This window comes from Salmo salar, chromosome ssa14, assembly GCF_905237065.1.
Source record: "Salmo salar chromosome ssa14, Ssal_v3.1, whole genome shotgun sequence".
NCBI classification, from domain to species: Eukaryota; Metazoa; Chordata; class Actinopteri; order Salmoniformes; family Salmonidae; genus Salmo; species Salmo salar.
Window position 1 is genome coordinate 56,528,566 of NC_059455.1, and position 104,864 is coordinate 56,633,429.

General features: G+C 42.6%; 1 long non-coding RNA gene across 2 annotated transcripts; it reads right to left on the reverse strand.

Annotated features, from left to right (window-relative positions):
• Positions 1-18,849: 18,849 nt before the first annotated feature.
• On the reverse strand, positions 18,850-73,966 carry LOC106570122 (uncharacterized). 2 transcript variants are annotated; one of them, XR_006758857.1, is made up of 4 exons: positions 73,486-73,966; positions 62,291-62,348; positions 59,283-59,317; positions 18,850-20,325 (listed from the first exon to the last, which is right to left on the reverse strand). It is a non-coding gene; the product is annotated as an uncharacterized lncRNA (long non-coding RNA). The 2 variants fall into 2 exon arrangements; XR_001320617.2 differs by lacking the exon at positions 59,283-59,317 and having other exon boundaries at positions 18,853-20,325.
• Positions 73,967-104,864: the final 30,898 nt, after the last annotated feature.

Genomic DNA, 104,864 nt, shown 5'->3' on the forward strand with positions numbered 1-104,864 from the left:
CCTCGGATGAGTCAGTTGTGGGCTGCTGCAAGGGGTCCGGACAGTTTGCAACAGCCAACACTGGCCTACTTACTTCCTGCGTCAGTGTGGTGACTAGTGGGGCCAGCCGCAAGGGACGTGGAGCCTTGCACTTCCTCTGGTACTCCTCCATCCTGCCATGGACCTCCGCAACCGTCCACTCATGCAATGGTATGCACATGAATATCAATGACAGCTCTGGGTTCGGACAGTGCTTGATGAACATGACAGTCAGAACACGTGATGGATTGTCTAGCTCCTTTGTTCTGCCTCTTCAAACAGTCCTCTGCCACCTCTATGGCCCTGTTCAGTCTGATCCAGTAATCAAATGGAGTCTCCCCTTCCATTGGCAACGTAGAATAAACATCAGCTAGGGGCATGTCGGAGTTGATTGTGTCGCTAAGGGGGGGTGAGTGTAACCGATGTGAAATGGCTAGTTAGTTAGCGGTGGTGCGCGCTAATAGCATTTCAATCAGTGACGTCACTTGCTCTGAGACTTGAAGTAGGGTTTCCCCTTGCGTTGCAAGGGCCGTGGCTTTTGTGGCGCGATGGGTAACGATGCTTCGTGGGTGTCAGTTGTTGATGTGTGCAAGGGTCCCTGGTTTGAGCCCGGGTTGGGGCGAAGAGAGGGACGGAACCTAGACTGTTACATTGATGCTGTTGACCCGGATCATTGGTTGCTGCGAAAAAGGAGGAGGTCAAAAGGGCGGTGAGTGTAACCGATGTGAAATGGCTAGTAGTTAGCGGTGGTGCGCGCTAATAGCGTTTCAATCAGTGACGTCACTCGCTCTGAGACTTGAAGTAGGGTTTCCGTGGCTTTTGTGGCGCGATGGGTAACGATGCTTCGTGGGGTGTCAGTTGTTGATGTGTGCAAGGGTCCCTGGTTCGAGCCCAGGTTGGGGCGAAGAGAGGGACGGAACCTAAACTGTTACATTGGCATGACACAGGACTGATGGTAGCGCTCACCTTGTCTTCTCCGGACAAGCTTTTTTCCGGAATGCCCCAAACAATCGGAAAGGGGATTCATCAGAGAAAATTACTTTACCCCAGTCCTCAGCAGTCCAATCCCTGTACATTTTGCAGAATATCAGTATATCCCTGATGTTTTTCCTGGAGAGAAGTGGCTTCTTGCTGCCCTTCTTGACACCAGGCCATCCTCCAAAAGTCTTTGTCTCACTGTGCGTGCAGATGCACTCACACCTGCCTGCTGCCATTCCTGAGCAACCTCTGTACTGGTGGTGCCCCGATCCCGCAGCTGAATCAACTTTAGGAGACGGTCCTGGCGCTTGCTGGACTTTCTTGGGCGCCCTGAAGCCTTCTTCACAACAATTGAACCGCTCTCCTTGAAGTTCTTGATGATCCGATAAATGGTTGATTTAGGTGCAATCTTACTGGCAGCAATATCCTTGCCTGTGAAACCCTTTTTGTGCAAAGCAATGATGACGGCACGTTTCCTTGCAGGTAACCATGGTTGACAGAGGAAGAACAATGATTCCAAGCACCACCCTCCTTTTGAAGCTTCCAGTCTCTTATTCAAACTCAATCAGCATGACAGAGTGATCTCCAGCCTTGTCCTCGTCAACACTCACCACTGTGTTAATGAGAGAATCACTGACATGATGTCAGCTGGTCCTTTTGTGGCAGGGCTAAAATGCAGTGGAAATGTTTTTGTTGGGATTCAGTTCATTTGCATGGCAAAGAGGGACTTTGCAATTAATTGCAATTCATCTGATCACTCTTCATAACATTCTGGAGTATATGCAAATTGCCATCATACGAAATGAGGCAGCAGACTTTGTGAAAATGTATATTTGTGTCATTCTCAAAACATTTGGCCACGACTATATTATTGCAGCCCAGGTGCAATTTAGATTTTGGCCGCAAGATGGCAGCAGTGTATGTGCAAAGTTTCAGACTGATCCAATGAACCATTGCATTTCTGTTAAAACTTTTGTATCAAGACTGCCCAAATGTGCCTCATTTGTTTATTCAGAACTTTTCATGTTCAAAACTGTGCACTCTAGCATGGTATTATTTCACTGGAATAGCTACTGTAAATTGGACAGTGCAGTTAGAGTAACAAGAATTTGGCAGATATGCTTGGGAAATCTTCTTGTTACTTACAACCTCATGCTAATTGCATTAGCCAACGTTAGCTCAACCGTCCCACAGGGGACTCACCAATCCTGGAGAAGTTAAAACAATCAATATGTGTGCATCTTTTAAGGTCTTTGAATAATCTGTAATTTGTTGTACCCCCTAGCATATGTCTGTTTGTACACTTCTTGTATGCATACTGGTTTTTCTGCAATAAAAAAAAGAATATATATATATATATACACTGCTCAAAAAAATAAAGGGAACACTTAAACAACACAATGCAACTCCAAGTCAATCACACTTCTGTGAAATCAAACTGTCCACTTAGGAAGCAACACTGATTGACAATAAATTTCACATGCTGTTGTGCAAATGGAATAGACAACAGGTGGAAATTATAGGCAATTAGCATGACACCCCCAATAAAGGAGTGGTTCTGCAGGTAGTAACCACAGACCACTTCTCAGTTCCTATGCTTCCTGGCTGATGTTTTGGTCACTTTTGAATGCTGGCGGTGCTTTCACTCTAGTGGTAGCATGAGACGGAGTCTACAACCAACACAAGTGGCTCAGGTAGTGCAGCTCATCCAGGATGGCACATCAATGCGAGCTGTGGCTAGAAGGTTTGCTGTGTCTGTCAGCGTAGTGTCCAGAGCATGGAGGCACTACCAGGAGACAGGCCAGTATATATGGAGACGTGGAGGAGGCCGTAGGAGGGCAACAACCCAGCAGCAGGACCGCTACCTCCACCTTTGTGCAAGGAGGAGCAGGAGGAGCACTGCCAGAGCCCTGCAAAATGACCTCCAGCAGGCCACAAATGTGCATGTGTCTGCTCAAACGGTCAGAAACAGACTCCATGAGGGTGGTATGAGGGCCCGACGTCCACAGGTGGGGGTTGTGCTTACAGCCCAACACCGTGCAGGACGTTTTGCATTTGCCAGAGAACACCAAGATTGGCAAATTCGCCACTGGCGCCCTGTGATCTTCAGAGATGAAAGCAGGTTCACACAGAGCAAATGTGACAGATGTGACGGTCTGGAGACGCCGTGGAGAACGTTCTGCTGCCTGCAACATCCTCCAGCATGACCGGTTTGGCGGTGGGTCAGTCATGGTGTGGGGTGGCATTTCTTTGGGGGGCCGCACAGCCCTCCATGTGCTCGCCAGAGTTAGCCTGACTGCCATTAGGTACCGAGATGAGATCCTCAGACCCCTTGTGAGACCATATGCTGGTGCGGTTGGCCCTGGGTTCCTCCTAATGCAAGACAATGCTAGACCTCATGTGGCTGGAGTGTGTCAGCAGTTCCTGCAAGAGGAAGGCATTGATGCTATGGACTGGCCCGCCCGTTCCCCAGACCTGAATCCAATTGAGCACATCTGGGACATCATGTCTCGCTCCATCCACCAACGCCACGTTGCACCACAGACTGTCCAGGAGTTGGCGGATGCTTTAGTCCCGGTCTGGGAGGAGATCCCTCAGGAGACCATCCGCCACCTCATCAGGAGCATGCCCAGGCGTTGTAGGGAGGTCATACAGGCACGTGGAGGCCACACACGACTGAGCCTCATTTTGACTTGTTTTTAGGACATTACATCAAAGTTGGATCAGCCTGTAGTGTGGTTTTCCACTATAATTTTGAGTGTGACTCCAAATCCAGACCTCCATGGTGTCGTGTCTTTGGGGTACCATTAAACTGAAGACATGTTTATCAATTAGCTCCCTGTAATTATTATCACGCGATTAAACTGATTAATCGTTTAATTGTAATTAACTAGGAGATCGGGGCACCAAGGAGAATATTCAGATTACAAAGCTATAATTTTCCTAATATAACTTTCCTGTACTATAATATTCTATTCTATTATAGTATAGGCCGATTATCTTCTGGTTTAAATGGTGTATTTTACCTCGAGTCCAGTCTCATTCCAAACGTCGTAAATTGTTGTATCTGCACGAACCCAGTCTTTACTAAAATCATCCATACATCAATTGTCTTAAAATCATTAATTTACTACACTAAGTAATTAACCTGTTAGGGCTAGGGGGCAGTATTGACACGGCTGGATAAAAAACATACCGATTTAATCTGGTTACCACTCCTACCCAGTAACTAGAATATGCATATACTTATTACATATGGATAGAAAACACCCTAAATTTTCTAAAACTGTTTGAATGGTGTCTGTGAGTATAACAGAACTCAAATGGCAGGTCAAAACCTGAGAGATTCCTTTACAGGAAGTGGCCTGTCTGACCATTTCTTGAACTTCTTTTCCATCTCTATCATTTACTAAGGATCTCTGCTCTAACGTGACACTTCCCACGTCGTCCATAGGCGCTCAGAGCCCGGGAAAAAACAGAATGTCGTCATTCCAGCCCCAGGCTGAAACACATTATCGCCTTTCTCAAGTGGCCGATCAAGGGACTCTGGGCTTATGCGCGTGACCCGACCGCCCCCGCCTTTGGGATTTTTTCCTCTGTTTGCCGAAAAGGAGATTCCCTGTCGGAATATTATCGCTTTTCTACGAGAAAAATGGCGTAAAAATTGATTTTAAACAGCGGTTGACATGCTTCGAAGTACGGTAATGGAATATTTAGAATTTTATTGTCACGAATTGCGCCATGCGCGCGACACTTCTTTACTATTTCGGATAGTGTCTGGAACGCATACGAACAAAACGCCGCTATTCGGATATAACGATGGATTATTTTGGACCAAACCAACATTTGTTATTGAAGTAGCAGTCCTGGGTGTGCATTCTGACGAAGACAACAAAAGGTAATCAAACTTTTATAATAGTAAATATGATTATGGTGAGTGCTAAACTTGCCGGGTGTCTAAATAGCGAGCCCGTGATGCCTGGGCTATGTACTTAGAATATTGCAAAATGTGCTTTCACCAAAAAGCTATTTTAAAATCGGACATATCGAGTGCATAGAGGAGGTCTGTATCTATAATTCTTAAAATAATTGTTATGCTTTTTGTGAACGTTTATCGTGAGTAATTTAGTAAAATGTTAGCGAATTCCCCGGAAGTTTGCGGGGGTATGCTAGTTCTGAACGTCACATGCTAATGTAAAAAGCTGGTTTTTGATATAAATATGAACTTGATTGAACAAAACATGCATGTATTGTATAACATAATGTCCTAGGGTTGTCATCTGATGAAGATCATCAAAGGTGAGTGCTGCATTTAGCTGTCTTCTGGGTTTTGGTGACATTATATGCTGGCTTGAAAAATGGGTGTCTGATTATTTCTGGCTTGGTACTCTGCTGACATAATCTAATGTTTTGCTTTCGTTGTAAAGCCTTTTTGAAATCGGACAGTGTGGTTAGATTAACGAGAGTCTTGTCTTTAAATAGCTGTAAAATAGTCATATGTTTGAGAAATTGAAGTAATAGGATTTTTAATGTTTTGAAAATCGCGCCACAGGCTGCAAGTGGCTGTTACGTAGGTGGGACGAATTCGTCCCGCCTAGCCCAGAGAGGTTTTAACAGAAAACATACAAACAGTAATTATCGTCACAAAGGATTGGTATAGTAATGTGCGCTAATGGCTAACAGGCATGAGAGGTCTGTTAGACAATGGGTCATAAACGGTCAGCTGAGAATGCACACCTACAGAGTTCATTAATATTAACAATTGACAATTGAAGGCTCACTCATTCGGGAACAATTGCAATCAATATATATTTACGCTCAGTGTGTCGTTCTGATTCTTGTTGGAGAGTTCGGTTCTGTTGGGGAGTTTTGTCCTCGTTCTCTCTCTCTCTCTCTCTCTCTCTCTCTCTCTCTCTCTCTCTCTCGGTTAGAATGGATCTTTCAGAGCGACATTCATTAATGTCGTCATAGAATGGATGTTTCGTTGGTCTTCGCGTTCGATGATATAATTTACTTAGCTGCAGACTATGAATTAATATCAAAGACTTGTTCTTATTCTGTCGGTATCAATAGTCTAAAAGTTAACCACGTGGTATAGTTCACTTTCAGTAGAGGAATTGGATGGTAAAACCTATTGGCCATGGAGTGGAGGCCTGGTCTAAAGAAATGTAAATCAGGGTGTGTTTTATAGTGCCCATAGAACAGGCTTGTCAAATGACGCCTGGTCCTGTATGTGTCCCTGGGGGCGTGCCTATGACTGAGTTAGACTTGGTTACAGAAATACAATTCTATCACATTACATCAGTACATAGCATCTCAATGTATTACAAAAGCTTTATCCTTATTAATACATTCTATACAACCATTATGATGCAAGTCTCAAGCTGAGGCTATTATATAAACAGTTTTATGGTAATATGGCTATATTGTCTCTTCTGAGTATTACAAAATTGTACCAAGCGGATCAGTTCGTAGCTGGATTCTTCACCAATCTTCCATACCTTCTCCAGAACACAAATGTCGCTTGGCTCCCCAATTCTGTGAGTTGGAAGAATTTCCTGTGTCTCTCTATGGGCCATGTGGCCACAGACTCTCCTGGAATTTTAGAGTTTTTACAACCCTTTCACACAGGGCCTGGGTTGGGGGGAAGGTAGGTTGGGTGGTGGTGCAAAAGGGAGGGGGTCAACTGTCCTCCCTGTACCAAAAGAGGCCAACGTCATGACAATGGGTTGATAAATTGGATTTCCATTGATTATTTTTGTGTGATTTTGTTGTCAGCACATTCAACTATGTAAAGAAAAAAGTATTTAATAAGATTACTTCATTCATTCAGATCTAGGATGTGTTATTTTAGTGTTCCCTTTATTTTTTTGAGCAGTGTATATATATATATCGCTGGTATAAAAGGTATACATTGCACCAATAGGGTAACCCACTTGGGAATTGTAGCAAGGATTGCTACACTGCCCCCTCGGAATGGGAAGGCTCATGTTCATGTCCACCATACCACTTCTGACACCAATGTAGCGAACGGAGGGACTGGGCCGCGAACAGCAAACACCCTACGGCTCACACCAATTGGATTAGCCCACTTGTTGGGAATTGCAGGTGGCTCATTAGGGACCTACAGTATGGTTGAGAACTTTTACAGCAACTGGATAAAGTAATGGCACAGGTCTATAACTTTAGAAACAATGAAAATATACAGTATACCAGACACTGCTATTGTTAAACTTTTTAGAAGGCTTGATTTTTGCACGACTTGATACCCTACACCTTTCTTTGGCCGGAATAGAAAGACAGGAAAAAGACTGATAGATGGAGGGAGAGAGAGGGCGAATGAGGAGGGAAGGAGATTAAGGGAAAGAAGAGGTATTAGGTAATGGGTGAGTGATGGAAGCAGCCTGAATAAGAAAAAGATAGGCAAATTGTGTGTGTGTGTGTGTGTGTGTGTGTGTGTACATGCGCGTAACCCTGTACGTGCCTCTGTGTGGGGTAGGGAGAGAAGCAGGACTGGCTGTTTAGTGTGGTGCCAGGACAACAACCTCTCCCTCCATGTGAGCAAGACAATGGAGCTGATCGTGGACTACAGGAAAAGGAGGGCCAAACAGGCCCCCATTAACATTGACGGGGCTGTAGTGGAGCAGGTCGATAGTTTCAAGTTCCTTGGTGTCCACATCACCAACAAACTATCATGGTCCAAGAGGGCACTAAAAGACCTTTTCCCCCTCAGGAGAGTGTACCCAGCTCCTTAAAAAGTTCTACAGATGCACCATCGAGAGCATCCTGACCGGTTGCATCACCGCCTGGTATGGCAATTGCTTGGCATCTGACCGTAAGGCACTACAGAGGGTAGTGCGTACGGCCCAGTACATCACTGGGGCCACCCGGACTATTTACATTGACACTGCTGCTACTCACTGTTTGTTATCTATGCTTTACCTACACGTACAAATGACCTCGAATAACCTGTACCCCTGCACATTAACCCAATACCAACCAGTACCCCCTGTATATAGCCTCGTTATTGTTATTTTATTGTGTTACTTTTTATTATTTTTTACTTAATTTATTTGCTAAATATTTTCTTAACTCTTTCTTGAACTGCATTGTTGGTTAAGGGCTTGTAAGTAAGCATTTTACTGTAAGGTTGTATTTGGCGCATGTGACAATTAAAGCTTGATTTGATTTTGATTTGATAAGAGACAACCCCAGAGAGACTGTATGTTGAACCCGCTTCCCACTAATACCCCCACCACCTCCCTGCATTCTTTGCCATGGTTACGAGACAGATCTGCCGGTGTAGGCAGTTAATAAAGTTTTTCAGCAGCAGGGGCGAGCTGGGTGCTAATGTGTCTCGGTCTGTGTCCCCAGCAAATGGCACAATCAATATCAACTGTCCCAGGATGCACAACCACTACCAGAGGGCCAGGGAAACAACCAAGCTGCCAGCCAGGGTTGGATAATGTAAGGTGATTGAAATATTCAGCTTTAATAAAAAATGTCAAAAGCTGTTTTCAAAAGCTTGCTTCTAGAATTCATTTGTTTATGGGTTAGTGAAAATAAGAGTAATTTTAATTTATTTTTATACAATATATTAGTACAATTTATTGTACAAGAGCTTCCTTTTCATGTCACATATTTTTGTTTTCAGTAAATTATTTTGATACCTACAGTCAGGTCTAAAGTTATTGGCACCCTTGATAGAGATGAGCAAAAAAGACTGTATAAAATATATAATACAAATCCTGAGCTATATTGTATGTTCAAAGAAAAGGGGAAATTATTTTATTTTATTACTCAGAGAAAGACGTTGTTTATCCAAATGATTGGCACCCCTGTTTTCAATACCTCACCTTGCAAGGATAACAGCACCGAGCCTTTTTCTAAAGTGTTTTATGAGATTGGAGAACACATTGGGAGGGATCTTAGACCATTCCTCCATACAGAATCTTTCCATATTCTTGATATCCTTTGTCTGCTCTTATGGACTGCCCTCTTTAATTCAAACTACATGTTTTCAATGGGGTTCAGTCCGGAGACTGAGATGGCCATTTCAAAATATAGATTTTGTGGACAATTAACAATTTATTTGTGGATAATGATGTGTGCTTGGAGTTATTGTCTTGCTGGAAGATCTACTTGCGGCCCAGTTTGAGCCTCCTCGCAGAGGCAACCAGGTTTTTTGCTAAAATGTCCTGGTACTGGGTAAAGTTCATGATGCCGTTGATCTTAACAAGGGCCCCGGGACGTGTGGAAGCAAAATAACCCCATAACATCAAAGATCCACCATCATATTTCACCATATAGCTCAGTATTTGTATTTGTCACGTCCTGACCAGTAAAGGGCCTATTTGTTATTGTAGTTTGGTCAGGACGTGGCAGAGGGTATTTGTTGTACATGTTTTTGGTTATGTGTTTATATAGAGGGTTATTTTGTGTAGAGTGTTTCTGGGTTTAGTGGTGTATCTATGTAGAAAGGGTATTTGATTTAAGTGGTTCGGGGTTTATTAGATATGTATCTATGTAAGATGGGGTGTTTGATTTAGGTGTTCCGGGTTGTTGGGTATGTTCTTGTATTGTATTTCTAGGGGGCTGGTCTAGTGTTGTATTTCTGTGTTGGCCTGGTGTGGCTCTCAATCAGGAACAGATGTACATCGTTGTTGCTGATTGAGAGTCATACTTAGGTCGCCTGTTTTCACCTGTTAGTTTGTCGGAGATTGTGCTGGTTTAGCTGTGTGCCTGACAAGACTGTCCAGTTCGTTTGTGGTTTGTATACGTTTATTGTGTTTTCCTTCTTCACCAAATAAAAAGAATATGAGTATATATTTTCCCGCTGCGTCTTGGTCTTTACCCTACGACAACCGTGACAGTATTATTTATATACAGTCTTTTTTGCTCATCTTTATCAAGGGTGCCAATCATTTTTGAACTGACTGTATATCTATTCAGTTATTGCACAACAGGTACGTACATAGGTCCCCGTCAGTAAAATATATGCATAATGTATATCATGCACGTTGTTGATATACATAATTGACAGTGAATATTACAGTTCCCATTACCAGTAAAATAATTGGAACAACCAATTTAATCACATTTTATGTTACTTTATTGAAATGAAACATGTTTATAGCAACCCATCCAAGTGTTCTGTTTTTATTGATTTGCAACACAAGATTACTATAAAAGTTCTATCTGTCTCTGAAAGGACTTTTATTGTCATGTATGCATTCAGCAGCTGGGCAGAAATCTTGAAAGTCTCAGGTAAAACACACAGTATATATGGGGGTCATGACCAATGTTCCCTCAAAAAAATGTCATCACTGAGCAAATTTCAGGTCTGCAGAGCGCAAACTTGAACGTTGTAAAAATTCAGTGCAACAGGCTATACCCACTTTAAGTTACAGTTTTAAAAGTGGCCAAGAGGATGGTTAAAGTTTTACGTGCTCCTAACCAACTGTGTTATTTTGTTCGTTTTTTTGCGTTGTTTGTAACTTATTTTTTAACTTATTTTGTACATAATGTTGATGCTACCTTCTCTTATGACCGAAAATAACTTCTGGACATCAGAACAGCGATTACTCTTTTTCCTTTAACGAGTCCAACATGAAGGATATACTGCTTTCTCGGGAACAGGCCCAAATCCCCCTCACTTGCGTGAAGAGAAAACGGAGAAAAGAGGGGCGGAGGTCAGGCTGCCTTCTGAGAATTCATAGGAGAGGGAGTAAACCCCCACTGCCATCCGTTCTATTGGCCAACGTGCAATCTTTGGAAAATAAAATCGATGGCCTACGAGCAAGAATAACCTACCAATGGGACATTCAAAACTGTAACATCTTATGTTTCAACAAGTCGTGGCTGAACGACGACATGAACAACATACAGCTGGCGGGTTTTACACTGTATCGGCAGGATAGAACAGCAGCCTCTGGTAAGACAAGGGGTGGCGGTCTATGTATATTTGTAAACAACAGCTGGTGCACGATATCTAAGGAAGTCTCAAGGTTTTGCTCGCCTGAGGTAGAGTATCTCATGATAAGCTGTAGACCACACTATCTACCTAGATAGTTTTCATCTGTATTTTTCATAGCTGTCTACACATCACCACAGACCGATGCTGGCACTAAGACTGCACTCAATGAGCTGTATACCGCCATAAGCAAACAGGAAAACGCTCATCCAGATGCGGCGCTCCTAGTGGCCGGAGACTTTAATGCAGGGAAACTTAAATCTGTCATACCAAATTTCCACCGGCATGTTAAATGTGCATCCAGAGGGAAAAAAAACTCTAGACCACCTTTACTCCACACACAGAGACGCATACAAAGCTCTCTCTCACCCTCCATTTGGCAAATCTGACCATAACTCTATCCTCCTGATTCCTGCTTACAAGAAAAATTAAAGCAGGAAGCACCAGTGACTTGGTCAATAAAAAAGTGGTCAGATGAAGCAGATGCTAAGCTAAAGGACTGTTTTGCTAGCACAGACTGGAATATGTTACGGGATTCTTCCAATGGCATTGAGGAGTAAACCAAATCAAATCACTGGCTTCATCTATAAGTGCATCAGTGATGTCATCCCCACAGTGACTGTACGTACATACCCCAACCAGAAGTCATGGATTACAGGCAACATCCGCACTGAGCTAAAGGGTAGAGCTGCCTCTTTCAAGGAGCGGACTGTATCCCGGAAGCTTATAAGAAATCCCGCTATGCCCTCCGATGAACCATTAACCTCTCTAGGGTAGGGGGCAGTATTTGCACGGCCGGATAAAAAACGTACCCGATTTAATCTGGTTATTACTACTGCCCAGAAACTAGAATATGCATATAATTGTTTGATTTGGATAGAAAACACCCTAAAGTTTCTAAAACTGTTTGAATGGTGTCTGTGAGTATAACAGAACTCATATGGCAGGCAAAAACCTAAGAAGATTCCTTACAGGAAGTGCCCTCTCTGACCATTTCTTGGCCTTCTACACTCTCTTTATTGAAAACTGAGGATCTCTGCTGTAACGTGACACTTCCTACGGCTCCCATAGGCTCTCAGAAGGCGGCAAAACGTTGAATGATGCCTTTCCAGGCCATGGCTGAAAAACAGTAGCGGATTTGGATAGTGGTCGATCAGAGGACAATGGGACTGGGGGCGCGTGCACGAGCCGACACCATGTTTTTATTTTTTCGTCTTTGAACGAAAACAGGGTTTCCCGGTCGGAATATTATTGCTTTTTTCAGAGAAAAATCGCATAAAGATTGATTTTAAACAGCGGTTGACATGCTTCAAAGTACGATAATGGAATATTTAGAATTTTTTTGTCACGAAACGCGTCCGGCGCGTCACCCTTCGTCACCCTTCGGATAGTGTCTTGAACGCACGAATAAAACAGAGGATATTTGAACATAACTATGGATTATTTTGAACCAAACCAACATTTGTTATTGAAGTAGAAGTCCTGGGAGTGCATTCTGACGAAGAACAGCAAAGGTAATCCAATTTTTCTTATAGTAAATCTGAGTTTGGTGAGGGCCAGACTTGGTGGGTGTCAAATTAGCTAGCCCGTGATGGCGAGCTATCTACTCAGAATATTGCAAAATGTGCTTTTGCCGAAAAGCTATTTTAAAATCGGACATAGCGATTGCATAAAGGAGTTCTGTATCTATAATTCTTAAAATAATTGTTATGTTTTTTGTGAACGTTTATCGTGAGTAATTTAGTAAATTCACCGGAAGTTTGCGGTGGGTATGCTAGTTCTGAACGTCACATGCTAATGTAAAAAGCTGGTTTTTGATATAAATATGAACTTGATTGAACAAAACATGCATGTATTGTATAACATAATGTCCTAGGAGTGTCATCTGATGAAGATCATCAAAGGTTAGTGCTGCATTTAGCTGTGGTTTGGGTTTATGTGACATTATATGCTAGCTTGAAAAATGGGTGTCTGATTATTTCTGGCTGGGTACTCTGCTGACATAATCCAATGTTTTGCTTTCGTTGTAAAGCCTTTTTGAAATCGGACAGTGTGGTTAGATGAACGAGAGTCTTGTCTTTAAAATGGTGTAAAATAGTCATATGTTTGAGAAATTGAAGTAATAGCATTTCTAAGGTATTTGAATATTGCGCCACGGGATTCCACTGGCTGTTGAGTAGGTGGGACGATTTCGTCCCACATACCCTAGAGAGGTTAAACAGGCAAAGCGTCAATACAGGACTAAGATTGAATCGTACTACACCGGCTCTGACGCTCGTCGGATGTGGCAGGGCCTGCAAACTATTACAGACTGCAAAGGGAAGCACCTGACGGGCCTCCCCCAGGTGGTAAGGGTAGTTAACAACACATCTGTCACGCAGATCCTCATCACGGGGGCCCCTCAGGGGTGGGTGCTCAGTCGCCTCCTGTACTCCTGTACCAACAATGATGAGACAGACTATGGGGAGGAGGACAGAGACTTGGCTGTGTGGTGCCAGGACAACAACGTCTCCCTCAACGTGATTAAGACAAAGGAGATGATTGTGGACTACATCACCAAAAAACAAACATGGTCCAAGCACACCAAAGCAGTCGTAAAGAGGCCACGACAAAACCTAATCCCCCTCAGGAGACTGAAAAGATTTGGCATGGGTCCTCAGATCTTCAAAAGGTTCTACAGCTGCACCATCAAGAGCATCCTGACTGGTTGCATCACTGCCTGGTATGGCAACTGCTTGGCCTCCGACCGCAAGGCACTACAGAGGGTAGTGCGTATGGCCCAGTGTCAAGCTTCCTGCCATCCAGGACCTCAATACTAGGCGGTGTCAGAGAAAGACCCTAAAAATTGTCAAAGACTCCAGCCACCCTAGTCATTGACTGTTCTCTCTGCTACCGCATGGCTAGCGGTACCGGAGTGCCAAGTCTAGGTCCAAGAGGCTTCTTAACAGCTTATACCCACAAGCCATAAGACTCCTGAACATCTAATCAAATGGCTACCCAGACTACTTACATTGCCCGCCCCCCACTACTCTCTGTTATTATCTATGCATAGTCACTTAAATAACTCTACCTACATGTACATATTACCTCAATTACCTCAACACCAGTGCCTCCACACATTGACTCTGTACCAGTACCCCCTGTGTATAGCCTCGCTATTTTACTGCTGCTCTTTAATTATTTGTTACTTTTATTTCTTATTCTTATTTATTTTATGTATTTTTTAAAACTGCATTGTTGGTTAGGGCTTGTAAGTAAGCAGTTCACTGTAAGGTCTACATCTTTTGTACTCGGCGCATGTGACAAATACAATTTGATTTGATTTACTGTGGCTATTTGAACATAACCAGAGTTGCCTACCATCAAAAACAATAGAAAAAAATGCATGCCATAACATTTTAATATGGAAATAGCTGTTCTATCATTCAGCCTACAGTAGCAGTCAATGTAGGTCTACATTCCATGAGACTTGCAGGGCTTGACATTAACCTGTTTATTCATTTCTCCTTCAGACAAGGTGACTGAAAATGTTGTTGTGTTGTTTGATGCAAGAAACCACTTTACAAAATAAAATGCATTATTATTCCCATGCCTTTATTACAGAGAATCAAACCAATTATGCTACCCTCAGCTTATTGGCTACTTAGTTTATTCAAGCCTGTCTCAAAATACAACACTGCCCCTTTAAGAACAAAAACAAGCTATTTACCTGACTCACTTTTCAAATATGTCTAGAAATGTACACGTTTTGTGCTCTTGTAGGAAGCAGTCAGTCCCCTATTACTGACTACACATGATCTATAACTGGGCTAATAACTTACTAACTAACAAAGAATATTAACAAAATGTTCTCTCGCTCTGATCTCAAAAGAAGCGCATCTACTCACAACCGCTCATGCCGTTAACAGTCCAAAGTAAATGGCACAGATCCATAAATGGCAATGGCCTATTTGCATATAGGCCTACTGCAGCTCTGATTGGTTACGCCGCGCTGGTCTGTGTGTAGAGTATGGGCGTATCAATGCAATATAATCCTTCTCCTATGCGTTCTGCCTACAACAACATTTATTGGATAATTCGTTTTACATAGTTCGTTTTGTTTCGGTATGTTGCATTGAAAGTGGCTAATATTGCGTTGATTCGATCACAATTGCCACAGTAAAGGGAAACATTGGTGTTACCTAACAGGGAACACTTTAGAAAGTTGAGTGAACTTCAACTTCATGCTTCTCTCCATGGGCTGATACTGTATTTGTTGTGCGTGGCAGTCCGGGGAGATGAGCTGCAAGAGGGAACGTTGGCCATGACCCTTAGCGTTCTTCTTATTGGACCATATTAGTGGTCAGAGCACAAAGCCGGCCAATAACCAGCACCTCCCCTTCTATCTCTTACTCTACTACTACGTTATTGAGGAAAAATGTACTTTATATGCCTGTGATATGTGGTTGTTCCACCTAGCTATCTGAAGATGAATGCACTGACTGTAAGTTGGTCTGCATAAGAGCGTCTGCTAAATTACAAACATGTAAATGTAAGTCTGACACTGTGCTTATGGTTCATGCATAATTTATTAAAGACAATATTTTTTAAATGGGTAGATCAGCTCTGAAATTAGCAGATAGAATCAAAGTCTATCTATTATTTGAGCAGAATACCTAAATTATACATTTGATATGATTGACAGACGTAGTAATACAAATAAAATAATTTAGGGAGCCTTCCAAAGAGGCTGAAAAATATCATCTCTACAAATGATTTACAGGACACCGGTATCATGTTTAAGTGTGCCTTGAATTCTAAATAAAGCATAATAGACAGTGTCACCAACAAAGCACCCCCACATCATCACACCTTCTCCTCTATGCTTCACGGTGGGAACCAAACATACGGAGATCATCCGTTCACCTAGTCTGCGACACTGTGGTTGGAACCAAAAATCTCAAATTTGGACTCATCAGACCAAAGGACAGATTTACACTGGTCTAATGTCCATTGCTCGTGTTTCTTGGCCCAAGCAGGTCTCTTATTTTTATTGGTGTCCTTAAGTAGTGGTTTCTTTGCAGCAATTCGACCATGAAGTCCTTATTCATGCAGTCTCCTCTGAACAGTTGATGTTGAGATGTGTCTGTTGCCTGAACTCTGTGAAGCATTTATTTGGGCTGCAATCTGAGGTGCAGTTAACTCTAACGAATTTATCCTCTGCAACAGAGGTAACTCTGGGTCTTACTTTCCTGTGGCGGTCCACATGAGAGATAGTTTCATCATAGAACTTTTCTGGATTAAATGACCTTTATAACCTAAAGTAATGATGGACTGTCATTTCTCCTAACTTATTTAAGCTGTTCTTGCCATAATATGGACTTGGTCTTTTACCAAATAGTTGGTTGAAAGAATGCCAAGAGTGTGAAAAGCTGTCATCAAGGCAAAGGGTGGCTACATTGAAGAATCTAAAATCTAAAATCTATTTTGATTTGTTTAACACGTTTTTGGTTACTACATGATTCCATATGTGTTATATCATAGTTTTGATGTCCTCACTATTATTCTACAATGTAGAAAATAGTACAAATAAAGAAAAACCCTGGAATGAGTAGGTGCTTCCAAACTTTTGACTGGTACTGTATATATTTATATGGCCAATCAACCAATCGCTCCAATCTTAATTCCAACCCTCAGATGTCCATAGACTAACCCATCTTTCCCAGTACACTACCATTTTACTATTTCCTTTTGCAATACATCCTTCTATTTTACTGTGATGTCTTACAAGGGTCTTGAACCTCTCTATTTGTAGCATTTCTATCGAGATTGCCCTAAAAATAAATACTTTTACCTAAGAGTATAATCATATTTCCCATTGATTGATTGTTGTTTTTCAAATCTCCTAACAATACGGTTTGCAGGTCCATCTGAAGACAGACTTTATGATTTATTATAGAACGGGTGGGCCTAATCCTGAATGCTGATTGGTTAAAACCACATTCCAGCTGGTGTTTATTCCACAAGTTACCACCGGCTAAATCTATGACCTTAAAATACCTATTCCATCTGACTGCGCAATCCACTGTCTCATCAGCCCAGCCAAGAAATGTATAAACTTGATCTCTACTATAAAAATAATCTAGACATGATCTCACATTTCTTTTAGACTAACATTTAGTTTTCTACAGCGGAGATTTGTATAAACCTTGCTGTCTGTCTCTCGGACATTTGCAACATTGTTTCAATATTCAAATTCGATCTCCAGCTGTCCCATAGTAATGAATGTGTCCGGAGACAAGATGAGATAGACAAGCAGGCAGCGTATCTCAGCCAGTCGAAATCATGAATCAGCTGGCATCATTTTTATGGATATATACAAAGAAATGTCAATTGAAAAAAGGTCAAACAAAATGAAGCTAGTTTTCAGTCTTTCCAGTTTCAGTTTGAAGTGATTATGTTAGCTGTGTTGTTGGCTAGCACCTCTGAACAACAGTGTCTTGATGAGTGAGCAAATTTTCTATGCCAGGCAAAATCGCACCTCATTAGCTCATTGTTATGGATGTATCCAAATTAATGTCACTAGAAAACAGCTTAAACAAATACAAATGTGGCTACTTCGCTGTTATTCTGGCTGCACTTTTTGATGTGACTGTAAGTTAACCGTAGTTGGCTAGCTAGCAAGCAGAACGTTGCCAGCCAGTATGTCAATGGAACATTTAGAACAAACGACTGGGTCGTGTCCATAGATACAGAACAAAAAGACTGAAAGTTTTTAAAGAAAATATGTCCATCATTATTTGAATATGTTGGTAAGCCGTTGTATGAAGTGATAATGCCCTCGAAGCCAGTGTTTGGAGGATATATTGGCACAGTTTGTTCGACTTCAACTCAGGCCTAACAACACCCATGCCAGTATATAATCCAAACACTGGCTTCTCTGGCATTACCACATAAACAACAACTCCTGGACCTGACTCCAAAAGTGAGTCACCGAAGGACAATGCCAAAAGAGATTATCTATTGATTCTGTTACCTCTTGGTAGAGTCCGCACAGAGCTGACTGTTCAATATCATGAAATTGGGGAGAAAAACTATTTTTAAAAACATTCTCCCCGCTAAAATAATGCTCAATATATGTGGCATATATTGAGCATTATTTTAGTGGGGAGAATGTTTTAAAAAATAGTTTTTCTCCCCAATTTCATGATATCCAATTGGTAGTTACAGACTTGTCCCATCGCTGCAACTCCTGAACGGAATCGGGAAAAGCGAAGGTCGAGGGCCAAGCCGCACTGCTTCTTGACACACTGCTCGCCGAACCCGGAAGCCACGCGCACCAATGCGTCATAGGAAACACTGTACAACTGATGACCACGTCAGCGTGCATGCGCCCGGCCCGCCACAGGAGTCACTAGAGCACGATGGGACAAGGACATCCCGGCCGGCCAAACCCTCCCCTAACCCGGACAAGACTGGGCCAAATGTGCGTCACCTCATGGGTCTCCCGGTCACCGACGGCTGCGACACAGCCCGGGATCTTACCCGGATCTGTAGTGATGCCTCAAGCACTGCAGTACCTTAGACCGCTGCGCCACTCAGGAGGCCCCGTGGTGAGAATTTTATATAATGGTTACATTGAAAAGAACGGATTAATGCGTCAATTGTTGTTTTGTATATCAGTTCATAAACCTGATCCCATGGTATTGGTATAACGGTTGTCGTCGGATTTAGACCAAAATGCAGCGGGGAAATGTGCACTCATCTTCTTTATTATAATCGAACAAGAAGGAGAACCAAAATAAACACGTACACAAAGAAACCACAACGACTATTCACAGGCTGGTAAGGCACAAGGCTATACACAAAACAATCTCCCACCAAGCACTCAACAAACACATACATATATATAGGACTCTCAATCAGAGGCAACTAGAAAACACCTGCCTCCAATTGAGAGTCCAACCCCAATTAACAAAACATAGAAATACAAAAGACTAGACAGAACATAGAAATACTCTAACATAGAACAGTGCCCAAAAACCCCCGGAATACATAAATCAAATACCCTACTAAACAAACCACCACCCCGAACCACATAAAACAAATACCCTCTGCCACGTCCTGACTAAACTACAATAACAAATAACCCCTATTACTGGTCAGGACGTGACAGTTGGGACATCAAAAATCTGTTCCCAACTATCTTGAATTTTATGCCGAATAGTTGTCAAACCTCTTGACCTTAAATGAAACTGATACATTTTACGATTTATACTATTCATTTTAAGCCATGCCTGGTTTTTCATTGGAGGCAGAAAAAACAATGAATTCCTTTCTCTTTTGAGTAATTGTCTCTTTCATTTTTGTCGTAGAGCTGTGATGAGTTGGTTATACTCCATACACCTTTGTTTGTTGCTTGTGTGACATAATTTTACCGTCCTGATTTACAATGTCATTCATGAACATGATACCTTCCTTATCCATATTTTCCAATAAAATTGGTCTTTCCTCTATCTAGTACATTGAACTTTAGCGATATTATTTGCTAACAATACACATATGATTATTCTATTAAAGACAATTTTGTGAGGGTAACCTACTAGAAATGTAAACACTAAAAACTTGTTTGATATACTATCATTTCACAATAACACATTTTCTTGTAACACAAGTCAAATTTTAACACATTAAAAATGGATTCCACTGGTCTTTGCTTTCACAAACACCTTAAAGGTTGTTTGGAGTGCCTTTTTAGTTTCTAAATACATTACAATTGCATTGGACACAGGTTATCAAGTCATTTCACATGCAATGGAACATGTTACAATTCTGGTAGGGTAACTGATGCTTTTGGTGGTTCCATGCTTTCTTGGTTGTTCATCTGATGACATCTTCTTGATCCCGATTATATCATTCAACTCCTCTTCTAATAGTTTTATTTTTATTCACCCAAATTCTGATGAACATGCATGCAGCCTTGTTCCCAAGGTCCTCACCTGTGACCTTTAAAGTAGTCACAGGTTAAGGGTCTCAGGGACAACGAAACACCCTTAGATATGTCTCTAAATAGACTCAAGTGAATCTATTTGAGGATTAAAATACAACACAACAAAGATAATAGAGTATATATAATATTATCACGTCACAATCAGAGGCATTGGTTGAATGATGGTGGGAGGTGTATAAAGGCTTTTGTTACAAAATGGCGAACAAAAGTTCATGGGAAACTTACTTATGATGTCCCCTGAAAGTAAGAGTCAATCTGACACTAGTTTGGACACCATACAATTGTGTTGAGTGTGTTGTTGGGTTGGTGGACGGCTCCACCTCATAATGGCTCATCTCTTAAACTCCAAACTTGCTGGAGATATTACCTGAAAGAGGAAAAGAAGACAGGGTAAGAAATAATTGGGAGGTATTGATACACAGTACTATTCTTGTGTTTTCATTTGAATCATTCAGGGACATAGGATACGGGACATTGAGATTTTGTATATGCCTTACATTCCTGTCCATCCAAGGTCTATATACCTAACGTCACCCCCTAGTGGTAGACAGACAGACAGACAAACAGTTACTGTTGAAAGAGACTGGCAGGCTAATTGTTTAAACTAACCAGACAATTAGTGTTTGAGGAGCATCTGATGAACATACAGTCACCAGGCTCCACTCAATGTGTGACTGTCCTCATTGAACTCAGTAAAACAAAATCTAAGTGTATGGGCTACACCGCCATGACATACATACTGTGTGTACTTGTATGGCGCACATCAAAAGCCAGCTGTAGCTAGAAATGTTTAAAAAAAATCAATGTGCTAAGTTTGCAGCATGCATGCTAATGACAGATGGTGAAGATGGCCTTCACAAGCAGCAAGAACAAATCTCAGAGCTCATAAAACGAAATACATACATGTGCAAAGGAATACAAATAAACCCAACACAACAAAGGTGCATGGAGCATGTACTGCGCTGTCTGTGAAATTAGACCCCTCTTTCCTCTTTTCCCCTCTGGTTTCCCCTGTCCCAGTTTTACGAGCTCCTCCTTTCTTGCCAAAGCATGAGAGCACAAGAGGAAGGTGGATGGAGAAAACCAGAGAGAGGGGGAGTATAACAAAAATATATTGTGAAGAAAAAGAAAATCAAAAAGAAATAGTGAAAAAAAAAAATATCAAAAATAAAAAATGTAAAGAGAATAACGGCTGCTAGCCGAAGAGGTCAGATAGCTTCTCTCTTTTTGTTTGCCGGTTCGCTCGATTATGTCCACTCACCATTTTGGCTCTAGCTGGTACTTACGTGTGTTGCTTACATGAACACACACATGACTATGTGCACATACTGTACATACATACACAAGAGCGAGCCACACACACACACGCAAACATGCACAGTTGCACACACACACACACTTGATTAGTTATTGATCCATTACCCTGAGAAAAAAATTGAATTATTCAATCGGTAAAGGAAATAAAGCACAATAAACCCTAAACCTGCTCCATCTTCACTGTCTTCCTTTTCAGGGCTGTAGCCTAGACAGTAAAATTAAAAAGGTGCCCGCTCTACTCCCCCAGATTTCTCTTTCTTATTTGTCTCTCTCCTTCTTCTATTCATTTCCCAAGCTTTGTCCCTGCCTCTTTTTGTGGCTGTCTCCCTGTGCTAAGTCAGATCCCTAATTCTCTGGGCGATTAAAGTCCAAGCAGCCAGGGTGTGAGACAGGTACACGAAGACAATCGCATTGATTCCATTACAGCTGCACCTACAGCCATAATTTCCCAACACAATACCACAAACACCAGCCGGCGCCTCCATCTCTGACGCACTCCCTTGATAAATCTGTGTCACCTACATACATCCCACACACACAAACAACACACACAAACACACATATGCAAGCCTACAGTCCCTCTCTTTCTCTGTCGCCTGCTTTCTCACCACTGTCCCAGCCTCCCCATCTCTGTCTCTCACTCCATTTCCCCTCATCTCCATCTATTTCCTCTTCCTACTCCCCCCCTCTCTTTCTGTCTCTCTTTCTTGCTTATACTCTCACCCTTTTTTCAGGCGTGACGTCTCGTCTCGCCCATCTTGAAGTCTAAGTGTGTGCGCATGTGTGTCTGTACATGTGTGCACGCACACACGTGTGGTGTGTGTGCACGCTGCTCTGCTCGTGCATTTGGGAAAGAGAGCAAATGTGTGTGAGAGCTGGAGGGAGGGAGAGTGGAGGACGGAGGCATCGGCGGGAGCAGATAGACACTAATGCCCTGTTTACATCCAGACGTATTTCATTTTGCCGTACGTCGTCTTGACAGAGTCTTGCCCCACTACTGAACAGACAAGTGTAGCACAGATAGAGCAATGAGACACACATTTCACTGGATGTATAAATGTGAAGCATCCGGTTGGCGTTTCCACTCACTACCAGTGAGAAAAAGCCCATGGAACGAGATTTTGGCCGACATTCTGCAAATGTTCTCATCAATTGAACATTTGATCTCAATACAGTTTTCTGCTCCCAAAGCTAGAATCTGTTAAGAACAGAGTGGACTAAGTTTTGTAGACTTTACCCTTTGCAAAAGTTGTAAAAAAAATTGCTCTGTTTATTAAAAGGAGTGCAAGGCAAATTGAGTTATTGCACATGCGCACATTACACTTCAATCTCAAATATAAAATATATTTTGATTTGTTTAACACTTTTTTGGTTACTACATGATTCCATATGTGTTATTTCATAGTTTTGATGTCTTTATTCTAAAATGTAGAAAATGTAAAAATAAAGAAAAACCCTGAGTAGGTGTATCCAAACGTATGACTGGTACTGTACATCTATCATCATCTCTACATCTGAACAACACTCAGTACCTCTGCAGCAAATATGTCCCTAAGAATCTACCTCTTATAAATATCTCTTAATATAAATATTTTATAGTTAGAATCCCAACTATAATATGCATACATCTGCCATCTCTTCATAGATCATTTCTATTCGGCAGAGGCACATTTATATCTTAACTGCACACATGAACAGGTTCACTGTGAAATTATTTTCATGTTACGTTATTCACTTGTTCTGCACTACACTTGAGTAGCACTTTTAACCAACACAAGTTGTATGTTAATGTAACACATTCAAGATAATTCCATGTGAGACAATTGGTTATCATATCAAGAATGGCTGACGGAAGAAAGGAATGTCGGAAAGTCGAAAATAATAAAATGCCCCCACAAGCCCATGAATGGCAGACATACCATTCCAAAATAGCAGACAATAGTTGGCACCAGTGCCATGCTGGGTATTTTTCTTCTATTGGAGGAGAGACCAAGGCAGTCTTTCTTTGTCAGCGTAAAGGAAAGAGCAGCGGCAGGCACAGATTGCTGATATATGCTCTTTTCCCCTCCTTACTGGAGCCCTGCTGCGCAATGCGGATACTGACTGTCTGAGCCACTAGCCAGACACACTGGGGGGACTAAGGGGAGTGGAGGGGGGATGTAAGGAGAGGAGGAGGAGAGAGGGGGAGGCGGTACGGTGGGGGAGTTCACACACGAGATCCCATGCTTTTGGACATTTTGATACTAATGACTGTACATATTGTCACACTTCCTGCAACCACACAGAACAGCAGACTCTTGTGAAGATGGCAGATTTAAGAGATGACAGTATAACAATGCTCACAGTCCATTTTATTCAAAGGCAGTGGCCATATAATCCAGTCTGTGTGCCTTTTTTAAATGTAACTTTTATTTAGTTAGGGGAAACCAATTGAGACCAGGGTCTAACTTTCAAATACAACAGCACAAAATTAGCACTCTAACGAAGAAAAAACATTACAACCACAACAATCTCTTAATTCAATAAAAAAAATGCAACTCTCATTAAACACATCGAATATTTGTGTCCCGTGTGGCTCAGTTGGTAGAGCATGGTGTTTGCAACGCTAGGGTTGTGGGTTCGATTCCCACGGGGGACCAGTACGGGGGAAAAAATAAGAATTTTTTTTTAATGAAATGTATGCATTCACTACTGTAAGTTGCTCTGGATAAGAGCGTCTGCTAAATGACTAAAATGTAATGTAAATATTAGAGTCTGTAGCGGTTTCAGGGGTTGTGTGGTGGATGGATGGTATGTGCCTGTGTGTTTTCTGGCTGCCAGGACCACGGACAGCAATGACAAGTATTCCCCAGAGGCAGGACCAGGGACAGCTCAGGGGAAACTTCCAGAATGCAGCAGAACAGTCACACCTGTCTCCAGTTGTAATTAGAGACTAAACTGCAAAGAGGTGAAACCACTCAAGGCCTCTACTTAACCACGCCCTGGGTTTGCTTTCTTTGTCTTTCCTTTAACCCCGGCAGGTGAAGGAGGAGGAGGCGGCGGCGGCTATTGGAGAGACTGCGCATACGGTGGAGAAGGAGGTTTACCGAATAACCTAATTGAAGAATTCAACACGGAGTGAACCCCAAAGGACCTTCCACTGGTGAAGATGTATTTACTTTGATTGTTTGAGTTGTGTATATCAGGAACACTGCCAGTAGCTGATAAAGAATAAACTGTGTTAACCCTTCACGTAAACTGGTGGTGTGTGTTTGTAAGTGTAAACCCTGCCTTACCAAGAACACCGTGACCTCCACCATTTATAATGGAAGAAGTTTGGAACCACCGAGACTCTTCCTAGAGCTGGCCGCCTGGCCAAACTGAGCAATCAGTGGAGAAAGGCCTTGGTCAGGGAGGAGATAATGGCGCCAGAGGAGATGGCTGCCGTTTTACGGGCTCCTAACCAATTGTGCTATTTTGTATATTTTTTCACAATGTTTGTTTAACTTATTTTGTACATAATGTTTCTGCCACTTTCTCTTATGACCGAAAAGAGCTTCTGGATCGGTGTCCCACCGCCTGGTATGTGCACTGTCCCTGTAAAAATAAAATAAACTTAAACTTAAACCGGGACAGTTTCTAATGTGACTAGAATGACGTTGTAAGTAACAGCCAACTTTCCAGGACATAGACATGTCTTATATAGGCAGAAAGCTTAAATTCTGTCCAATTTACAGAAGCTATTACAGTGAAAGAATACCATGCTATTGTTTGAGGAGAGTGCACAGCAATAACTTTTATCACAGCAACTGGTTTGATACATTCACCTCTGAAGGTAATTAATGTACTTACATTCTGTAATCTTGCTCTGATTTGTCATCCTGAGGGTCCCAGAGATAAAATGTAGTATTGTTTGTCTGTTAAAATTCACTTTTACATTCAAATGTAGGAACTCCTTATTAACAAGTCAGACGCAAAGGATTTACTCCAGACACCAGGCTGAGTGCCTTGTTAGAATTTGTCGGCGAGTGGGTAACCCCGCCTCTACCATCCGTCCTATTGGCCAACGTGCAATCATTGGAGGTTTTGCTTGCCTGAGGTAGAATATCTCATGATAAGCTGACCACACTATTTACCAAGAGAGTTGATCTATATTTTTCGTAGCTGTTTATTTACCACCACAAACCGATGCTGGCACTAACACTGCACTCAACGAGCTGTATTAAGCAAACAAGAAAATACTCATCCAGAGGCGGCGCTCCTAGTGGCCGGGGAATTTAATGCAGGGAAACAAATCCATTTTACCTCATTTCTACCAGCACGTTACATGTGCAACCAGAGGGAAAAAACTCTAGACCACTTTTACTCCACACAGAGACATGTACAAAGCTCTCTCTCACCCTCCATTTGGCAAATCTGACCATAATTCTATCCTCCTGATTCCTGCTTACATGCAGGAAGCACCAGTGACTTGCTCAATACGGAAGTGGTCAGATGACGCAGATGCTGACCTCCAGGACTGTTTTGCTAGCACAGACTGGAATATGTTCTGGGACTCATCTGATGGCATTGAGTATACCACATCAGTCACCGGCTTCATCAATAAGTGCATCAATGACGTGGTCCCCACAGTGACCATACATGTATACACCAACCAGAAGCCATGGATTACAGGCAACATTCTGCACTGAGCTAAAGAGTAGAGATGCCGCTTCAAGGAGCGGGACTCTAATCTGGACGTTTATAAGAAATCCCCCTATGCCCTCAGACGAACCATCAAACAGGCAAAGCATCAGGACGGAGATTGTATCCTACAATACCGGCACTCCCTGTTCACCCCCTGACTGCATGGCCTAGCACAACTCTAACACCAACATTAAGTTTGCAGATGACACAACAGTGGTAGGCCTGATCACCGACAACGATGAGACAGCCTATAGGGAGAAGGTCAGAGACCTAGCAGTGTGGTGCCAGGACAACAACCTCTCGCTCAACGTGATCAAGAGAAAGGAGATGATAGTGGACAACAGGAAAAGGACGGCCGAGAACGCCCACATTCTCATCGACGGGGCTGTAGTGGAGCAGGTTGAGAGTTTCAAGTTCCTTGGTGTTCACACCACAAACAAATTATCATGGTCCAAACACACCAAGACAGTCATGAAGTGGGCACGGCAACGTCTATTCCCCCTCAGGAGACTGAAAAGATTTGGCATGGGTCCTCGGATCCTCAAAATGTTCTACAGCTGCACCATCGAGAACATCCTGACTGGTTGCATCACCGCCTGGTATGGCAACTGCTCGGCCTCTGACCGCAAGGCACTACAGAGGGTAGTGTGTACGGCCCAGTACATCACTGGGGCCAAGCTTCCCGACATTCAGGACCTCTATACCAGGCGGTGCAGGAGGAAGGCCCAAAAAATTAAATGTTTTAAATGTCTATTTCAATCTAATTGACATTGTGGTTACAGTAGGATATTTGTTTATTAAAAAATGGTCATGTTGGGATTAAATTCTAATCTAATTTCCAAAGTCTAAATAATGTGCCTTAATTACATTGTAGTTCCTGTCTCTTTGAGTGAACTCTGATGGCCCTTATTCAAACACACCTAGGTTGCGTCGCTATGGGCACTGTTCAAAAGTAGTGCACTATTTAGGGATAGGCTGACATTTGGAACATAGTCCTATTTCCCATTACTTACTCAGTGATATTACACGTTATTCATTATAAATTGACAGAACAATGTCCGTGCCACCACTGCATATTTAATTAGCATAATACACAAATCCCCATAAAAATCTGTCTGTTTAAGCTAGAGATATCTGAAATACTGTATATCTCTAGGAATATGAGCTGCGTGGGCTGCGTCTCAAACAACCGAATCCGCCGATGTCGGCCTTCCGCATCTGCGGTGAAAGGTGGCAGAGCTACAACAGTGCTTGTCAGACCATGAGACATCCCGAAAATCGGTCTTTTCGTGAAAATGTCAGTAGCGTCCGAATGGTTTGGTATTTGGTATTTTTTGGGGGACATTTTATTAGGATCCCCATTAGCTGTTGCGAAAGCAGCAGCCACTCTTCCTGGGGTACACAAAACATGAAATATGACATAATACAGTACATTAATAGACAAGAAAAGCTCAAGGACAAAGAAAACCCTCTCACAAACAGGATGATGTTCTCCACTTTGATCTACAACCCCCACAAGCGTCGCGGGACTAGTCTGAAGTCGGTACCGCTGATCTGCTAACGTCTGTCTGTAGCATCCGATTAGTTTGGGCTACACACTAGTATGACCCCTTTATGGAAAGGTGAGACTCTCACGAACACGGATGCTGGCCCATGTTGACTCCAATGCTTCCCACAGTTGAGTCAAGTTGGCAAAATGTCCTTTGGGCGGTGGACCATTTTGATACACATGGGAAACTGTTGAGCGTGAAAAACCCAGCAGCATTGCAGTTCTTGACACAAACCGGCACGCCTGGCACCTAATACCATACCCCGTTCAAAGGCACTATTTTGTCTCGCCCATTCACCCTCTGAATGACACACATACACAATCAATGTCTTAATTGTATAAAGGCTTAAAAATCCTTCTTTAACTTGTCTCTTCCCCTTCTAAACTGATTGAAGTGTACTTAACAAGTAACATCAATAAGGGATCATAGCTTTCACCCTGGATTCACATGGTCAGTCTGTCATGGAAAGAGCAGGTTTTCACAATGTTTTATACACTCAGTGTATATGGAAGTAGTTTAGTGACCAAAAAAAGGGGTTAAATGTATATAAAGTTTTATATCTCTCAGATATAGGACATATACTTCAAAACAAACTTTTTCCATGTATGAATCTGTTATTCAATGCGTTTCTATAGGCTAATAGTGGTAAGGCCAATATTACATTAAATATATATTTGTATATATTTTTGGGATACCTAAAGGGGTCATAATATTTGAAAATCAAATAGCTAAATAATCCTTGGTATGACCATAACCCCCCCCCCCCCCTTAGAGCAATAGAGAATTATAGCGTAGACCTGACACTATCTAAATGCCCCACTCTGTCTAAGAACTGTCATGGGGTCTTTAGTCAACTGTTCATACTTACCACAAGGGAGTTGGGAGAAGGGGTCCATCTTTGACTGATGTATTGGTGACACCGCAGGGAAAGCTAGAAGGTTGTACAGTTATCTCCGGACTGTTTATTATGCGAAACCATACAACCAACTACCTCACACTGCAGAGCACTCTTAGAGCAGGGTAAATCGCTGGAGTCTCCTGACAGAATGATTGCTCGTCTGTCTTTAATGGCCTATCTGTTTCTCTGACCATGTCCCTTTCTTTGAGTATTTTCACTCTAAATACATTCAGTGGTGGAAAAACTACAAAAAAAATCATCCTTGAGTAAAAGTAGATACCTTAATAGAAAATGACTCAAGTAAAAGTCACCCAGCAAGTTTTAAATATACTTAAGTATAAAAAGTAAATGAAATTGCTAAAATGTACTTAAGTATCAAAAGTAAAAGTATTAATCATTTCAAATTCCTTATATTATGCAAACCAGACAGCATAATTTCTTATATATATATATATTTTTGTTTACAGATAGCCAGGGGCTCACTACAACACTAACATTAATTTACAAACAAAGCATTTGTGTGTAGCGAATCCGCCAGATCAGAGGCAGTAGGGATGAACAGGGACGTTCTCTTGATAAGTGCGTGAATTGGACCATTTTCCTGTCAAAATGTAACAAGTATTTTTGGGTGTAAGGGAAAATGTATGGAGTAAAAAGTACATTATATTCTTTAGGAATGTAGTAAAAGTAGAAGTTGTCAAAAATATAAATAGTAAAGTACAGATACCCCCAAAAAAACAACTTAAGTAGTACTTTAAAGTATACTGCTCAAAAAAATAAAGGGAACACTTAAACAACACATCCTAGATCTGAATGAAAGAAATAATCTTATTAAATACTTTTTTCTTTACATAGTTGAATGTGCTGACAACAAAATCACACAAAAATAATCAATGGAAATCCAATTTATCAACCCATGGAGGTCTGGATTTGGAGTCACACTCAAAATTAAAGTGGAAAACCACACTACAGGCTGATCCAACTTTGATGTAATGTCCTTAAAACAAGTCAAAATGAGGCTCAGTAGGGTGTGTGGCCTCCACGTGCCTGTATGACCTCCCTACAACGCCTGGGCATGCTCCTGATGAGGTGACGGATGGTCTCCTGAGGGATCTCCTCCCAGACCTGGACTAAAGCATCCGCCAACTCCTGGACAGTCTGTGGTTCAATGTGGCATTGGTGGATGGAGCGAGACATGATGTCCCAGATGTGCTCAATTGGATTCAGGTCTGGGGAATGGGCGGGCCAGTCCATAGCATCAATGCCTTCCTCTTGCAGGAACTGCTGACAAACTCCAGCCACATGAGGTCTAGCATTGTCTTGCATTAGGAGGAACCCAGGGCCAACCGCACCAGCATATGGTCTCACAAGGGGTCTGAGGATCTCATCTCGGTACCTAATGGCAGTCAGGCTACCTCTGGTGAGCACATGGAGGGCTGTGCGGCCCCCCAAAGAAATGCCACCCCACACCATGACTGACCCACCGCCAAACCGGTCATGCTGGAGGATGTTGCAGGCAGCAGAACATTCTCCACGGCGTCTCCAGACTCTGTCACGTCTGTCACATGTGCTCAGTGTGAACCTGCTTTCATCTGTGAAGAGCACAGGGCGCCAGTGGCGAATTTGCCAATCTTGGTGTTCTCTGGCAAATGCCAAACGTCCTGCACGGTGTTGGGCTGTAAGCACAACCCCCACCTGTGGACGTCGGGCCCTCATACCACCCTCATGGAGTCTGTTTCTGACCGTTTCAGCAGACACATGCACATTTGTGGCCTGCTGGAGGTCATTTTGCAGGGCTCTGGCAGTGCTTCTCCTGCTCCTCCTTGCACAAAGGCGGAGGTAGCGGTCCTGCTGCTGGGTTGTTGCCCTCCTACGGCCTCCTCCACGTCTCCTGATGTACTGGCCTGTCTCCTGGGAGCGCCTCCATGCTCTGGACACTACGCTGACAGACACAGCAAACCTTCTTGCCACAGCTCGCATTGATGTGCCATCCTGGATGAGCTGCACTACCTGAGCCACTTGTGTGGGTTGTAGACTCCGTCTCATGCTACCACTAGAGTGAAAGCACCGCCAGCATTCAAAAGTGACCAAAACATCAGCCAGGAAGCATAGGAACTGAGAAGTGGTCTGTGGTCCCCACCTGCAGAACCACTCCTTTATTGGGGGTGTCTTGCTAATTGCATATAATTTCCACCTGTTGTCTATTCCATTTGCACAACAGCATGTGACAAATGTTGCTTCCTAAGTGGACAGTTTGATTTCACAGAAGTGTGATTGACTTGGAGTTACATTGTGTTGTTTAAGTGTTCCCTTTATTTTTTTGAGCAGTGTATTTTAATTCAGTACTTTACACCACTGAATACAGTATGTCTTTCACCTGATTTAAAATCCAATTCAATACTTGTTTAAAAAAGTCAGCCAGAATAAAATGTTTATTTTTGTATTTTCTAAACAGGTTTGTTAAATGCTAACATTGTGCAGGGTAGCATGATAGAATTTACAGACTCAAAGTGATCAACAGTGCGTTTGGGTTAAGCAATGTATCCACCCAATGCATTTCTGTGGTATTGTCTCCCTCTTGTGGTAAATGATTGAACTTTCAAGATATCCTCTCTCCCTCACTCACTCATGGTAATACCATGGCTGAGTACCAAATGGCACTTTATTGCCTTTATAGCGCACTACTTTTGACCAGATCTGGCACTATTTATGGCCCTTTAGGGAATAGGGTCTCATTTGGTATGCAACCCTTCACTGTCTCACAGCCAGGCACTCCACCTGCAGTCTGTCTGACCTACATAAACAATAATGTGGTGGATCCGAAATCTTTCCCTTGAATACTGAGAAAACTTCATTATTCTGAAGCAGCCTAGAAAGACTGGGTTCAGTCTCATCATTTTTCTCTCACTTTCTCTTTCCTCAGCCACAAAAAGTACATTGGAATGTAAGTATTGTCGCTCTTTGTGAATTGTTAATCATCACTTTACTCAGGCAAAAAGGTCTGTATTCACTAGAATATAAATTGATGGAAATAAGAGTGTGATGAAAGAACATCCAATATAGTGTGTAGTGATTTGGAAATTATGTTATATGATTCGGAAATGATTATGGTAGACACAGTACCTACTTTTAGCACACTTTCAATCACCACAACATGAAGAATTATTGTATCAGTGGAAATTATGTCTTAATAATCACTTCTAAATAATCACACGGGAGCACCTAAAACAGGGAGTACATAATATATATACTATATATATATACATAATATATACTATACTAATATGTACGAATATATTATATTCCCTTTTCTCAATCCTTTCAATGATGCAGCACTTGCCCTGATGGTAGATCCTGTATTTATCCGGGTTCTCTTTTTATTCCTAAAATATGTGTAATCATGGGTTACAGATACAGAACTACACCTCAATATTGATGACATTTATGAGCGCCATTAATCAATCTATCTCACTGCACAACATACAGTGCCTTCGTAAAGTATTTTTCCCGCATTTTGTTACGTTACAGCCAGGGTTGGGTTACATGTAAAGGATTACAAAAAGACAGTAACTGTAATCCGTTTCGTTACCAGAATAATATTGTAATCAGATTACAGATACTTTTGAAAAACTAGATGATTACTTTGAGGATTACTTTTAAATTCAAAAAGCATGTTTGCAGAAAAAAAACCTTTGACACTTCTCTGTTTTCTCAATGACATTCAAATCAGCATTAAAAAAGGCGCAAGTTTAAGTTTGTTCCACCTGAGTGAGTCTGATCACAAGTCAGAGACCACTATGATGACACACCAAATGTGTTAGATGGATCGTGGGAAAAGAGCAGGAATAGGCTTTTGTAGGCTACAGTCCAAGCTATGTCTTCCAATAGTGCGACTGCTGTCGGCATCCAAAGATTATCCAACTTGAATAAACGCTTGGAGGTAAAGATGAGAGCAGTGGTGTAGTCTACGGCGATGATGTGAATCACACTGCTGCTCTTTCATTTAGCTATATGCGCCGAACGGATTGTGGATGGCTGTTCAGCAATCCAAATGTGTATTTGAACCCAATAATGGTTGAATTCAAGAAGTTTAAGCTGCCTATAAATTATTGTTTTTGAAAACAGTGGACAGCCAGTGAAAAATGCGCTCTTGCAACAGCTGCATAGTGTGGATCCCAGCCTATGGATCCCAATATATAATTTAATCATTAATATATGCAGTAGAAAGCGATGGGTTAGAAGAAGCCTACACAACCAACCCATAAAGTAAAATTTAACATTGATTTATCCTGCAATAAATGTCGTTCAATTGATGAAATACATTTTTGTCTTCTTCTAATGCCTCTTAAGGGGAAAGTAATCTAAAGTAACTGAATGTAATCAGATTATGTTACGGAGTACCAAAAGTAATCCAAAAAGTTACGTTACTGATTACAATTTTGGATAGGTAACTAGTAACTGTTACTGATTACATTCAGAAAGTAACCTACCCAACCCTGGTTACAGTCTTATTCTAAAATGGATTAAATAAAAACAACAATTCCTTAGCAATCTACACTCAATACCCCATAATGACAAAGCGAAAACAGGTTTTTAGAATCGAAAATGAGCTCAGGTGTATCCTGTTTCCATTGAGCATCCTTGAGATGTTTCTACATGACAAAGCAAAAACAAGTTTAGAATTTTTTGCAAATGTGTATATATATATATATATATATATATATATACAGTTGAAGTCGGAAGTTTACATAGACTTAGGTTAGAGTCATTAAAACTTGTTTTTCAAGTCGGTTAGGACATCTACTTTGTGCATGACACAAGTAATTTTTCTAACAATTGTTTACAGACAGATTATTTCACTTACAATTCCCTGTGTCACAATTCCAGTGGGTCAGAAGTTAACATACATTAAGTTGACAGTGCCTTTAAACAGCTTGGAAAATTCCCAGAAAATGATGTCATGGCTTTAGAAGCTTCTGATAGGCTAATTGACTTAATTTGAGTCAATTGGAGGTGTACCTGTGGATGCATTTCAAGGCCTACCTTCAAACTCAGTGCCTCTTTGCTTGACATCATGGGAAAATCAAAAGAAATCAGCCAAGACCTCAGAAAAAAAATTGTAGACCTCCACAAGTCTGGTTCATCCTTGGGAGCAAAACCCAAATGCCTGAAGGTACTACATTCATCCGCACAAACAATATAACGCAAGTATAAACACCATGGGACCACGCAGCCGTCATACCGCTCAGGACGGAGACGCGTTCTGTCTCCTAGAGATGAACGTACTTTGGTGCGAAAAGTGAAAATCAATCCCAGAACAACAGGAATGGACCTTGTGAAGAAGATGCTGGAGGAAACAGGTACAAAAGTATCTATATCCACAGTAAAACAAGTCCAATATCGACATAACCTGAAAGGCCGCTCAGCAAGAAAGAAGCCACTGCTCCAAAACCCCCATAAAAAGACCCGACTACGGTTTCCAACTGCACATGGGGACAAAGATTGTACTTTTTGGAGGAATGTCCTCTGGTCTGATGAAACAAAAATAGAACTGTTTGGCCATAATGACCATTGTTATGTTTGGAAGAAAAAGGGGGAGGCTTGCAAGCCAAAGAACACCATCCCAACCATGAAGCACGGGGCTGGCAGCATCATGTTGTGGGGGTGCTTTGCTGCAGGAGGGACTGGTGCACTTCACAAAATAGATGGCATCATGAGGACAGAAAATGATGTGGATATGTTGAAGCAATATCTCATGACATCAGTCAGGAAGTTAAAGCTTGGTTGCAAATGGGTCTTCCAAATGGACAATGTCCCCAAGCATACTTCCAAAGTTGTGGAAAAATGGCTTAAGGACAGCAAAGTCAAGGTATTGGAGTGGCCATCACAAAGCCTTGACCTCAATCCCATAGAAAATTTGAGGGCAGAACTGAAAAAGACAGAAGAAAAAAGCGACAGAAGCTTCTAAAGCCATGACATCATTTTCGGGAATTTTCCACATTTTCCAATATATATATATATATAATATATAATATATAATAATATCAAATATTACATTTACATAAGTATTCGAACCCTTTACTCAGTACTTCGTTGAAGCATCTCTGGCAGTCATTACAGCCTTGAGTCTTCTTGGGTATGACGCTACAAGCTTGGCACACCTATATTTTGGAAATGTTCTCCCATTCTTCTCTGCAGATCCTCTCAAGCTCTGCCAGGTTGGATGGGGAGCAGGTTTCCATCAAGGATCTCTCTGTACTTTGCTCCATTCATCTTTCCCTTGATCCTGACTAGTCTCCCAGTCCCTGCCGCTGAAAAACATCCCCAGAGCATGATGCTGCCACCACAATACTTTACAGTAGGGATGGTGCCAGGTTTCCTCCAGATGTGACGCTTGGCATTCAGACCAAAGAGTTCAATCTGGTTTCATCAGACCAGAGAATCTTGTTTCTCATGGTCTGAGAGTCTTTAGGTGCCTTTTGGCCAACTCCAAGCGGGCTGTCATGTGCCTTTTACTGAGGAGCAGCTTCTGTCTGGCCACTCCACCATAAAGGCCTGATTGGTGGAGTGCTGCAGAGATGGTTGTCCTTCTGGAAGGTTCTCCCATCTCCACAGAGGAACTCTGGAGCTCTGTCAGAGTGACCACCGGGTTCTTGGTCTCCTGGAGGCCACTCTGTTCTTGGGGACCTTCAATGCTGCAGAAATGTTTTGGTACCCTTTCCCAGATCTGTGCCTTACAAGAGTGTGCAAAGCTGTCATCAAGGCAAAGGGTGGCTATTTTGAAGAATCTCAAATATAAAATATATTTTTTATTTGTTTAACACTTTTTTGGTTACTACATGAATCCATGTGTTATTTCATAGTTTTGATGTCTTCACTATTATTCTACAATGTAGAAAACAGTAAAAGTAGGTATGTCCAAACTTTTGACTGGTTATGTATATCAGGTGGGAAAGACCAACTATTATTTCCCTCAATAGATTTAGTGCGAATTTCAAACAGTATGCTACTATGAAAAGTGTGAGCAGTGGAGACATGACAGATCGTAAACATGACATTTTTTAACTCATATTGAATGGTATCCAACTGCAAACCCCATTTGCCACTTCTCTCTCGCTTTCTTTCTTCTTCGCTCTACCCCACACTCAAAGCCCACCCTCATGTCTACCCTTCATTCACTTTCATTGGCCGGCTTAAGTACCTCTTGTTAGTCCATTTCTGTCTGAGAAATCAATTCAACTCTTTCTTTTTTAGGGACAATCTCTCTTTTCATACAGGTCTCCCTTTTTCATCCCCTTGATTCCACTCCTCCCCTTTCAATCTCTCTCACTGTCTCATTCGCAGTCGAATCACGCGTGTATGCGGCATGGTTGTGCCAATGCCAGCTCTCTGCCCGTCTGTTTGTGTGTGTTTGTGTGCCAACATAAGCCTGATGGAAAGCCTTCATGTTGGATGGCAGAGTCTATGAACCCCAGTTGGTTTGGGGTCAGGTAAAGGTATTGTAGGTTACCATTCAAACAACTTGATTGACCCCAAAATCACTGAGAGCGTCGGTGGCTCGGAGCATAGAGCTCCACTGTCAAGAAAAAAAGTGATGAAGAATATTTAGATATAAAAAATGATTTAGAAATTCCTCAGTGTATTCAGGAAGTGACAGTACATGCACTTATCAAGCTGTCTGGGAATCTGTGACTTTACAGCAAACTCCAGAGTTGGGCTTGTTAAGGTGAGAGAGGGAAGCACATCCGTCGACAGAAGACAAATTCGGTACTGCACAGTTGCCTGGTGGATGGTCACACTTTCCAGCTGTTTTACAGTGGGTGGCTCCCTCCCAGTGCATCTCTATAACTGGCCGTGTCTACGTCCCAAATTGCACCTTATTTCCTACTGTATATAGGGCACTACTTTTGACTAGGACCCATTGTAGTGCACTATGCAGGGAATAGGGTACCATTTGGGACACAGAGGTGTCCCACTGGATATTCACTGAAGATAGAAGGACATTAGCCCATTGTTGACTGCTGGTAGTTAAAAAAAAAATATCCATTAAGGATATAAGGAACAAAAGGAGAAACAAAAGTAACAAAAGCTTGTTTGTTGAAAGAATAAGCTTAACATCTATTTCTGTTGTTGAAAGATTGACAAAGTCTTAAATTAGATGCAGCTTTAGGAATGAAGAGAATAAACTTTAACTTAACAGGGAAAGAATGCAAAAACAAAAGCTTTTACATTGATATGATTCTGACTAGACTGACTGGAGAGAGACCCTAGATCAATATGACAGCTGCATTGGTATCAAATGTGCCTGTCTGTCACCATCTTCACAGACATCTTTGCCAATTACTGATATTATTTTCTCTGGATACAAAGCTAAAAATAATGAGCTCAGGTGACAGATACACCTTTGACACACTTCAAAGATGAAACATCTTAAGACTGTCTCCTCTGTGATTTGAGTGACAGACAGCTAAGCTACTGTGTGTGCCTCGATCTCCCACTATTATCATTGTCATTGTCTCCTCCCCTAACTGGAAAACCGGATTAAGTTGGACGGCAAGTCAACGTGACAGGCATTACATCACCAGAGCTGAGGCAGGTAGGAGTATAAACTATGTATACTGTGTGGATATGTGGTAATCCTTTTCCCTTTTATTTTCATAACTTTTATGAAAGTGTGGTTATGTGACTGTTAGACGTTGGGGAGTGTGTTATACTCCTCTCCGGAGTCACATTCAAACCTTGGGTCTGGTTTCCTGTATGGAAGAGCAAGGCTCAGACCACCCCACAGACAAACTTTCCCTCTTCAGCCAGATAACAACTTAATTTAATACCAGGGTAAGTATCTGCTACTCCCAGACCATAAATTATTAGCTTTCTCAAGATGATACGAGATGCTGTAGTAGCTATCCTTCCCAAACCCCCTTTTTTCTCTCCCCATACCTTATTTACAAATGCAGCAAATAAAATGTTACCATGGGAACGCTGACATTGCCTGGCAACCTCAATTGCTTGGCAAGATGCCCAATGGTTGCTAGGGCACCGTTGTCAGTTGCTATGGGTAGTGTGCCAATCCTGAGAGTGCGTGCACGCGTGTGTGTGTGCAACGTTTGTGTTTGTGTAGCCTATGCAAGTCAATGTATTTGTTCCCCCATTCTAATGAAGCCCATGGAAAAAGTTGATATAGCCCATTATTTCCTGTTTTACGTAAAGTAGATCTTCTCTACTGTATTTCATACTGTCTACCATCTGTATGAAATAGCTACTAGTTGAAGTGTTTGTGAGTGGAATGAGATTTGAAGTTGCTAGAACATTCACATATGCGCTACTCTGAGTGCACAAAACATTAGGAACACCTTCCTAATATTGAGTTGCACCCCCTTTTGCCCTCAGAACAGCCTTAATTCATCGGCATGGACTCTACAAGGTGTCGAAAGCGTTCCACAGGGATACTGGCCCATTATTATCTCCAATGCTTCCCACAGTTGTGTCAAGTCGGCTGGTATTGGATCTCTACTCCGAATAGCTAGTTCCATCTCATCCCACAGATGCTCAGTTGGATTGAGATCTGGTGACTGGGCAGGCCACTGAAGTAAGCTGTATTCACTGTCATGTTTGTGGAACCATTCCTGGAAAATCTTAGCCTTGTGGCATTATCCTGTAAAAAAAAATCAATTCGCAGATGGATACACTGCTGCCATGAAGGGATGCACCAGATAGGCAATGATGGTCAGCTATCCTGTGGCACTCAAACGTTGCTCCACTTTTATCAAGGGACCCAATGTGTGCCATGAAAACACACCCAACACCATGTCGTGTCTTTGGCTATGCCGGATTAAGTGCTATGACATGCTATTCTATAAAATCCTTTGTAATTAATATTACCTGATTGAGCTAATCATGTAAATGTAATTAACTAGAAGTTCGGGGCACCACAAAAGAGTGTTCATAGAGCTGTTATCTTCCGAAAAAACTCTTGAAGACCTAGTAATATTTTACATCAATAGCAGTCAATATTAATCGTCACCTTATTTCAGTCTCATCTAAAAGTTGTAAATTCTTGGTTATCTTCATGAACCCTGGCTAACAAGTTGAATCAGCAATACAAAATTGGGTTTAATTATTTATTTACTAAATACCTAACTAATCACACAGAATTACATATACACAGAATGCAAATTATGTCATACAGAAAACGTCCCTGGTGGACGGAGCCGGCTGGTTACACAAAGGAAAGGGGGTTGAGTTTGAATGAAAGAGCGGGAAGACTGAGGAACAAAGGGAGAAGCTCTGCTATCGTAAATACAGTATCTTATGCATTCTAAAATTACCGCCATTTGGAAAAGGGAAATGCAATAAATATTTACTCTGAGCTGCGCTTCGGTAGATTGGTCGTAGATGCTGGCCGTGTTGCCCAACAGAGATCTTGCTGTCCTCGGAAGAATGTATTTCGTGGTAAATGGTATATGTTGTAGTATCGTCGTTGTGTGTTAGACTGGATCCGTCGTTCGTCCTTTCCTAGCCCACGTTTACAGTGGCCGCTGCTAACTCAATGGCTAGGAGGTATCACTTCTGTAGTGAATAAGAGTTCAAAGTTCATACAATTCGCAACCAAAGCTCATGCTGAGGTTGGCTTAGTTCTGTAGTTATTATCTGAATCCTTCTGACATTGGACCGTCGCTCTAATGTACCCGGAACAGAAAGTTATTTGCCCTTTTAATGCAGAGGCTGCAGGCCTCACGGACTCAGAACAGAAAGTTATATTTTCCTCAAGGGCTTATATAGTGGAGGGAGAGAAGGGTGTGTTTCATAGTTTATAACCAATGTCTCTTCACAGGGACGGGCCACTGATTGAGCAGAGCTCTAACCTTATGAAAACCCAATTCTCTCATTTGGAAGCTAAAATTACATTTAATCTTTTCACAAATAGTTTCATATTCAAACATTTAAATTGCACAACAATTCCATGTGAATCTGATAACTAGAATGTGTAGACTTTCCCAGATACAGTTTATGTCGTCCTGTCATCAGTCATAATGTCTCAGATGACAACCAAACTGACATCATATTCATAAGTACCAACGCATATTTTCAACTGGTTCTATTACCGAAATATGGTTCCTTTCCCCCCACTTGTTTGATGTTCCCAGACTCTCCATGTTTAACAAAGGCTATTCAAGAGCCTTCAGTAGAGTCAGAGAGAGAGGGAAGGGAGAAAGGTATTTATGGTGGGGCCATAAACCTTACCCACAGGCCAACGACATGACAACCATCACACCACCACCAGCCTGCAATGTTGATACCCATCGGCATGGACGGTTACATGTATTCACATGGTTTTCTCCATACCCTAGTCCCATCAGAGTGAAACAGCAGGAACTGGGATTCATCAGCCCAGGAAATGTTTTTCCAGTTCTCCAGTGTCCAGTGTTTTCTTTCTTTAGCCCACTGCAACCACAGTTTCTTGTTTTTTGCTGAAAGAAGTGCAACTCTTTAAGGTCGTCGGCCGCCATACCCCGTTTGTGTCAAGGTACGACAAGTTGTGCATTCTTTTATGGGTCTTTGGGCACCAATGTTGTACTGGAATGTCAGCTGACTAACTGTAGCCTGTCTGCTGCTCTGCACAATTCGTGTCAGCCCCTTTTGTCCTCTTTCATCAATTACCTGTTTTCAACCACTGGTCTGCCGTTGGCTGGATGTCCTTTGGGTGGTGGACCATTCTTGATACACACGGGAAACTGTAGATCATGAAAAACCCAGCAGCGTTGCAGTTCTTGACACACTCAAACCGGTGCGCCTGGCACCTACCATACCTTGTTCAAAGGCACTTAAAAGTTTTGTCTTGTCCATTCACCCTATGAAAGGCACACATCCACAATCTATGTCTCAATTATCTCAAGGCTTAAAAATCTGTATTTAACCTACCTCTTCCCCTTCATCTACACTGATTGAAGTGGATTTAAAATGTGACATCAATATTTTTTTTATTTCACCTTTATTTAACCAGGTAGGCCAGTTGAGAACAAGTTCTCATTTACAACTGCGACCTGGCCTAGATAGAGCAAAGCAGTGCGACAAAAACAACAAAACAGAGTTACACATAAACAAACGTACAGTCAATAACACAATAGAAAATTCTTTGTACAGTGTACGGGATCATAAGGGATCAAAGCTTTCATCTGGATTCACCTGGTCATTCTATGTCATGGAAAGACCAGGTGTTTCTAATGTTTTGTACACTCAGTGTATGTATATATATATACACTGCTCAAAAAAATAAAGGGAACACTAAAATAACACATCCTAGATCTGAATGAATGAAATAATCTTATTAAATACTTTTTTCTTTACATAGTTGAATGTGCTGACAACAAAATCACACAAAAATAATCAATGGAAATCCAATTTATCAACCCATGGAGGTCTGGATTTGGAGTCACACTCAAAATTAAAGTGGAAAACCACACTACAGGCTGATCCAACTTTGATGTAATGTCCTTAAAACAAGTCAAAATGAGGCTCAGTAGTGTGTGTGGCCTCCACATGCCTGTATGACCTCCCTACAACGCCTGGGCATGCTCCTGATGAGGTGGCGGATGGTCTCCTGCGGGATCTCCTCCCAGACCTGGACTAAAGCATCCGCCAACTCCTGGACAGTCTGTGGTGCAACGTGGCGTTGGTGGATGGAGCGAGACATGATGTCCCAGATGTGCTCAATTGGATTCAGGTCTGGGGAACGGGCGGGCCAGTCCATAGCATCAATGCCTCCCTCTTGCAGAAACTGCTGACACACTCCAGCCACATGAGGTCTAGCATTGTCTTGCATTAGGAGGAACCCAGGGCCAACCGCACCAGCATATGGTCTCACAAGGGGTCTGAGGATCTCATCTCGGTACATAATGGCAGTCAGGCTACCTCTGGCGAGCACATGGAGGGCTGTGCGGCCCCCCAAAGAAATGCCACCCCACACCATGACTGACCCACCGCCAAACCGGTCATGCTGGAGGATGTTGCAGGCAGCAGAACGTTCTCCACGGCGTCTCCAGACTCTGTCACGTCTGTCACATGTGCTCAGTGAGAACCTGCTTTCAGCTGTGAAGAGCACAGGGCGCCAGTGGCGAATTTGCCAATCTTGGTGTTCTCTGGCAAATGCCAAACGTCCTGCACAGTGTTGGGCTGTAAGCACAACCCCCACCTGTGGACGTCGGGCCCTCATACCACCCTCATGGAGTCTGTTTCTGACCGTTTGAGCAGACACATGCACATTTTGCAGGGCTCTGGCAGTGCTCCTCCTACTCCTCCTTGCACAAAGGCGGAGGTAGCGGTCCTGCTGCTGGGTTGTTGCCCTCCTACGGCCTCCTCCACATCTCCTGATGTACTGGCCTGTCTCCTGGTAGCGCCTCCATGCTCTGGACACTACGCTGACAAACACAGCAAACCTTCTTGCCACAGCTCGCATTGATGTGCCATCCTGGATGAGCTGCACTACATGAGCCACTTGTGTGGGTTGTAGACTCCGTCTCATGCTACCACTAGAGTGAAAGCACCGCCAGCATTCAAAAGTGACCAAAACATCAGCCAGGAAGCATAGGAACTGAGAAGTGGTCTGTGGTCACCACCTGCAGAACCACTACTTTATTGGGGGTGTCTTGCTAATTGCCTATAATTTCCACCTGTTTTCTATTCCATTTGCACAACAGCATGTGAAATTTATTGTCAATCAGTGGACAGTTTGATTTCACAGAAGTGTGATTGACTTGGAGTTACATTGTGTTGTTTAAGTGTTCCCTTTATTTTTTTGAGCAGTATAAATATATATATATATATATATATATATATATATATATATATGTTGTTCTAAAATTGATTACATTTAGTTTTTTACTCATCAATCTACACACAATACCCCATAATGATCAAGCAAAAACAGGTTGTAGAAATTTTGGCAAATGTATTAATAACAAAAATGGAAATATCACATTTACATAAGTATTTAGACCTTTTCCTCAGTACTTTGTTGAAGCACCTCTGGCAGCAAAGTCTTCTTAGGTATGATGCTACAATCTTGGTACACCTGTATTTGGGGAGTTTCTCCAATTCTTCTCTGCAGATCCTCTCAAGCTCTGTCAGGTTGGATGGGGAGCGTCGCTGTACATCTATTTTCAGGTCTCTCCAGAGATGTTCGATCAGGTTCAAGTACAGGCTCTGGATGGGCCACTCAAAGACATTCAGATTCTTGTCCCAAAGCCACTCCTACGTTGTCTTGGCTGTGTGCTTAGGGTTGTTGTCCTGTTGGAAGATGAACAGTCTGAGGTGCTGAGCGTTCTGGAGCAGGTTTTCATCAATGATCAAAATCAAATCAAGTCAAATTGTATTTGTCACATGCTCCAAATACAACCTTACAGTGAAATGCTTACTTACAAGCCCTTAACCAATAATGCTTTAAATATATAAAAATAGGTGTTTAGTAAAAAATAGAAAATAGAAACTAAAAGTAACAAATAATCTCTCTGTACTTTGCTCCGTTCATCTTTCCCTTGATCCTGACTAGTCTCCCAATCCCTGCCGCTGAAAAACATCCCCACAGAATTATGCTGCCACCACCATGCTTCACCGTAGGGATGGTGCCAGCTTTTCTCCTCACTTGACGCTTGAAATAAAATTGTGCCGGAGCAGGAGGCAGACATTTTATGCGCCCCCAACCGATCGTGTTTTTTTGTTTGTTTATAACTTATTTTTTAAAACTCATTTTGTTCATAATGTTGACGCTACCATCTCTTATGACCGAAAAAAAACTTCTAGACATCAGGACTGTGATTACTCACCACGGTCTAGCAGAATCCTTTTTCTTCTTTCACGACTCTGACGAGCACGAGGCGGAGGATATACGGCTCCCTCGGGAGCGGGCTGCCTGCTGATAAGTCAAAGGCGATCGAGTAAACCCCCACTTCCCTCAATTATGTAGCAAATGTGCAATCTTTGGACAATAAAATCAACAAGTTATGCTTAAGATTAAACTACCAATGGGACATTAAAAAATGTAACATCTTAGGTTTTCTTTGTAGCTGTTTAGATACCACCACAGTCAGAGGCTGGCACTAAGATAGAATTGAATGAGCTGTATAAAGCCATAAGCAAACAAGAAAACGCTCACCCAGAGGTGGCGCTCCCAGTAGCCGGAGACTTCATTGCAGGGAAACATAAATCAGTTTTACTAAATGTGCAACCAAAGGGAAAAGAACTCTGGACCACCTATACTCCACACACAGAGACGCATACAAAGCTCTCCCTCGCCCTCCATTTGGCAAATCTGACCATAATTCCATCCTACTGATTCCTGCTTACAAGCAAAAATTTAAGCAGGAAGGACCAGATCAATAAAAAAGTGGTCAGATGAAGCAGATGCTAAGCTACAGGACTGTTTTGCTAGCACAGACTGGAATATGTTCCGGGATTCCTCCAATGGCATTGAGGAGTACACCACATCTGTCATTGGCTTCATCAATAAGTGCATCGATTAAGTTGTCCCCATAGTGACCGTACGTACATACCCCAACCAGAAACCATGGATTACAGGCAGTATCCGCACTGAGCTAAAGGCCAGAGCTTCTGCTTTCAAGGAGCGGGACCCGGAAGCTTATAAGAAATCCTCCTATGCCCTCCGATGAACCATCAAACAGGCAAAGCATCAATACAAGACTAAGATCGAGTCGTACTACGACTCTGACGCTCATCGGATGTGGCAGGGCTTGCAAACCATGACAGACTACAAAGGGAAGCACAGCCGAGAGCTGCCCAGTGACACGAGCCTCCCAGATGAGCTAAACTACTTCAATGCTCGCGTTGAGGCAAATAACACTGAAACATGCATGAGAGCGTCAGCTGTACCGGAAGACAGTGTGATCACGCTCTCCGTAGCCGATGTGAGTAAGACCTTTAGACAGGTCAACATTCACAAGGTCGCAGGGCCAGACGGATTACCAGGACGTGTGCTGTGAGCATGCGCTGACCAACTAGCAAGTGTCTTCAATGACATTTTCAACCTCTCCCTGTCCGAGTCTGTAATACCAACGTTTCAAGCAGACCACCATAGTCCCTGTGCCCAAGAACACTAAGGTAAACTGCCTAAATGACCACCGACCCGTAGCACTCATGTCTGTAGCCATGAAGTGCTTTGAAAGGCTGGTCATGGCTCACATCAACACCATCATCCCAGAAACCCTAGACCCACTCCAATTTGCATACCGCCCAAACAGATCCACAGATGATGCAATCTCTATTGCACTCCACACTGCCCTTCCCACCTGGACAAAAGGAACACCTATGTGAGAATGCTGTTCATTGACTACAGCTCAGCGTTCAACACCATAGTGCCCTCAAAGCTCATCACTAAGCTAAGGACCCTGGGACTAAACACCTCCCTCTGCAACTGGATCCTGGACTTCCTGATGGGCCGCCCCCAGGTGGTAAGGGTAGGTAACAACACATCCGCCACGCTGATCACAAGGGCCAGGCGTGCGTGCTCAGCTGTTCACTCATGACTACACGGCCAGGCACAACTCCAACACCATCATTAGATTTTCTGATGACACAACAGTGGTAGGCCTGATCACCGACAACAACGAGACAGCCTATAGGGAGGAGATCAGAGACCTGGCCGTGTGGTGACAGGACAACAACCTCTCCCTCAACATGATCAAGACAAAGGAGATGATTGTGGACTACAGGAAAAAGAGGACAGAGCATGCTCCCATTCTCATCGACGGGGCTGCAGTGGAGCAGGTTGAGAGCTTCAAGTTCTTGGTATTCACATCACCAACAAACTAACATGGTCCAAGCACACTAAGACAGTCGTGAAGTGGGCACGACAAAACCTATTCCCTCTCAGGAGACTGAAACGATTTGGCAAAAGGTTCTACAGCTGCACCATCGAGAACATCCTGACTGGTTGCATCACTGCCTGGTATGGCAACTGCTCAGCCTCCGACCACAAGGCACTACAGAGGGTAGTGTGAACGGCCCAGTACATCACTGGGGCCAAGCTTCCTGCCATCCAGGACCTCTATACCAGGCGGTGTCAGAGGAAGGCCCTAAAAATTGTTGAAGACTTCAGCCACCCTAGTCATAGACTGTTCTCTCTGCTACTGCACAGCAAGCGAGCCGGAGCGCCAAGTCTAGGTCCAAGAGGCTCCTAAATAGCTTCTACCCCCAAGCCATAAGACTCCTAAACAGCTAATGAAATGGCTACCCAGACAATTTGCATTGCCCCCCCCCATTTGATTTTGATTTTATTGAGACTGTTAGGGATGCTCTGGATCGACGTGTACGACAGCATGTTCCAGTTCCCGCCAATATCCAGAAACTTCGAACAGCCATTGAAGAGGAGTGGGACAACATTCCACAGGCCACAATCAACAGCCTGATCAACTCGCACTACATGAGGCAAATGGTGGTCACACCAGATACTGACTGGTTTTCTGATCCACGCTCCTTTTTTGTAAAGATATCTGTGACTAACAGATGCATAGCTGTATTCCCAGTCATGTGAATATTGATTCCCTTATACTGGGTGAACTGTAACTCAGTAAAATCTTAGAAATAGTTGCATGTTGTGTTTATATTTTTGTTCAGTGTAATTTAAAAAGTGAATTCTGTCTGGATACTCAGTGAGTTTTCACTTGTGTTCTTCATACATTTCCATGCATACTAGACATCCTTCTATGAATTAATGGTGTGTGTGGTGCCAATGTTGAAAAAAACTAAAAACACCAATGACAATGCAACACTAAACAACGTAAAGCCCCATTAAAAAGACCCTTCAAAAACAGCAACACTGAAAAATTCTGTTACTTGCAAGGTCTGACTCTGTTTTCAATTCAGCTCTTAAGTGTTGGATCAATAAGGAATCTAGGCTCCATTCGGTGTCATTAGCTTGTCTGATTGTTGAGGAGAGACCTCTCTAAGCCTCAATGTCTTCAACCTCTAAAACCTGTGAGTGTGACTGCAGAAAACGAGGTTGTGTGTGTGTGCATCCCTACGTGTGTGCATGTGTGACAGAGAGAGAGATATACACATATTTACTGGAATAGCGCAGAGTGCCTGTTTATGCACGCAAAGTGGTATTGCCTTTCAATACAATTCCAATACAGACCTGTCTTCAGAACATGTATGCTTTTATGAAGTTCACGTATGTCCTATGTGAGTGGGTGTGTGTGTGTGTTTGTTTAATGCGGCAGAGGGTAGAGTGTCGGATCAATAAGAAACAAATGAATTCAGATCAATATGAAGCCAAGTGAGAGAGAGTGAAGGAAGGAGAAGGTGAGAGAGAGAAAAGGGAGGAGGGGGATGAAGAAGTGGGAGGTGGTGGGTTGGCGGGTTGGACAGGGGATTGCCTGTTAGTACTAGTGCACTGGCTAACTGTACACTAGGTAGAAACCAGTCATCTCTACAGCACAACATGAGTGCTTAGACTAGAAGTCAATGACAGTGAAGAAAGAGGGTCAAGGAGATTAGAGAGAGGAGAGTAGAGAGATACTGGAGACTAATTCAACCTTCCTACATTGTTATTGATAATCTGTTAAAGCAGTGACTCAGACTTGAGATCACAGGACTGAGAGATACGAGAGGGAATTGGATATGCATCTCCTTCTCTTCTCTTCCTTATTGTTTCTCCTCTTTCTTGTTGTTATAGTTCTACCATCATGAAAGCATTACTTTGCGAACTGACCAAGCACCAGTGGCATTCTAGCAATTAAGAGACAGGCAATGTCCCAAAAGGCACTCTATTCCCTACATATTGCACTACTTTTGACCAGAGCCATATGAGTAGTGCACTATAAAGGGAATATGGTGCCATCTGGAGTGAAGCCATGGTCTGGAGGGGGAGCAGGGTATGGCTGCGTGTCACCTATCCTTGACTGCAGAACCCCAGTCATTGACATCTGGCTGTCTGATAGAGGCAGACATGCTGCAGCTGAGGGCCAAGTGAACTCTGACCCTCAACCTGTCACCCCACAGCCTAAAGCACATCTCTGTCTTAAAAAAATAAATAAGCATATATAGTAAATCATAAGTATCATACACTATACATATATACATTATATATCTATTCATACTATCACTTTTCTTTTCAGACTGGGATTTTCGTTCTATCATGACAAATATTTTTATTTTTCAGCCAATGTCTTCACACATCACAAAAGTGAAAACAGGATTATTTGGGTTTCATCATCGCCTCATCGCTCAGTGGCGAGATCAAAGCTTCGAGGGCCATTTAGGAGTCTAGACTAGATGAGACTTCTTTGATGTGAAAGAAGTGGTGAAAACAAACACCTGGCAACTGAGTGCTATTGTACCTGCTCTCCATCTCTCCATCTCGCTCAAGGTTCCTCAGCACTTGAGACACGTTTTAATTAGAAAAGCTTCCGCGTACAATTCAAACTGACCATTTATTTTGAATAATCTGTGTAGAAATGTAGCGTAGTGTAGTGGTGTTAAGGGCTGAGATTCAGCAGGTGGCAGAATGTTCAGGTACATAAGTGTCAATTTTTGTGTTCAAAAAGTGTGTCAAAAAGGCGCATTCTAGATAATATCTATGGATGTGCATTATGTGGGTCCAAATGAGAAGAGGAACATCATGTTGAAACTGTACCAGTAATCATTTAGTGGTATGTATGTTTGGCGAAAGGTACTGTATATAATGGTATTCTTGTCACCTATAACTCCATCCTTATTTTTCCCCCATAGAACTTGGCATCTTTTTTAAACAGATTCAACATATGATATGTTACAAGTTTTACTAACTACCAAATACGAACATACACTACATGGCTTGTCAAACATCTCATTCCAAAATCATGGGCATTCATATGGAGTTGGTGTCACACCCTGATCTGTTTCACCTGTCTTTGTGATTGTCTCCACCCCCCTCCAGGTGTCGCCCATCTTCCCCATTATTCCCTGTGTATTTAGACCTGTGTTCTCTGTTTGTCTGTTGCCAGTTCGTCTTGTTTGTTCAAGTCAACCAGCGGTTTGTGTCTCAGCTCCTGCGTTTTCCCAGTCGCTCTTTTCTCGCCCTCCTGGTTTTGACCCTTGCCTGTCCTGACTCCGAGCCCGCCTGCCTGACTACTCTGCCTGCCTACCGACCTGTACCTTTGCCCCCCCCTCTGGATTTACCGACCTCTACCTGACGCTGAGCCTGCCTGCCGCCTGGTACTGTTGCCTCACCTCTAGTTTTCTGACCCCTGCCTGCCTTGACCTGTCTGTTGCCTGCCCCTGTTGGAACATTAAACTATTGTTTATTCAACGTGGTCTGCATCTGGGTCTTACCTTCATACCTGATAGTTGAACCCCCTTTGCTGCTATAACAGCCTCCACTCTTCTGGGAAGGCTTTCCACTAGATGTTGGAACATTTCTGCGGGGACTTGCTTACATTCAGCCACAAGAGCATTAGTGAGGTCGGGCACTGATGTTGGGCGATTAGGCCTGGCTCGCAGTCGGCGTTCCAATTAACCCCAGTGGGGTTAAGGTCAGGGCTCTGTGCAGGATCTTACCCAAACTGTTGCCACAAAGTTGGAAGCACAGAATCATCTAGAATGTCATTGTATGCTGTAGCGTTAAGATTTCCCTTCACTGGAACTAAGGGGCCTAGCTCGAACCATGAAAAAACAGCCCCAGACCATTGTTCCTCCTCCACCAAAATGGCATTGTACATAGTGATCTTAGGCTTGTGAGCGGCAGTTCGGACATGGAAACCCATTTCATGAAGCTCCCTACGAACAATTATTGTGCTGACGTTGCTTCCAGAGGCAGTTTGGAACTTGGTAGTGAGTGTTGCAGCCGAGGACAGGTGATTTTTAAGCACTACGCGCTCCCATTCTGTGTGGTTTACCACTTCGCGGCCGAACCAATGTTGCTCCTAGACGTTTCCACTTCACAATAACAGCACTTACAGTTGACTGGGCAGTTCTAGCAGAGCAGAAACTTGATGAACTGACTTGTTGGAAAGGGGGCATCCTATGTCGATGGCACGTTGAAAGTCACTGAGCTCTTCAGTACACGCCATTCTACTGCCAATGTTTGTCTATGGAGATTGCATGGCTGTGTGCTCGATCTTGTACACCTGTTAGCAATGGGTGTGGCTGAAATAGCAGAATCCACCAATTTGAAGGTGTGTCCACATACTCTTGGCCATGTAGTAAAATTACGGCTCTATTTTAACAAACCTAACGCAATGGTAAATCTTAGTGCTGGCGGTAGAGCTATAGGTTCGGGGATGTGTCAAATATTATTTTCTATTTTCACAACCACAATTATGGACACAGTAGCTGGCGGTGGCGCAAAAGGCCTGCGTTTTGATAAACAAATCAATTGGAGGTGTGACGAGGGCTTGGCACCTCACTGGTCAATCAACACGTTTCATGGCTTAGTACAGCATGCCGTTGTCTCAAGTTCCTTAGGTTATTGACAGTCTTTGCGTTGTCATCTCCAATTCGGTTGGGGACACAATATTCTCATCCTAGTCCATTGTGGATTGATACTACAGTTTAACAACAGTGTTGACAGTCAACATTGTTGAAATTCTCTTGATTGTTGGTGCGGTGGGGGGGGGGGGTTGGGGGTGTGGAATGGGATTAATTTAAATATTTATTTTTCTTCTTGAGGGGGACTGTGGGAGGGGTCTCAAATGGAGGGTTTGGGTTCATGTTTTTTGGCCTGGTGGGAGATCTGTCAATGTGCCCTTGAGCAGGGCATTGACCCAGGATGCTTCTGTGTGTCGCTCTGAATGGGAGTCTGTTGGGTGACTGGTATGGTGTAGCTGTTGAGTGGCTTCACTGCAAGTATATTGTATGTTTCGGATATTCAATAAAAAAATCTAATTGGCTTCAGTGAGTATAGGTCTACATGTCTTTACGCATCGCACTTCTCAAATACAATACAATTTACCGGAGCCTAGTAATTTTATGTGTGATGTAAATTATCAATAAGAAAGATATAGCCAAGGCCTACCATTCATATGGCATTTTAGGACTGAATAATTTGAATGTTTGGTAACCAGACGAGGTATAATTTGGAAATGGGATGGATATAAGCTGAATGGAGTTTGCATATGTGAATTGTAAAAAACGCAAAAGCATGACAGCAAATGCCTTAAGAGTAGACCATTTAGAAACCTTTTATGGATATGCTGCTTGGCTAATGAATGGCCATGATAAGAAACACAACCAATGCATTACTGTTGAAACAGCTTTCCTTATAAACTCAGCAAAAAAAGAAACGTCCTCTCAATGTCAACTGCGTTCATTTTCAGCAAACTTAACGTGTAAATATTTGTATGAACATAACAAGATTCAACAACTGAGACATAAACTGAACAAGTTCCACAGACATGTGACTAACAGAAATTGAATAATGTGTCCCTGAACAAAGGAGGGGGGGGGGTGGTCCAAAATCAAAGGTAACAGTCAGTATCTGGTGTGGCCACCAGCTGCATTAAGTACTTCAGTGCATCTCCTCCTCATGGACTGCACCAGATTTGCCAGTTCTTGCTGTGAGATGTTACCCCACTCTTCCACCAAGGCACCTGCGAGTTCCCGGACATTTCTGGGGGGAATGGCCCTAGCCCTCAACCTCCGATCCACAGGTCCCAGACGTGCTCAATGGAATTGAGATCCAGGCTCTTTGCTGGCCATAACAGAACACTGACATTCCTGTCTTGCAGAAAATCACGCACAGAACAAGCAGTATGGCTGGTGGCATTGTCATGTTGGAGGGTTGTTGCCGGTGATGTCTGGTGAGGACCTGCCTTACAAGAGGCCTACAAAGCCCTCAGTCCAGCCTCTCTCAGCCTATTGTGGACAGTCTGAGCACTGATGGAGGGATTGTGCGTTCCTGGTGTAACTCGGGCAGTTGTTGTTGCCATCCTGTACCTGTCCCGCAGGTGTGATGTTAGGATGTACCGATACTGTGCAGGTGTTGTTACACGTGATCTGCCACTGCGAGGACGATCAGCTGTCTGTCCTGTCTCCTTGTAGCGCTGTCTTAAGCATCTCACAGTACGGACATTGCAAATTATTGCCCTGGCCACATTTGCAGTCCTCATGCCTCCTTGCAGCATGCCTAAGGCACGTTCACGCAGATGAGCAGGGACCCTGGGCAGGGACCCTTTGGTGTTTTTCAGAGTCAGTAGAAAGGCCTCTTTGGTGTCCTACGTTTTCATAACTGTGACCTTAATTGCCTACTGTTTGTAAGCTGTTAGTGTCTTAACGACTGTTCCACAGGTGCATGTTCATTAATGGTTCATTAAACAAGCATGGGAAACAGTGTTTAAACCCTTCACAATGAAAATCTGTGAAGTTATTTGGATTTTAACAAATTATATTTTAAAGACAGGTTTCTGAAAAAGGGACTTTATTTTTTTGCTGAGTTTAGCAGGCCTAGGGTGAGGGTAGCTTACTGAGGGCTTGTTTTTTAATCACATGAAACGGAGAACAAGCAATTGTTACAGGAAAATAACAAATATTTCTAAATAGGATCAGCTCATCTCTCGTTCCATGACGGGTATATTGACATGTAGCCTACATGGAGGGTGTTTTACACACATCCAAATAATAACAGGAGCTGGCTAAAATAATGTACAGAAATTTACATTTTTGCTGCTCCCAAACTTGATCTTGCAAGGTAGCTTTGGTGATTTAAGATTTATTTCAAAGCGGTCTTAAGCGCCAAAGCTTTTAAAATCAAATGAAATTGTATTTGTTGCATACACATGTTTAGCAGATGTTATTGCGTGTGTAGCAAAATGCTTGTGTTCCTAGCTCAAGCAGTGCAGTAATATCTAACAATTCACAACAATACACAAAGATCTAAAAGTAAAATAATAGAATTAAGAAATATATAAATATTAGGATGAGCAAATTCAGAGTCCGCAGTATGAACATACAGTACCAGTCAAAAGTTTGGACACAACTAATCATGGAGGAGGAGGTGTGATGGTGTGGGGGTGCTTTGCTGGTGACACAGTCTGTGATTTATTTTGAATTCAAGTCACACGTAACCAGCATGGCTACCACAGCATTCTGCAGTGATACGCCATGCCATCTGGTTTGCACTTAGTGGGACTATCATTTGTTTTTCAACAGGACAATGACCCAACACATCTCCAGGCTGTGTAAGGGCTATTTGACCAAGAAGGAGAGTGATGGAGTGCTGCATCAGATGACCTGACCTCCACAATCACCTGACCTCAACCCAATTGAGATGGTTTGGGATGAGTTGGACCGCAGAGTGAAGGAAAAGCAGCAAACAAGTGCTCAGCATACGTGGAAACTCCTTCAAGACTGTTGGAAAAGCATTCCAGGTGAAGCTGGTTGAGAGAATGCCAAGAGTGTGCAAAGCTGTCATCAAGGCAAAAGGTGGCTACTTTGAAGAATCTTAAACAAATCAAAACATATTTTAGATTTAACACTTTTTGGTTACTACATATGTGCTATTTCATAGTGTTGATGTCTTCACTATTATTCTACAATGTAGAAAATAGTAAAAATAAAGAAAAACCCTTGAATGAGTAGATGTGTCCAAACTTTTGACTGGTACTGTGTATGACATGCCAGCAGCAAACGCTGACACTACACATCCAAGTATATCGAACCAAATTATGAAAGACAAGAATTGTACTTCTGAATTATGTAAAGTCAGTGTGGAAGAGGTGCATTTTTTGTTGTTGTTGTCTATCAACAATAAGCCACCAGGGTCTGACAATCTGGATAGAAAATTACTGAGGATAACAGCAGACGATATTGCCACTCCTATTTGCCACATCTTACACAAATGACTGATGATTGGCTGAGAGAAATTGATGATAAAATTATTGTGGGGGCTGTCTTGTTAGACTTCAGTGTAGCTTTTGACATTATCAATAATAGTCTGCTGCTGGAAAAACGTATGTGTTATGGCTTTACACCCCCTGCTATTATGTGGATAAAGAGTTACTTGTCTAACAGAACACAGAGGTTGTTCTTTAATGGAAGCCTCTCAAATATAATCCCGTTAGAATCAGGAATTCCCCAGGGTAGCTGTTTAGGCCCCTTGCGTTCTTCAATTTTTTACTAATGACACGCCACTGACTTTGAATAAAGCCAGAGTGTCTATGTATGCGGATGACTCAACACTATACACATTAACTACTACAGCGACTGAAATGACTGCAACACTCAACAAAGAGCTGCAGTTAGTTTCAGAGTAGGTGGCAAGGAATAAGTTAGCCCTAAATATTTCTAAAACTAAAAGCATTGTATTTGGAACAAAACACTCACTAAACCCTAAACCTCAACTAAATCTTGTAATAAATAATGTGGAAATTGAGCAAGTTGAGGTGACTAAACTGCTTGGAGTAACCCTAGATTGTAAACTGTCATGGTCAAAACATATTCATGCAGTAGTAGCTAAGATGGGGAGAAGTCTGTTCATAATAAAGCGATACTCTGCCTTAACAACACTATCAACAAGGCAGGTCCCACAGGCCCTAGTTTTGTCGCACCACAAAAAAGGACTTGCAATTGGTTCAGAACAGGGTGGCACGGCTGGTCCTTGGATGTACACAGAGAGCTAATATTAATAATATGTATGTCCATCTCTCCTGACTGAAAGTGGAGGAGAGATTGTCTTCATCACTACTTTTATTATTGAGAGGCATTGACATGTTGAATGCACCGAGCTGTCTGTCTAAACTACTGGCACACAGCTCGGACACCCATGCATACCCCACAAGACATGCCACAAGAGGTCTCTTCACAGTCCCCAAGTCCAGAACAGACTATGGGAGGCACACAGTACTACATAGACCCATGACTACATGGAACTCTATTCCACATCAAGTAACTGACACAAGCAGTAAAATTAGATTAAAAAACACCTTATGGAACAGCGGGGACTGTGAAGCAACACAAACATTGGCACACACACACACGATTACATACGCACTATACATACACATAGATTTAGTACTGTAGATATGTGGTAGTGGTGGAGTAGGAGCCTGAGGGCACGCAGTGTATTGTGAAATCTGTGAATGTATTGTAATGTTTTTAAAATTGTATAAACTGCCTTAATTTTGCTGGACCCCAGGAAGAGTAGCAGCTGCTTTGGCAGCAGCAAATGGGGATCCATAATAAATACAAATACAAATAGTGTGATGGGATGTATAGACGTTATAGACATTATGGACAGTACTGTATGTGGATAGAATATTTAGTATATCTGTAGGATACGTAGGATAGCATAATATATATATATAGCAATAGTTGAATAGGATGGCATTGACTAAAATACAGTATAAACATATGAAATTAATAAAACAGTCGTAAACATTATTAAAATGACAAGTGTTCAATTTATAAAGTTATTATGATTCCATGTCTATATACATAGGGCAGCAGCCTCTAAGGTGCAGGTTTGTGAAACCGGATGTAGCCGGCTAGTGACAGTGACTAAGTTCAGGGCAGGGTCCTGGGTGGATGCCGGCTAGTGATGGCTATTTAACAGTCTGATGGCCTTGAGATAGAAGCTGTTTTCCAGTCTCTTTAGTCCCAGCTTTGACGCACCTGTACTGACCTCGCCTTCTGGATGATAGTGAGGTGAACAGGCCATGGTGGTTGATGTCCTTGATGATCTTTTTGGGTGCTGTAGGTCCTGGAGGGCAGGCAGTGGGAACCCAGTTATGCGTTGGTCAGACCGCACCACACTCTGGAGAGCCCTGCAGTTGCGGGCGGTGCAGTTTCCATACCAGGCGGTGATACAGCCCGACAGGATGCTCTCAATTGTGCATTTGTACAAGTTTGTGAGTGTCTAAGGGGCCAAGCCAAAATTCTTCAGCCTCCTGAGGTTGAAGATGCGCTGTTGCGCCTTCTTCACCACGCTGTCTGTGTGAGTGGACCATTTCAGATTGCCAGTGATGTGTACGCCAAGGAACTTGAAGCTTTTCACCTTTTCCACTGTGGCCCTGTTGATATGGATTGGGCGTGCTCCCTCTGCTGTCTCCTGTAGTCCCCAATTAACCCCTTGGGGCCCTTGTGTTGAGGATCAGAGTAGTGGAGTTGTTGTTTCCTACCTGGAGGAGGCCCGTGAGGAAGTCCAGGACCAAGTTGGACAGGGTGGGGTTCAGACCCAGGGCCCCAAGCTTATTGATGAGCTTGGAGGGTACTATGATGTTGAAGGCTGAGCTGTAGTCAGTGAACAGCATTCTTAAATAGGTACTCCTCTTGTCCAGATGGGATAGGGCAGTGTGCAGTGTGATGGCGATTGCATCGTCTATGGATATATTGAGGCAGTATGCAAATTACAGTAGGTCTAGGGTGTCAGGCAAGGTGGAGGTGATATGATCCTTAACTGCTAAATGACGTAAATGTAAATGTCACTAGCCTCTCAAAGCACTTCATGATGACAGAAGTCATTTAGTCATTTAGTTCAGTTACCTTTGCTTTCTTGGGTACAGGAATAATGGTGGACATCTTGAAGTAAGTGGGGACAGCAGACTGGGAAAGGGAAAGATTGAATATGTCCCTAAATACTCGAGCCAGCAGGTCTGCGCATGCTCTGAAGATGAGGCTAGGGATGCCATCTGTGCCGGCAGCCCTGCGAGGGTTAACACGCTTAAATGTCTTACTCACTTCAGTGACGGAGAAGGAGAGCCCACAGTCCTCGGGAGCAGCCGGCGTTGGTGGTACTATGTAATCATCAAAGTGGGCGAAAAAGGTGTTTAGCTTGTCCGGGAGCAAGATGTTGGTGTCCGCGATGTGGTTGGTTTTCCATTTGTAATCTGTGATTATCTGGAGTCCCTGCCACATATGTCTCCTGTCTGAGCAGCTGAATTTCGAATCCACTTTGTGCATCACGGTTGGATAGGCTGCACTTCCGCTGTCAAAATCAATGCCATAACTAACCGCGTTACCAATAAGATCAGCTTTTGGTTGGTCTTAAATATCCCCACCAGCGCTGCCTGAAATTGGAACTTTGGCACACGTTTTTAAGGACACACCAGATATTGTGCCACCCCTCCCATCTTAGCGCAAGCGAGCTCATGTAATACAAGTAAATTACCAATCCTGGCACAAGTATTAGAAAATAACAGAGCGGCGGTCGAAATCGCCAACGAGCATTCATTTTACAATAGCGCTGGCCTGACCCCAGCCAAAAATAGAACTTTTGACCAGGTCTAAACATGATTTCAGAAAATGAACTGCAATTGTTAAAGGAACTGATTGACTTTGTATTTTAGCTAGCTAGGTCTTTTTAATTTATCTCAATTCAAATCATATTTTATTGGTCACATACACATGGTTAGCAGCTGTTAATGTGAGTGTAGCGAAATGCTTGTGCTTCTAGTTCCAACAGTGCAGTAATATCTAACAAGTAATCTAACAATTCCCCAACAACTACCTAATACACACAAATCTAAAGGGGTGAATGAGAATATGTACATATAAGTATATGGATGAGCTATGGCCGAGCAGCATATGTAAGGTGCAGTAGATGGTATAAAATACAGTATATACATGTGGTATGAGTAATGTAAGATATGTAAACATTATTCAAGTGGCATTATTTAAAGCGGCATTGTTTAAAGTGACTAGTGATCCATTTATTAAAGTGTCCAGTGATTGAGTCTCAATAAAGGCAGCAGCCTCTCTGAGTTAGTGATTGCTGTTTAGCAGTCTAATGGCCTTGAGATAGAAGCTGTTTCACAATCTCTCGGTCCCAGCTTTGATGCACCTGTACTGACCTCGCCTTCTGAATGATAGTGGTGTGAACAGGTAGTGGCTCGGGTGGTTGTTATCCTTGATTATCTTTTTGGGCTTCCTGTGACATCGGGTGCTGTAGGTGTCATGGAGGGCAGGAAGTTTGCCGCCCGGTGATGCGTTGTGCAGACCGCACCACCCCGCACCAGCCTTGCGGTTGAGGGCTGTGCAGTTGCCGTACCAGGCTGTGATACAGCCCAACAGGATGCTCTCAATTGTGCATCTGTAAAAGTTTGTCTGGGTTTTGGGTGACAGGCCAAATTTCTTCAGCCTCCTGAGGTTTGAATATGTACATATTCTTCACCACACTGTCTGTGTGGGTGGACCATTTCAGTTTGTCTGTGATGTGTACGCCTAGGAACTTAAACCTTTCCACCTTCTCCACTGCTGCCCCTTCGATGTGGATAGGGGGTGCTCCCTCTGCGGTTTCCTGAAGTGCACAATCATCTCCTTTGTTTTGTTGACATTGAGTGAGAGGTTGTTTTCCTGACACCATACTCCGAGTGCCCTCACCTCCTCCCTGTAGGCTGTCTCGTCGCTGTTGGTAATCAAGCCCACTGCTGTTGTTTCGTCTGAAAACTTGATTGAGTTGTAGGCGTGCGTGGCCACACAGTAGTGGGTGAACAGGGACTACAAGAGAGGGCTGAGCACACACCCTTGTGGGGCCCCAGTGTTCAGCGAAGTGGAGATTATGTTTCCTACCTTCACTACCTGGGGGCGACCCATCAAAGTCCAGGACCCAGTTATACAGGGAGGGGTTGAGACCCAGGGCCTCCAGCTTGATGATGAGCTTGGAGGGCACTATGGTGTTGAATGCTGAGCAGTAGTCAATGAACAGCATTCTTACATAGGTATTATTTTTGCCCAGATGGGATAGGGCAGTGTGCAGTGTGATGGTGATTGCGTCATCTGTGTACCTCTTGGGGCAGTACGCAAACAGGTGGGTCTAGGGTGGCCGGTAAGGTGGCGGTGATATGATCCTTGACTAGCCTCTAAAAGCACTTCATGATGAAAGAAGTGAGTGCTACAGGGCAGTAGTCATTTAGTTCAGTTATCTTTGCCTTCTTGGGTACAGAAACAATGGTAGCCATCTTTAAGAATATGGGACAACAGACTGGGATAGGGAGCGATTAAATATGTCCGTAAACACACCAGCCAGCTGGTCTGTGCATGCTCTGAGGATGGGGATGCCATCTGGGCCAGCAGCCTTGCAATGGTTAGCAAGTTTAAATGTTTTACTCACGTCAGCCACTAAGAAGGAGAGGGGGGATGCAGTCTTTGTTAGCGAGCCGTGACGGTGGCACTGTATTATCCTCAAAGCTGGCAAAGAATGTGTTTAGTTTCCGGAAGCGTGACGTTGGTATCCGTGACGTGGCTGTTTTTGTATTCCGTGATTTCCTATAGACCCACATACGTGTCGTGTCTGAGCTGTTGAATTACGACTCCACCTTGTCCCTGTACCGGCATTTCGCTTGTTTGATTGCCTTGCGGAGGGAATAACTACACTGTTTATATTAAGCCATATTCCCAGACCCCTTTCCATGCACTAAGAACTTGGCAATTTTTAAAGGAACTGGTTGACGTTGTCTTTTAGCTAGCTAGGTCTTTTTAATTTGTCTAAATTTGCACTAAGAATTAAATAGGGATTATGGTGCCATTTGGGACGCATCCACTGACACAAACCTGTCCGTAGCAAAGAGCTCAACAGTCCTGTAACCATCAGGACTGCTTAATTCGACCTCCTTGAGCCAACACTATAATTTCCACCTTTGGCAATTTCTCTCTGTTAGACCGGTGAAAGGGATACTTGGCTGGCTGACTGTGTGTGTGTATGTGTGTTTGTGTGTGGAGTCCCCACAAAAATGAGATATCCTTGATTGCTGGTCCTTACTTCTAAAAGGGCTATTTTAGTCTTAGACGTTAGGTTTAAGGTTTAGGGTTAGATATAGGGTTTAAGGTAAGGGTTAGGTTTAGGTTTAGGATAAAAAGTCCACACAAGTATCGTTGTGTGTGTGTGTGTGTGTGTGTGTGTGTGTGTGTGTGTGTGTGTGTGTGTGTGTGTGTGTGTGTGTGTGTGAGAGAGAGAGAGAGAGAGACACATACCTTATACAATGACTACACCGCTCGCATCGCGTGCGCTGCAAAATAAATGTAGAAATCTATATTATTCAATTATTGCGTCAACGAGCGTCTGCGTTGCCAGGCGCTAAAATATTAATCAGTTCTATTCGTGATGCAGATCGCGCTGCAAATCCTTCCTCTCCAATCTTCTCATTGGTTTATAGAAGCAGGTACCCACGTGCCATCTCCTCATTAGTTATACCCATGTGGGTGACTGAAAGACGAAAGTTGCCAATCGCAATATAAAGTCCAGAGAAGAAAAAGCCTGGAAGGAGGAGAGATGACTAGAAACGATTCAGTTGACCGTTTTATGTGTGGATTAATTGGCGGAGTAGAGGACCTTGTGAATTTCAGGTAAAATAACAACTCAATGTTTATATCCCAGGACAAATTAGCTAGCAACAGCAAGCTAGCTAAATAGAACAAATTGCACTTGCAAGCTAGCTAGCTAAATGTTTAATGCTTTTCGACCTGTCCCCAAATTGGTTCAGAGTTTGTTTTGATATTTGAACCTGCGTGTCGTGATCGCGTTTGGTGTGGGGGGACAAAATAAATGTATACACGATAGTGCACGCACGCAGACAGTTTGGGTTCGGTGTTAGGCAGTGATAGAACTTCAAAGATCTGTCAGTCTGTCCAGAGGCTGGCCACTCTCTCTCTCTCTCTCTCTCTCTCTCTCTCTCTCTCAGCAGAAAGTAAGACAGCGAAGCAGGAAGAATGAGTGAGAGGTTGATACAGTGCATTCGGAAAGTATTCAGACCCTTTGACTTTTTTCACATTTTGTTACAGCCTTATTCTAAAATGGATTAAATATATTTTTTCCCTCATCAACCTACACATAATACCCGATAATGACAAAGCAAAAACAGGTTTTTAGAATTTTTACCAAACGTATTACAAAAAAAAACTTGTAGTATTGCATTTACATAAGTATTCAGACCCTTTACTCAGTACTTTGTTGAAGCCACTTTGGCAGCGATTACAGCCTCGAATCATCTTGGGTATGACGCTACAAGCTTGGCACACCTGTATTTGGGAAGTTTCTCCCATTCCTCTCTGAAGATCCTCTCAAGCTCTGTCAGGTTGGATGAGGAGCGTCGCTGCACAGCTATTTTCAGGTCTCTCCAGAGATCTTCGATCGGGTTCAAGTCCGAGCTCTGGCTGGGCCACTCTAGGACATTCAGAGACTTGTCCCAAAGCCACTCCTGTGTTGTCTTGGCTGTGTGCTTAGGGTTGTTGTCCTGTTGGAAGGTGAATCTTCTGAGCACACTGGAGCATGTTTTCATCAAGGATCTCTCTGTACTTTGCTCCGTTCATCTTTCCCTTTATCCTGACTAGTCTCCCAGTCCTTGCTGCTGTAGAACATCAAATCAAATTGTATTGGTCACATACACATATTTAGCAGATGTTATTGTGGATGTAGCGAAATGCTTGTGTTCCTAGCTCCAACAGTACAGTGCAGTAGAATCTAATGAAAGTTGATTCTGCCACCACCATGCTGCCAGGTTTCCTCCAGACATGACGTTTGGCATTCAGCCCAAAGAGTTCAATCTTGGTTTCATCAGACCAGAGAATCTTGTTTCCCATGGTCAGAGAGTCCTTTAGGTGCTTTTGGCTAATTCCAAGCGGGCTGTCATGTGTCTTTTACTGAGGATTGGCTTCTGTCTGGCCACTCTACCATAAAGGCCTGATTGGTGGACTACTGGAGAGATGGTTGTCCTTCTGGAATGGTCTACTATCTCCACAGAGGAACTCTGGAGCTCTGAACCATCGGGTTCTTGGTCACTTACTGACCAAGGCCCTTCTCCCTCGATTGCTTAGTTTGGCCGGGCAGCCAGCTCTAGGAAGAGTCTTGGTGGTTCTAAACTTCTTCCATTTAAGAATGATGGAGCCCACTTTGTTCTTGGGGACCATCAATGCTGCAGACATTTTTTGATACCCCTCCCCAGATCTGTGCCTCGACACAATCCTGTCTCGGAGCTCTTCGGGCAATTCTTTCGACCTCATGGCTTGGTTTTTGCTCTGACAACACCGGGACCTTATATAAACAGGTGTGTGCCTCAAATAATATCAAATCAATTTAATTTATCACAGGTGGACTCAAATCAAGTTATAGAAACATCTTAAGGATGACCAATGGAAACAGGATGCACCAGAGTTTAATTTCGTGTCTCATAGCAAAGGGTCTGAATACTTATGGAAATAAGGTATTATTTTATATTTATTTTTTTAATTAGGAAGATTTTCTAAAACCCTGTTTTCACTTTGTCATTATGGGGTATTGTGTGTAGATTGCTGAGGATATTTATTTATTTAATCAATTTTAGAATAAGGCTGTAACGTATTAAAATGTGGACAAAGTTAAGGGGTCTGAATACTTTCCGAAGGCACTGTATGGCGCTACAAAAACACATTGTGACAACATCTGGATATGAAGGACTCTATTGTGTCGCTGAGGCAGAATGTAGCTCTTATTCTCCTGTTGGGGATGGGGGGGTTACATCAACACAAAGACAAAAATGTAATGTGAAGCTTCTCAAAGCCACAAGCTCTTCTTTATACCCCTCTGCTTCTCCCTGATTCCCTAGCAATTCACTACTTACAATGCCAGGACATGACCAACTGGCAACCTCACCACTTGTAACTCAGTAAGAGATACATTGTGTCAAAGACCAAACATGCAACCCCCCTTGTACAAAGCTCAAATGTGACATGAAATACCTATCACTGTAGATCATATTATTTTGCTATTAAGCTTTTGTGGGAGAACAACCTTAATTCAATTGTTCTGATGGTAAATCAATGGGTCGATCAGTTCAGAGCTCAAAATGGCTGACCTAGTGATCCTCCTCACTGCTGGATGTTTGAGGAAAAACCTGACCGATAGGGCACTTCTATTCACATTCACATGACTTCCCTGAAGGGTAAGTGAAGTATGATGGATGATTTGTGTTGGTTAATTTTCAGTGAAAATTAAAATATCTCCTTACCTTTCAGGTCTTGGGCTATATGGAATGGGAGTGGCTATGTTGGATGCGTAGGTCAGGTCTGAAAAAGAGAAACAAACATCCTGACTATAAGTTAAGGTTCACCATTTTTTGTAATGTCTTTTGTTATATTGAAAACGTCCCGTTCGAATGATGTATGCTTCTACACCTGAAGAAAGGTAGCCTCTGTCTTCTCTATATTTGTCTTTGCTTGTCTGTAAGGCTGCCTGTTGTTTTAACAGTACATCCACCTGTCTGTTTCCAAATATGTCTATGTTATATATGCATGTCCACTTCAAATCAAATCAAATGTTATTTGTCACATGTGCCAAATACAACCTTAGTGAAATGCTTACTTACAAGCCCTTAACCAACAATGCTTTAATGCTTTAAAAAGTTGAGAAAAAAAAGTGTTAAGTAAAAAATAGAAAATAAAGTAACAAATAATTAAACTGCAGCAGTAAAATAACTAGGGATGCACAATATATCTGTGAACATATCGGAATCCGCCGATATTAGCTAAAAATTCCAACATCAGTGTCAGCCGATGTCTAATTTAACGCCCCGATGTGCAAAACCTATATGACGTAGGTACATGACGTAATGACGCCACGTAAAATTTGGCACTATACGTGCAACACAGCATTCCTAAACTAGCCCACAATGTCTGCTGTGTGGATCGAGCACTCAACAATTTGAGCAGTCATTTGAAAGAGTAACAACAGCGAGACAACTCAAAGGCTTAATCCATTAAAGCCAAGATAATGGAATTCATTACCCTTGACAATCAACCGTTCTCTGTCGTGGGTGATGTTGGCTTTCGCCGACTGATCGAGCACTGGTACACACTACAAAGTGCGCTATTTTTCAAATGTTGCCCTACCGGAGTTATACAATAATAGTGTCACTGCTATTAGCTTCACGACATACATACTATGGAACGCCGTTTGGGTCTTTGCATGTCAAAAAATATACAGTAGCACTGTCAGAGCTGTACAAAAAAATTCTGCAAACACCGGCCACGAACGATGTGTTTACAATATCGCGTTGGTAATAAAGCATCATTTGTTAGACCACAACTTCTGGGGTAGCTAGCTTTAGCTTGGTATCTAGCCAGCACCAATACAACCAGCCAGAAAACAATGACCAGTAGAACCTGCAGTCATTTTCATTATTCTTAGCAATGATTTAGGAATCCTTGTGAGTAAGTATTAGCTTGGTTGCCACTTGTTGGTCGCCTATTGAAATTGAACTTCAGTTCATGAAAATAAATAGCCAGCCAGCTACTTAACCCTGTCGCCCAAAGCTAAAGTTATAAGCAGCCAGCTAGCTTCATCTGGCTAGTGAGGCTCGATCGCCCCAGGTTATGTGTTGTGAAGCTAGCCACAATAAAGATTAGGCACAATAGTGGAATTTGCAGTTTGCCTTCAAAATAACAGTATGTCAATGATAGTAATGCAAATGAATACAAATAGTAGAATTATGCCATTTTTATTTTGAAGGCTAACCGCAAAGTCCACTATTGTGGCTAATCCTTATTGTGGCTAGCTTCACATAGATGGGTCCGACCACCAGTAATCAAATAAGAACTGTCTTATAAATTAAGGTTATTTTAGATGATGACACCTAGCTATATAGTTTGCGAGCTAACTATAGCTACTGAAACAGATTGTCATTTTGCTATGTTTTTGGGGAAGAAAATTGTTTGCATCTATGACCTAGCTAGCTTTTTTTAATGACCAGCACTGTAGGTGCGCGAGACAACTTTATCAGCATCATAGCATACGTATCCATGAATCGCTGTGACGTATGAAATACGAGTGATAGTGTAATCAATGTGTTATAACTACGAAAAAATGTATAAACCCGTTAAATTATTATGTGACGTGCAGTCATATTCAGGTCCTGATTGGTCAACAAGCTTATTTGACACATCAAATAGTGTTATTTGACACGTCAAATAGTGTTAAATAGTATATTTTTTGACACGCAAAGACCTAAACAGCGTTCCATAGAAATCCTGGATGAGAATGAAACGACTGAACAAATGAACAACGAAACAGCACAGCAAGTAAGTGAAAGAAATAGGTTGTGATTATGTTTTACTGGTAATGGGGACATATGTAAATGCCAACAACATAACTTTTTGGTCAGTGCGGTGTGTGTGCTTGTAACCTTTATTTAACTAGGCAAGTCAGCTAAGAACAAATTCTTATTTACAATGACAGCCTACCCCGGCCAAACCCGGACAACGCTGGGCCAATTGTGCGCCGCCCTACGGGACTCCCAATCACGGCCAGATGTGATACAGCCTGGATTCGAACCAGGGACTGTAGTGACGCCTCTTGCACTGAGATGTAGTGCCTAAGACCGGTCTGTGTGTTAACAATTTAACTGTACTAGAATGCTTAAAAGGCATTTCGATAACCGACTTTTTAATATCGGTTATCGGTATCAGTTTTTTGGCAAGGAAAATTTCGGACGTCGGTAACGGCCAAAAATGTCATATCGGTGCATCACTAAAAATAACAATAACGAGGCTATATACAGGGGGTACCGGTACAGAGTCAATGTGCGGGGGCACCGGTTAGTCGAGGTAATTGAAGTAATATGTACATGTAGGTTAAAGTGACTATGCATAGATAATAAACAGAGAGTGGCAGCAGCGTAAAAGAGGGGTCTGGCTAGCCATTTGATTAGCTGTTCAGGAGTCCTATGGCTTGGGGGTAGAAGCTGTTAAGAAGCCTTTTGGACATAGACTTCGCACTGTGGTACCGCTTGCCGTGCAGTAGCAGAGAGAACAGTCTATGACTAGGGTGGCTGGAGTCTTTGACAATTTTCAGGGCCTTCCTCTGACACCGCCTCGTATAGAGGTCCTGGATGGCAGGAAGATTGACCCCAGTGATGTACTGGGCCGTACGCACTACCCTCTGTAGTGCCTTGCGGTCAGAGGCCAAGCAGTTGCCATATCAGGCAGTGATGCAACCAGTCAGGATGCTCTTGATGGTGCAGCTGTAGAACCTTTTGAGGATCTGAGGACCCATGATGAATCTTTTCAGTCTCCTGAGGGGGAATAGGTTTTGTCGTGGCCTCTTCACGACTGTCTTAGTGTGTTTAGACCATGATAGTTTGTCGGTGATGTGGACACCAAGGAACTTGAAGCTCTCAACCTGCTACACCTCGGTCCTCCTTTTCATGTAGTCCACAATCATCTCCTTTGTCTTGATCACGTTGAGGGAGAGGTTTTTGTCCTGGCACCACATGGTCAGGTCTCTGACCTCCTCCCTATAGGCTGTCTCATTGTTGTCGGCGATCAGGCCAACCACTATTGTGTCATCGGCAAACTTGAAGATGGTGTTGAAATTTTGTCCAGTTGGGAAAGAGCAGTGTTGAGTGCAATAGAGGTTGCATCATCTGTGGATCTGTTGGGGTTGTATGCAAATTTGAGTGGGTCTAGGGTTTCTGGGATGATGGTGTTGATGTGAGCCATGACCAGCCTTTCAAAGCACTTCATGGCTACAGACGTGAGTGCTACGGGTCAGTAGTCATTTAGGCAGGGTACCTTAGTGTTCTTGGGCACAGGGACTATGGTGGTCTCCTTCAATTATGTTGGTTTTACAGACTCAGTCAGGGACAGCTTGAAAATGTCAGTGAAGACACTTGCCAGTTGGTCAGTGCATGCTCGGAGTAAACGTCCTGGTAATCCGTCTGGCGGCCTTGTGAATCTTGACCTGTTTAAAAAGTCTTACATTGGCTACGGAGAGCGTGCTCACACAGTCCTCCGGAACAGTTGATGCTCTCATGCATGTTTCAGTGTTACTTGCCTCGAAGCGAGCATAGAAGTAATTTAGCTCGTCTGGTTGGCTCGTGTCACTGGGCAGTTTGCGGCTGTGCTTCCCTTTGTAGTCTGTAATAGTTTGCAAGCCCTGCCACATCCGACGAGCGTCGGAGCTGATTCAATCTTAGTACGATTCAATCTTAGTCCTGTATTGACGCTTTGCCTGTTTGATGGTTCATCGGAGGGCATAGCGGGATTTCTTGTAAGCTTCCGGGTTAGTCCCACTCCTTGAAAGCGGCAGCTCTACCCTTTAGCTCAGGTGGGATGTTGTCTGTAATCGATGACTTGTGGTATGTACAGTATATATCATCAATGACCAGTGTATGATATATCAACAGATTTCTGTGGGTGAAAATTAACATTCAACCCCTATATATCTCAATGATTCAACCCCATCCACACACACAGCCTGCCTGCAAAGTCCTGAGGTCTGCATTGATCCAGTTAATGTATGCGGTTGAATATCATGTTTTATGAATGAGCAACACAACAGACTCACAGACAGAAGAATGGAACCTGTAGAGAGGAACTTTTGGATGCTAAAACAATGTTACACATCGATGGTAAACTTATTCCCTATATAGTGCACTACTTTTGACCAGAGCCCCCATATAACTCTGGTCAAAAGTAGTGCACTATAATAGGGTTCCATTTGAGACTAAGCCTAGAAAAAGCAGAGCTATGGGCGTGTATGTATTCCCACAACATGTTGGGAATATCACATGAGCTGCTGGGGCATATTCATTCATTGTACTATATTTGTTCAAATTTTCCATATCAGCATAATGTGATGATGTGTGATTTCCAAATGTTTAAATGGGGTAGATTTTAATGACCTCGGCAAGTCAGTTCAGAACAAATTCTTATTTTACAATGACGGCCTACCCCGGCCAAACCGTCCCCTAACCCGGACGACGCTGGGCTAATTGTGTGCCGCCCGACGGGACTCCCGATCACTGCCGGTTGTGGTACAGCCCATGATCGAACTTGTGTCTGTAGTGACGCCTCTAGCACTGAGATGCAGTGCCTTAGACCGCTGCGCCACTCGGGAGTCCTAAATCTAGTACATTCAATTTGGCATCTGGTACAACTAAATATTAGCTTGAAAACACATTATGACAATAATGTACTCTGTGGTATTTAGATGTGATGTCAACCTCTCTCTGAGGCATATACTATTTCTGTCATTTACAACCTGTCTCTTCCACTTCAAGCACAGGTATGTACTGTACTATAGGTGCTAGGCTGGGGCCATTGAGTCCATGCCAGGGGCAGACCCATATAGTTCACTACCACTGATCACGAGCGCCCGCACCGCTATCCGGCTGAGCCACTGTTAGAGTTTTTCCCCCTCTTTCTTTGAAAAGCATAGGAGGTCATGGTGGGGTCAGGGCTGTGACGCCACTAAACAAAGGGACACAGACTATTGAACAAATGCAAATTAATAAAATCATTACATGTGAATTCATCCCATAACTATGCACAAAACATGCACAGAAAATAGGCCACGTATTGATGTCATACTGGTACCTCTTGTGCACATATAACTCGTAACTACAAGGCTGATATTCTGAAACACGTGTCGATCAGATTCAAGTACTTATGTAGGCCTATACAGTACACATTTATTGCTATGCAGCAAAATAATTGGTGAGGGACTTACTCATTTACTACATGATATCCCTCAAGCAGTTTGTATAAAAATACCACTCAAAATCCATAATGAACATAAATGAGAACTTACAGTTCTAGACACTACTGAGTCTATAACAAAGATAAAGTAATGGCAGAGTATACAAAGGGTGCACAGGTGTCCTTGACGCATAGCGGCTGATTACTATTTAACAAAAATAACAAAGCCAGTCAAATTGGTAAAGAAACTCTCAAACTGCCGTAATAAGATCAATCCATACACACAGCTCATGACACAGTACTGTGCAACAATGTTTGAAAACAGGGTCTACCGTAAAGTGTCAGGAATATAGTCCAGCATTCAGCTCAATTCAATCCAAAAGCGTTTGAGAGCTTATTTCCAGTGACCTAACAAACAGGTAGGGCTGTTACAGTGACCGTATTACCGCCACACCAGCGGTCTGGAGTCATGACCACAGTCAAATTCCACGTGACCGTTTAGTCAGGTAACTAGGCTTCTCCAAGCTCTGATGCTGCTGATGGTCATTAGTAACCAACCAAACTTGCTAACTGCCTGGTACTCAGCACTCTATTGTCCCTCTAATCACTCTGACATCAATGAAAATGTAATTGAAAATCAAATCAAACATTCCATGAGAGCCCATGTGCTCATGTTGCGCAACATTTCTATAGGCTATGCTTGAGAAAACAAAGTTTTGAGGGCCTGTCACGTTTGTCGTATGATGAAGGAGACCAAGGCGCAGCGTGTGTATCGTTCCACATTTTATTATAACTGTGAAACAATGCAAGACATACAAACAAACGAATAAACAAAACAACAAACCGTGACGAAGAGGTGCAACATACACTAACTCAAAATAATCTCCCACAAATCCAAGTGGGAAAAAAACATTTACTTAAATATGATCTCCAATTAGAGACAACGATGACCTCTAATTGGAGATCATCCCCCCCCCCAAAAAAAAACAGAAACTAGAACATAACATATAAAATGTAAACTAGACAAAACCCCGTCACGCCCTGACCTACTCTACCACAGAAAATAAAAGCTTCTATGGTCAGGACGTGACAGGGCCTCTATTAAAAAGAAGAGGATCCCGTCAGCTTTCTATAGGCTAGGCCTATATTTATTTTTCAACTTTCCAAATATTAAGCACATTGCTTCGCTTTACAACAGGAGTACAGCATACTTGGCTTGCATGAAAATGAATCATGGGAAATCGTCCTTCATTCACAATTGAAGTGCGTAGATGACACGTGTAATTTTTCCCCTGCCCATGTTCCGAGACAGGTGCATGTTAATGGTACATTCTAAATCAAAACTAATTTCACACACATTATATTATTTAGTAGGCTATATGTAAAGACAAGATTCAATTAAGAACAGTCAGATGGGTGACAATATTAGCCTATCACTTGTGAATGATGTCCAGTGTGTGCAGAAAGGCATAAACAGCACACCCCTTTTTTTGCGACTTTTTCAAATCGTAGTCGTGCACCTCATGTAGCCTAGCCTATATTTTTTGATAAGGTGGCCAAATAACTTTTAAAATTAAGCCCATTAATCTTCTTTCCAAATGGTGTAGAGCCTAACTGGCATACATAGGTGGTGAGTGGGTTTCAAGTTTGGGGCAGATCATTTTCACCATAAAAATGCACCTTTATGCACAATCGCATTTGTGGTCACTTTTGAGAACAGTGTTTTCCCGCTAATTGATTGCATTTGGGAACATTTGGCTTATAGCCTACTGCCGTGTGTGCATTGCTGTGCATATAATGTGAAGAAATAGCCTAATAGTTTATCAACATTTTAAGCTAAACGTTCTGATCTGTTGCATCAGCCTCATTGCTTTTAAACGTGTTTTTGATGCGAGTGGTTGTATTAATTTGGGATCAATTGTATCCCACAACTGTCCCAGAGTATGTTTGGAATATTTATTTCTCGCACAGAAGGACAAGTTGACCAATAGAATAGGCCAACTTTTGTACTATAAGGTGTAGTAGATTGACATAGGCTAGTGTGTTTTCTGTTTGTTAGGCCTACTCATCTTGTTGGCTGACGAAAAGTAAATGTGGACATTTCTAACATCTTCAATATGAGCCTCGGAATTCCATAAGAGGGACGCGCGCTGTGACGTAGAAGTCCGTCACTGGCTGTGGGCAGAATTTGGTACTTTAACGCACGCACACATTCATCACTCCTCCCTGCTCCATTATCCGATAAGTTAACAATGTGGGTCGACACACAAGTTAACTTCTCTATCTTAGTACATACATTTCATACTTACGTCAGTAACCGATTATGGTATAAAGAAATAAACAGACAAGTGATCATATTTAATATAAGCAATATTTATTATACTTAGACGTTATAGATGAGCTCGTTGTTTGTTTGTTCTGTTCCTCTCTCTCCATCTCTGTAGCTTCCGGGTATGCTGGATAAGGACCCGAGCTAAGGGAATTGGGCTGACTTTGTAGTGCCTGTCCCGAATGGCTCATTAATGTAAATGGGCATATTGAAAGACACTGTCAGTAGTGATGTAATTTTGTAAATGTTATATTGTGATATTGTTTCATAAAAAAACGTGTTGCAATGTATATACTTTAGTATGTTTAGTAAAATGGAAAATGAAGGTTTGAATAGGTAATTGCTTAATTAATTAGTGTTAATTGTTCTGAGGGGAGGGGCTACCCCTACAAAAGGAGCCTCTCTTTCAGTTCATTGAGGGGCATTTTGGATTGAGCTGTGGATATGGCAGCATTGTTTTTAGTTGTCCCATAAGGTATACGTTTGATGGCAGTACTGTTGTTTTGTTCCAGAATCACTTTGTAAATAAACACCTTTGCACAGAATAACTTTTGCGGCTCCGCCATCTTTTTATTTTGATAGAGGTTAGGTTTTCCAGTTTAGATGGCTGTGAGAAGGACCCGATCACGTGAAGGCATTGGCAAATAAGCATCGAGATTTCTGAGAGCCATGTGAGTGAGAGGTGATTCGGAGCATGGTTGCTGGGAGAAGGGAATTATGATTATTATATTCAGCCCAAGGACACAATGGCCACTTTGGTTGCAAAAGGCAATAGATTTTTTAGGGGGAATTATGGCCACACAAGGGGGATGCAACTAGGAAATTTGTGGCCTGGTGAGAATATTATTAAGTGCTTGTCAAATTGTGAATGAGAGACTGATGAAGTGTGTGCAGCCTGCACAAGAAACAAAGCAGAGCTCATGCATTTCATGCAACTGTTTTCAAATCATCATTAGAGTGAATCACGCACCCTTGGAAAGTATAAAAAATCTAAACATATAGCCCAACGTTTGTATCACAACTAAAGTTGCATAAATATCTCTAAATTAAGTAAATAGGAGGAGCTGTTTCATTGTTAACTGCTCAACACAGAATAGCCCTCGGAAATCGTTTGGAAAAAAATGTATTTCTATTTTATTCAGCTATGTTCAATTGTATTATTCGTACAATAAAATATCAAATAATGCCACGGAATTCTAAGCAAATCTTGTATGCTAAATTTACTAGTGTAGCCCACAGCCATATGACATAGCCAGATCAGGACTGAACATCACAGTATGCTATTCTGTTCTTCTGAAATAGACTACATTTTCTTCATATCATGTTTCTTTAGACCTGTCTAAAATAAATAATGGGTTTATTGTGATGGTGTAGGCCATATTAAATTGATTTATTAGACCTACATGTTAGACCTGCTTGAAGGCTATGCGTGGAAAGCAGGAGATGATAAACGTGTTTATGTTCATTAATGGTAAATTACCGTGAGACCAGCAGTTATTTGTTTGACAATCACCGGCTGACAAAATTTCATGACCGCCACAGCCCTACGTACAGGCATACTCGCAATCGAACACAACAGATAGATAGAAACACACACACACACACACACACACACACACACACACACACACACACACACACACACACACACACACACACACACACACACACACACACACACACACACACACACACACACACACACACACACACAGGGGCACCTGCAAATATGTATGTACACCTTTCGCAACTATAGATACCGTAGCACAATCTCAGCCATAGATGCACACCATGCACAAACGCATGGATTGAGATACAGAATCAAGCCATGAGGTCGAAGGAATTGTCCGTAGAGCTCCGAGACAGTATTGTGTCGAGTCACAGATCTGGGGAAGGGTACCAACATTTTTTGCAGCATTGATGGTCCCCATCATTCTTAAATGGAAGAAGTTTGGAGCTGGCCGCCAGGCCAAACTGAGCAATAGTGGGAGAAGGGCCTTTGGTCAGGGAGGTCACTCTGACAGAGCGCCATATTTTATTTTACCTCTATTTAACTAGGCAAGTCAGTTAAGGACAAATTCTTATTTTCAATGACGGCCTAGGAACAGTGGGTTAACTGCCTTGTTCAGGGGCAGAACGACAGATTTTTACCTTGTCAGCTCGGGGATTTGATGGAGTATTGAGTGTAGATTGATGCGATTTTTTTTTTAAATCAATTTTAGAATAAGGCTGTAACGTAACAAAATATGGAAAAAGGGATGGGGTCTGAATACTTTCCGAATGCACTGTATTTCAGTCCAAGTCAAGTACTGCACATACAAAGCCTCTCTCTTTACCAGTAAATATCCCCACATCAAACAAGTCATCCCAAAAATGCAGGAAAGATAATCGAACAAACTTTAAAAAAACATTTCTATCACTTTCAGTGTTTCGGAACCAGCAGTTAATTTACTCAGATCTATTGATGACATCAGACCACATGTTGATTTGTGGACATTGTCTTTAGTTACAGGAGGACGGACAGATCAAGGGGTACCCGGATGAACGGATGGAAGATGGGACAGGAAAGGGGAAAAAGATGAGCGTATAACGAAAAGAGAGAAATGGCGACCCTATACTTCTAACTTCCAATACCATCGCCCTATATTGTAATACTAAAATAATACTACCTGGTTCTCACCAGCCATGCCCTTCATGTCTCCCTTGAAGTTGAATTATAACACACATCCTTTCAATACACACATTGATATATAACATGAAACGTGATTGGCCCAACCCCACGCATGCACAGGGAGTCACATAAGAGTGACTGGGCCCTCAGAACTGGATGCTCTGAATGCAGCCCCCTCCAAAATCCTAATCTAAATGTGACCAAGGGTAATCCTACATGGAGAGGCACCGAGGATAGCATATGAGATATGAACCCACGTAACAGAACAGCAGAGGGGGGAGAGTAAGAGAGAGAGGGAGAGAGGGAGTGTGAGAGAGGGGATAGGATGGAGGATTAGGATCCTAGGTAACACATTTTTCAAGCAAAAAGTTGAAAAATAGAGCAAGGCGTGAGGAGGGCGGGAGAAAGGAGAATCTGAGAGAAAGAAAGTAATAAAGGATGAGTGTATGAAGAGGAAAAGGATACGAACAGACACACAGAGGCGAGAGGGAGATTGAAAGAATTATAAAACATTTGGAAAAGTGAGAGCGCATAAATATAAAAGTGAACAGAAAGTACCAGCACAGGTTTAGGAGATAAATCCAGTTCTGTCTCTTTTTCTTTTTCTCTTTTTTCCTCCTTTTCCTGCAATTTTGAAGAGTCCTATCCAGACATCCCTCCCTTCTTCTCTCCCCCTTCTGTTCTCGCCCTAAAATGTTTCTTGGTAATGCCGGTATTCTCTCTCCTACCTCTCTTGCTCTCCCACAGAACATGCTCTCCATTTTCTCACTCTTTTTTTCTGCTGTCCCCTTTCATCTGTGCATTCCGCAAGCGTTCTCTTCTTTTCTTCGTCCCGTCTTCCAGAATGGGTATGTGAAAAAATTTGTCGAAGTGGACTGAATACAAAATTAAAGTTAGCGAGCAAAACATTTTTTAGAAAGAGCAAAAATAACAGGGAGGTGTAAATGCACAAATCAATTAGTAGCATGCAGTCTGATGCATGGACAATCCAGGGCCTATGTTTTCAGGGGAGCTCTCTCTGCAGAGTAAGGGTGAAGTGGGTCTAGTCTCTCTGTACATGAGGGGAAAACCCAAAGCAAGCAAATAAAAAAGAAGAAACCAAAAAAACAAAGCACCGGGTTTGCTGCGGTCTCAGGCGAAAGTGGATAGCGTGAGGGAAGGAGTCAGCCCGGGTATGTGTGTGCATGTGTGTGCCTATGTGTAAAGAGGTGGGAGGAGAGAAGGGAAAGCTAGCACGACTGGGGGTTCATTAAATATCCAGGAGGGAGGGATAGAGGAAGAGGAGTGTGTCGGTGGGGAGAGAGGGAAGGGGAGAGGGCTGCTGGAATATTTTCTTTCTCACTCTCCCAGTGTTCGATTTTTGGACTTGCATTTTTACCCTCATTCCTGGGTTAATACATTTTCTTTCAGCTTTGTGTCCTGCCTCTTTTTCCCTCCCTTTTTCCTTGCTTACTTTCTGCTCTCTCTGTGTTTTATTCAGGCCATTTTCTACACATGCACTTGAACCCTAAATCCTGCCATACCCTCCCCTTTCCCTCTTTCTCTTGCTCGCGCTTGCTCTCTCTGTCTCTGCCTGTCTCGCTCTCTCCTAGACAGAGGATTGAAATAGTGCTTGCAGGCTAAAAGCGAGCGAGTGAGAGGGAGGGAGGGAAAAGGAGAGGGTGAGGGGGAAGGGGACCAAAAAGGGGAGAGAGATGTAGAGAGGGGGAAGGGAAGATGCTTAGAAGGTCTGATTCAGAGCTGAGGGTGGCTGTGTGTGTGTGTGTGTGTGTGTGTGTGTGTGTGTGTGTGTGTGTGTGTGTGTGTGTGTGTGTGTGTGTGTGTGTGTGTGTGTGTGACTTATCATATTTGTTACTTAATGCTTTCGGTCTTCAAATGCTATTTCATGTTTGGTACACTCGTAAGTCTGAGGCAATGGCAAATAAAGAAGAAACATGATCCTATTATGATGGAGGAAAACATCAAAACATAAAAAACCACAGCAGCAAACTTCAGGGACCTCAAGACTTTTTCATGAAAAGCTGCAATAACTGAACACTATGAACACACATTCAAGAGTTCCCTTAACAGCACAGACAGTGACAATGACTTTTATCTTTGGGCAATTTTCCTGCGTTATATTTACCATGCATTGTGTACTACTCTGAAACACTAATATAATTACAATGAAATTAAGGGGTATCTGGGAAAAAATCATGTATTATGAATAACTTGTTACCATACTATTGCTAAGTTAGTAGCACTTCATGATGTGCTACCCATCTAACAATGTGCATTGTCCTATTGCAAAACCATTTCTATGACCTAGAAAATCCAAACCAGTTTATGCCATACTGACAAAACATGAGGCTTTTCCATTTCATGTTTATGTTTGTGGGCACATAGCGTCTGAGCGGTATCTGGCACCACAAGTCCTTTCACTCCCTATCTGCATCCCAAATGGCACCCTATTCCTATAGTGCACTACTTTTAACTATAGCTTTGGTCAATAGTAGTACACTATATCATATATGGGGAATAGGGTGCCATTTTGGATGCAACCCCATCTCTAATCTAGTGATGTAAAATGTCACTGCACCAGCTAAGTTGCCTGAAAGCATTGATCTAAGGTCAGTTTGTTTATGTAGGGTACCTTTGTAGGTGGTTGGTAAACTAGCTGATCCTCCATCTACTGTAGGTGTAGGCTATCTTCTCCCTGAGGCCACTGCACCACACTTCATGTAGAGGAATGGTCACTGGGGAAAGAAACATGTGGACATAAAATGAACAAGTATGCCCTCTGCTGGTATAGCCTAGTTGGCCTACTATCTCTCACATCCATTCCTCATCCCCTGATGAAGCAAATGCATGCATTTAAATTGTGCTCATTGCTATTTAGCAAATGCATGCATTTAAATTGTGCTCATTGCTATTTCTTGCAATATCGCTTCGGAACACATGGTCACAAGGTTGCCAGGTAGGCTACAAGCCCAGTTGCTGGCTAGGCCTACATCGAATTATTGAGAATACACCCACTCCAGCATCTTTTCTATATGCTCACCACTGCACATTTCACCAGGACCTGACTGCACTGTTTATACCTCAATGGACTGCACAGCTTTTCGAGCCCCAGTGGTGTAAAGTACTTAAGTAACAATACTTTAGGGTACTACATAAGTTGTTTTTTGGGGGTATCTTTATATTACTTTACTATTTATATTTTGACTACTTTTACTTTTACTTCACTACATTCCTTAAGAAAATATTGAACATTTTACTCCATACATTTTCTTTGACACCCAAAAGTTCTCGTTACATTTTGAATGTTTAGCAGGACTGTAATGGCTGTCGCCTGTAGTTGAAGGAGTGGACCAAAGCGCAGCGTGCTAAGTGTTCATATTTTATTTACTATGAAACACACGAACAAAAGAAACAAAAAAAACGAAAAGCCAGTTCCGTCAGGTACAGAATCACTAAACAGAAAACAACTACCCACAAACACAGGTGGGAAAAGCTAAGTATGATTCCCAATCAGAGACAACGATAGACAGCTGCCTCTGATTAGGAACCATACTCGACCAAAACAAAGAAATACATCACATAGAATGCCCACCCCACACCCACAGGGCATGACAAGGACAGGAAAATAGTCCAATTAGTGCACTTATCAACAGAACATCCCTGGTCATCCCTACTGCCTCTGATCTGGCGGACTCACTAAACAGAGAACATCCTTGGTCATCCCTACTGCCTCTGATCTGGAGGACTCACTAAACAGAGAACATCCCTGGTCATCCCCACTGCCTCTGATCTGGCAGACTCACTAAACACACATGCTTTGTTTGTAAATTATGTCTGAGTGTTGGAGTGTGCCCCTGGCTTTCCGTAAATTAAATAAAAACAAGAAAATGAAAAGATGGAGAGGGATGAAGTGAAGGAGAGACTGTTATTGTGTGTGTGTGGTCTCACCTAGTGTCCACACTAAGAGGCCAAAGAGTACTTTATGCTGAAAAGCAAACATGACAATATTATTAGACATGAATACCACTTGAAGCTTGTTGATGACTTGATCATTTGAATCAACTGTGTAGTGCTAAGGCAAAAACAAAAATGTGCACAGGTGTTTGGAGCATTCCGATATGCCACAGCTGGTGAGGTGTCAGGTTCGCCTCTGTACCTAAAGGGTGATTATTCCAACTCTCTGTGAAATGCTGCAGATCTGCCTGCAGACGAGATAGGAACACATATCCCACACAGAAGAAGTGGATAGAATTCGACAGGTCAATGTATCCTTCTTCCTCCAAACTGTGCATGTGAGACAGGTTCCATGTACAACAAGACAGGCAGAGGAAGAGGGAAAAAGAACACAGAACAGTGCCTTACCTCCCTTATCTTACCTCATTTGCACACACTGTATATAGACTTTTTTTCTATTGTGTTATTGACTGTATGTTTGTTTATTCCATGTGTAACTCTGTGTTGTTGTTTGTGTCGCACTGCTTTGCTTTATCTTGGCCAGGTCGCAGTTGTAAATGAGAACTTGTTCTCAACTAGCCTACCTGGTTAAAACCTGTTGGGGCTAGGGGGCAGTATTTGCACGGCCGGATAAAAAACGTACCCGATTTAAAGTGGTTACTACTCTTGCCCAGAAATGAGAATATGCATATAATTAGTAGATTTGGATAGAAAACACTCTAAAGTTTCTAAAACTGTTTGAATGGTGTCTGTGTGTATAACAGACCTCATATGGCAGGCCAAAACCTGAGAAGATTCCATACAGGAAGTGCCCTGTCTGACAATTTGCTCTCCTTCTGTGGCATCTCTATAAAAAATACAGCATCTCTGCTGTAACGTGACATTTTCTAAGGCTTCCATTGGCTCTCAGAAGGCACCAGAAAGTGGAATGACGTCTCTGCAGTCTCTGGGCGAAAAACAGCAGGAGTTTTTGTGAGTGGTCAGGCAGGGAACAATGACACTGGAGATGCGCGTCCACGAGAGGACTCCATGTTTTTCTTTCAGTCTTTGAATGAATACAACGTTGTCTGGTTGGAATATTATCGCTACTTTACGAGAAAAATCGCATAAAAATTGATTTTAAACAGCGTTTGACATGCTTCGAAGTACGGTAATGGAATATTTTGCATTTTTTTGTCACGAAATGCGCTCGCGCGTCACCCTTCGGATTGTGACCTGAACGCACGAACAAAACGGAGCTATTTCAATATAACTATGGATTATTTGGAACCAAAACAACATTTGTTGTTGAAGTATAAGTCCTGGGAGTGCATTCTGACGAAGAACAGCAAAGGTAATCCAATTTTTCTGTCACGTCCTGGCCAGTATAAGGGTTAATTGGTATTGTAGTTTGGTCAGGACGTGGCAGAGGGTATTTGTTTTATGTGGTTCAGGGTGGTGTTTTGGGAAAAGGGTGTTTGATTTATTATTTCCGGGTTTTGAGTTATGGTCTATGTTTATGTATTTCTATGTGTAGTCTAGTGAGTGTGTTTCTATGTTGAGTTAATTGGGGTGGACTTCCAATTGAAGGCAGCTGTTTAGTGTTGCCTTTGATTGGAAGTCCTATATTAGTTGGGTGTGTTTGTCTTGTATTTGTGGGAGATTGTTTTTGCACTGCGTATGTATAGCCTGCAAAACTGTCATTTGTCGTGCTTATTGTTTTCTTGTTTTTTCGTGTTCAACGTTCATTAATAAATTAAGAAAATGAACACCAACTCTGCTGCATATTGGTCCACCTTTTCAGACGGCGATTTCGCTATATCATCTGATGATGAAGAAGTTCGTGACATTTTCTTATAGTAAATCTGAGTTTGGTGAGGGCCAAACATGGTGGGTGTCAAATTAGCTAGCCGTGATGGCCGGGCTATCTACTCAGAATATTGCAAAATGTGTTTTCGCTGTAAAGCTATTTTAAAATCTGACACCGCAATTGCATAAAGGAGTTCTGTATCTATAATTGTTAAAATAATTGTTATGTATTCTGTGAACGTTAATCGTGAGTCATTTAGTAAATTCACTGGAAGTTTGCGGTGGGTATGCTAGTTCTGAACGTCACATGCTAATGTAAAAAGCTGGTTTTTGATATAAATATGAACTTGATTGAACAAAACATGCATGTATTGTATAACATAATGTCCTAGGAGTGTCATCTGATGAAGATCATCAAAGGTTAGTGCTGCATTTAGCTGTGGTTTTGGTTTTTGTGACATATATGCTTGCTTTGAAAATGGCTGTGTGATTATTTTTGGCAGGGTACTCTCCTGACATAATCTAATGTTTTGCTTTCGCTGTAAAGCCTTTTTGAAATCGGACAATGTGGTTAGATTAACGAGAGTCTTGTCTTCAAAATGGTGTAAAATAGTCATATGTTTGAAAAATGGAAGTTATAGCATTTATGAGGTATTTGTATTTCGCGCCACGCGATTCCACTGGCTGTTGAATAGGTTTGCCCAGGGAGGTTAAATAAAGGTGAAATTAAAAATTAAAAAATTACCTCTGGTTATGGACACTTTTGCCAGCAATATAGCTTCCACAGCCTGTTGCTCGGACAGTGAACATCTGGCAATATCTACATTTTTGACCCCTTGATCAGCCCGCACTCTGAAAGTAAAGACAATAGCTTATTTTTTGTAGATATGAAAACAATAACTGAGATATGACCGTTCAATCTAAAGCAGATGTCATTTTCAGGATATGTCAATACAGCACAGAAAGCCTAACACCAGACTGGTATTGTGGTTGTTCATTAGGTGATGGGAAACATGCCGTTTGTATAGAAAATAATATACTTACCTGTTGTATCTTGAAAAAAAGCATTGGAAATAAAAGTGAAATGTTTAACCTATTAACCTGCTTTATTATTTATGTATACCCAGTTGATGAAGAACTACTCCAATTTCATACATCATTGAAAATGTGTCTAGGAATAACAATTAAAAAAGTTAAAATAACTTCTTAGATTTGATGGAGACATTATACATCTTAGTACTTTATCAATTTATGATTTGTATCCATGTGGACGAGAGACAGGGGTGCAGGAACAGAGTATTTTTGCCGAGCAATGCAATGAAGCTGGATCATTCTGGCAATGATACTTGCACCATCTACACGCTGCAAAGACTCCCTAACTCTTCTCCATTGTACACGATGACCCGTTGCCCTGAGACTTCCTTTGACCATTCTGAATCCCGCATGGGGCATCCTTGCCTTAACACTTCACTAGGGTAAGGGGCGTCATTCGCAACTTTGGATGAAAAGCGTGCCCATAGTAAACTGCCTGCTACTCAGGCCCAGAAGCTATGATATGCATATAATTGGTAGATTTGGATAGAAAACACTCTAAAGTTTCAAAACTCTTAAAATAATGTCTGTGAGGATAACAGAACTGATATGGCAGGCGAAAACCTGAGGAAAATCCATCCAGGAAGTACTATTATTTTGAAAGGCTGTTTTTCCATTGAAAGCCTATCCACCATACAAAGACTTAGGACCCAGTTCATGATCTCTATGGCTTCTTCTACATGTGGCCAGTCTTTAGGCATTGTTTCAGGCTTTTACCCTGAAAAATGAGGGAGATACAGCACTTTCAATGAGTGGACAGTGGACATTTTCAGACATGAGTCCAGCGCGCGATCGGGAGGGCGCTTTTCTTGTTTCTCCTTTTCTATTGACGAAGCTTTTGTCCGGTTGAAATATTATTGATTATGACAAAAACAACCTGAGGATGGATTTTAAACATCATTTGACATGTTTCTACGAATTTTTATTGTACTTTTTTGATTTTTCGTCTGTCTGTTGTGACTGCGCTTTGTTCCAATGGATTGCTGAACAAAACGCACCAACAAAACGGAGGTTTTTGGACATAAAGAGGGACATTATCGAACAAAGCGAACATTTATTGTGTAACATGGAGTCTTCGGAGTGCAACCATATAAAGATCATCAAAGGTAAGTGATCAATTTTATCGCTATTTCGGACTGATCCTCTTCTTGGCTGCTAACTGTTTGTAATGATTTGTCTGCTGGGCGCTGTTCTCAGATAATCGCATGGTATGCTTTCACCGTAAAGCCTTTTTGAAATCTAACACCGTGGTTGGATTAACAAGAAGTTTATCTTTAAACCCATGTATTACACTTGTATGTTTCATGAATTTTTATAATGAGTATTTCTGTTTTTGAATTTAGCGCTCTGCAATTTCACTGGATGTTGGCCAGGTGGGACGCTAGTGAGGTTAATGGCGCTGACTTTCTGGTCTAACTCTTCATCTGACATATCAGAATAGCATTTCCTGACAGACATATTGTGTTCTTTCATCCTTCTGTAAACAAGGCTAACCATTACACTGTCATGAAATATGATTATATATCGACTATGAAACAAATACGACATGGCCTGCTTACGAATTGCCATGAAAGAAAGTTAGATCAATTCAACTGAAAATGGCGAGAACAGTCGTTCGTAGCTAAATGCTTTTGGTTAGCTTGAGAATAATAATTGCATTATTTATCACTCTACTGTATGTATGTATGTATGTATGTATGTATGTATGTAATATAGGTCAATGTTATGAACCAACACTGAATCGTAGGAGCTAACTACTAGCTATGTAAAAGTTGGACGGAAGAACGCCCATCATCACACAGTCTTTCTTCGTGGGTGTACGCAATGACTTCCTTTGTGTCGGAAAGGAAGGCTGAACAGTATTGGTTGTAGCCAAACTGACACTCAAAAAATGGCCAACATGGAGGGTGGTTGAAAGCGAAATTAAACTGAAGTTTTGTTTTCAAATACATTTTTTGTTCTCTTTTGCGCTCTCTTACAAAATATTTGATTGCAAAACATTTTTTCTTTTACTTTAAAGCCTCGTTTTTGCTTTCAGAACAATTACTTTTGACTTGACAATAAAAAAGTTTTTCTCTCGACAAAAAGACATCCATTTGTTGCAAGTTGGGCTAATAGCTGAAAAATAGACTATTCAACCTACTAAAGAATAGTCTAATAGCCGAGCTAGGTGTGAAAAAAAACGTCCTATAACAGACCAGATTTACCTTAACGGCCAAGGGGGAGTTAGAGCACTGATTATGCTTTTGGGTTCCTATGCACTACTGTCTCTAACTGATAATGAATGGGCAATTTAAACCAAATAAGAAACTGATAATTGTGCACGACTTCAAATGAAACAAGCAGGGAGCAGGTTTCGAACACTCAACCTTCTATCCCGAAGTCCAGCGCGCTATCGACAGTGCACCAAAAGCATGCTCAAGCCGCAGAGTCGATAGAGCGTGTCCTCGCGGTAGCTTGCTAGTCAATGTAATAAAGTAATGACTTTTCAAATAAATTACCTTAAACGTAATGTTGGCTGACAATTTGTTAGCTACGCTGTCCTTACGAACCACATAGCATATCATTACAGCAGTATGTGCCGGTATGTTAGCTATCTACCTAACGTTAGTAGTTATACATCAAACTTGACAGTGTATTAACTATAGGCTAACTACCCAACGTTTATTGACTTATTCCCGTCATTCTTAGCTTTGCTAAATGGTATAGTCGGTGTGCGTTCTCAATGGACATTCGGGTGCTTTCGTAAATTCGCTCTGGCTATCTACTCCGATTTCAGAATACTCTCGTCTGAGTGTCCCAGAGCGCAGAATAATGAATTTACGAGCGCTCGACACCCGCTGAATATGGCCGGTGTCAGTAAACATCGACAAAAAAAAGTGTAATTAAATTGTTTCCCGCAGCAGAGTTACAGTCACCAACGCTCTGGTTAACACGAAAACTGCCTAACCAGCTCTACTAGGGCGAGTAAAATGTTCAGTGGTCTCATTTGTGTCTGGAAGTAGCTAGCAAGCTAGCCAAAGTTTGCTTGGGTGCTTTACTGCCACGGCCCGAACGTCCAGTGTGTGCGAGTGCGAAATGGTCTGAATTTACCCAGAGGGTTTTGCGTTTTTCATGGAATAGAAACACCATAATATTAATCAAATTAATTAAGCAAGTACCTGCCAAAAGTCTGGACACACCTACTCATTCCAGGATGTTTCTATATTTTTACTATTTTCTACATTGTAGAATAATAGTGAAGACATCACAACTATGAAATAACACATACGGAAGTCAATCTCTCCTCCACTTTGAGCCAGGAGAGATTGGCATGCATATTATTAATATTATCTCTCTGTGTATATCCAAGGGCCCGCCATGCTGCCCTGTTCTGAGCCAATTGCAATTTTCCTAAGTCCTTTTTTGTGGCACCTGACCACACGACTGAACAGTAGTCCAGGTATGACAAAACTAGGGCCTGTAGGACCTGCCTTGTTGACAGTGTTGTTAAGAAGGCAGAGCATCCCTTTATTATAGACAGACTTCTCCCCATCGTATCTACTACTGCATCAATATGTTTTGACCATGACACTTTACAATCTAGTGTTACTCCAAGCAGTTTCGTCATCTCAACTTACTCAATTTCCACATTATTTATTACAAGATTTAGTTGAGGTTTAGGGTTTAGGGAGTGTTTTGTTCCAAATACAATGCTTTTAGTTTTATAAATATTTAGGGCTAACTTATTCCTTGCCACCCACTCTGAAACTATCTGCGGCTCTTTGTTGAGTGTTGCAGTCATTTCAGTCGCTGTAGTAGCTGACGTGTATAGTGTTGAGTTATCCGCATACATAGAAACTCTGGCTTTACTCAAAGTCAGTGGCATGTCATTAGTAAAAATTGAAGAAAGCAAGGGGCCTAAACAGCTACCCTGGGGAATTCCTGATTCTAACTGGATTATATTTGGTAGGCTTCCATTAAAGAACACCCTCTGTGTTCGGTTAAACAAGTAAATCTTTATCCACATTATAGCAGGGGGTGTAAAGCCATAACACATACGTTTTTCCAACAGCAGACTATGATCAATAATGTCAAAGCTGCACTTAAGTCTAACAAGACAGCCCACACAATCATTTTTTCATCAATTTCTCTCAGCTAATCATCAGTCATTTGTATAAGTCCTGTGCTTGTTGAGTGTCCTTCCATATAAGCATGCTGAAATTCTGTTGTCAATTTGTTTACAGCAAAATAGCACTGTATCTGGTCAAACACCATTTTTTCCAGAAGTTTACTTATGGTTGGTAACAGGCTGATTGGTCAGTAAAGGGGGCTTTACTATTCTTGGGTAGCGGAATGACTTTAGCTTCCCTCCAGACCTGATGGCACACGCTCTCTAGTGGCAATATCGTCTGCTATTATCCTCAGTAATTTTCCATCTAAATTGTCAGACCCTGGTGGCTTGTCATTGTTTGCTAGACAACAATAATTTTTCACCTCTTCCACACTGACTTTACGGAATTCAAAAGTACAATTATTGTCTTTCATAATTTGGTCTGATATACTTGGATGTTTAGTGTCAGCGTTTGTTGCTGGCATGTCATCCCTAAGTTTGCTTATCTTGCCAATGAAAAGTCATTAAAGTAGTTTGCAGTATCAGTGGGCTTTGTGATGAATGAGCATCTGATTCAATGAATGAAGGAGCCGAGTTTGCTTTTTTCCCCAACATTTCATTTAAGGTACTATCATTCTTTATATAATTTATCTTTGTTTCATAGAACAGTTTATTTTTATTTTTATTTAGTCACAGGATTTCTTAATTTGCAGTACATTTGCCAATCAGTTGGGCTGCCAGACTTAATTGCCATACCTTTTGTCTCATCCCTCTCAACCATACAATTATTAAATGACTCATCAATCCAAGGGGATTTAACAGATTTAACAGTTTTTACAGTCGTTTTCTTAATGGGTGCGTGCTTATTAGTAACTGGATTAAGTAGTTTCATAAATGCGTCAAGTGCAGCGTTCATTGGCTCGCTGTGGGTCTGATCACTGAACACTCTCAAACAACCAGAGAATCAGGATAAACAACCCAAAATGTAATCATTTGTGGCATCTACTGTAGAAACAGCAATAAGTAACTGAACTCTGTTTAACGCTATGTAGCTAACATTAGCTCATTAATTAGATTGTTTCGAACTTCACTTTCTCTCCCTGAGCTGCTTTTCTAAAATCACCTTCATTCCACCCTAGAAAGTTCTGATGCAGTTCTCTATTGCAAAACACTATTAACTCCCTCTACTGGGAATAGGTAAAACATACAAGGCAACAATTAACCCTTCTCTGACAGTGATAAAATTAACAGGGATACATCCTCTCCTGAATCAGCATGCACGTCCTTGCACGTGATAAGACTATACCTTAAACGGTCTCTAATGACATAGCTCTGAGCTGACTCATATAAGGAGTAGTGTAAAAATCAAGGGCTTGGGAGAATGCTTGGTCCAAACCACTTAAGATTGACTGCATGACTAAGACTAGGGGATTTCCTAATTTTGCGTAAGTCAGTTTCTAGGGGCTATTCTCATTATGGAGGATCTCCTCAATTCCATCTCCTAATCCTGGACTGATTCACCACCTTCTGAAACTCTAAGCCTCTCTTCATTCTCCTGTTCTTCCTTTCCTTCAGGTTCCGGATCCTTTTCGGTTTCCTCCACAGATTGTTCACTTTGGCTTATGTCCATAGTTTCATCTCGGTTATTCTCTGTTACAACTTCTACACTATGATCCACAGGTAAGTATTGTACTTCATTCCCTTCCAAGTTTCCATCCATTTGTGCCTCTTGAGGATGGAACGTTTGGGCTTTGGGGTTAAGTGTAGACACTTCCTGACTAGATTCTGTTTCCTCACTCTCTTCTTCTGATTGGACTTCCTCTTCCACTTGTTCCTCTAGTCCTGGAGACCTTTCCTCTGATCTGGATTCCTGTTATTCAGCTTTGTAAGTCCTACCATCCTCAATTTCAATGACTACTGTGTTGTCCAAGAACCCAGACTGAGGAAATTAATACTCAACCTCATAATCACCTTTTGGAATCTGTGCCTGGTCAGTATTATTATCCACTTCAGCAGCTGGAGTTTGCTTTGAGGTGTCTGGCTTTGTTACGTGTTACGTTTTTCTTGTTCCCCATTTTTCCCCTGCTAGTGTGTTTGTCTTGGGCATTACAGGTGTACCGAGCTGCGGCTAACGATGGTGGGCATGGCTGTAGCTGATTACAGAGAGGATATCTGTTTTGCCGTGTGAGAAGAGAAGAGAGGAGGGGGAGAGAGAGAGAGGACACTTGTTTTTTGTTTGATTATTTGTGTTAATTTCCTTGTGTTTCAGCCTGTCCTCCTGAGGCGCTCCACCCTACCTAGGTCCTGGAGAAGGGAAAAGGTAGATCTGCCCATGGGTGTACATTCTCACGTAGATAACCCATTGTTTTATACACTAGGTTAGCCGGGCGGGTGTCACCCTTGTATTTTTCTTGGAACCAGGTAGGACAGTGGGTTAGGGTTTAGAATGTGTTAGGAAGGATTAGGTGTGTAGAAGAGGAGGGACCTTTTGTTTATTTTCATTACTTGGACCCCGAACCCAAACAATTCCCTTCTCTTACCTTCCCTTGTTGTGGTTGTTTTGTTTCTTATTAATTATTTATGGGTGTGTTATATTGTTTATTTAACTAATTCACTAAACATCCCCTGAGGGTTAAAATTGAGTTCTGGTTGTGGTCTGATTTATTTATCGCTCATTGCACCCCACATTTCTTCCCTTTTCATCTGTATTACCTGGTGTGTTTAGGCCCAAGCATTTACGTCTCCTCCTCAGACGAGCTACACCCGAGGGGAGAACGTAATATGGGGGCTCATCCGGGATATTTTTGATCCAGCTTGTGCCTGCACACTAGGGTAGTAAAGGTGGATTGGGTGGTTGTTGTGTTTGGTGTAGTGTTTAGTGCTGTGTAGTAGTTAGGTGGTGGATTTAGAATATGGCCAACTTTAACCTGAAGTTTTTTCTGGATAACCCAACGTGGGAGGGTTTTGAGAATTGTAGGAGAGTGGATTTAGAGACTTTGGCAGACCATTTCGATATCTCCGTGCCTAGGGGTTTTGTTAAGGCGGAGGTAAAGGCATTGGTATTAGCGGCACTGATGGAAAAGCAGGTGTTGGTTTTGCCTCGGCCTACGGTTGGAGAGGTGGTGGATGCTCTGGGTACCCCGACTAGGCCCGACGATGAGGTCGAGTATAAATCCCCGGACACCTTGCCTCGATTTGACCCTCTTTCTCCTGTGCCTACGGCTGTACATTTGCAGATGGAGGCAGAAGAGCGAGCACAAATCCGAAAGGATGAGCTACATCTCAAGTTGGAGATGCGCCGACTGGAGTTGGAAGCAGAAAAGGACCTTAAAATAAGGCAGATGGACTTCGAAATGCGCAAATTGGAATTAGGGGTGGAGATGGCGAGGCTGGCCGCTGTCCCTGCCGTTTCCAATAGTGTGTTTTCCACCCCAGGATCTGCCTCTACCTTTGACATTAGCCGGCATATTGCTTTAGTTCCACAATTCCGTGAGTCTGAGGTTGACTCTTACTTTTGTGCATTCGAACGCATAGCAGTGGCTTTGAATTGGCCTAGGGACGTGTGGCCGCTTTTACTCCAATGTAAATTGTCCGGTAAAGCGCAGGAGGTATTGGGTACTCTTTCTCTCGCTGATAGTCTTAATTATGACATAGTTAAGGCTACTGTGCTCCGTGGGTATGAGCTTGTGCCAGAGGCTTATAGACAAAAGTTTAGAAAGCACTCCAAATCCTCTATAAAAACTTTTGTTGAATTCGCTAGAGAGAAGGAGTCTCTCTTTGACAAATGGTGCTCAGCGAGTAAAATCAATGACTTTGAAGGTCTTCGTGAATTAATGTTATTGGAAGAATTTAAAAACAGCCTCCCAGAGCGGTTGGTTGTATACATTAAGGAACAGAAAGTGTTAAAGTTATCTGACGCCGCGGTGCTTGCAGATGAATTTGTGTTAACACATAAAACGGTGTTTCCCACACACCGTAGTGAGACTAGACCGGTTGTATCCTCTTCTGTCTACTATTCACCCCGTTACTCAGGAAGTACACGGCTGAATCAAAAGGAGGAACGCGCATGTTTTTACTGTCATAAAGTAGGACATGTAATTTCAGAATGTATGTCTCTAAAACACAAGTCACCAGCTTCAACCCCTAAACTCCATAAAAGTGTGGGTTTGATTAAAGTAACCAATAAGAGCTCTGTAAAGGAGAGTCCTGAAGTTGTACTAAGTCGTCCTGATCAAACGTACGACCCGTTCATATTTAAAGGCTTTGTTTCCCTGACAGATGATTCTGGAGACCAAAAGCCAGTTTTGATATTGAGAGATACTGGTGCGGCTCAGTCTGTAATTCTCTCGAGTGTTCTGCCTTGGTCAGAAGAGTCTTATTGTGGCTCTAGTGTATTATTGAGGGGGATCGAAATGGGTTGTGTGCCTGTTCCGTTACATACTGTCCATTTGACTTCTGATCTAGTGAGTGGATATTTCAGAATCGGTGTACAGTCCGAGCTTCCCGTACATGGGGTTGACCTAATCATGGGTAACGATCTAGCAGGAGGCAAAGTTGTGCCTGTGTTAGAAGTACTAGACAAGCCTGATGCTCAGTTAAGTGCTGATGTTTTGGGAACTACGTTTCCCGACGCATTTCCAGCGTGTGCCATTACGCGGGCGCAGTCACGTTGCTTAGGTACCATGGTAGACTTAGCTGACTCTGTGCTTGCACCTATGTTGAATGGGGAAGATATTCAGTGTTCTACTCCTGTGTTCCCAGTGAGTTCTGATCATGATGATGGAAATAAAGACAAGACAATGGCTTCCTCGGTGGACTGTTTAAGGTTGCCAGTTACTCGGGAGGAGCTAATAGCTGCCCAGATAGAGGATGTGGGCTTGGCCAAATGTTTTTCCTCCATGTTACCTTTGAGTGACAAAAACAGGAAAGGTGTCACGTATTTCCTTGAGAAGGGGCTTCTGATGAGAAAATGGACTCCCCGTGCTGACCTAGAAAATGATTGGAGTTCCGTTAGCCAGATTGTAGTTCCTGCCCCGTTTCAGACAAAGGTGTTGTCCCTAGCTCATGATATTCCCTGGTCTGGTCATCTAGGGGTGACTAAAACCTACGACCGACTCCTCCGTCATTTCTTCTGGCCGGGAATGAAACGGGATGTGGCTCGCTATTGCCGTACATGTAGTACTTGCCAGGTGGTGGGGAAGCCTAACCAGGTAATTTCCCAGGCTCCTCTCTGCCCTATTCCGGTCATGGGAGAGCCGTTTGAGAAGGTAATCATTGATTGTGTTGGTCCCTTACCCAGGACTAAGTCGGGTAATCAATTCTTGTTAACAATAATGTGCACTGCTACAAGGTACCCAGAGGCGATTCCTATGCGTAAAATCACAAGTAAGGCAATTGTGAAGGCGCTGATTAAGTATTTCTCTACCTTTGGATTTCCAAAAATTGTACAGACAGATCAAGGCACAAATTTTACATCAAAATTGTTTGGAAGTGTGTTGAAGTCCTTGTCAGTGTCCCATCAGATGTCTAGCGCTTATCACCCGGAGAGTCAGGGCGCGCTGGAACGTTGGCATCAGACGCTAAAAGCTATGTTGCGTAAATACTGTATGGACACAGGAAAAGATTGGGATGAGGGGGTGCCCTACGTGCTGTTTGCTATTCGGGAGACCGTACAGGAGTCTCTTGGGTTTAGCCCAGCTGAGCTAATCTTTGGTCATACCGTGAGAGGGCCTCTCAAGGTACTGAAAGAACAACTTATGGCTGATGATTCAGTTGGGTCCTCTACTAATGTACTAGACTATGTTAGTCAAGTCCGGGAGCGGTTGCATGACGCCTGTGCTGTAGCCAGAGAAAATCTGTCTTCCACACAAAAGAAAATGAAACGTCATTTTGATGTTAAATCTGTGTTTCGTTCTTTTCAACCAGGTGACCAAGTCTTGGTGTTGTTGCCGGTACCCGGCTCGTGTCTCTCTTCCAGTTTCTCTGGCCCATATGTAGTGGACCGAAAACTCAGTGATACTGATTATGTTATCAAAACGCCAGACCGTAGACGACCATTTAGGGTATGTCACATTAACATGATTAAAGCCTATCTTGTTAGAGGTGGTACCGAGTCTCCCATTACCAGTGAAAAACCTGTTGTATCCTCTGTTGCTTCTGTGAGCCTGGTTACTCACCCAGGAGTCAGCCTAAATGATGAGGACGGTTTGGTGATGCGGAATACTCCTGAGCAGTGTGCTCGTTTGTGTAATTCTGAGATGGTGGCGTCTCTCCCAACCCATTTGTTGCATTTGAATGATCAGCAGAGATCTGATATTGAGTTACTAATCACTGATTTTCCAAGTCTCTTTCAGGATGTTCCCAGTCGTACCAATGTGTTGAAACATGATATAAATGTAGGTGATGCTGCTCCAATCAAACAGCACCCTTATCGTGTGAATTCAATCAAGAGAGGAGTGATGAAGAAAGAGGTAACTTATTTACTGGAAAATGAGATGGCAATCCCCAGTGGCAGTCCTTGGAGTTCCCCCTGTCTGCTGATTCCAAAGCCTGACGGGACTCAAAGATTTTGCACTGACTACAGGAAAGTGAATAATGTTACTATACCTGACTCATTCCCTTTACCTCGCATGGATGACTGTATAGACACCATTGGATCGGCTGCGTATGTTACTAAGCTTGACTTGTTAAAAGGTTATTGGCAGGTGCCTTTAACCCTTCGTGCCTCTGAGGTGTCTGCTTTTGTAACTCCTGACAGTTTCTGTCAGTACACAGTGATGGCTTTTGGAATGAGGAATGCTCCAGCCACGTTTCAACGTTTGGTAAATATTGTGTTGGCTGATGTTCCTGATTGTACTGCATATCTGGATGACCTGGTTGTTCATTCGACTACCTGGCTTGATCACCTGAGCACATTGAGGGCTGTGTTTGCACGCTTGGCCAACGCTTCTTTGACCCTTAACTTAGCCAAATGTGAGTTTGGAAAGGCAACTGTTACATATTTGGGTAAAGAGGTAGGTCGGGGTCAGGTGCGTACCGTAGCAGCTAAGGTGGATGCTATCACCCGGTTTCCTGCCCCTGCCACTCGCCGAGAATTACGCAGATTTTTAGGCATGACGGGTTATTATCGTACATTTTGTAGGAATTTCTCAACAGTTGTAGCCCCACTGACTAGGTTACTCAGTCCTTCAGTATCCTTTGAGTGGACCGCTGAGTGTCAATCTGCTTTTGACTCTGTAAAAGCACTATTGTGTACTTCTCCTGTTCTTTCTGCCCCTGATTTCCAGAAACCATTTAAGTTGGAGGTGGATGCCAGTTCAGTGGGTGCAGGTGCTGTACTATTACAGGAACACGATGGTCTAGATCACCCAGTTTGCTACTTCTCTCGAAAATTCAACAGCTGTCAGTCAAGGTATTCCACTATCGAACAGGAGACCCTGGCGCTGTTATTTGCCCTACAATTTTTTGAAGTTTATGTTGGTTCCAGTGTGTTGCCTGTTGTGGTATACACAGACCACAACCCTTTAACTTTCTTGAGCCGCATGTATAACCACAACCAACGTCTTATGCGTTGGGCGTTGGTTATACAGGGTTATAATTTACAAATTCAGCACATAAAGGGTTCGGAAAACATCGTTGCGGATGCTTTGTCCCGTGCCTAGTAAAAAAAAAAAAATACTAATAGCCCCAGGCATTGATAACTTCGCTGTTGTAAAAAAATATATATATGTATGTAAGGGTTTTATCATAAACCCAGGGGTTTACTCTTTTTGGGGGGGGCGTGTTACGTGTTACGTTTTTCTTGTTCCCCATTTTTCCCCTGCTAGTGTGTTTGTCTTGGGCATTACAGGTGTACCGAGCTGCGGCTAACGATGGTGGGCGTGGCTGTAGCTGATTACAGAGAGGATATCTGTTTTGCCGTGTGAGAAGAGAAGAGAGGAGGGGGAGAGAGAGAGAGGACACTTGTTTTTTGTTTGATTATTTGTGTTAATTTCCTTGTGTTTCAGCCTGTCCTCCTGAGGCGCTCCACCCTACCTAGGTCCTGGAGAAGGGAAAAGGTAGATCTGCCCATGGGTGTACATTCTCACGTAGATAACCCATTGTTTTATACACTAGGTTAGCCGGGCGGGTGTCACCCTTGTATTTTTCTTGGAACCAGGTAGGACAGTGGGTTAGGGTTTAGAATGTGTTAGGAAGGATTAGGTGTGTAGAAGAGGAGGGACCTTTTGTTTATTTTCATTACTTGGACCCCGAACCCAAACAATTCCCTTCTCTTACCTTCCCTTGTTGTGGTTGTTTTGTTTCTTATTAATTATTTATGGGTGTGTTATATTGTTTATTTAACTAATTCACTAAACATCCCCTGAGGGTTAAAATTGAGTTCTGGTTGTGGTCTGATTTATTTATCGCTCATTGCACCCCACATTTCTTCCCTTTTCATCTGTATTACCTGGTGTGTTTAGGCCCAAGCATTTACGTCTCCTCCTCAGACGAGCTACACCCGAGGGGAGAACGTAATAGGCTTCCTTGGTGGCCTGCGCTAATGTTGCTCCTCGTCACTTGATGACAAGAAGCAACAAGGTAGGAGTAGGTCTAGATGAAACACCCGTTCAGGCCCTTCTGAGTGCTCTAGTACCACAACGTAGACAGGGGAGTCCTTGATCTGTTTCACAACAGTGTGAATAGTCTCACTCTAACAGTCTGCAATTTTATACTTCCCCGGGATCCCAATGTTCCTTACCGGAACGCCGTCTCCGGTCTGCAAAACAGATTCTCTAACATTGTTTGTTATGTTGATCAATCTTTGCACTACGCTCAATAGCAAGCTTATAGCTCTCTTGAATGCTTTCTCTGAGCTTCTTGACATACTCTGAGTGAGACACTTTGCTGCATCCTTCAGGGTTCAACCCAAAAGTCAGATCAATTGCAGGCATGGTTGTTTCCCAAACATAAATTGATATGGAGAGTCGTGTCATTTCGTGTCATTTCTTGTGCAATTATATGCATTAACCAAGGGCTGCACAAAATCCCTCCACCTCACCTTGTCTTCCTCTTCAAGGGTTCCAAACATCTCAAGAAGGGTCCGATTGAATCTCTCCACGGGATTCCTGCATGGATGATATGGAGTTGTCCTTGTCTTTTTGATACCAAGCAGTGAGCACATTTCTTTGATTGGGTGGACTCAAGGTCATGACCTTGGCCGCTATGCAAACGTTCTGGAAATCCATAATGGATGAAGTGGTTCTACATGACTTTTGCTACCATCTTTGCCTTCTGGTCTGTGGTGGGAATTGCTACTGCATATTTGGTAAAGTGGACCATGATGACTAGGATGGTTTTAGTCCCTCTTCTATCAGGCTCCAATGAAAGGTAGTCTATACAGACTAGTTCCAAAGGCAGGCTTGTTTTGATGCTTACCAGAGGAGCATTCCGTTCTGCTCACACTCTCCTTTGGGTACACCTCTCAAAGGTCCGGATCTTCTCATTTACATCCATGGCCATAGGCGGCTAATAGAACTGTGTGTGAACAAAGTCCATGGTTCGGTCGACACCCATGTGTCCAACAGCATCGTGGAGACCTTCAAGTGCTGCTCTCCTGTAACTGCTTGGTAGAACCAGCTGGTAGGAGGGTTCTCTCATGATGCCATTCTTCCTGTAGAGACCTTCATTCTTCAAGACCAGTTGTTCCCTTTCTCTGAGCATCAGCTGGACAGTGGTTTTCCAGTGTTCAGTATGGTTATATCCCTACTGATGACAGGATCATTCCTTTGCTCTAGGGCCCAGTCTTGTTGTGACATACGGGGCAGGGTACAGGATCCAGGGAGGATATCAGCTTGGCAAAACTCTGCAGGGGTGGCACTGTTGATGGCAAGGCAATTGACTGACATGGGTAAGTCAGTGTTTTCTGGCTCTGTGTCAGAAGCTTGGGTGAGCAAGTGTCTCTGGCAAACAGCTTTGACAGCTTCTGCAGGAAAATAAGTCTCCTTTCTTTCCTGTATAAAGCGAACAATGAACTGCTGAAGTTCCCAGGTTTGAAGTTCCCAGGTCTGTACGGGATGCTGAAGTCAAAACTGGAAAGAGCAGCAAGCCAACAATGTCCCCCTGCATCTATTTTGGCAGACATCAGCGTGTACGTTAATGGGTTGTTGTCGGTCAATATAGTGAATTTTGCCCCATAAAGGTAGTCAAAAAATGTGTCAGTGACAGCCCTCTTAAAGGCTAGAAAATCACGTTTGTGTGTGGGATATCTCTGTTAATGGCTTGAAAGTCCTTTGTTCACGTAAGCGATATCTCTCAGTTTATCTTCCTGTTCCTGGTACAGGGCGGCACCAAGTCCATGCAGGCTTGCATCCATATACAATATGTATGGCTGCTTTGGGTTTGCAAGTCCAAGGAGTGGGGCAGTAGTGAGCTTGTGGATGAGCATGTTAAATGCTTCCTCACATCTTGAGGTCCACTTGCATTCGAACGGCTGTTTCGGATCCACATCTGGACCACCCTTTGGATTTCCACGTTGAGAGCTTGATAGTGTCTTCGATGAAAAGTAGCCAGCGGTCAAATCATTGATGGGTCTTTCGATTTTGGAGTAGTCCTTTATGAACCTCGTATAGTAACCTGCAAATCCAAGGAAGGACTTGAGGTCTTGATGTTTCTGTGTCTTGGCCAGGTAGTAAGGGAGGCAATTTTAGCCGGCTCTTTCTCCACTCCATTCTCTTAAACCATGTGGCCAAAGTATTTGACATATGTTCTAAAGAACTGACATCTCTCCGGAGACCGTTTCAACCCAAATTCCTTCAACCTGTTCAGTACCCGTAGCAGACAGTATTCATGTTCCTCCAGGGTGCTAGAGAAAACAATGAGGTCGTCGAGGAAGACTAGAACTTCCCTGAGGTTCATACACTTCTCCATAACTCTCTGGAAGGTGCTGGGTGTGTTTGTTTCTCCCTGGGGAATTCTGTTAAATTCCCAGAACCCCATAGGTGTCATAAAAGTGTTTTTTGCTTGTCTTCTTCTTCCATTTCCACTTGGTAGTATGCAGACTTTAGATCCTTGACAGAGAACCATTCAGAGCCTGTCAGCGCAGAGAATGTCTCCTCTATATTTGGCAAGGTATATGCATCCTTGATTGCTTGGTTGTTTAGCTTTTGGTAGTATATGCACAGCCCAATTGCTCCACTCTTCTTCACAACCACAATGGGGATGCGAAGGGGCTTTCAGACTCATAAATTATATTTGCAGCTTGAAGCTATTTTAGGTGAAGTCTTACAGTCAGATGGGTGGATAGGCCTTGGCCTCTGTTTGAAAAGGATAGGGTCTGACAGTAATCCTCTTTTTCCTCTCTGCAGGCACAGGGGAATCTCCAAAGTCAAAGGTATGTTCTTGGAGTCAGGTGAGCACATTGTTGTACACACTGCTATTGTTGGAGCAAGGTGAGATGTGTTATATTTCTCTGCTTTGCTTGTACCTGAGGTTAGGGAAGTCAGATACATGGGAACAGAGAGCTCAACAATTTTCGACTAGCAGGCACTTAGATATCATGGGCACTCTCGCTCTTGGAAGGATGTGGGTGCTGGGCTCATCATGACGTAACTACAGAACAGCAGGCCGCCTGGTAGACTTGACTGAATGGATGTTTAAACCAGCAGGAACACGCCTGAAGCTGTAGAGATGTTTCTTGTGTATCCAGTTAGAACTACTTTCTCCCCAGCTGGAATGGTGACATGCTTTTTGCTCTGTAACTTTACTTTTCCAACTCTCTTGATTAATTTTGTATCCGCTATACAGGTTTTTCACAAGAGGAGAGTAAGCTCTATCCTCTATCCTGCAGTAATTGTTCTTCTCATTGTCAGTTGCACATTTTCTATACAGGATGTCCAACATGTTGATGCCTATTAGCACAGGAACCTCCATTTTAGTTCTGCTAAAATGGAGGTTCCTGTGACTTCCTCAGACTTTCCTGCAATATCTTCAGGGAAGAGGATGCTGACCTCGATGTAGCCAAGGTAAGGTATGACTTGACCACCAGCACCCTCTACTTCCAGCATGTCATTGAAAGGTAAGATAGGCTGTAATGACAGGTGACTCTCATGAAATGACTTTGACACTGTGGTTATCTGTGAGCCTGAATCGAGGAGGAAAGTACATTGAGCTCCTTCAATAGTGACAATTGCAATGCATCAGGGCCCAATTACTCCACGGAGAAGTACATCTTCAGGTGACTGAACTCGTGTGTGACTGTCACAGTTCATCCTTCTTTGTCTTTGATATGATGTGGGACTCTGTTCTCATGGGCTAAAGGCTTTCCCTCTACTGGAACCCGGTCAAGTTTAACTGATGGCCATACTTTGCCTTCCACTCATCCTGTCTCGCTTTCAGCTCTTTATATTTCTCATCCACCAGGGACTTGTTTGGAGGATTTTTACATTGTCTGGCGATGTGGTCGTTCTCGCCACACTTGAAGCAAAACCAAGCCTTTGTTTGAGGCTTTGAAGCTGTCTGCTGGGCTTGGAGTTCTGCCTGAGTTTTACCTGCCGGATTCTCTTGATTTTCAACCCCTTGGACTCTTGTTTCTTTTTCCTCTGGGATTTATTTTTGCTCAGTTGTATCTGTAGTTCATCAACTTGTTTCCATAGGCACTCTGTCTCTGCAGTGTAGGTATTGAGTACACCTGCAATGGGATCACAGTAACGGGACACCTCAGACACAGACTGCATGTGTAGGGTAGGTTTAACTATTGAGCTCCCAAAATGACACTGCATTCTGTTAATCTTGACAGCTCTTCTATCCTCCTCTGTTCGCAGACACAGTAGGAGTTCAGAGAAGTTTGGATGTGTCTGCTTTGAGCTTTAGCTGTAGAGCAAGGATGAGGGAGTGGTCCCAACATCCGCATCAGAACTGCTTCAGCAGCTGTCTGTCCTCGTCGGTTTTCTTTACACCCTTCCTCCGAATGGCTGTGCTAAGATGTACTTGCAGTCTCTGTAAAAACTTGGAGGCTTTCTCACCTGTGTTTTGAAGAGTACTCAGGAACCTTGCGAAGATCTCCTCACCATTGTCAACCAGTCCATAAGCCGAATTCCGGACTTTGACCTAGTCACGTAGAGATGAGTGTGAACCAAGCTTTTTCACAATGTCTGAGGCAAGTGGAAATAGTCTTTCCAATATCTTTTGGACGTCGATAGGAAGGCTGTCTTGGAACATGAGTTCGATGTGAAGACACCATGTCTTGAAGTCTGCTTCACCAGGGGGTTTAGGCACCCTACCTGAAAAGGACCGTAGCCACTTGGATCCCTGTCTTGGTGCAGAAGAGCCTTCATTCACATGCTCAATGACAATTTGTTGAATTTCAGGTCGGTTCATTGTGTCATCACTCAGGGCTGGTGGAGCTGGCTTCTTTGGTTTCGGCGCGTTTGTGTTTTCAGGGTCATGGGGGGTAAGGAAGGCTCAACATTAACTGTTTTCTTGTAATGTTTACGTATCAGGGGGTGCAGGTACCGTCAGAGTCTACATCATCTTCAGAGTTAGAGCTGTCACTAAAATTGATGTAGGTGGCCCTACAAGTAGCAGGGGTCTTGCTAGTGGCCTGAGCCATTTGGTCAATGCTATCTAAGCGCCACGTAACGTTTGGATCTACTACATTAGTGAAATCTTGGGGGAAGTTAGATCCTATGTTTGAGACAGTATCTTCAGAATTAAACTCTAGAATAATTGTAGCATCACCTTCTTGATCTAGTTCCCTCACTTGCATGCTTTGCACACTCTTGGCATTCTCTCAACCAGCTTCATGGGGTAGTCACTTGGAATGCATTTCAATTAACAGGTATGCCTTGTTAAAAGTTAATTTGTGGAATTTATTTCCTTCGAAAATGCATTTGAGCCAATCAGTTGTGTTGTGAAAAGGTAGGGGTGGTATACAGAAGATAGCTCTATTTGGTAAAAGACCAAGTCCATATTATGTCAAGAACAGATCAAATAAGCAAAGACAAAACGACAGTCCATCATTACTTCAAGACATGAAGGTCAGTCAATCCAGGAAAATTTCAAGAACTTTGAAAGTCTCTTCAAGGGCAGTCGCAAAAACCATCAAGCTCTATGATGAAACTGGCTCTCATGAGGACCGCCACAGGAAAGGAAGACCCAGAGTTACCTCTGCTGCAGAGGATAAGTGCATTAGAGTTAACTGCACCTCAGATTGCAGCCCAAATAAATGCTTCACGCAGTTCAAGTAATAGACACATCTCAACATCAACTGTTCAGAGGAGACTGCCTGAATCAGGCCTTCATGGTCAAATTTCTGCAAAGAAACCACTACTAAAGGACACCAATAAGAAGAAGAGACTTGCTTGGACCAAGAAACACGAGCAATGGACATTAGACTGGTGGAAATCTGTAATTTGGTCTGATGAGTCCAAATATGAGATTTTTGGTTCCAACCGCTGTGTCTTTGTGAGACGCAGAGTAGGTGAACGAATAATCTCTGCATGTGTGGTTGCCACCGTGAAGCATGGAGAGTAGGTGTGATGGTGTGGGGGTGCTTTGCTGGTGACACTGTCTGTGATTTATTTTGAATTCAAGGCACACGTAACCATCATGGCTACCACAGCATTCTGCAGTGATACAACATCCCATCTGGTTTGTGCTTAGTGGGACTATCATATGTTTTTCAACAGGGCAATGGCCCAACATACCTCCAGGCTGTGTAAGGGCTATTTGACCAAGAAGGAGAGTGATGGAGTGCTGCATCAGATGACCTGGCCTCCACAATCACCTGACCTCAACCCAATTGAGATGGTTTGGGATGAGTTGGACCGCAGAGTGAAAGGAAAAGCAGCAAACAAGTGCTCAGCATACGTGGAAACTCCTTCAAGACTGTTGGAAAAGCATTCCAGGTGAAGCTGGTTGAGAGAATGCCAAGTGTGTGCAAGCTGTCATCAAGGCAAAGAGTGGCTACTTTGAAGAATCTAAAATATTAAATATATTTTGATTTGTTTAACATAACTGTAATTTCATAGTTTTGATGTCTTCCCTATTATTCTACAAAGTTGAAAATAGTAAAAATAAAGAAAAACCCTTGAATGAGTAGGTGTGTCCAAACTTTTGACTGGTACTGTATATAGAAGACAGGCAGGGTGAGAGTAGACCGCAGTGCGTCTTATGGAACGAGCTGTTAGCTAATGAGAACATGAAACCCTCCAAAATGAAAAGGCATCCGGACACCAAGCATCCAAGCCACAAAGATAAGACAGCTGACTTTTTAAAAAGAAAATGTCAATATCTAGAGACCTCACAAGATTCATTGAAGAACGTACTGACGGTACAAGAAAAGTCACTTCGCACATTCTACCTTGTGACCCAGCACATTGCTAAGTGCAAAAAAGCCCACACCAGCACATACTCCCTGCTGCGATTGATATGTGCAGTGAAATCTAGGGAGAGTCAGCCGCCAACAAACTTAAAACCATACCACTATCCAATGACACCATGAGGAGGAGAATCCAAGACATGTCTGAGGACATAATGCGGCAGATATCAGAGCGCATCAGTGCAAATGGCCGTTACACACTGCAGCTTGATGAATCCACAGATGTGGCTAACCGTGCAATTCTAATGGTTTGTGTCAGACACGTCTGGGATAATAACTTTGAGGAGCAATTCCTTTTTAGTAAGGATTTGTCCACCACCACCACTGCAGAGGCTGTCTTTAACACAATGTATATGTACCTGGGCTCCGTGCGACTGGCCTGGGATGGGTGCATCGGTGTGACCACTGATGGGGCAGCTGCCATGACGGGAAAGCACTCCAGGGTAGTAAAGCAGATCCTGGAGAGAGCACCGACTGCGACGTGGAACCACTGCTTCCTACAAAGATAGGCATTGGCAGCGAAGGACAAGGTTACCTGAGTTCCAAGTCACTCCCCAGGATGTGATCAAGTGTGTCAACTATATCAAAAAGAGGGTCTCCAGGCCTTCTGCAGGACTATGGGGTGCGAGCACCAGCAGGTGCTTTATCATGCAGAGATCCGCTGGCTTTCCAGGGGTAAAGTGTTGGGTTTTATGAGCTTCAAGCGAAGAAGCTCATAAAAGTCACCTCTGGCCGAACATTTCGATTGTGAGGAATGGCTCACGCAGGTTGCCTACCTGGCGGATATTTTTGATCCTCTGAATTAGCTCAACGTGTCATTGCAAAGGAGGGGGCAAAATTAATTTGAACAGAGGAACAAAGTGGATGCCTTCAAGATTAAGCTTACCGTTTGGGCAAATCATGTTTCTAACAGGATTGACATGTTTCCCAATGCTGATTTCGAGATTCAGAATCTGATCAACAACACACGGCGACACACTGACAAAAAAAACGTTAAATAGCATCTTGTCAAGCTGCAGGGAAAGTTTTGCGACTGCTTCCTGAAGGAGAACAGGAGACAAGATGACTGGATACGGGACCCCTTTCGAGTGGAGAAGGGAAGCTTCATGTTGCCAAGCAACGAAGAGGATCAGCTGATGGAGCTGTCGCTGGATCGAGGAATGAACATGCACTTCCTGGAAATGACAATGCCACAGTTCTGGTGCAGCGTAGTGCGAGAGTATCCTTCTCTTGCCTGTCATGCAATCAGAATAATGCTACCTATCTTGCACCTTAAAAAAATCAAGGTTGTGAAACTCTTCACATGGTAATTGATTACTAAGAATTCCTAATTATTGTTTATTTATTTTCTATTTTAAACACTGGTATGTGTTACTGAGCATTAACATTATTGGACTGGTTTTGAAGTCATGTTCTGAGTCTGATAATTTATTACAGCCTACTCCTGAACTGGTCGCCTAATTAAATGGCTTATTCTCTTGAATGTATAAATGTTTTCTCAGTTAATATGGCTGTGTAAGGACTTTCTTTAATACCATAACAGTAGCCCATTAAGACAGTCTATTTTGCAAGTGAAGCCTGCACAAGAAGGCAGCTGCAATACAACATTACAAAATGTAATCGTCTAAAGTCCATAATATTGTTTCACGACTCAATTGTCGTTGTCAAATTTGGGCACCCAGGCAAAACCAGTGGAGAACCACTGGTATAGAGGCTAGTGGCTAGACTTGTATAGGTGACAATAATGGACAGTAAAATTGCTGTCTCAGACAGCGATTTACCCAACCCATGGCTATACTAGGAATCCATCACAGCCTGACAGGGAGGTGTAAATTGCCGCAATCCCTCTAGATGCAATCTGTGTTTTAGGCAGCGGTGGCTAAAGTACCCAATTGTCATACTTGAGTAAAAAGTAAATGTAATTGTTAAAATATAGTTAATATTCAAAAGTAAAAGTACGTGTAAATCATTTCAAATTCCTTTCATTAAGAAAACCAGATGGCACGATTTATTTTTAAATTTTTTAATTTACCAATAGACAGCGGCACACTCCAGCACGCAGACATAATTTACAAACTAAGCATTGTGTCTGAGTGAGTCCGCCAGATCAGAGGCAGTAGGGATGACCAGGGATGTTCTCTCGATAAGTGCGTAAATTTGACTATTCTCTTGTGCTGCTAAGCACTCAAAATGTAACAAGGAATTTTGGGTGTCAGGAAAAATGTATGGAGTAAAACGTGCATTATTTTCTTTAGGAATGTAGAGGAGTAAAAGTAAATGCTGTCAAAACTATAAATAGTAAAGTAAAGTACAGATACACAAAACAACTACTTAAGTAGAACTTTAAAGTATTTTTACTTAAGTACTTTACACCACTGGCATTAGACTACATACACAAGATAATAAGCCTAGGCCTATGAGGCTACTTGGAAGTTGACATAACAAGTGGACCATGCCATTATACACTGATTTGTAAATTCACTTTCCATTTCGACATATACAGTGAGGGAAAAAAGTATTTGATCCCCTGCTGATTTTGTACGTTTGCCCACTGACAAAGAAATGATCAGTCTATAATTTTAATGGTAGGTTATTTGAAAAGTGAGAGACAGAATAACAACAAAAAAATCCAGAAAAACGCATTTAAAAAATATTATGAATTGATTTGCATTTTAATGAGGGAAATAAGTAAATAAGACCCACTCCAATTTGCATACCGCCCAACAGATCCACAGATGACGCAATCTCAATCGCACTTCACACTGCCCTTTCCCACCTGGTCGAAAGGAACACCTATGTGAGAATGCTGTTCATTGACTACAGCTCAGCGTTCAACACCATAGTGCCCACAAAGCTCATCACTAAGCTAAGGACCCTGGGACTAAACACCTCCCTCTGCAACTGGATCCTGGACTTCCTGTCGGGCCGCCACCAGGTGGTAAGGGTAGGCAACAACACATATGGCATGCTGATCCTCAACACTGGGGCCCCTCAGGGGTGTGTACTAAGTCCCCTCCTGTTCTCCCTGTTCACCCACGTCTGCGTGGCCAAACATGACTCCATCACCATCATTAAGTTTGCTGATGACAACAGTGGTAGGCCTGATCACCGACAATGATGAGACAGCCTATAGGGAGGAGATCAGAGAATTAGCAGTATGGTGCCAAGACAACAACCTATTCCTCAATGTGAGCAAGACAAAGGAGCTAATTGTGGACTACAGGAAAAGGCGGGCCGAACAGGCCCCCATTAACATCGACGGGGCTGTAGTGGAATGGGTCGAGAGGTTCAAGTTCCTTGGTGTCCACATCACCAACGAACTATCATGGTCCAAACACACCAAGACAGTCATGAAGAGGCCATGACAAAACCTATTCCCCCTCAGGAGACTGAAAAGATTTGGCATGGGTCCTCAGATCCTCAAAAGATTTTACAGCTACACCATCGAGGTCACCCTGACCGGTTGCATCACTGCCTGGCATGGCCCAATACATCACTGGGGCCAAGCTTCCTGCCATCCAGGACCTATATAACAGGCGGTGTCAGAGGAAAGCCCATAAAATTGTCATGTACTCCAGTCACCCAAGTCATAGACTGTTCTCTCTGCTACCAAACGGCACTGGAGCGCCAAGTCTAGGACCAAAAGGCTCCTTAACAGCTTCTACCCCCAAGCCATAAGACTGCTGTACAATTAATCAAATGGCCACCGGACTATTTACATTGACTATCTACATGTACAAATTATCTCAACTAACCTGTACCCCCACCCACTGACTCGGTACCTGTACCCCCTGTATATAGCCTCGTTATTTTATTGTTACTTTTAATTATTTGTTAAATATTTTCTTAACTCTTCTTGAACTGCACTGTTGGTTAAGGGCTTGTAAGTAAGCATTTCACAGTAAAGTCTACACTTGTGGTATTTGGCGCATGTGATAAATAAAGTTTAATTTGATACTCCTGAGTGGCGCAGTGGTCTAAGGCACTGCATTGCAGTGCTAGAGGCGTCACTACAGACACCCTGGTTCGAATCCAGATTAAATCCCAACCGGCCGTGATTGGGAGTCCCATATGGCGGCGCACAATTGGCCGAAAGTTGTCCGGGTTTGGCCGGTATAGGCCGTCATTGTAAATAAGAATTTGTTACTAACTGACTTGCCTAGTTAAATAAAGATTAAATCTTTTTTAAATACTACTTCACCTGGTTGAAAAGAAAATATCAGAGGGATGCCATTGAAGTGCAAGCTACATACAAACATAAAGCTACAATAACAGTTACACTAGCTAGGTAGGTAACGTTAGCTAAATACCTTTTAGCTTTTTAACTTTTTTGCAGTTTTAAAGAAATGTCCTACGATTCTACCAATGTTGCCATGAGTTATATCATTTTGTGTAGTTTTAAAGCAAACTTCCTGAAATTCTACACATTTTGCCATGACTTACAGTGCCTTCGGAATGTATTCAGACCCCTTCACTTTTCCACATTTTGTAACGTTACAGTCTTATTCTAAAATTGATTAAATAAAACATTTCAGCATTCTACACAAAATACCCCATAATGACAAAGTGAAAATATATATATATTTTTTTCAAATGTATTAAAAATAAAAAGACAACCTTATTTACATAAGTATTCAGACCCTTTGCTATGAGACCCAAAATTGAGCTCAGGTGCATCCTGTTTCCATTGATCATCCTTGAGATGTTTCAACAACTTGATTGGAGTCCACCTGTGGTAAATTCAATTGATTGGTCATGATTTGGAAAGGCACACTTGTCTATATAAGGTCCCACAGTTGACAGTGCATGTCAGAGCAAAAACCAAGCCATGAGATTGACGGAATGGTCTGTCGAGCTCCGATACAGGATTGTGTCGAGGAACAGATCTGGGGAAGGGTACAAAAGAATTTCTGCAGCATTGAAGCTCTCCAAGAACACAGTGGCCTCCATCATTCTTAAATGGAAGACGTTTGGAACCACCAAGACTCTTCCTAAAGCTGGCCGCCCGGCCACACTGAGCAATCGGGGGAGAAGGGCCTTGGTCAGGGACGTGACCAAGAACCCAATGGTCACTCTGACAGAACTCACGTTCCATTGTGGAGATGGTTGTCCTTCTGGAAGGTTCTCCCATCTCTGCAGCACTCCACCAATCAGGCCTTTATGGTAGTGGCCAGACGGAAGCCAATCCGTCTGGAGTTTGCCAAAAGGCACCTAGACTCTCAGACACAGCCAAGACAACGCAGGTGGTCAAATCTAGTCTTATTGGTCACATACACATTTAACCTAACAGATGTTATTGCGAGTGTAGCGAAATACTTGTGCTTCTAGTTCCGACAGTGCAGCAATATATAACAAGTAATATCTAACAATTCCAAAACAAATACCTAATACACACAGATCTTAGTAGAGGAATGGAGTAAGAATATATAAATATATGGATGAGCAATGACAGAGCGGTATAGGCTAAGATGCAATAGATAGAATACAGTATATACAGTGGCAAGAAAAAGTATATACAGTGGCAAGAAAAAGTATGTGAACCCTTTGGAAATACCTGGATTTCTGCATAAATTGGTAATAAAATTTGATCTGATCTTCATCTAGGGTCACAACAATAGACAGTCTGCTTTAACTAATAACACACAAACAATTATATGTTTTCATGTCTGTTTACACGTTGTGTTCAATATTCACAGTGCAGGGTGGAAAAAGTATGTGAACCCTTGGATTTAAAAACTGGTTCACCCTCCTTTGGCAGCAATAACCTCAACCAAACGTTTTCTGTACATGTGGATCAGACCTGCACAACGGTCAAGAGGAAT